At 39.5% G+C, this 129263-nt stretch overlaps 2 protein-coding genes and 1 long non-coding RNA gene across 7 annotated transcripts; 1 reads left to right on the forward strand and 2 right to left on the reverse strand.

Moving 5' to 3' along the window:
• The first annotated feature begins 21690 nt into the window (after positions 1-21690).
• On the forward strand, positions 21691-28770 carry LOC142859165 (uncharacterized). Its single transcript, XR_012912135.1, has 3 exons — positions 21691-22177; positions 27853-28021; positions 28588-28770. It is a non-coding gene; the product is annotated as an uncharacterized LOC142859165 (long non-coding RNA).
• Positions 28771-43334: 14564 nt separating this feature from the next.
• Positions 43335-77627, reverse strand: Cd46 (CD46 molecule). Of its 4 annotated transcripts, XR_012912136.1 has the most exons (13): positions 77456-77627; positions 64526-64714; positions 63742-63844; positions 61852-61940; positions 60862-61059; positions 58536-58718; positions 56266-56313; positions 53145-53186; positions 51092-51127; positions 50615-50675; positions 45874-45996; positions 43841-43962; positions 43335-43744 (listed from the first exon to the last, which is right to left on the reverse strand). XR_012912136.1 is itself a non-coding variant. In XM_075989547.1 (12 exons), exons 2-12 carry the CDS (start codon positions 64680-64682, stop codon positions 43941-43943), a joined length of 951 nt encoding a protein of 316 aa, XP_075845662.1. In that variant the 5' UTR covers positions 64683-64714; positions 77456-77627; the 3' UTR covers positions 43790-43940. The 4 variants fall into 4 exon arrangements, 3 of the variants coding, with proteins under 3 accessions (XP_075845662.1, XP_075845660.1, XP_075845661.1); XM_075989547.1 differs by lacking the exon at positions 43335-43744 and having other exon boundaries at positions 43790-43962; positions 60862-60948; XM_075989545.1 differs by lacking the exon at positions 43335-43744 and having other exon boundaries at positions 43790-43962.
• Positions 77628-77747: 120 nt separating this feature from the next.
• Positions 77748-109645, reverse strand: Cr1l (complement C3b/C4b receptor 1 like). Of its 2 annotated transcripts, XM_075989542.1 has the most exons (12): positions 109278-109645; positions 103659-103838; positions 102936-103035; positions 99631-99716; positions 96712-97107; positions 94731-94833; positions 93379-93464; positions 88145-88327; positions 84920-84943; positions 83624-83699; positions 80512-80616; positions 77748-77870 (listed from the first exon to the last, which is right to left on the reverse strand). In XM_075989542.1, exons 1-12 carry the CDS (start codon positions 109390-109392, stop codon positions 77846-77848), a joined length of 1479 nt encoding a protein of 492 aa, XP_075845657.1. In that variant the 5' UTR covers positions 109393-109645; the 3' UTR covers positions 77748-77845. The 2 variants fall into 2 exon arrangements, with proteins under 2 accessions (XP_075845657.1, XP_075845658.1); XM_075989543.1 differs by lacking the exon at positions 80512-80616 and having other exon boundaries at positions 109278-109630.
• Between the last annotated feature and the right edge of the window lie 19618 nt (positions 109646-129263).

Consider the following 129263-nt stretch of genomic DNA (forward strand, 5'->3'; position numbering starts at 1 on the left):
ACTGCATAGCCTCACCTTGGGTAGATTTCTTTCATGACTGTTGCTAACCTTTACCCCAAAGCTCTAGAGAGATGATCTGAGCTTTAGTAGATTCTTTCCATGTTATCTGGCTTCTGGGATACTTTTGGTTGTGGTGATCAGGGTAGGGGTTAGGAGAAGAACTGAGATGGTTGAACAGGGTTTTAAGGCCTGAGATGTTCTTTTTTGACTCTTATGAGACAAAAGCCAACGGGTTGTCCAGTTATCACCCAGAGTCAGTTGTGAAGGTTTGGTGTGCAAGTCATAGACAGTTAAGGACTTCTCTATGGCCAGCTAAGGCCTGTGTCCTGCTGTGGGCAGTTTTGGGGGAAGTAGCCTGTAAGACGAGAGAATGGCAGTCTGTGGATAACAGAACATCTTCCCCTTGGGACTGTTCTCCACTCCTCAGAGCTAATGGTGATTGCTTGGCCAAAGGAGCTCTGTCTCATTGTCTCAGAAGATGATGACCTGGCTGAATTGTCTCAGCTCTTTCAGAGTAGATGATTACACTCTTGGTCAGGTCTGGGATCACGTCTCTGTGATATGATTTGCTAGAATAAATCACTATCTCTCAGTCAGGAACTGTTGGGTCACTGCCATTATCTTTCATGTGAACAGGGATCTCAATGGAGAAATAAATACTTCAGAATCTGGCCATAATTGTGCCCAGAAAGTTGTTTCCAGGTGTCTGTCTCAGCTTCTACCCTTTAACACACTTACACTTCAGGTGGTCACACGAACTACACAAGGCCATGTTCCTGGTGCCGCAAGCATGCTGTTTAGGTTCTGATACCTTTAAAGGTAACAGAGAAGGATTTGCAAACAGGCATTCTGTGGGAATGATTTTAGTCTAGCCTGGAGTGGTTTTCCTTTTTTCTGTAGTTGAAGTATTTGTTGAAGTTACAGAACTTCTGCTTGCTGAAGTTCTCTTAAATACAGGAAACATATACTAATTACCCTGGAGAACATGATATTACTTCCTAGATAAAAGATTCAGCCTTTTGCTAAACAGTCAATGGTCTTCTGCAACACTCGGCAGCCTTCATGTCTTTTAGTTAAACATCTGCAGTTGGCAAGTTCCTTCATTCTGGAAAGGAGAATGATTGTCCCTGGGAGGACCTCTGCTCCTTCTGGGTGGTAAAGGGAAGGGTCCTTGTATAGATTCTGGGATATGTTGATTTGTTTTAAAGTACAGGATAGTTGTCAAGCTTCTTTCTCTGTAATCTCATTCTCTTTACTCTGCAATTGTAATGTCAGAGTGAAGATGTGAGTGATCCTATGACTAGGAAAGAAAGAGGGGAGGAACTGAGGTCATCAGGGCAGAAGAAGCTAAGGGACCTGGAGGATGTGCACATTCTCTTGTTGGGTGCTTCAGTCATCTATTCCAACAATTTGCTGCTTGACAGACCCTGTGTCCCTTATACTCACGCATTTCCCTTTCCTTGGGCTGGCACTTGCTTTTCTTGTGGAGTAGCCCACAGTTGAGAAGATACCTTTGCTCCAGAGAGTGAATAGCATTCACAAAGGATGTTTGGGTACCTGTCCTTTTATTGGTTTCCCTTTGATAGTGTAAATCACCAGGGATTATTGGAGCATGAATTCTAATTGTTCTTAATAATAAAAACCCGGAGTCAGCTATCGGGATGAAAGCTGAAGTATCCGAGAATCAGGGTGACCTGCTCCTAGAGTTCTTACCTTTACCAAAAAGGCGTTCCTGTCCTCATGGACTGCTGATGGATCAGCTGATGAGTGTGTGTTTTTAGAAACTCACTCCAGAGGAAAGAACCGTGGGTAAGCCTGGCTGCTCATCCTTGCTTCAGGTCAGAGTACACCTGCCCCTAGAGTTCTTACCTTTACCAAAAAGGTGTTCCTGTCCTCATGTACTTCTTCCTCAGACTAACTGCTGCTCAGACTGCCCTATGTTCCTTCCTCCCTAGTGCTGGGATTAAAGGCGCAAGACTCCCGAGTGCTGGGATCACCTTTTGAAGGGGGAAGTCACAAAATAATCCCACACCATCCTTTATGTGAGCTCTGTTTCTCTTTTAGACTGGATTAATTTTGTGTTGCCCAGGGTGGCCTTGAACTAACAAAGATCCATCTGTCTCTGACTCCAGAGTCTTGGGATGAAAGGTGTATGTCACCACTGCCTGGCCTCTAGTGGCTTAGCTCTGCGCTTGCATCTTCAGGCAAGCTTTATTTGTTAAAACACAAACAATTATTTTGCATGGTCAGAATCCTTGGTGTTCTTCAAGTTCACGTCCATTTCTGCTGTCTTTTATAGGCAACTGAGGTAAGGTTTGTGGGCTCTGGACCTAGCTTCTGCTGTCTCTGTGGTTAAATAGGCTTTCAGAACCAAAAGTTTCAGGAGTCCTGATCAGTGAAGGCAAATATTTGAATGGATTAGCTGATGAGTGTGTGTATTTAGAAACTCACTCCAGAGGAAAGAACCGTGGGTAAGCCTGGCTGCTCATCCTTGCTTCAGGTCAGAGTACACCCAGGCTGCATCCTCTTGTCCTAGGCCAGCTGAGGTCATTTCCTTATGTACCCAAGGCTGCCTACACCCAGCCACTGTTTCCTGTTTTGGGTCAGGAAGTACAGGTCACTCCTCTTGTGACCTCAGGGTGGCTTTTGCTCATCTACCAGAGTTTTGTTTCCCTCACAGTTCAGATCCAGACTTGTCTTGGACTCCCTCCGTGCCTTCTTCTCTGACCTAGAGCATTGGCAGCCACTGGGAATTACAGCCGTGGAATACTGATTCCAGATTGTGCATCTACTGAGTTTCTTGGTCTTGTTTTTCACAAACCCTTTACGCATAGCTTCCACCTCGTCTGCCTCATTAGTAAGTTTTATTTCCTGTGAAAAGTGGCTCCATTTCACTATATTTGTAAACCACAAACCCATCTTTAGACTAAATCTCAAAGAGTATAAAATTTGACAAATTAAAGAATTTTGAAGGCTTTCTTTTCCATGGGAGTAGTGTAATGTTGCACGTCTGCCATATCTTCAACTGTGGTAAGAATGAGCCTAGAGCTCTATATGTGGCCTTTGGATTTTTTGTTGTTGTTGTGCTGAAATTTGTTGGTGGTGGAAAGTCAGTCTATTTGTATAAAAGTCCATTTTCTTAGAGTTAAAAAAAATAACATTTAAAATTCTTGTCATTAATTTATTTTTATAGTGATTTTACTGACCTATAATATACATGTAAAGACTTGACCACATGGTGTGCTCATCACAAGGTATACACAGCCTGTAAACAGCTCCAAAATAAAGATAAAAATAGGAATATTACAATCTCCCAAAGATACTCCAAAGTATTTTCTTGTCCCTCATTGCCATCCAAGGGTGGATGCTGTTTTGATCTATTTGCTAATAGATTAATTTTTCCTACTTTAAACTTCATATAAATGGAGTCATCAGAATTTTTCCTTTGTAGTCTGGCTTCTTTTATTCCTTTCTGTTTGTAAGGTTCATCCATGTTGTGTGCTGTTTTCTTGGGAACTGTAGTATTCCATATTATTAACAGGCAACAGTGGGTACTCCTGATACTGTGTTGAATGTCTGGCTGTGCCCAGATTGTCATTATAAATGGTATTACATTAATATGTTTGTTCATGGCTTCTGGTGAATGAATATCAACACATATTTATATGTTTTAAATAATTTAGTTATGAGAACCTTACTGAATATTCTTAGTTCTGTCATTAGCAGGTAGAAGATCAGGGAACCATCACTGTATATTTGGTCTACAGTTGACCTACATGTTGTTATATGGAATGTAATTATACAGCTCTATAAACATATGCATGCATATATGTGTACATATGTGTACTTGTGTACGAAATTTTCTGTTGTGTTTGCTTAGAAGTAGAATTGTTAGATTGTATTATTAAAGTGGTACCAAAGCAGTTATACCAGTCATGCTTCCGGCAGGAAAGTTCTAATTGTTGCACATCCTTGTCAGTATTTGATGTTATCTTTCTTATCACTGTTAGTATTATAGGTGCTGTGGTCTAAACATACACTTTAATGCTTAGCCTCTTACCCATTTTTATAATAGGTTTGCCTGTCTTATTCTTAGTGGTTTGTAAGAAATTCAGTATTGATATACGTATTGTAAAGATTTTCTTCTTCCCATAGCCTCTAGTCTCCCTATTTTCATAGTAACCCTCTGAAAATATGAGATTTTTTATACAGTACTATGGAGGATATCTTATTGCTAGCCTTATTGAAGTTGAGCCACATTGATCAAAATTATCTTCAAAGAACCCCTGAGGTATTGGTTATATAGGGTAGGACAGGATCTCTTCAAGTAATTGGAATATGAAAGCTGATATCTCTGGGACACATAAAAATAAAAATATTAGGTGTTTGCTGTGTGTAATGTAATGTTATAGACACTCCACCTAGGCTACATAGGCTGCCCTGTTTATTCCTAAAGAAATCTGGTCAATTAGGTGCTATTATTACTCTATATTCAAGCAATAAGTAAATAAATAAAGAAGTTTTATAAGTGCTCAGGATCACAAAGCTAGGATTCTCATTGCAGAGTTTGTGCTGTTCATGCTATTCTGTGCTCTTTACTGCACAAAGAGCCACATTTCCCAAGTATTGTTCTACTGTGGTGCCAGTTCCCCGTAAGGATTCAACAGTGTGTTAGACCCTTTACTGAGTAGGTAAGTTTGTCCTGGCAATGGGAAGCTGGTATGAGAAGCAGTTGCATCCTATATTGCTGAATCTCTGTCTACAAATAATATCTGTCACTGCAGAGACAGTGAACATTTGTGGAGTGAAAGAATCAGTGTGCAGGTAGTGGACACTGCTTAGCAGATGTGGGAACTCAGCAGGGGTCAAGACCGAGGCAAGATCAGTTGGTGTTATAGGGGAGGCTTGGGAACGTCAGTCCCGCTAGAGTATCCTGTTGTATAGAAACAAGGCAGCTAAGCTTGTGGTCAAAGAACAGGGTCCTTTGTCAGCAGGAGAGGCCATTCTAGTTATTGACAGATTAGAAAGTCTCCACAGGCATGTAGGACTAGCACAAATCAAGGTCAAGTAAGTAAAGGTTATGAGGTTTCAGGCAGTAAAGTTCAGGGTGGCTGGAGAGAGCCAGGAGTTCCAGTGCTAGCCCGGACTCCCCTTCTGAATGGGGCCTTTCTTCTTGAGAGTTTGTAGCTCTTCGGAAGAACATATTCATCTCAGGAGGAGACTTAGCTCAGGTTGAACCAGAAGAAGCTTCTGCGCATGTCTTGCCCAACTGTTCATTTGACAGGCAAGGAAATTAAGACTCTAATGAGAGTTTATTCAGTAATTAGCAGAGCTAACATTAGAACCAGGTACCACATTCCCCCCACCACTTCCTCATGTTATGTCAAAAATTAAGAGCTGATGGGAATTGTGGAACTAACAAGGATGGAAGACGGAAGGAAAGCCTTTAAGAGGTAAGATTGGATTTAATATGGGAGAGGAGAAGGTGTGAAGGGTAGAGAACAGGCTAGGTTGTGATTTGGCTAAGGAAGCTACTTAGAAAACTACCATTATCTAGATACCTTTTTCAGTCTTATTAAGATATACTTATAGAGAAGTGCAGCATGCTAGAGAATGGACAGAAGGACTGAATAGGAAGTAAGGATTGTACCTTGGCTGAGCCTAGATTTACCTGAGGCTTTAGGACTTCTCTTTAGGACTGGAGACACACAGAGGGTTTGAATACTCCTGAGATGCTCACCGGTCAATATCCACAGGTTCCTGTACTAATGCTGACCTGGGACCAATTTCTCAGGATTCTCATATGTAAACAGTGACATCACAGTAACCTGTCAGTAAGAGTTTCTTTGTGTTATTTCCATTTGTGTGGCATTGGTGGGCTTGTCTGATTTGTCTGTGGTCATGAGCTTGTTGACAGAATGTCTTACATTTCATATTCCCTGTACTTATGTCAATGCTTGTTGCCTAGTGGACATTCTGTAAACATGTTTTGAAGGAATTGTGACCTTAGAATGTAGGCTGACACTACTGAGAGGTTTGAGGTTGTTGGAGGGAGGAGGGCCCGCTTGTTCTTAGTTCCGAATAACCACACAGAAACTGTATTAATTAAATTACTGCTTGGCCCATTACCTCTAGCCTCTTATTGGCTAATTCTCACATCTTGATTTAACCCATTTCTATTAATCTATATATCACCACATGGCAGTGGCTTACTGGGAAAGATTCAGCATGTCTGATCCTGGCGGCTCTCCCTCTGTTTTCTTCCTCCCAGAATTCAGCTCTGTCTTACCTGCCTACCTAAATTCTGCCCTATCAACTAGACCAAGGCAGTTTCTTTATTCATCAACTAATGAAAGCAACACACAAACAGAAGGAACTCCTACACCATTTCCCCTTTTCTGTTTAAACAAAAGGAAGGCTTTAACATAGTAAAATTCTAGCAAGAATTACACTTACAATATTTATATCTATGTTATCTTTTATCATAACTAAGGAAAACTATAACTATAAATTCTTCAACTCCATCAAAGACTCCAGAAGAATATAATATTACCTATGTAAACTGAAAGTGAATTGACAGAGACATCTCGCTGCCTGGACAGTCACCCAAAGTTCTTCTGTACCGTTGGGGTATCCATCTGCAGCCTACAGGCCCATAATATCCAGCAGATTTTTTCATGAATCAGGAAATTTCAAAGACAGGGCTGCCTGTATTGGCAGTTTGCCAGTCACTCTCTTCTGTGTCCTGCAGAATGTCTAGCAGACTCTTTCATAAAGCAGTAACCCTGAAGGATCATCTCACCTTTAGGCAAGTTCAGCAGTCATTTCTCTGTGGATCCTTCATGTCCAGTGAAGCAGTCCAGGCAAGAGCAGTTTCTTTACCAAATGGCTAACCAATTCCATAAGGAGCTTCTTTGATGCCCATCTTCCTCTTGAAGTAGATTGGTGCTGTCAGAACCAGATGTGTCTCACTGACATGAAAAGTCCTAAAATTAAAAATATTTACATGCCATATTTGAAGGTCTCTGAAAGATTTGAAGAATATCTAACTAGCCAAAATATATCTCTATACATCTAGAAAATCTAACATGACTACAAGCTTGACTACTATAGATAATTGTCTATTAACCTATATTTATATCTATTAACCTATATTTAATAATAGATGATTATCTATTAACCTATAATCTATTAACCTATATATATTGCATTTTTACACAATCACAATACCTTAATCAAGATCAGAAATACACATACATATAACAAAATTGACCTTAAATTTGTATCAAGATCTATACCAGAGCAAATCATTCATCTCTATAGCATATCTCCCTTTAAATGTAAACAAACAATTATAAACAGTATTTGGGAATATGGGCGTAGTTTTGTCCATAGTGCTTCCTGCACTATGGGGGGTGCTGTTAATCAGGTCTTTCATGCTGTATCCTGTGTGCTAGGTTCATCTCAGTCAGCAGTTGGGCAGGGTATTTTTTTGAGGGTTTTCACGGCAACCTTTCATGGGGTTATGGTCTATCAAACCATATTGGTCTAGAAGCAATCCACAGGTTCTCATCTTCTTTGAAAACAAAAGAGAAACCTCTTTTCCAAAGCCACATATCCTTAGTTCTGAAGTCAAGATACCTCTATAATATATATGCTGGTTTAGCTTAGCAGCCTTTACAATGAAATGTCTCACTGTACTTAGTTCCTTCACAGTCAAAAAATTCAAAGAAAACACAATAGTATATATAATCCATACTCTGTGAATTTTCCATTTTTACATGTCTTATTTTTCTTTACTCCTTTTAATCTATGACTATTTGTACTCTGTCTCTTTAAAGACTTTACTCTTTTTTAAGTATTAACTTTATTTTATGACTCTCTATACTCTCTTTCTTCTCTCTCCCAAGCCTCTGTACATTTATCCAACACTGTGACCCATTTAGAGGTCGTTTATGTCTGAATCTGTCCTATTGTGACTCTGTAATTATTTACTGTCCAGGTGCACTTTTCAAAATGCTAAGCCCTTCTTAAAAACTTAAGTTGTGCCATTAGTAGGAGTAATATGGTAGGTGCCACCTGTTTGCCTGCCCAGTCTAAAACCTAAGCTGTACTACTATTATGATAAATACGGTAGTTCCTGTTAGCTCTGCACAGTCCAGAATGGTGGAGCTGTTTGAGTCTCTGAGCAGCTTGCACTGCCCCATTTCCAGGCACACAGCGAGTCTACATTGCCATCAAGCAAGCCATAGCATTTTACTCACAAACCCCATCCAAATGCTCTGTCTGCCACAAGAGACAGAGGTCATGCTAGTAGCATAGCCCACAAAGCTGGCATTTTAAAACCGCCGCTTTTTTCTGCTGTGGCTGAGTTGGGAAAATCTCTCTCGAAGGAGCTGCGGCAAGCCACCAGCAAACAGCAAAAAGCCATGTCAAATTCTTTTTTTAATCTAGAATTCCTTTTTAAGCTTTTAGGTTTCACATGGATATAGTCGACCACGTTGGAGCACTAATTGTTGTAGGGAGGAAGGCCTGCTTGTTCGTCCTGGCTGCTTAGTTTAGAAACTGTATTAATTAAATTACTGCTTGGCCCATTAGCTCTAGCCTCTTACGGGGTGGCATCAGAGGAGACAGTTTGTGGGAAAATGTTCGAGGGGGCAGATTAGGACCAAATGATAGCAGTTAGGTTTGTCACTAGGGAACCATGCAATGTTTTAGAGCACAGGAAAGATGAAGGGTCACAATTTTAGAGAAGATGCTGATAGAAGTTTCTAGACTGGGTTGGAGGAGAGAGCCTGGCTATGACAAGGTGGTTGGGAGGGTTCTGGGACGCATGATGAAGTCACGAGTTGTGTGGGCAAAAGCATTCTGCCTGCTTTTGCTCTCCGTCTTCCTTAGCTTGGTGCTAGAGGAAACCAGTCATCAATTGTGGCCTTCCCATGTCCAGCCCTGACTGTACCAGGCCTGATACTTGTCTGTTTGTGTCCTCCTCACTTAGACATACTGCCCTTGCATATGGTTCCAGGTTTCCAAACCTTATGCGTCCTTGTATCGCAGATCCAATGCTGCTTTAATCCCTCTCACTCTCCAGCCTTTCTGTGTTTTGTTATTTTCATCTTAAGTGAGACACAGTGAGACATCTGGAAGTAAGCCATCTGCTTTTGTTTGTTATTCTCACCAAGGACAGGCCTGTTCCCAAGCCCCAGGAGCAGTACCCTAAAGCCCTGTGGAGGGTGGTATGAGGCAGAACTGGAGAAGAATCATCGTACCGAGACACTGCTTGGAAGCCACTTCTGCCTGGCCATTTTGTTTCTGCCTGGCCACAGCTTTTGCTTGTCTTACTGGTTCTGAAATGCATTAAATTCAGGAGACATTCTACAGCCTGGTAGTAACTGTGACCAGAAGCCTGGTCCGAGCTTCTACTAGCTTTCTGTGATACTATATAATGATTATACCTCCTGCCTGTGGCATTGGGTTCTGTTCTCACATGTTGTGGCTCTGGCCACAGTTGTTTGGAGTAAACAGAAAAATGGGGATATATCTTAAAAGGATATATTGAAATATAAAAAGTTTCTGTTAGTTTTCAGTTAGCACCTCCCACATACGGGAACCTGCTATAATTAGCACAAAGAGTTTGAGAACACCATTGCTCCTGCTTAAGCAGTGGTGTGTGATGAGAACAGACATTTATTAAATGTTTATTATGGGCTGGGCACCATGCCAAGCACTATGCGTAGATATCTCACCTACATATTAGCCTTTCACAGTGGCTCCATGCCACAGATCTTACTAATGCTGCTTCATGGATAAAGATCTCATGGAGGGCTTCATGTCCCTCAGCCAGTGTGAGTGTCCTAATCTCTGAGCCTACTTCCCACCTCTCTCCATGCTTCTTCTCATACCATGGGTGTCAGAGAGGAGGATATAGATTCGGAAGTCTCGGATTAAGTTTATCATGGAACTTAAACTATTTTGGCTGATCTTGTTTTTCCCAGTTGCTTATTTATAAACTGGCAAATTTAATATTTATATATTTCACAATCCATCCTTAAGAGAGTAAATCAGGTAATTTGCCATGAAAGTATTTTATACACTAGTTTAAGTTAATAGCCAAGAAGAATTACTTAAAATTATAATATAATAAAAGAAAGGTTCAGAGGCATTGGTTTTCTTTCTCTCTCTCTCTCTCTCTCTCTCTCTCTCTCTCTCTCTCTCTCTCTCTCTCTCTCTGTGTGTGTGTGTGTGTTGTATTGATGCACAACAGAGGTTGTAAGATATGTAGATGGGGGGCAGGCATGGGGAGCTCTCCTGAGAGGCAAGGAGAGCTTATGTGTGCAGCCCTGTGAAGCGACTGTATTGATTGCTCACTGTGTCTCCATTAAAAGTTCTCAGTTCTGACCTATTTAATAGGACTAGCTGTATGAATGAGGTGGCAAGGGTTTGCAGCAGGCCCACTGTGGACTGAGTCATGAAGTCATGCTCATGATGAGGAGCTTGCTGTTTGGGTAGTTGAAAAACATGGGGAAGCAAGTTTAGGGTCTCAGCCTTATTTGAAGGCTCTGCTAGGAGAGGGGCAATGACAGAATCCATGCCCAAGGGCCTTGGGATAAAAGTGAATCCCTAGAAAGGTCTCTAGACCAGTAGACTTCTATTAGTCTACATTCCTAGTGCTGGTATCAATGAGATACAGGGTTGTGGACCAGCAAGGAGGATTATCAGGAAGGCAGCCTCTGCCCATGATCCTTCTATAGGCCCCAGGGGCATGACTGTGACTGAGAGATCAATCTGGCCCTAAGTAGGCTCCAAATCACCAAGGAGAAACTTTCCTTCATATTCTTGTTCAGGCCAAGGCTTACTTAGGGTTCTTGCCATTTATTTTAAATTTTTACTTGGTTCAGTGTGAGAGAGAAAAGAGACAAGATGCTCAGTCTTCGGTCAGTGAAATGCTGGGGCAGTTTGCTGGAATACATTTTTCATACAAAGGTTTAGCTTATAGGCTGGAAACGGCTAGTTAGTAATATCTTGGCATTTTATAATTCTGAAAATAATATTTATAAGTAATCCCCAAAGAAAATGTCTTGTATTCTCATTCCTGTGTTCACTGGTCCATTTATACAGCAGATGGTTGCTGGAGATAGATGTGGCCTACTTGGTGGCATTGGGGGCTACAAGACACAGTTCAGGTTCATGAGAAGCATCTCAGCAGTGAAGCTGTTTTATAACTGTTCCTAAATCATGTTAGCTGTGGAAGCTATTTTAGGAATGCCTTTGGTTATGAACCATATCTTATATTTAATTTTGATTCTCTTTTTCCTCCTGTCCTGGATTCAGTAGCAGCACTAACAAACAGTCTGTGCCTGGCTTTGTCTTAGGTATTGGAGGGACTTAGAGCTCACCAGTTCATCAGAGTTGGCACCTACAGTCATCTCTGAGGGACGACCTTGGATGTTGTCCTGGGTGGCCACTTCACCTTCTAAATGTCAGGAGGACCTGAGCTTCCATCTGAGGCTCTGAAATGCTAGGACCGAGGCAACAAAGTGGAGAGTTTTTCTACCTTTTGATCTTCGGTCTGTATGTGCTTGTAAAGGACTTTCACCCCACCTGGATATGTAACGGCTTGTAAAGCTCCATCTTCCCACCTGTTTGTTTGTTTTCTGACACTAATGACTTTCCTTTGCTCCTTTCCCTTCTACTACCTTATGAGGTAAGATCAGCATTATACTGTCTCCTTAGCAGAAACAGAAATCTATAGTATGTAGCCACAAGGAGCTACTACTGGGATCTCTAGGGTTTGATTTGTTGGGTAAGGGTTGCTTTGACCCTGGTCTTTCATCAGTGTGACAGTGGGGCATTTGATTTCTGTGCCTGTGCCTCAAGTGCAAAGGAACGGAAGTCAAATAAGACACCTCCTAGAGATGAGTTAGGGTTGTGCTATTCTTATGGGGAAAAAAAGCTGATTTTAGTAGAATCTGCTAGAGGGTGAGCTGAGTGCTGGGATTTGTAGCATTATAGGTTAGTCCCTCTGCTACTGTTTGGGAACCCTTTCTAAAAGCAATAGTTGGAAGAGAAAGAGGTTCAGATCAGAGAAAGGGGACAAGCAGAAACCTCATAGGACCAGTATGATTTGGAAGGGGCTCTGGCTATTTGGCTATTCCATCTGTGTTGCAGAATATAGGAGTTGTTCTTTTGACGGAGAGGTCTCATCTAGCAAGTGCTCATGGGACCTATAGTAGATAGCTTTGGAAAGACTGAGAATTTTAAAACTTTCCTGGTGCTGTCTTTGCAAAGCTCCCACTCTCTAGAGGCATCGCTGAGCCCCAATGGGACATGAGATGACATGGTATACTGTCAAATTATGGATTTCATGTGTTGTTGGCATTTAGAGAAGAGAGAACAATCATTCTGGCAAGCGTGTAACATAAGAGTACATTGCATATATGAAGACTTCAATAATGGCCGTTTTTTCCTCCTTTCCCCCTCCCTCCCTCCCTTCCTTCTTTCCTTCCCAAGGATTGAACCTAGGGCCTTGTGTATGCTACTCAAACACTCTGCCACTGAGTGGGAGATGAGGCAAAGGTTGAGTTGCAGAGGCAGAATGGAGAGTCAAGGCAGCCACAGAAGAGTAGCTCTGTTGAAGATCAGAATCTGTGAGACTTTAGGTGCCTGAGCCATTTCTGAATTCTGTCCTATTATTAGTCCCAGTTAGTAAAAAAGTCAAATGAAGTGTTGAGGAAGGCTGCTGATTAGCTAAGAATGCTGGAAAACCTGATGTGAGGAGAGTTCTAACACATTACTGTGTATTCTGAAGGACACTGCTTTTGGAGTTGTGAAAGCCATGAGTGGGGAATCAAGTAGCCGTTCCTTCTGCAGATTCTACAGTGTTCACATATGAGCAAATGGCTGCCTTACAGTTCTGCTATAGCAATGGTAACACTTTGGGTAAACATCATTTAGCAAATACCCTAAGTCTTTTACTTACATAGACTCATCACAGCACTGTGAAGGGTATGCTGAGCTTGTTAGGTCAAGAGACTAGTAACCTATTCAAGATTTCCCACCTTGGATACAAACCCAAGAGTTCTTCCTGTCTAGGTACCAGGTAAGGGCAGATGATGATGAGGATTCCTTTAAAACCTCTGAATTCTTTTTTGGGGGTGGGGTAGGAGAGAGGATCTTGTACATTGAATCCAGGGCCTCAGGTTTGCTAGCCAGGTACTCTATGAAGTTTTATCTTTAGCAACAAACCCTACAATTCTGAAGGCTCTTGCTGAAAGGTCATTTAGAAGGGAATGGGAGATCCTTGTGCTTTAGTGCAGGAATGGTAGTTGCTGCTCTTGGAGACCTCACTGTGGTTACTGTTTTGTGGCTATGAAGTCTTTGTGAAGGTTTTTATTAGGAAGATTTTATGAGCAAGACAATTCTGTGGCTCTTAGAATCCTTAAAGCCTTCTCTGGGTAGGAAGGCTGTTGAAACCCAGGCGTAGCACCTCAGTACCTTCTGCTTTCCTTTTTCCAGCCCTGACTCATGACTTTGGGCTCATAGAAGCTCCAGAGGTGCTTGCATCATGTCAGACCCCTTGGAAACTTCTCATCTTCTTCTTTAGTGCTGCCTCCCCAGAAAAGTGTAAGCCAGTAGAATCCAGGTGCTCATCTGAAGAGGCAGAAAAACTTGAACCATCTTATTTTGGGGTCAGGTGAGCCCAAAGAGCTGACTGACTAGACTTGGCTTTCCATATCATCTGCCTCTGCTGATGGGGGTCCTGTTGACCACAGTAGAGTTTCTCACAGTACTTTATGCTAACAGTTCATTTCATTCTGTAGATCCTGCTTGCTTTCTAAGTGTTCACCCTGGCCTCCAGAAGAGTTGAAGTTTTCAAAGGGAGGTTGGTGAATGTTTCTTGTCTCTCACTTTGCAAGGTGTTGGGGAAATATAAAATGAGATGATTTGACTTTAAAATCCAGTGGACATTGCTGCTCTGCCTTTGGGGAGAGAACATTGACCTTATAGGGTTATAGTAGAGCCTAGCTTGAGGATAACATCCCAGAGGGCATTAGAGAGTGCAACTCTCTAGAAGGGTATAATCTTAACATTTCCTTACTGTGGTCAACAGCTCTCTCCCCCAAACTTTAGAAGATACTTCAAATTATCACACATTTTGTGGAACTGTACTTTTGATAAGATTTTACATTATGAGTATCATTATGTAACTATACCCTAGATACTACCCTAAATGGTTGTGTTACCATGTTTTAAGTGGTTTACAGTCTCTCCCCTGTCCAAATGATAGCCTTGGCCCTGAAATTCTTTTCTCTGATTTAGCTCTTCAAGCTGGCACTTGGTTGCTGAAAGCATGGTCCTATGCCCTGACCATATGTGATAACTCTGTTCTCTCCTGCTCTGTCTTAGGCTGTGGGTCTTTACCCTGATGTACTGCATTAAGGCTAAAGCGGTATGGAAATGAAAACTGAAGTGAGGGCCCTGTGTATTCATGAGTCTTGATGTCTAGATCTGACTCAGTGGAATAAAGCAGGATTTGTTTTTTAATAGGGAAGAGACTCCCTTTTAAAAGCACATGTCACTAAGCTTCAGTAGTCACGTAGGTCACCATAGTTAGGAGAGTATTCACTTGTCTGGGTTCTACATGCCCTTGAGACATCAGCCTGTACCCATATGGGCCAAGATCCTCATATCAACAGCCTGGTCTGTTCTGTGTCCACAGTTGAGGAAAGGATTACAGATCTCTAGTTCTGATTCACATGGCCCAGCATGCTCAGTGCCTGCAGATTATTTCCCTCCATTGACAGGACCAGGACTTTAAGAGCAGCCAGCCAAAAGGCCCATAGGGAGTCTCAAGAATTTGCACCCTTGTCCCTGAAGAAGGGACAGGTCAGTGGCCCCCAGACTTTATCAGGATAGCAGGTACAGGCCACCTTGCCAAGACAGGAGTGATGGGTAGGGCAGGACCTTAGTGTTCAGAGGTTTCATAGATCCTTGATTTCTTTCACTTTCACGTGAAGTGCTGGGAAGCAGCCTAGGCGAGAGGCAGAGTGACTCAGTCTGTCCAGAAGACAGTACGTGCATAAAGGTGTAGCACACTGGTCACAGTGTCTGCTGTTCCACATGCTCTTCCCCACACATGCCCCTTTGTGATAGAGCCCTTTCCGCATTCTGCAAGGGGCTCTGGCTATGCTAAGTTCATCTCCATTTTTGTTGTGAATTCAGAACTGGGCATGTCTACCATGCATATTAGTCATCCTTTTTTTGCCTTTTGTCTTCAAATCTCACCTGTCTTGGACCTGAACACACTTGTTTTTGTCTAGTTATTCTCATAAATATGAAATAGTCAGTTCTGGATGGAAGACCTGAGGATGCTAGGTATTGCAGGACTAGTGAGTAGCTTTTGTTGTAAGATGTGCAAAATCACTATCTTCATTGTTATTTTCCTTGCTACAGTGTTAGCTGGGATCAGTTGAACTGCTTTCTTTGGCCTGGGCTTTGGGATAAGTAATTTTGTATTGTCTCCAAGAAAAACCCCTGATCTACAGGTAAAATTGAAGCTAGAAGTGCAGGAAAGTTACTTGAGTTGTTCAAGTTTATATAACTAGTAAAGACACTGCACAAGAATTCAGATTTAAATCTGTTTCATTTGAGAGTCAGGAGTTTTTAACCAGTCTGTGTACTTAATATTATATATTTAATAAGTGTTTGGGTAAAGTCAGGAATTCTTCAGTAGGCTAGCAGTATCACTATTATGGTATCACTATTAATAATTCAGAGTACTTTAAAAATACTTATAATACTATGCTTTCTAGTTCTATGGGAACTATAACTAGATAGGAATTTCTATTTTGCTGATTAGGAAGCCCAGACTTGGAAAGACTATGGTGACTTACTTTAGGTTGCACAGCTAAGTAGTATAAATTGGGTTTGGGTGCAGGTCATCGCTAGAACTCTCTGTACTCTAAATAGTTCTGTTGTTGCCCACATTAAGTAAGACTCATTTTCTTCCTCTGCCTTTCTTCTTGCTTCCTTTTATATCTTATGGTGATTTTCATAGTTTGTTCCTGCTCTATTTTCCTTCTCAGATTGTTCATGTGAAGCTTACTTTAATATGTGCTTGCTTAAGCCTTATAATGGACCCTACTTATGTCTCTCCCTCTCCCCCTTTCCTTTTCTCTTTGAAGTGCTGGGGGTTGAACCTAAGCCTTTTTACATATGCCAGGCAAGCGCTTTATCACTGGTCAACATTCAAAGACCCCACCCCGTTTTGAGCATAGTGCTATGTAATAGCATATAGGCAGACCTCAAACTTACTATCCCTCTGGGTTACAGGTTTATGCTATCATGCTAGTTCTATTTTATTTTTGATTAAAGGAAAGGAATAGGAAGCCTGGAAGTAGATAAACATCTTGGGACCCCTGATTTATGACAAAGATTTATGTGTTGCTGATAGTAGGGAATAGATAGTCATTTTGATAAACACTGCTTGTTCAGTGGGATAAGACTGAGGAAAGAAATGGATCTGGACCATATAAAAAATAAATTTTAGCAAGATCACTGATCTAAATGTGGGTGTTAAAATAAAGCTTCATGTGTACACTAATAATATCTTCATGACCTTGGGATAGGTATACAGTCCTTAAAGATGGCACAGGAAGCCCCTCACTATGAAGGCCTGATAAATTGGTTGGTATTAAAATGAGAAACTTTTATATTTTAATGACCTCACTAAAAAGTGAAAGAAAGGAAGGAAGGAAGAAAGGAAAGAAAGAAAGGAAGAAAGAAAGAAAGAAAGAAAGAAAGAAAGAAAGAAAGAAAGGTGAAGATATTCATGTAGTGTAGCACCAGAGGATGGAAGTGGGTCACATGTAGAATATGTGGTCCTCCAACAGATCCTCAGGAAGAAAACTCCCCATTCTACCCCCAGTGAGAAGAAGAATGTTCTGCACTTAGGAACCTTCTCCCATTTCCAGGTTTTAACGTGTGGCTCTTGGATTACTGCAAGCCTGGTGGCTGGCCTTAGCTTGCATTTTCTTTTATTTCCCATGCTGCTTCACCCAGTTGTATCTCTTTTCTCATGAATGCTGCCTATGTGACTTTAACTCTTCTTTGTCTTACAAATTTTGATCAACTATTCTAAGAATTTTCCTCTCTAGTTTCTTTTTCCCCTCTTCGTTTTTCATTTCCCTTTCGTTCTCTGAGCCTTCTTGTTGTTGAGCCTTATATCTTAAGTTGTAAAAACTACTGTAAAATATCTAAAAGACTTGGGGAGAGCAAGCTTGTTCTGTGAGGCTACAGAGACAACAAAAGGCTCATTACCTATGGAGAGATTTGTTCTTTACTGTGCTTTAGCTGTTCAAATTCTCTAAAGAATGATCAGAGAGCCGGGCAGTAGTGGCGCACGCCTTTAATCCCAGCACTCGGGAGGCAGAGGCAGGCAGATCTCTGTGAGTTCGAGGCCAGCCTGGTCTAGAAGAGCTAGTTCCAGGACAGGAACCAAAAAGCTAATGAGAAACCCTGTCTCGAAAATCAAAAGGAAAAAAAAAAGAATGATCAGAGTTACTGAGTCACAAAGAGGCAAAACAGCATCTTGGTTGCAGTGTTTTCTGTGGAGGGCCCTATGCCTATGCCTTGGATGGTGTTAGATTATGATAATCTCTTCCAGTCTTATCTTAAAAATCCTAATCAGACCTTCTACTGACATCCAGGGGAGTAGCCCTCAGTGGGAAAGAGAGCCAGTGTACTAACATGATTTCTCTGCACTGCTAGCTGGTCAAGGAGGGCTACAAATGCTGGTACTTTAATGGAAATCATGTCATCATGTCTACCTAACTTTTTTTTTTGTTTGTTTTTTTTTTGTTTGTTTTTCGAGACAGGGTTTCTCTGTAGCTTTGGAGACTGTCCTGGAACTTGCTCTTGTAGACCAGGCTGGCCTCAAACTCACAAAGATCCACCTGCCTCTGCCTCCCAAGTACTGGGATTAAAGGTGTGTGCCACCACTGCCCGACAACAATTATTTTTGATACAGCATCCAACGGCATCCATCAGGGCTTGATCTGAATGCTTTGATTGCCTTTGTTTTCTTCAAATGGCAACATTTGTATGTTGGTTTTCTTTTGGGGCTTTTTCTTGTTGCGTTCCTCTCTAACAGCACTTGTTCTCCTTGGCATCACACATTCGTTATTGGACCCATGAACACCCTGGAAGTTTTGTAGGTGTATGGGGACTTTACAGATTTTTTGGAAGTGTTTAAAATCTTGGAGTTTAACATAAAGCTTTTGTTCTGAAAAATTGGACTGTCTGAACTCTGTGATCTCCTTTCTCAAATATCCCTGAGCACAGAGATGGAGGGGCAGCCTGCAAGGATTGGCATGGCATAGTCCTTCTTGGGACAGTCTTTCCTGAACTGCTTCTCTTCTTTATTACTTGTCTGGCTGAGAAATGTTGTAGTTGGTTACTTCAAAAAGGGAGAAACTGGGCCTCTATGGGCCATCTTATGGATTGATCAGTATGTTTACTATTAATTCTTTGAAAAAGCAAATTCAAACTTTTAAAGAGTTAGAATAGAATTTTTTTTTGTATCTGTAATGCGAATTTGAGAATGCTTCTAGGATACTAAGCTGGCAAATTTGTCTGAGATGTTGGCCCATTTCCTGCACTTTGGTACTATGTATTAGCATAGCACTTACTAGGTACTTCGTGAATGTTTTGCCTCCTGAGGTCACCAGGCCCCAGCTATTTGTCTACTCCCAGGTTCTTAGCAAAAATGCCCACCCACCACATCTAGTGTACTACAGTATGTTTCTAGCTGGCCACTTCCATGGGGGACCAGATTTATATTTAGTTTATCTGGGATGCACGCTCGGGCCCTAAATGTTCCAAGTGTATGTTAGCTTCTTGCACAGCTCCCCTATTTCCACTAAGAGCTGGGCCTCATGGGAGAAAAAAAAAGACAGCAGGCCAGCAGGAACCCTACTTTTGTCCACTGATGTGGTTAATGGAGTTTGTGGCCAGTACAGAGTGCATGCAATTCACGCCCTGGACAAGGATGGGTCAAAGTTTAGCTCTGTCCCTTTAAAGAAAAAAGAGACATTGTTTTTGGAATTTTGAAATTTTGACCCATATCCTTTGGAGGCCAAGGAGAGCTAACTGTGTCTGGAGAACTTGTTTAGTTCACAAAGCCTGTAGCAGTTGAGAAACTAAGAAACTTGGAGCTATTGGGCAGGAGCTGACACCCTGCCTTTTCAGGATCCCAGACAGGCCTTTTAGTATAAATGGCAGAAGGCAGTATCCTGTCCCTGCTCAAGAGTTATCATCCCCGCCCCCAAATCAAACACTACACGTAACACCCTGTAAAACTGCTTCCTTGTAGGTTTGACCATGCTTGCTAAGTAAACACCAGCCCGTGTTTTTGGAATTCAATTCATCTCTGCTTCCTGGTTATCCCTTTTGGATTTTTCTGTTCTCCGTGCTCCATGGAATCAGGTTAATAGAAGAAAGACCTAGAATTAGTCAGCGGCACCTAAAATGACTGCTTTAATCTTAGTAAAAGTCTGAGGGTTAAATGGGCTTGTAGGAAGAAAACTGAAACAAGTCCTCCTACACAGTGTCAAATTTTGCAAGCCATCCTTTCTATCATGGACATTTCTCTGTGAAGTCTTAGCACAGTCTTGTTGTAGACCACAGTGGCCTCACTCCTAATGCCCTATAACCTTGTGTGTCCCTACTCTAGTTTGGTGCACCTCTTGACTGTTTCTCATGATTTACCTCTTCTTATTTCCACCCACCCATGACGTTCTTATTGCCATGGGGCTGAGAAGCCACGTCATTCACCAAGTTTGTGGAGTTATGGGCTAACGCTGTGCTGAGCCTACTTCCCTCTAGTTCCCTCTTCTGAAAGAGAAGGCTCTCTGGCAGAGCTCTTTGTTTATTTGATCCTGGACTCATGGATAAATCAGGAATGTCCTGACATGAACTTAGGCGTGTGTGTGTGTGTGTGTGTGTGTGTGTGTGTTTCCCTGTGGAGAAAGACACTGGCAAATAGAGACTTGGGTGAGCAGAGGATCGTTCTGGGGGACTTGCTTTAAGTGACATCAAAGCCATATGCCTTTGGTCATCAGATCAGTAGGTAACTTCTTTATTGGCATACTCTACCCTGCTTCCCAGAAGGTGTAAATTTGAAGCACTTTCCCCTCTGCTGGGAGCCTGGCACAGATGCCCCAGGCTTCTTTTAAAACCAGGGATTACCAGGTTGTCTTCCAAGAGGTCCTTCTCTCTCCTGGCTAAAATGTTGGCCAGAGTGGTTGTGTAAAGGCTGTGTAGGATGGTAGGTATAGAAGAAGTGGTTTCCTGGTCTCTTGTTCCTATTCTTCCTGAAAGGTGCAAGATCGATCATGATGTGATGCACTTGATGAATCAGCTTACTGCCCTAGAACCTGAAGATGTCGGAAACATCTGGTTAGAGGCTGGTATGAGAAACACACACACACACACACACACGATTGGAACGTGAGCCTTGTTGAATGTGTCTGGGTGTGTAGAGTTCATTGGGTTGGTGTCTGAGCTCTTCTTGGAAGCATTTCAAGGAAGGGGGATGTTAGAAGTTCTGTGTTTTGCTGCTGTTGAAAGCTGTCAATATCCTAAAGTAACTTCCACCTGCCTCTGAAGCATCAGTGGAACACCTTCCTCGTAAGAGTTTCTGGGTTTGTGGGTACACTAAACTATTGCCCAATGATTGATGGTTGGGCCGGTATATGTTTATCTTGGTTGGTCACCAATCCTGAGGGAAGAATCAGGTATTGGCTATCTCTGGTCCAGGCTTGGACATCCCTCCGTTTGTTGTCTTTTTTGTTGTTAGAAGGCTTTTCTTGGGAACAAATGACTCAGCAATGAATCGTAGACTGTGTGGCCTATGTGCCTTTTGGGAAATTATTGGACATATACTTATCTAGGTCCTAAAATTTTGAACACTGAATGAATAGAGGTACATTACTTTGGATTTTTTCAGGCTGCTGTTTGGTTTGTTTTTGAAATAAACCTTACTTGATAGAAGGATCTCGTTTTCGGGTTAAGCAGACAGTGTTTTAATTATGCTTTTTATCTTTAGGGAAGTCAGGATATAAAAGTCCTGATTCCATGGCTAAAAGCAAAATAAAATAAAACAAGAAAATTCTGAAAAAGGAGAAAGAAAAAGGCAAAAATAATTCCAGAAAACAGCTGTGGCTGTAATTTTGGACTTGTCTGTAGCAGAAAGGGTTAATGGGATAGTAATCTCATGGTGAGGTCTATTTTAGCCTATGGCTAGGAGAAGCCCGTATGGCTCAAGAAAAGATGACGCAACATTTAGTAGTACAGGACAGCCCTGGCTGGGCCGGGAGGCTGCCACTCAAAGAGTTAAAGCTAATCTTATTGCCATGAAGCTCCAAAGGAAGAGGAGAGGTTGCAGGGATAGAGACCTGTGTGTTCTGGAGCTGTTAGGTATGAAAAAGGAAAAAAGGCTGAAAATGTGGCCAAGAAAACAGAATGAAGGTCCAACTTTTTTTTTCTCCCTTGTTTGACCAGCCTTGGCACTGCCCGCTGCCTCTCCAGGGGAAAAGCTGCAGTTCTGCTTCTGCAACACAAGGAGCAGACTGGAGAATTTAGATCTGCGTCACAGAGCTCAGAGCAGAGAGGGAGAGGGAGAGAGAGGGAGAGAGAGAGAGAGAGAGAGAGAGGAGAGAGAGAGGAGGAGGAGACGAGAAAGGGAGACAGAGAAAGAAGGAGAGAGAGAGAGAGAGAGCAAGGGAGCCAGCACGGACACACAAGCTGTCGATAGGTCTGCTAGCAGCAGCCGTGCTGCAGCAGAGAGAGAAATCAAGAAACAAGTCATAGCAACACTGGGCACCAGATTCTGCCAAGCGTTCAGAAATCTGTCGGGGGCCAGAGGCCTCTGGGTAGCCTAGGCTAAGATGTCACGCAAGGTGGCATGGGCGGTTCCCATAGGGAGGAGGTGAGATGAGGGGCAGGAGTAGATACAAGAGTTGGTGGGGTGGCAGGGGAAGACTTAATCAGAGTGGATTCTGGAATGTTCTGGACTGCGGCACCCTGGGTCTGGATAGGAATTTGGGTCTGCGCAGGAGACGGCTGGTGGTCCACTGGGGCTTAAGGACTTGATGGCATAACCTACTTCTTCCTTCACGTATGTATTTTGTGTGATAAGGGCATGTCTAGGGTATGTGGGTGCTCTGTTTTTTCTCACCTCCCTTTCTTTTTGCTGTTGTTTCCTCTTCCCCCTTGGAGGGTTTTGTTGTTATTGTTGTTGTTGTTTTCCACTTTAATTTCCTCTCCCTTAATGCCAGCTACTTAGGCCTGATCAGGGTAGAGGGGAGGAGTGAACCATCCCCTGGTTCTCACTTAAGCTCCCACCCTTTACCCTGTTTTCTTCTGGTGGACAGAGAGGCTAGTTTGTGTCCATCTGTGCTGTCTTAGGGGAAAGGAAGAGGATGAGAAGTGTCAAGAAAGCCATCAGGAGGGACTGTTTTCCCAGGCATTCCCTTGTTAAAATGTCTCGTCCTGGGCATCTGGGGCGGTAGAGAGCATAAGCATGGGGTGGGGTGTGGGCTGGGAGAAGTGGGGTGAAGCTGGGAGGTTGTCACTGCGTAGTTGAGAAAAGTGGAGAATGGTGACGCAGTCACTGTTGCATCTTGTTAGGAGCTCTGTGGGGACAGGTAGTGCAGCTCCTGGGACCTGAGAGGCCAGCAGAAGGGTTAAGGATGAGCCTAGGTGGGAAGCTAGCATTTAGAGATTAAATGTCATCCTTTTGGCGTTGGAAAGTTGTTTACCTTGCGTTCTCTGTGTCTCCATGTTGGCTCCCTTCCAGTTCACATGTGATGGCCTTCCCTGTACTGCTGCATCATTAACTAAGTGACTGAGCTGGTCTTCCATTGGCCAGGGGAGGGCTCTTGCTTCAGACACTTCCTCTCATTGGTAGGAGGGCCAGTGGCAGGTGAAAAGCTCTTTTTGATTGGCTGAGGACAGGGTATCAAATCTGAATTTGCATTTCACTTGCTTAAAGGGGAGGGAGGAGAAGCCCAGCAGCTTCTAAAATCTCTTTTAGGGGTGTGCGTAGGTGCCTGTGTCTGCCTGCTTCAGACTGCCCAGTCGCTGCTTCTTCCTTTACCTTTGTAAAATTTCAGTCACTATAAGGAAGAAGAGCTTAGAGTGCCCCAAACTTTTTTATTTTTTATTTTTTTGAGGGAGGAGATTGGGGAGACTGGTTTGAGGAGGACTGACCAAATTGGAAGAAAATATTTGTCCTCTGCTTTGGTGTCAGAAAAGGGAATTTTCCAATCTGCCACACCTCAGTGTTGCGGCAGAAATAATTCTTGGCTCCCCTGGAAACCATCGGGCAAGGTAGGGAGAGTTGCTGTTGCTGTCGTCACTACCCTGGGCTTCCTACTTGAGTGGTCTGCTCCCAGGTGAAGGGATCTACACTGATGCTCTGGTCATCCAAAGCGCCTCAGACTCTTGGAAGAACCTGCCTTTTGGAAGCTGCTGCTATCTTGTGCTTGGAAAGGTGAGCCGTGGGACTAACCTCAGGACATTGCTTGGAAGCTGGCTGTTGTAAGGTTTCCCGAAAAGTGAGTGGGTGGAGGTTCGAAGGGCTCCTGCTAGAATGATTTGTCAGTCTAGGGAACTAAGAGATGGAGAATAAAACTGGGGCAGCGGTAACTGTCTGATATTGGGGGAGGGAAGCTGGAAAATCAGAGTGCTAGCATCCTGTGTTGTCCTTGTGGTGGGTCTCATTTGTGGGAGGGGGTTTGCTGGGCCCTGTGCCATGTACAGAGTGGCCCCACCCATGACTGCGCATCTAGAGCGCAGTGCGCCCTGGGTCTCTGGCCTGGGACAAACACCTCCCTGATTGTTATATAACTCAGGGTGGCCTGTGCCTTCTCAAGCCTGCTTTGCAACCCTACCTCCCCACTACGTGGGGCTCACAGCTGAGGGTCTGCTGGGGAACATGTATGGGCTGGCTAGCCTTTGTCCACTTAGTTACCAGATTTCAGTACAGAAGTGGTCTGCTATCTCATCTGGGGACATGGGCTCCAGAATGTTCTTCTGAGTACCCTGTGTCACGTATGGTCCCTGGGGCTTGGAGGTGGAGGTAGTGTCCTCTTTTCCCTTTTACCCTATCTGGTTTGGGGGCAGGGACTTTGTGAAGAAGACCTGACACAGTATTAGTATGAGGGAAGGTGTGACAGCCTATTGGGAGGGGGTTGGCAGTTCCCCTTCCTTGTCCATAGCTTTCCTTTCCCTGGGTTCCGGATTCCTCTGAGGCTGCCATTTTGAAGGCATCTCTGCTGGTCTTCCACATGGTGGCTGGTGCTGTTGCTTTTGCTGGCCCTGTTTGGAGAAGTGGATGGGAGTCAGGGTCTGTGGTAGAGGGGTGCAGGCGCTATATAGATGGATGTAGCTGTGATTGCTGCATTGAAGGTGGTCTGGAGGCAGAACTACCTGATCCCACCCTGGGTCACAGCACTGGGTGGGGGTTGAAATGGAAACCTGGGTCAGGGTCCCATGGCCTGGGGTCCCATCTTTAAAGTGTGGGCACTTGGCTTCCATGCCCTAGTTAGCCTAAAACTCAGAGATGTTCTATGAAGAGCCTAGTGTTTGAGGAGTGTAGAGGCAGACCCAGAAGCTCATCTAAGATGTGGCAGACCTGTGGTTTGTGTTCTTCAAATAGACTCTGTCCCTGGCAGCCTCCACATGGGGATGGGGAGATGGGGGTGAGGGACACAGCAGGCAGCAGCGTTTGGTCACATGGCCTTGCCTTTCCTCCGTGCCCCCTGCCAGGGCTACAGGACTACAGTTCTAACTGCTCTTCTAGAGAGGCTCCCTGCTGCCCAACCCTTTCTAGGCCCTGCTGCGGATAGCGGCCATCTTGTCTTCCTGCTCAGAGATTTAAAATGGTTTCCTATCATTGTCAAGTTGAAATTCCTCCCAATCAGTAGGATATTCAGGGCTCTCTGAAAGTGGCCTTAGCTTTCAAAGAAGCCTTCCTCAGGTAAAAACCGACCAACTCATATTTCTCTGCTTTTTCAATACTGGTGTTTTCCATGCCTGCTTTCTACCTGTTGCAGTCCCATTGTCTTCACGGACCTCTCCCTGAGCAGCCTCTAAGCAGAAAACCACTGTTACAATTCTCCTTTCTTTCATGGTATTTTGTTATGTGTTATTCCATGTGTTTTCTATCAGAGTTTGTACTTTAACAAGAAGCCTAGGGAAGGGGGAAGAATATTCTGAGCTTCTGTTGCCGGATGCCGTGTTAGATTCTTCAAGAACAGTTACTTGTTTATTTTTTATCACAACCCTTTAAGGAGAGTCCTGTGGCTGACAAGAGCCCCAGTTTCCAAAGTCTTTTTTCTCTGTAATGCTCCATGTTTTCTAGATGTTAGAAGATGACACCCTCCTCTTCATACTGTGTTAGGTCATTCAGCTGGTCCATTCCTATACCTGCTTTATAACATTCTCCTCTTCCTACTTGGCCAGATTCAGTCAAGGTGATATATTTTTTTGTCCTGAAATGAACAGACTTCAGTTGCTTTGCTTGCCTTCCCCATGGAAGATCAGCCAGAGGTGGGTAGGTAGGAACACCTTCAGAGGAGAGTAAGCCCTGTTGAGGCAGGTGCACACATTGGACTGGACATACCTGGACTGTACTCCAGTCCCAGTTGGGTGATTTTAGACAGTTCATTCTATTTCTCACCCATATATGTGACCTTAGTTTGTAAAGTAGAGCCCTAGAAGAAGCCTGTTCTGTAGGCATGTCTGTTGTATTGTCTGTTCTTTGTAGATTTGCCTGAAGCCTTCTTTCCCTGCCTGGGGACTTATTGGGCATGTAAAATGAGAGACTAGCAGGTGACTAGCAAATTGGGGAAGAATTATATACTTCCATGCTGTCACAGCAAGCATAAAGGAGAGTGTCTCGGTAGTTTGTACCTCAGGCCTGCAAGGTGGTGGTGTTCTCCCAGGGATGGGTGCCCCCCCCCTTGTTTCTGAAGCAGGAAACAGAGGGGTGGTAGCAGAACGGGGGTTAGCAGGGAATGTTCCTGATAGCCTTTTGATCCTAGGTTTGTTTCTCTTGTTGCTGAATCTCTATAGTGGCTGATGCTCTGAGCACCCTGATGCCCCTCATCACCAATTCTGGGCTAGTAGCTGAGGCCTGTCAACAGCAGTCTAGGCCCTAGTGACGGCTGCTTTGGTGTGTGTGTGTGTGTGTGTGTGTGTGTGTGTGTGTGTGTGTGTGTGTTTTTCCATTTTTTTTTCCGTCGTTGGAAGATGACTCAGTGTATTGGGAGCCGGGAGATGGAGCTCTCAGCCGAACAGCCAGAATGTTCTGACAACATGAAAGCAGCAAAAAGAGCTCATTGGGGCTCTGGACCAATTCTCAGCCTTGGGTCATTTTTAGGGAGGGCTGGGTATTAAGAAGGCCACTGCTAGGCTTTAGGGATGGGGAGACACCAGACCGCTCACAAGTGTTCTGAGACCTTTGGATTTTAAATTCAGAGGAGAGACATGATTGTGTTATTCAGCAAGCTTAGAAAACAGTACCCTTTTGCCCACCCCTCCCTTCTCTCCTCCCTCCCTCCTTCTCTCCCTTCCTTCTCCTTTTTTCTTTCTTCTTTTTTTTAAAAATGATTTTCACTGGTCCCAGATGATAGACATATTTCTGGAACTGGATCTCCTTTGGGATTTCTCAGTGGGTCTGTATGAGTGGGTTTGGTCTTGTTGAGAATAGAAGGTGACTCCTTCTCAAGACTGGGCAAGGAGATCCTCCATGAGAGTGTACTATAATCCCCTGGAGTAGATGCTCCAGTAGAGGCAAGATGCCAGAATACCCTTTATCTTCTGAGATTTGTGTGGATGGTGGTCCTCCTCACTTTCCCTAACCTGAAGGCATCTCTTCTGCAGGATGTCAGCTTTCTCTTTCCTTGGATGGTGTGACAGAGCTTACTTTTTTCCTTTCATCTTCCTCACTTCCTATGACATGAATTCTCTCCCCATCTTCCTTCTGCCCCGTTAGCACATAATTATGGAAGCTCGGGGTTCTAGGCTTTTCCCGCAGCATCGTGCTAAAGGCACATGATGCTCTGCCCCACCCATTGTGCCTCTGTCGCAATTGTATCCTGGTCAAATTATTGGATTTTTCTCTCTGGTTTCCTCGACACAGTCTAGGTTGAGGAACAAACAATTTAAGTTTGGGAATGAGGGGCATCCTGACCCTGAACTTCATTCAGACTTTTTCCAGGTAGCACTTTTAACTTTTTAGCCATTGATTTTAGTGTAGACATTTGCTTTTCTACCCAAAGATCACCTAGAATGACTCATTTTGGATCTTTAGGAGGTACATCTCCTGAGCCTGAGAACCAAATGGGGGCAGGAAGCTATGACTGAGGTCACAGCACAGTGGGGCACAACAGGCATATGAACGAGCTGTCTATACTCACGGTGCTCTTAAAAGTATTTGAAGCCTCTAGCTTTTGTGTCTGAGTAGAGAACATCTTGACTAGAAAGTCTGCATAAGTGTAGGAGTTCTGAGCTGTGCATATGATGAAACCCTGAATGCCATGTTTCAGGGAACTCTGTTGTGTGTGTGTGTCCCTGACCAAAGGGTGGTGGATAGGTACTCAATCAGATGTTGTACCCACCAGTGCTGGTCCTTCTCCACATTGCTCTGCCCAGGGTTATTTTGCATCTGTCACAGCTGAGGACTATTGTCCCAGAGGCTACATATAAAATGTAATTGCAGATCATTGCTTGATTGGTTTTGTGAGCAGAGCCCAGCTGATCTACCTTTCTTTCTCTTCCCAGCAGAGAACGTAACAGAGTACTGCTCTACCTGTAAGTAGTTGACAACCTCTTGGCAACTCAGGCTCAGCTGAGGATGATGTTTGTGCATCAAAGCCATAATTCCGCTGGCTAGAAGTTTGCTTGCATTGTTCTGGAACAGAAAAGAGGAGCTGCTTGACCACTTTTTCAGTAGGTAAGTGTTCATCTTCATTCTTGTATGTTTTTTCTGCTTTCAGGTATGCAAAGTGAATAGGTATCTATAATCCTGGGCCGCTATACCTTCTTCCTCTCCTATGTGTCCTCCCTTTGTCCTTCAAAAGGAAAGGCTGGAAGTTATTGTTAGCCACCACATATCTCCCTTAGGCTCACGCTTTAAAAGCCAGTTTTCTCTAAAATGGATCCAGTAGTGTCCTTGGTGAGGAGTTCTAATACCCTCATGAAGGGCCCTGCTGCACTCACTGTGCCCAGCTTGTGCTGTTAAGACTCCTCACTGGCTAGCTGCATGAGGATGGTCCTTGCCAGCACTTAGCATAGTTCTGCCAAGTTCTAGTTCCAAATCTCCAGGCTGGTAGGAACCTCAACTATATATAGCCTTGAGCTAAGCAGTTCTTATCAGGCATGTCTACCCTTCCCTGTGGGAGAAGAGTACTTCTATCATAACCACAATGTGGAGCGTGAGTTATCTCCAAGGGCTGGAAGTTGTGTATGTCCATATCTGGCTTGGATCTGCCATACTTACTCTTCCTTTTCCTGTTTCAGGTGCTGGATGAAGTTGCTGAGGTGGGATGAGGGCCAGTAGGACGCCATGTTTAGAGAAGGAAAGACTGGGGCACTCAGTTTTGTCAAAGGTGGTTATGCCCTACCTCAAATACCAGCTTCCAGAGTCTCCTCTGTTTCCTGCTTGACTTGCTCCGCTCACAAATATCTTTTGACCTTTCCTCACTTTTCTGTACCTCTGACTCTGTGCTTTCCCACACCCCTTTCTCTTCCCTTTGATTTTTTTTCTTTAGGATAAATGAGAGCATTCTCAGCTACTGGTCTAAGAGACATACCTGTTTTTGTTTTTTTTTTAATCTTCACCCCCTATAGCAAGACAGGGAAAGGAAGTTGTCCTGGGAAGGAAGATGGGTAGTGAGTAAGCCCATAGTGTTGGGTGATGGAGCATAGTAGGTTAGATAGTCTTTTCCTTCTTGGAGGTACTCCAGAGCCACCAATTTGTGTGGTTCCTTGACCTCAGATGTGGTCTGATGTAACAGGGACCTAGTCTTGCTGGTGAATTAAATATCCAGCTATTGATTAAAAACTAGAAGCAACAAATGAAAGGCCTGAGTCTGCCTCCCAGGCAGCTGGAGTGTGGCTGCTCCCTGGATCTGTTCCCTCAAACTTGACCATTCAGAACCTCCAACAGTTGTTCTTTTCTCTCCATTCTTCCATTCCTGGCTTTTCTATGAATGGGGTAACTGGCAGAGTGCTGGACAGGGTATGGCAGTACCAGGGTACCTTTACTTCCCACAGTGAGGGAAAGAAAGCTTCCTGGCTGCTGGGTGCAGTTCCTGTTAGAATCCCTAAAGTTCTGGGAGCTGTCCAGGGCTCAAGCATGTTCTTTCCTGTGCAGAAAGGGTGTTTGCCTTACTCTGGATACACTGAGCCTATAAGGGAATTAGGCTAGGTCTGGGGTCCAAAGTTTAGGCTAGGCTGAGCAGTGACTGGATTCTGGATTTTTCTCTGCTTGGGGTTTTCCTTTGAATGGATCATTTTATTCTTTAGGTCTTCAGTTGTCTTCAAAATATTTCCAGGCACTTGACAGGGAAATACTTTTCCTCTGCCTTACAACAACAGCACTATTGAGTTGTTAAAGTGATGATCTCCCTCAAAACTGGGAAGGCGGCTCCATTGTAGACACAAACCGGAAAGCAGACAGCTAGTGCTTGCTGTGATAGTCAGGAGTCCCTGTCTGTCATTGCTGGCAGTGTTCCTGGCCCCTAGAGTTAGTGGGAACTAACACAGCCAGGTGTCTAGGGTCTAAGGAGAAAAGAAATAATCCCGGATAATCCTACTAGGTACCTGTGGAATCTCAATCCCAGCCAGCTCGTGCAGTTACTCTGCTGGCGTTGTGTTTCACCTTCCCTGCTCCCTCACTGCTGTCCAAGGAAGATTAATGAATCCTACCTCACATGTTTAATTGTCTTGTCTCTCCCTTTGAGACAAGCCTCTGAGATCCCTGCCAAGAAAGGTCAATTTGGATGAGTTATCTGTTATTTCAATGAGCTAGACAAGTTCAGTCACTGCATCAGTGGTCTGTGAGGATATCGAAGGGATGGAGGGGGCAAAACTTTAAACAAAGAGGCGAGTTCAGTCAGCTCTATAGCTGGGAAGTGGAAAAGAATCAACCTGGTTTTTCAAGATGAGCCCCACTGGAGACCTGAAACCAGATGTGCTGCTGGCCGTGATTGAGAACCATGGGTCTTGTGCCCAACTCTGATGGCTTCTGCTGCCATTCACAGCCCTTCCTCTGCCTCATTGGGAAAGTGGGTACAGAGCAGAAAGGATCTTGACTTTGCCTTTTGTCACACAGCTGTCTCTGTGAATCAGGGCTGTACCACCCTGCTCATTTCCCTCTTTCAGACCTGGCTTCTGCTGTGTGTTGCCGGCCAAGCAGGCAGGACAGTTAGCATGCCTTGAAGGATCTAAGCATGCCTGATACTTTTTCCTTGGCCTCTGAGTCTATGAGTTCTGGAAGACAGCTGTGATACTGAAGCTGAAATGGCATGGCTGGCAATAGTAAAATGCAAGGTGCCCTACCCAGGGACTTGATTGGTCCACACCATCTGGATTCCACTGTATCCTTTTCTTACTAGGGCTATGAATTGTTCAGTGGATATCTTGGCTCTGTCCCCTGGCTTGGGTTTGTCCCCAAGACTGCAGCTTTAGAGGAGGATATGAACTCTTACAGGTCACGTTTTTATATTTATGGCCTGCCTCTGGGATAAGTAAGAGACACTGTCCTTTTAATCAGCCTGCCGTCTGTAGAAGGGCCTTGCCTTCCTTCATTTTTCTGGTCACTGGCTATGAGGAAAGCATACACTGGGTTTGGTTCCTTGTTGGCTCCTTCCAGCTGCTTATGGGCTAATAAGCAAGAAAATACTCTTGAGGCCCCATGGTCTGTACAGAGCTTGATGCTGTAGAGCCATGACTTTGTGGGTAGAGTACAGGAATAGGATGAAGGGAACCACATAGGGTCATGGTTGTTCATGAAGATTTTGCTTAGCTAGAAACTCAAAGCCAGGAAAATGAACCCAAGTTGCTGAGAGGGAGAAAGGAAGGATCTTGGAGGCCTAAGAGCAACCAAGTTTTATTCCACAGAGGCACCCTAGTGCTAGTGTGAATAAGGGTTGTGCGTGGTGTGATGGGTTTTGCGTAGGTAGTAGGAATGGGTTTTTGGGTGGGTGACTGTGAAGAGAAGGGGGTAAGTGAATGAAAGGACTTGGTGAGGACCTACCAGGTGACAGGATAGGACACTGTTCCCTCTTAGTGGCGTGGGAGATGTGCACACACATGGGAGCTGGCTGTGGTGCAGGACTTAGATTGAAAGACCCTGTATGTTCAAGGAAGGCATTCTGTTTAAGGCCTGCCCCTGTGCCAAGAGTACTTACTTTGCGTTTATTTAGCCTTCTTTTCTTTTGTGGTTGGAACTCTAGTCTGTCTAAAAATCTCCAAAGCTGCCTGGGTAGGAACCCCTGGGCTTGGGAACATGTGGAGAAGTCTTAAGGATTCTCGGGAGTGTTAAGAAGCCTTAGTCACTACACACTTAGATCTCTTCACATTAGCTGGTTCACTGGGTTTCACAGCACTGAGCAGAGGGTAGTATTGGCCTTGTCGTGACTTAACTGAGTCAGAAAGAGCCCTCTCAGGGCCTACTGGCTTGTTCCCAGCGTTGGATTTCCAACCCAGGTCTTATACTCCAGCTAGACTAGGGAGTGGAGCACTGAGGTCCTTGGCAGTATTCTGGATCTCTGAGGCCTTCACTTCTTTCTTTATACATTAGAGAGGAGAAGGAGAACTAAGAATATCTTTACTCTCCTCCTCTGTTTGTCTGATTGCTTAGAGTTCTTGTGAGAGCTGACTTGCACTTGGCTAAACTACCAGGCATTCCCCATGATCCTGAAAAGAGTTCTTGTTAAGTCTTTTTGATATCTTCATAGAGTATTTCCCTGAATCTGGGCATGTTTATGCTGTGTGTTGCTCACTAGGAAAGGAAGTCTCACTGTGGCAACTCAGGTTTTCCCATTCTATTTCTGAGGGATGCCTGGAGCTTTCCCAGCATGTGTGTTGTGTCTGTGTTATCTGTTAGCTGGCTCACATAAATCATCCACTGGAAGCATTGGCTAATGTGTTGCATAGTTAGATATCAGGATATAAAGTGGCTCCTTGGTTCTACCTTTAATCAACCCTGGGTGCCTTTGTGGTATCCTTAAGCTGGGAGAGTAGCAGAGACAATGTCGGCACAGATCTGGAACAATAATCCAGTTTCCTTTGAAGAGAGACTTTTTGCCACTGAGCTTATAGGAATGGTTCTTAATTCCTATACAAAAAGTAGAGAAAGTATATGTTGTCTCTTATATTTCCTAGGGAAGATCTGTTCTGTTTCTGTATTTGTATCATTACTGCTCTTACCCTGGGCCATTGCTCCCAGTGAAGAGGACTCTTGACAGTCGTTGTGGTTTGGGGGGAAAGGTAATAGAGAAAGTAAGATCAGGTGATGTTTTCTGGAAAGAAGGTAAGAGTAGAGTTTCAGCGTAGACTCAGCTCTGAAAGTCATAGGCATTATTTTTGGTGCTAAAGGCTTAGGTGTATGTTCAAGTGGACATACTTCTTAGAGGAAACCCAGAGTGTGAAATAATTAGTTAATGGCTCAATGAAAGTTATATTAAGTATGGAAAACCCTATGTCCATTTGAGTTATTGCTAGCTGTAGACTTTGTATCAGGAGACTTGATAGGACAGGCCTGTCTTAAGTTCACACTTAGTATTGACTTTCTTCCTCCTTTCTTTTCTGTTTCCTACTCTTTTACATTCCTTAGCCATTTCTGAATATAGTCATTTCCTATCTATGGAGGATTGGATCCACAGATGCTGAAGTCCTTCTGTGAAATGAGTTTTTTTTACTTAATTTTATACATATCCTCTCATGAACTTTAAGCCATGCCCAGATTTCTATAATACCTAACTCAAAGCAAATGCTGTCAAATAATTGTTTTAAGAATTCTTTAGAAGATAGTAGCAAAGTCTGTGCATATAAATGTAGTTCATTATATATATATATGCATATTATATATGTTCATGCATAATAACTGGAGTGCAGGGAGACAGTACCTGGGGATGTGGAAGGCTGACTATAGTCTGTTGATGGAGGTTTCTCTCCCTTCTGGTCTCGCAGTCATTCAGTCTCAAAGAAATACACAGAGGCCTACATTAATTATAAACTGGTTGGCCTAATAGCTCAGACTTTCTTATTAACTAACTCTTACATTGTACATTAACCCTTTCTTCTTGTCTGTGTTAGCTGTGTGGCTTGGCACCTTTTATCAGCAAGGCATTCTCGTCTTGCTTCCTCTGTATCTGGGTGACGACTACAGACTGAGCCTTTCCTCTTCCCAGAATTCTCCTGTTCTTGTTGCCCTGCCTATACTTCCTGGCTGGCTACTGGCCAATCAGCATTTATTAAAACAATACAAGTGACAAATCCTTACAGGGTACAAGACCATTGTCCCACAGCAATAGTCTGTGCGGTTACGTTGCTACTTTCTTGAAGTACATACATGTCTTCTGGTATCAGTGAATTAGTGACTTTGATTTGGAGTATAAGTAAACAGACTGCTCACTGTAGGGACCTTTCTGTCTTCAGAATTTAGCTGCCTATAGACCCTGGCAGAGATCTGTTTGCCCTATAGTAGGTACCTAATGTGGGGTGGTTGTTTAGGTATGCATCCTGAATCTGATTAGCTGTTACTTCGTCGTAGCTCAAATCCTGATGGTCTTGGATGTCTAAGACCACATGCCAGTCTACTAGGTGGAAAAGGCCAGAATGGATAGGCACAGAGAGGGAGGGGACACTGCCTCTGGCCACTGGCTGCTCTCCAAAACAGGTGAACTTTGTGTTCGAAAGGAATGCATTTAATCTTTTGGTCTTAATAGAAGTTACTTGTATTTTCTCTCCCTTTTTCTCCTCCTTTCTCTTCACCCCCACCCTTGTTGCCTCCCCAGCCACCAAAGAATTTAATCTGCTGGACAACAAACAATACAGTTATAAAACTTTGAAAACAAGAGGGTGTGGCCTCCCCAGTGAGGAAAAGGGCATGCTGGGTAATGGCCCCAGGGAACATGTCAGGCTTGAGGTTTAGCCTGTGAGAGTCCAGTTGGGTGGGTACCTGAATGCCTGCCCTGCCCAGCTATCCCCCAGTCCAGAAAAGGGCTTGTAAAGGGGAAGTTGTGTATGTTCCCCTCTGATCTGATGGGAATGCACTAGACTGTGAAACTTCCTTCTCTGCCTCTTCTAACTCGCACCCCTTTCCTTCTCCTCCCACCTCCTCCTTCTCATTGTTCTTGAGACTAGCAGACAGAGGATGTAACAGAAAAGGGTTAGAATAACAGTATAGGTGCTGCTACTAGCTGGGCCTGCCAAAGGTGAAATAGGGTTTGGGGCTTGTATTGCCTACAAGCTCAGACATATCTTTACTAAACCCAGCCTCCCCCCCCTGACCTGGGGCAGTGCAGCCACATATACATCACAGTGGTATGCTCCAGCCTGTATACTGCCAAGTGTGTGCCCAGGTACTGGGCAGAACTACCACTAGTCCGCCCTGGCTTTCTGGTGCCTGCCTAAGGCTGTGCTGAGGAGAATGGCTAACAAATGCTTTCTTCTGTGAGTGTTTTGCTCTCCACAGGAAGAGTGAGGCTTGTTGCAGAGAATTCGTGGGAACCCAGAGTAGACACATGATCCAGTGAGTATGGTACCAAGTAGGATATTGTATCTATCCTCCCCTTCTTGGCAGGAGGAGGAGTTAACCCGTCCTGACTGGATGAGGTAGGGAAGTTAGACTTGGCTATCTCTTCCCTGACCTGTCCTTATCGAATCCTCCACTGAGCCATACAGGCCATTTCGGAGTGTTAAGGGAGTGGACTGTGTAGGACTGGGGCTATGAACTTTATGGTAGGCATTGGGAGATCACAGGTAGGCTTATCTTTCCTCTTGTGCAACCTTCAGCTCCCATAAAAATGCTTCTGGGCTGTGTTTCTCCTGCCTATGAGAGCAAAGCCCTCTGCCACAAGGGAAGCACATTGCACTTTAGCCTTCACTTGGTCCCTGCTTTCCTCCTTCCCTACCATGTGTATTTCATCCCAGAAGGCAGCCATAGTACCATGCACTGTCTTAGAGTGTGGCTGGTCTCCACATCTCTAACTTAGTGAAGCCAGGAGAGCCAGTGCTGGCCCCATGGGCTTCTGAAGCCCTTGCTTCTCCCTTGGTTACCCAAGCAGGCACTTGTGGAACACACTGAATCTCAAGGATATTATGCCCACTATGGTAATCAGTAGTCACGGATGTTAGGCCAACAAGCTCCAAATTCCCCTTTACCCATGTATCTTCAACATATATCCCTCATTTTTTTTACCCTTTCCTCTGATTCATTAACCACAGCTTGTTGGCAGCATTCCCTACCTACCCTGACAGCCAGAGACAAAATGTCCTAGATGCTGGGCCTAGGCTACTGCTGAGAGTGACAGGAAGCCAGGCAGCCTGTTCATTTCACATATGCAGTCTCTCTTGGAGGTAAGATGTTCCCTTTTCTTATAAAAAGACCTTCAGACCTTCCCTAGTCTCCCCTCCCAAAGATGAGTTCTTCTCACTGGTGGGAAGCCCTGAATCAGTCTTCAGAGGCAGGCAAGAAATGGATGGCTGGCTTCTGGCACCCTCCCCCACGCTGGCTGGAATTCTCATGCATATAACTGTGACTCAGCACCCAGTGCTGGGTCAGGAAGGAGAAGCTATTGCCTGGCTGGAACCTTCCCACGTTCTGCATGTGAGCACATCAGACAGCACAGGCTGGGCCAACAGGGTGAGGTTGGCAAGTATCTTCCCCCTCCCACGGATTTTCTTCCCACATTCTTTTGGGTTCTGTTCTGGGCTCAGGATTCTAAAGATCATAGCAATGGTCATAGACCATTTTTTAATCTTTGTTTTTAGCCACTTTTTAATCTTTGTTTTTAACCAGTGGCCCATGAAGAGTGTTTATAACCTTTAGTTGTACTGTCTGACCTGCATGGGTTGTTTTTTCTCTGTGTTAATTTTGTATATCTCTGGACAAAATATGAATTTTTCCAGATTACAGTACCTCTCTTGCATGCTGTTGCTGCCTCTGGCTATTTCCTTCCTAAGCACTCTTGTGTGTGTGTGTGTGTGTGTGTGTGAGAGAGAGAGAGAGAGAGAGAGGGGGGGGGGGCAGTTTTCCCAGCTTATTCGCTTATTCTTTACAGATGAATACACTAAAGCCATTCATTATGATGGCAGGGGCCTATTCTCAGCATGTAGGCAAGTTGGTGTTCTAATTTAACAAGGAGTGACTTTGCCTCTGCCCCTCTGGCCCCTGCCTTGCCCGAGAAGTGTCCTGTCATGGATGGGTAGAATGACCTCCAGAGTGAAATAGGAACAGGAACAGATGGAGGCTGGGGAGTGGTATCTCAGACTTCTTTCCTGCTCAGTGACCTTTTCAGTACTGCTAAGTGAGGAAGGGTGGTTTCTTTTCTAGACAGCCCCATCAAACTTTGTAGCTTGAAGTTTACTTGAAGCTATCTGAGGAGGGAGATCCCATTGCTCTCACTGAGAGCAGAGCCCTAGCAGCCCACTGTTTCATGGGCTGCTGCCGTAGACATCCAGGTGACTCTCAGGCCTGGTGCCAGAAAACTAGAGCCTTTATCAAGTCATCTAGCTGTTCCAAACTAATGAAGAATCACCACCTTGTTTCAGAAAAGGGACATTGCCCAGCCGACAATGCTTTTATGGGGTGCTGAGTCCTGAGTGGAGTCGGATGGACAAAGGGTCTGAATGCTAGGACTACTTTTATTTCCCTCCTTCGTGTTTAAATCACCATACTGTCAGTAGTTCTTATCTACCAGAAAACAGGGTTTGCAGTCCAAGGGTGGAACCCTAGACCTTACCTTTTCCTTCACTGGTACTTTCCCCTTACCAAGCATAGCATCTCCCCTGGGCCTGGGCAGCATTTCACTTACTGGGTAGGAAGAAAGACATTAGCTTTATGCCATGCTGAGGACCAAAAGAAATTTTTGTTTTCTAACTGATAGCAAACTGGGCTAACCTAGGAGAAAGCTTTCTAGAGCTGAGACAGGACAAGTGGGATGGCAGCTGAGGGAGTAGGTGGAGAGTAGCCAAGGAGGTAACAGCAGAGGCGGAGACTTCTGGGAGAAGGGTGTGCTCTGGATTCCTGCAGGATATCTCTCCTTAACATAGAGGAAGAAGACTGAGGATTCTAGCAATAGGAAGTTGCTAAGAAAATTTGACTGAAATGAAAATCAGAAGAGCTGAGTATTATCACATGTAAATCTCATCTGTCCCCTTCATTTACAGGGTTTTGATCCTTGTCAATAACTGCCATGTGATATATTTACAACCTATCATCTCGTTCACAAGGCCCTAATTTTGGCAACCAGTATCGCTGTCACTCTGGAACTCATTATATAGATTTGCCTGCACTCTTCTGTAGCTGAGACCCTGGAGAACCCCCGGGAGGTCCTCTACCTGGCTCAGTTTCTTAGAAGCTAAGCCTATCAATGTTACTGGTAGGCTTCATTCCCATCAACTTCCCTGTTGCTAGACAGGACAGAGGCACCGTGGTACAATAGAGCAAAAGCAGGTTCTCCTAGACTACCTGACCCCTTGCAGTAGCAACACCATGTGCCCTCATCTTTACCCAGACATAGCATGTGTGACAGTGAGTTTCTTTCACTTTATCCGGATTGCCTGAAGTAAATTCTCCTCCCCAGTCTTGGTAAGAGTTCAGTTCAAGGGAAAGGAGATCACAGTCACACAGAGCAGACCGAGCAGAAGCAGTAGAACAGGAATACAGACATTAGTCCATCTGGTTCTATGTCTACAGTTTCTTGTGCAAACATCAGAACAATACCTGCTTCATTGGACTCTTAGAATGACTAAGTATTGTGACACTGGATGTTCACATTATATTTGCTCAAAAATTACCCTATAGCAGTCAGGAACTGTAGGAAGAGCTTATATCCAGAGGACAAAAAGAGTTGCTGGAGAGACCAAAACATACGGTTCTATTGTCTTTTTTTTTTCTCTGTGTTGTGACATCAGAGGAAACATAGCAAAGAGGCAGTCCAATTTGGAACACAGTTTGTGAATCTTATTTTCAGATAAATTTTAAAAGCTTACCTTATTTTTGTGTTAGAGGAGTATCTACATAATAAGATACCAGCTTTTAAAGTTACTCTGGGTTAATTCAAAATGTCAGCCTATGGGGTCATGGGATGGAAAGGAGGAACATGTGCTCTTTTTGAATAATACTCATGGAATAGTTGTCCTGACTTAGGTGCTAAACTTGTGTTCAGTAGTTACCATCTCATAGGTAACTGTCCTAAAGGAGTGATATAATGTATGCCACTATGCATCTTGGGAAATACTACATAAATTCAAGACATTACAGATGTACATGCGTGTAACGGACTTGGTTCTTTTAGTTCATTGTGTATAATAATTTTTAACTAATGTGAAGTCATACAGGGAGTAAGCTTTGCATTGGTCTCGTCTGCTCAAAATGTTGGCTGTGACTCTGATGCTGCTACGAGCAGCATTGTATGGCTGTCCGTCTGACAGGCAAGATGATTCTCAGAGCTGAGGCTGGATCTTCTGACTGCACTTCTCCGCCTTCTTCAGCGAGATCCTCTTCTTCTGGAAGCTGGTTTCACATGGTGGCTTAGATTTTTCCATCTTTGTATCTAGCACCATTTGAAATCAGTGTTTTAGGAGTAAGAATTGCAGCGCAGCAGAGGTTAGACTACAGAGGACTGGCTCTTTCCTTCAAGATGTCAAGGGAAGACTTGGAATAGTGGAATTTGCTCTTGAGTTTGTTTGGTTTAGAGGCAGTGATAATGGGAAAGTTGTTTAAAATAAATGCAAGGGCATGGATCGGGGCAGGGAGGGATCTAATTTATCCATCATTTCATGGGAGGGGGAGGGTGGCTTGGACCTGACCTGTACTGCTCATCATCCAGCGATGTTTTGGGTGTTGACTGTAGCAGGGAAGGGGAGGGTGCTCCACCCGCATCAGTACGGCCTGCCTGGACCTGGAAGATGCCTGGAGGACTCAGTCGTGGTTGCAGCACAGCTGACGTCAGACTTGTCACTTGTCTGCCATGAGGTTCAGACCTGAAGACCACCACTGGCCCATCTCTTACACAGGCTGACCGATTTCTCCTGGTGTTCAGAGTCTGTTTTTGTCTAGCACCATTTGAAATCGGTTATGATGTAGGGGGAAAAGCACCAGCCTCAGAGCCTCGTGGTGTCTGGTCAGCAGCAGCCTGTCGTTTCCTACACAGGCAGAGCAGAAAAGGAAGATCACAGTTTCCTAACTTCTTTAATTCATATGTATGTGGTAGCAGAAGTTAGAGATAACAGGGTTTTAAAATTAAATTTTTGTAATTTATCTGATATCCACAGTTGTAATTTCTGACATGTGGTACTGTTATGAATTTTATAAACTGGTTGCTGCTGAACCATGTTTGAGGAAAGAGTATGTTCATGCATCCTGGCTTTAATAAATAATTTGCTATATTCAATTTATCATGTCTGTGTTTTTAATCTATTATTTTCCATTCATAATTCTGTGACAATGAGAAGTGGGTCCTGGAAAGTTAATTTGCTGTGCCAGTCATAAAGAATTAGAAGTTGGTTGCTGTAGACAAACATTAAAAATGAAGGCCATTAAGACAGGAATGAAATTCTAAAGGTGAAAGACGATCAGAGACATAAGGGAGCTCTAGGCTGAGGGATGTTACTAAATGGGAAGACTATTCTTGGTTCCAAGGAACTGTGGACTCTGACCCTCCTCCTGTCAGTGTTGCTGCAGGGAACTTAGTTAACCAAACTGTCATGTGGCCCTTAAAGGGGAGCAGGCTGATTTCAGTTGCACTTGTAGCAGATGGAGTTCTACTTTTGGGTGATAGTTTATTTCAACCCTTGAATAGGCGGTGAGACAATTTTGTAAAACTGTTCAGAGATTTGACAGCATGGGGAGGGGGCAGGGTCTATGCTTGGAGAACCTTGAGGAAGAAAGCAGGTGGCCCCTTCCATAGAAGTTGCATAGCTAACTACGAAGCTATCTGCAGAATAATCATTTCAAGCCAGTGGGTTTCAGTAACTGGTGGCAAATCAGCTGCCCAGGAAGCTTTTTCTGAGGCCACATCCCAGTAGTCTTACCCCAGATGGCTGCTTGCCTATTGTGCTGGAATTGGGAGGTGAATGGAGGAGCATTTGCTTGAAAGACTTCCCAGTGACTACGATACATCCTGCAGCTGCAGAGCTATTTCAAGCTTTTGATTGAAGAATCTATGTTCTAAGTCTCAGGATGTGGTGGTGGGAATGGCTAAGTCCCTCAGCTGTATTGTTTAATTTTCTCCATGAAACTAGGAGACCGCACCTCCTCTAAGTATGACAACTTGGGTCACGGTATTAACTAAACATTAAGCCTTTTTTTTGTTGTTGTTCTGTCCAAAGTTCCCAATAAATTCATATTGGAAAATTAAAATACGCCTGGGTCGTGATTCTAGTTCTTAAATAAGTGATATAGAATTTAGTATCAAAGTGCAAAGACAAATGCTTAAACAGTTTCATATCCTGAAGTTCTGAGAAGCAAAATGAAACTAGAACACCTCTCAAACACTTACTTTTTTTTTTATCTTGAATGCTTACATAAAATTGTCAGTCTGGGGTAGTTTTTCATAATTGACTGCTAATGCAGGATACTTTTTTTTTTTTTTTTTTTGCTTTTGGCAGTACCCTCCTCAAACAGGCTTATAAAACCATGCTGTCAACCCAGGTAGAAAGTCTTTCTTTGAGGCATTATTAAGCCTTACCAGACTTTTTTAGAAGTGAATATAATGTACTGTTGTTAACTGGAGGAAGAAAGATCTGCAACCAGTTTAGTAGAGCAAACGAATTAAGTCTGAACCCGAGCGTCTTAAAAGAAGTTGGCCCAGGCCTTCTATTTGGAAACTGGCATATAGTTTCAGGAATAGCTAGCACACTAATATGTACATAGTTTTTAGGGAAGCCTAAGATAGTTCCTTTAATATATTATATATGGGCATATTCTAGCCCAGTAGCATGCTGCCATAGCTTTGGTCACTGAAAGAGTGATCCTTGGGTCCTATCCCTGTAAGGAAGTACTATTTTAGTTGGTCATTTCTGAAAAGGCCATACTGTTTTGGTCCTAGTTCTTTGCTTCCGGTTATTATGTTGGTGCATAAATTTCCTGTAACTGCCCTTAACAAATGAGCACAAAAGTGATGTCTTAACATGCACATTCTTAACAGTTCTATATGGCAGAAATCTGATGTTTTTATTGGACTGAAATCAAGGTACTCTCAGACACAAACCCTTCAGAAATATGAAGGAATAATGGGTTTCTTGGTTGGTTTATAAATATGCTGCATCGTTTGGCTTGTTCTCTTCAAGCTTCAGAGGTCAGCAGGGTCACATTTTACTTCATTGGTTGCACTGTCTTCGCTGATTAGTGTTCACCTTTTAACAAGATCACAATGTGATAAACCTATACATCAGAATTTGAGAAGCAAATTGCTTTGGGAGCCTTCAGAAGGAATTCTCACGGTTGAAGCTCACCTCAAGTACAAATTTAATATTTTTTGAGATGTGGCAGTGGAGGTAGGTAATCAGATGCTTAATTTTTCCAATCACCATACTTAACGTGTTTGCCTAAGCATTAGATATTCCCTGAATTCCCAGTGAAGCCACAAGCTCCAAATACCATCGGATATCAGAACATCAGAGCTCTTGTTTCTAGTGGTTCAACACAGGGCTTAGCATTGCAGTGTATAACAATATTCAGAGCTAAAATCATTTCTTATTCCTCACATCAGTCCTACTACCTGTCTCGAGTTTTATTGGGTTTGTCCAGTCATATCAGGAATCAAGGTTGGTAGTTTTCCTGCATTATCTGTGTGGCAGTGTGTTTACCTGCTGTATGAAAGCAAGAAGGGAAATTGTGTGTTCACATCAGTTCTCCCAGTATATTTTTCCTATATTAAGAAGTAAGAAATTGTTACTTTCCCAAAAGCAGAAGAGAACTAGTGTTCTACCTGTTCTAAAATACAATTAATGATTCTGGAGTTCCAGCAATGACAACCTCACAGAGAAGGGCAGAGGACTGTCAGATCCTCTACAGTCCATAGGAGGGACTTGAATGTAACCTCTGGATGAGCCTAGAAAGCCAGAACACAGGGACACCTACTCGTGTATCAGATTCAGTCAGTTCTGAATCACTTTTAAAAGTTAGTGGGCTGTTAAATTCTGCTCTTAAGGCAAATTATTAAAATATGTAAAATCTAGTCTTGGTTAAAATGTTAGCTGTCTGGTATCACAAGCTTTGGAACACTAGAATTGCTCATGTCCCTAAAACTTTAAAATTACTTTAAAGGGCAGTTCCAAATTCCTTTTGCCCCCAGGTCTTTCTAGCATAATTCAGAAGATTTGTTGTTGGTTACAGTAAAAGTTCCCTATATTTTATGCTAATTAAAATATGCTAGAGTCTCACGTCAATGGCTTAAAATGCTTTAGTCAATCTAGTGTTCATTCTGTGTTGATATTAGTCATAAATATTACTATCATTTTAAAATTGCAGTTTATCATTGCTTCTTTTGACAGACATCAGGACTTCTAAGCAAACAAGATTATGTTAATAATCTGTTAATGACTTTTTTTTCCCATTGCTGAGGAGTGAATCCAGGGTCTCGTTATGCTGAACGACCTTCCTGCTGAGCTACATCCCCAACCCATGAACATTAAATTCAAGACTTTGAAAATTTTTAATAAATAAAATTAAACTGTGATTTTCTTTAAGCTTTTACCCTCTTTATAAGTTTATATGGAGAGTTGACCATCAGGCCGGAAAATTGCTAATACAGGTTCTCATCCTCACCTGGCAAATTAAAATCAGAGAAATTAAGACTTCCTGTTTTCAGGCCTCATTTCAAATTAATAATAAGAGAGCACACTGAGGTAGTGCTCAAGTGTCAGTAAAACTTGGGGGAGGCCAGTGGACAGCCCCAGGTGAGAAACACTGGCCTGTCCTTAGTCTGGCTTACTTCATATTTGCAAAGGCAGCAAGAACTATTTTTGCATAAAGAAAACCAAATCCTATTAGTTACACAGGTCAGGTTTTTAATTGTTTGACTTTGCTTTTTGAGCCCTCTGAATGCATTAAAGTGATATGAAAGTTACATCTTCTATTTAGACATGTATATATTGAGTCTGAAATGTGGCTAAACAAGGCTAGGCAATAAAAGATTAAGAGCTGAGGAGTCAGAGTTTCACAGGACAAATAGGACATGCATTGGCCTCAGAGATAACATGGATCTGGAGAGGATGTTGAACGTTTCAGGTAACAGTGGAGTGTAGAAGGCACAGATGTGTGCTAATGCACAGCCATTATGTGCAATGAAAGTGTGAAGTACAGGGAAAAGAGTTGTAATCAGAAGGTCTGGTGTCATGCTTGGAAACATGGCCTTCTTCCAGCAGGAAACGTCACTGAACATTTTGCTCTGGACACGGGCACTCAGGGCTGTGTTGAACCCTTGGTAAGCTGGAGGGGCTGGGATGTGAGGAGACAGTAGAGAGGTTAACACTCAGATGGCAGTTAGAACCCTATTTTATTTACACTAGAAACACACACATACACACACATTACCATCAATGAAGTTCCTTCAAATATATAATTTTACTTTTGCCAGACTTGAAGAACCAATTTTCAAAGATGGAACAGTAGTGACTTCCACACATGGAGATTCTCATTTTCCTGCAGCTGCAGTCCTGAAGTTAAAAAAACATTTTTAAGTTCAATTATGCCTTTATCATTTAGACAATCTTAAAAACAAAACACACTTTTCATATATTTATGTAACTGACAAATTATTTGATAAAATATAGATTTATACATCTCATAAATAAAAATTTGAAGGTTAAATTTGAAGCAGAGCATGTTATACAAGTAAATATTAAAAAATACTTGATTAAAAATACTTTAAGTTTAAAAATAATAAAGCCATTTCTTGTTTTTAAACAATTAGTAATTTGTTTTTAACCTGCTATCTTTTTGTCTATTTTTAATGCTGAGATTATAAGTATACCACCAGGCCTAAGTATAAGCCTGCATTTTTAAAATGTGTGAAAATGATTACAGACTTCAGTTTTTCTTAATCCAGAGCTTCTGGGTGGTTTTTTGGTTTTTTTGTTCAAATATTATCTTCCCAGAGTATCTACTTGGAGGGCATAAGAGGTGGGGGTTACTCAGAGTGACTGCAGGTGTTTATACTGAAAACAGGATTCACCTTCACCCAGTTTCAGTTTGTATTCACAGTCTTCCCAGGACAAAGCTTTACTAAATGTAAAGCACACCTTAGGAAGGACAGCGAATTGGGCATGGCAGTTTCTTCTCTCAGTTCCCCAGAGCCACTGGCTTGGGGCCTGGTGGAGGCCAAGCTTTGCTCTACTTGAGTATGACTTACTCCAGAGCTCATTCAGCACAGCTGACAGCAGGAATGCCTTCAGGAGAGGGGTTAAGGAAAGGCTTCCTCTGATAAAGGCAATATGCAGTGTCTGTTTTCCACATTCTTGAAGTTATTTGATGAATTTATTCTTTACAAACAACATAGATGGCTTGGTTAAAGACGTATGTATTTAATGAAAGTCATGATTAGCCAGAACTTCAGAGTGGAGCGTTACTTTAAAAGGCTACAGTGTTCACATTGTAGATTCTTGTTATGGGTGTCACAGCCATATGGCCTTTTACAGAAGCAGACACATAGCTGTGAAATCTTAGTAGTGTTTCTTTGGCTGGTTTATTGATGTTCAAAACAGTTAACAATTGCCACACATCAAAGTTGTAATTTATTTAAATCACTGAAGTTGTCAGGGAAAAGTAGAATTTTACTCAACTAACATTTATGTAGTTTTGCTATTAATAGTCTTAGTTAAGGATTTCTAAATGGCTTATATTCTGAATTTTTAGTGTCCTTTTAATGGATCAGAGCTGAAGGGGTACGTGCATTTATGAAGGCTTTTTATAATAAAGCATATAGAAAATACATTTTAGAATTGTCAAAAAAAGAAATCTTAAGAATTAACATTTAAAGACTTCAAAATCATCCTCTTTTTCTTTCTTTATTTTTTTAATATTTATTTATTTATTATATATAAAATAATCTTTCTGCATGTATGTCTGCAGGCCAGAAGAGGGCACCAGACCTCATTCCAGATGGTTGTGAGCCACCATGTGGTTGCTGGGTATTGAACTCAGGACCTTTGGAAGAGCAGGCAATGCTCTTAACCTCTGAGCCATCTCTTCAGCCCCCTCATCCTCTTTTTCAAACAAATAACATGTAATTTTTTTAAAAACAAGGTCTTGTTACATAGCCAGGCAGATTCAAACTTACCATTCTCCTTACCATGTTAGCCTGAAATGTAATTTCATTATAAATTATATTTCTCTGAGTTACACATTATTATAAAATTAACAATTTATCAACCTCAAGTCAGTTGGGATATGGTATTGACATGCTTTGAAATATAAATGACAGTTAAAGGAAACCAGACACTTTTTCTATACAAAATTCACACACATTTTAAAGGTGTGTCAACGGCAGGCATTTAATGTCAATCACATTAAAATGTGAGCACTGCGGCCCAATAACCGCATGCATGGCAGAGAAAGCTGCGACTTACATATTAGAGGCAGCAGACAAATTGCTTCTTGGAGTTTGTATCATTGATGGAGTTTTCTCTGATCGTATGGTTGAAGCTGACTTTTTCTGGTGAGTGGAATGCTTAGCTTTCAGCTCTGCTTTCCTATAAGACAAGGTATAAGGACAGCATCAAAATAAATTTAACTACGTGCAGAAATTAAGTTCCACAAACTTACTTTGAAAATAGGCATTTTTTTCCCTTGTGGGAATGGAATACAGTTCCTTATACATTCTAGTTAAGTACTCTACCACTGAGCTATATTTTCTCAGCCCCAAGATACACAAAAAACAATAGTTTTTATTGTATTGTCTGTGAACTAGAAAATATTTCAAATGTTCATGTCTCACCCTAAAAAGAAAGGAAGAAATGAAAGAAATGAAAGAAAGAAAAAAAAAGAAAGAAAGAAAAGAAAGAAACTCTTCTTATGTTTTTGATCGTGGTGTGTACACAGTGCTTGGTAAATATTTCAGGGAGGTATGCAGGCTTCTCTAGTCTCAGAGTTTTGCAAATAATTTTTATTAATGGGATAACTCTTACCTCTCCAGGGATGAAAGTAAAGAAAATCATGCATATATGGGGGAGAGGGAGTCACAAGTGAAAACATTTAAACAAAAAGCATCTGTGGTTTAGAAGTACTTGTAAGATGAGAGTCAAGCAGTTTGTTACTTCCAAGAGGAGAGAATTAGTGAAGAAAGGAGACTGGTGAGGGAAATGGACTTATTTGAGACCTATGTCGATCCTGACCTATTCTTTTGTGTATGTGACAGGCTAGGCTGACTGAATAGCAAGTCCCTGGAATTTATCTATGTCTGCATCCCCATTGCTGGGATTGCAAGCATGTGCCACCACACCTGGCTTTTTATGTAGGTCCTGGGGATTAAACTAAGGTCTTCATTCTTGTATGACTTGTAAGCTACCATCCCAGCCCAAATTTTACCTTTTCTTATACCTGAGAGTCAATAAACAAAACTATAGAATACTTTTAACTTTTTGGCTATTTTGTTTGCACTCTGATGAAGCTAGAGAAGGATCATTGTGCTCTCAAGTCAGCACAGATATTTGTTACATCAAAGCCTTTTAAAAAAACTCTAACAGAAATTTGGGGACGTCTATGCCTTCTTTCAGTTTTCCCCTAAAAATAGAAAAGTAGCTACACATTTTATAGTCTATATAAGAAGTTACAGTGGCAATGTGATATTGTGAAATACATATTTTTGGTCTTTACTGCCGTTCTGTAGCTGACAACTTAATATCTTTAAACTTTTGTGTGCTAATAAACTCATGGCTGGAACCTCTCAGAAGCTTCAGAAAAGATCTACTCAGTACTAAAGGACTGAAACTCAGCCCTGCGTCCAGCCTCCCAACATGGAGAAGGGAGGGAGGCTAAATGATCTAATTAAGCATGATTTTTTTTAAAGGCAGAAAGAATTAGGTTTGGAGATTCCAGATGGGACAAAAAAGTTTCTGGGAGGAGTTCCCCCAGGAGTTCCAGAGCCTTCCTTCTCTAACACATACCTTTTCCTCTGCAGTTCCCACTGGTTTGAGTTCTGTGAGTCATTCTAGCAAATTAATCGAGTAAGAGATGTGGGGACCATGGTTTATAGTTGGTGAGTCAAAAGCACAGGTGAAAGGACTGAGCTTGGTACTGACATTGAAAACAGAGTATATAGGAGATCTGAATTGAACTAAATAGAAGACACCAACTGGTGTCTGTTGCAGATCTGAAAGATTTCTGTGTGTGGAAAATCAACATTTTTTTCACAAAAGTCTTCTGTGTTGATTGTCAAGTAAGGGTAAAAGAAGTGCATTTATTCTTGTTAACTCAGAGACAGTGAAAGCCACTTTGAGGTAGAAAGGTTATGGATTAAGAAGATAGTACAATAATTTAAATAAAAGAACATACATTTACATATATGTTGACAAAACACTTCTACACATAAAATAAAAAATAAATCTTTAAAAAATATAACAACTGGGCATAGTAGTGCCTGTCTTTAATCCCAGCATTTGGGAGACAGAGGCAGGCAACTCTGTGAGTTGGAGGCCAGCCTATTCTGCATAGTGTGTTTCTCACTATGGGGGAGGGGTGCACTTAATGACCTTAAATACCAGAAAAGAAAAGAAAAAAATGACAATGAACTTGACAGTGTTTTTAAAAATGTCAACACTGACCATGGATAATTGCAGTGGACCATATAGCACCCTTGGGTTAGACAGTAGGTCTCAGACCTATCCCAGAGCATCAAGTGATCCATGGGCTTACAAAGAAGTATCGTCTGCACCTGACTTCTTGGGAGAGTAAATTTAGGGACAAAATAATATCACTAGGGAGGTAAGGCAGTAGGATCATCACGAGCTTGAGGCTAACCAGAGATACATAGTGAGTTAAATTCCCTGAAACGAAAAACAGAAAACTCCACACACATCCATATACAGGCTTCAGTGTTCTGAAGCCAAGCATTCTGAAAATTAAATTACTTTTTTATTTGCTGGAGACTGATCCAATGCCTTGTGTGTGATAAGCATGGGAAGATCCTAATTTTTAATTTAATCATCATATATTATATTGGGCTTTTGTAATTAAAAAAGGCAAAGTATATCCTGAAAGACTATCAATACATTTTATATTTTAGCTCAAAAGTAATTAAGAGTTATTCCTCCTACACAATTCTTGGAAATTGCCCTACTCTGGGCATTGCACTGTTTAAAAACAAATAATCTTCCGAAAATATTTTTTAAATTAAATTTTCTATTAGACCACAGTAGTATTACATATGAACAAGAAGAATGACAAAGCAAATTATTTTTAGATTTTCAAGTCACTATTATTTGTGAGGACAAAGACTAGGCAATTGCTTAGCTTTAAAAGATACTTTACATGTAACTGTACAGTCTGTATATTAATATATTAATATTTCTAAGACTCCATAATGAATTTTTATGGAGTGATGTTATAAACAATAACAAAAAAGGCAATGAAAAGTTACTTTGTTTACTTTCTTTGGAAAGTAAACCTTGCATATTAATAAAACCACTGATAGCATTCCCCATGGACATTGTTTATCAATCTAGTTTAAAGACATGTAACCAATAGATAGGTCAAATGTTATTATTAGATATCCTATAAATACGAGATTTGAGATTCAAATAAAGGAATTACAGGCATATAAAACAGACAATTGAGTAATATTTAAAAGTTTAGAATTTGCTTTCCTAGTTTTAACTGTTACAGTCCCCTGCCTGGTAGGTAAATGAATAAAAACGTGATTGACAAAGAAAATGCAAAACCCCAAGCAAATCTCTGTAACTTCAAAATGGCTATACTAATGGATATAAGATCATTTAAAATGTATAGGGCTTGGGACTGGCCAAGTGTTACTTCCTCAGTCTAGCCCTATGATGTTTTTATTTGAGTTATTTAAAAATGACTTTTAAAAATATAAACAAAAAGATTGAGCTTTTACAAGAATATACTTCTATTTAATAGCCCAAACCAGATTATTAATTTAAGAGGAAACATGAAACAAGGCCTTATATTTATTAGGGATGATTTTAGAGCTCTTTAATTTTTATTACTAAGCTTTTTATTTTTGTGTGGCTTTCACATCATGCATATCAATCCCATTCGTTTCCTTCATATCCGCCCTCTGTCCTTGCAACCTTCCCCCAAAATAAAATAAAATAAAATAAAATTTAGGAGAGAGAAAAAGAAAAATCTCATCATGGACGCTGCAGTTTGACAGTGAATCACGCAGCAAACCCTTTTATCCATATATCTTTATGTGCAGCAGCCCAGGCCCTGGGTGACAATGAAACCACCCACATCATCCTGCTCCTGACCACATATCCACACACTCAGATATGCTCAGAGCTTTTTTAAAATGAGAAGAAAGAAGATGAAATTATCTAAATTCTATCTGAAACTTCAAAGCACTAATCTGATCCATGTCATAAGTTTTATTCCAAATCTTACATTATATATAAATTTTGTACATTTAATTTTGATACTTTGAATCCCTATTTTCACCTACGTACATACCCTGAATACCCCATCTCTTCTAAATCCTTATTCCTTTTAAATTTATGTATTTGTATTTTTTCCTGTTTTAATCCACCGTTGTTTAAATTTTTATAGAGGCAGAACACAGATAAAAGATAATACAATGCCCTGTGAATTTTAGCCCTTCAGCTACTTCTAGCTCATTCACTAATCTATTGTGAAAAAAATTCAGGAGAACAAGAGAGAAATCAAATGGTGATGGTCTCAATCACAGTGATTAACATTAGTAAATAATTCTCTAAAGAAATCAGACCCTTACATTGCTTTTTACCACTAGCCAAGTAAGACAAATGTAAGCTTTTATCATAAAAGTTTCAGTGATTTTAAAGTGAATATCACACTGAAATATTTCAAATTTAATTTTGGCCACTTTCGAACTTAGGAAATAGGATTTACCTAGGGCAGGGAAAACTTCATAATGACCTTTCTTCACTAAGTAACTTAAACTTCAGGTTCCATAGAAAACTTTCTTGTAGTCATAACAGCTGCTAAAAAAAGCAACTTCAAACAGATCCTTTGCTGCAATGATGTTTTAGCAAAGAAATGAAATTTGCAGGGCACATTACTGCAAGCATGCTTTATAAGGATGGTGCTCAGGGCAGAGGACAAACCAGTGGCACAAAGGCATGAGGAAGATGCCGATTCAGTTAGAATACTTACCCTTTCTTCCTGTACTCAAGATATCTGAGTATGATGAGACAAATTACAACAAGTCCAACAACTAAAGAAAAGGAAAATAAATAGCATGTAACACTGAGAATGATTGCCAAGATTCAAAATCTAAGCAGAAGAAATAAATCAGTTATTTTTCAGTGATAACCAGTTATGCATTTAGATTTCATCTGCACTCTTTATTCTTTAAATCCAACTCCCTGGAATCGTAGTTCACAGAAAGTCAGAGAGTCCTATCTGAATTTTAAATATTATCAAAAGCATACTTAGGATGAACATTCACAATCATTGTTTACAGGCTACTTCTAAGTAGACATAGAATATGAAATAATATAAATTAGCAAAGGGTAATACATAAAAGACCATGTTTCCTAAGTTAGTTTATCTCAAGTTTAAAAACTTTTAAAAATACACTGCTTTACAGAAACAATTGGATTTAAGCAGTGAAAAATGTGGGCTACTTACTTGAAGTAACAACAATCAGAACAATAATCCATGCATCTAAGGAAAAAAAAAAGGAAGGCAAGCATTTAGAAGTCTCTAAATTAGTTCAGATAATCTAAACTTAAGAGAATAATAAATGTTCATTTATCTACTTTGAACACAATCATTAATACCCAAGTCATTTTGATCACAGAACACTTGTAAGCCCATTTGCAGGTTTGGGGTCCAACTTGTGAACTTCAATTTTTAGTGTGTGGTTTATTTTTTCTTGCTCCATCACGTTGTTTAGTAAAGGTTATTACAGAATGATTAGAATTCACCAAATAGAGGAAAATCATTACACAATATATTATCTTCTATTTGATTTTGTCCAGTATGCTTCCTACAATTTGTTATAATGTTTAAAAGAAATCCATTCCCCTGAAAAGTAGATCTGTAGAATGTCATAAGCTTCAATAAATTAATTAAACAAATACTATTTTCAATTCTTACAAATATTCTATCTTATCAGGCCCTTCCTGTCTTCCTTACACCCTCACAGCCACCCCCATAACTAATCTTAAATACCAAAGACCTTCCCTTCTGGAAGTATAGCCTAAGAGGTGGAGATAGAGTTCAGTCGCAGACCACCAATGAGTTATGCAGAGGAATTTAAACAAGCATAATGACTAACTGGGTGTTCTGGTTTTCTTTCTATTGATGAGAGAAAATACTTCAGCCAAAAGCATATAGGGGAGAAAATAATTCATCCAGTTTATACTTCACGGAGGGAAAGTCAGGACAGGAACTCAAAAAAAAAAAAAAAAAAAAAGAACTTGATGGCAGGCCTGCCAGGTATACATGCAGCATTACCTTTAAGCAGGGAAATCACTCACCACTCAGAGAGTATGGCAGAAACCATGAAGGAAGGCTATTGCTAGACTGATAGCAAGGTTCGTGCTTAGCTAGTTTTCTTAATACAGTGCAGAACTACCTGCCCAGGGAATGGTGCTTTCCAGTGGGCTGAACTCTCCTACATAAGTCAACAATCAAGACAATCCCCCTTTCCCCAGGCCTACAGGCCAATCTGATCTGGGCAATCCCTAAATTGACACTGCCTTCTCAGGTGACTCCAGGAAGTATCAAATTAACAGCTAATGCTAACTAGGTTACCAGAGAACATTAAATTCTACAAAAATCTTACATTTTGGGAGTATTTATGTCTAATGTATTTTCTTCTAAAGTTCCATACTTAAGACAGTTCACAAACTGATGGTTTGACTGAATATTTTCATTTTACATTGGAAAGACACTGATGCATACTCAGCAGAAACCAATGTTGAACTTTAAATTTTGACCTTTGCCTGGGTTAGCAATGACATGGAACTTTATCTTAGATCTTGGGCAGTAGTGGAAAGCCACAGTTCCTACAGAAGCAGAATCACATGAGTGAAACCCAAACTTTAGCCATGTGAATATCTCTGATAATCTTTAGGTAAATACGCTAAGTACACTTTCAAGTTATCGTGGGTTTATCAGATCCAATCTCCCATAATAAGCCAAATGTGATTTAAGAAAAAAAAATCATTACTAATCTAGTCTAATAAATAAACATAGCAGATTTTTTGTCTTGCTCATTATGTCTACATTTCACTGAATTTTAGCTGTTATAACTATACCTGATTTAGTTTAATGTGTACTGTATAAATTGAGGCCTACATAAATTATGCTAAACAAATCTTTCACACACAAAAATATTAATCCAACTTATAGTACTTTAAGGTCTATGTAGATCAGACACAAATAGGAAGAGAATCACATGGAAGGCAAGTTGTGATTTATATACTTTAACCTCAACCAACTAATTTTCCTATATTGAGGCCCTTTTATAACATTGCACTTACCGCCATGTCACTCTACACAGTAGTACTTACATCTGTCATGGTGTCAGCCCCAAGTAAGCAATCCTAAATGTCAACTAGTACTACTGACAAGATATGCTTCTTTTTAACTCGCAGTAACTTAAATGTATGATATTTCCATGTAAACTGTTAATGTTTCATACTTCACGGGTATAAATAACTGAAATAATAACCTAATTCTTGGCCAAATATTCCTTCACGGGGATTAGGATATCCTAGGGGGAAAAAAGAAAGAAAAATGGGTTAAGTAAAATAAAACAGAGAAATAAAAGAATAAAAATCAAAATCCTGTAAATTCTCAAGTTTATTCTTCACCAATGTATAAAAACTTCTAAGCTTTCATTTTTCTTATAAGTCCCATTAATATTTCTTTTTTTGAGTATTGTTATAAAGTTCTACAGTTTTATGTTTTTATTATTAGCTTTTTCCTGTCTACTAATATTCCCTATAGTAATAATATATCGTAGCATACAAATTTCCTTATTCTCAAAATTAGTCTGTAAATTTTATGAGAGTCTAGTTAAAATTAAAGATATTGAATTGGCTCAATAAATAATTCAGTTATCAACCTGAAGTGGAAGGAAACTTTCTCAACAAAATAAATCCCATATAAAAATAACCCACAGTTAGTATTATCAATAATGAAATATTAGAAAATTTCCCTCTAAAATCAGGAACAAGATTGGGTACCCAGGTCTGCCACTTGTATTCAATATGATATTGGAATCTAACCAAAGCAATTAGGTAAGAAAAACAGAAAATGAATAAAAGAAAAATATATGTTTGAAAATGGAGTGACCTTTGTTTTCTTGTGCTGTTGGGTGTTGAACCCAGGCCTAAACACGCTCAGCTGTCACCCTACCACCACTTTGCTACAGCCTCAGCCACAGATGACGTGCTTTTTCTGTAGACAGACTAATGAGTTCAGCAGAGTTGCAGGATACAAAATCCACACACAAAGAACAATGAATACTTTATGAAGGAAATTATGACAACTCTAGTTGCAATAGCATAGAAAAGGTAAAACACAAAGAATAACCCCAAGGCCATAAAAGACTTACACAGAGAAGCCTACAAAACTTTGCTGTAAATGATTTAAGAGATAAATACATGGAAACACATGGTTGTGGTATGCATACAAAGCATCCCCCAAAAGCTCATGTGTTGAAGGTGTGATACTCAACTGACGGACCCAGCCATTGAAAATTGGTGGAATTTTAAAGACTCTGATTAAATTAATAGAGTCCATTCATAGACATGTAACTTGATGGCAGTATTAGTAAGTGGTATCAACTAGGAAGTGGACCTGATGGAGGATATGGGCATGCCTCTGAAGGTTATACATGGTCTGTTTCTCTCTGGTCCCTAGCTGTTAGAAGACGAGGAGACTCTTCTCCCACACTCCCACCTCCATGCTGTTCTGCCTCTCCCTAGGTCATCAGCAGTGGTGTCAGCAGAACAAAATATCTGAAGAAGTTAATGAAAATATATCTTTTTCCACAAACACATGCATATACTAACTTAGTACTATGGCTTGAATGCTTGCTTTCTCCAAAATTCATGTAGAAATTCTTGCTGACATAAGGGTATTGAGATGATGAGGGCACAAGTGTGTTGTGCCATTATCTAGAGACTGGGTTCATTGTAGGAGTGAGTCTGCCCATGTGGCATATACTTTTTCTCTTATTTCTCTCTTCCTTCTGGCTTGTTATGATGCAGAAAGAAGGAATTTGACATTACATACCTCCCTGAATCCAGAACCATGAGAGATATAAGTTCTGTCCTTTATAAATCATCTCATCTGTGGTATTCTGTTACAGCAACACAAAACAGACAGATGGCTCTTGTTACAAAAGCAAAACAAAACGACATGAAACAAAGACCAGAACAACTGAGAATGGAGATGCAAGAAATGTGGTGAAGACTATAAAATCATGTAGCTGTTGTGGAAAGAGAGAGAGAGAGAGAGAGAGAGAGAGAGAGAGAGAGAGAGAGAGACAGAGAGAGAGACAGAGAGAGAGACAGAGAGAGAGACAGAGAGACAGAGACAGAGACAGAAGAAGAAGAAGAAGAAGAAGAAGAAGAAGAAGAAGAAGAAGAAGAAGAAGAAGAAGAAGAAGAAGAAGAAGAAGAAGAAGAAGAAGAAAAATTGAATCACCTAATGACCTAAAAGTTCTATTCCTTGTTGTACACCAGAAAAATTAAAAGTGGAATAGGTGTCTAACTCCATACTCAAAACAGCTGTACAAAATAGCTAGGAGGTGTACATAAAGCAACCTTAATTTACCAAAATGAACAAATAAGCAAAATGAGGCACTATAAGAAATGGAATATTATTCAGATATAAGTGTCCTAGAAAGAGATGAAAGTTACATGGATCAGAGTTATATGAAGTTAGTAAGGCACAAAAGGATAAATTCTGCATGATCTAGGTACAGGAAATACTTAGAATGGACAAAGTTATGTAGGGAAGCAAGGAAAACAGTGTGCAACAGGTGCTGGGAGAGGGAGGAACAGGAAGTCTTCATTTAACAGTGGAAGTTTCAGTTAGGGATAATGAAAGAGAACTGGTTGCACAAGAATGTCTGTGTGTGTAATGGCAAAGAATTGTCTGGTTGAACTGCAAGATTAACATGAATGGTCTAGAAATTTTTAAAAAGTCAAATATTAAAAAAAAGAGTACTGTAGTTTTAAAAATACAACTCTGGTGCAGGAATGGGTAGGGTCCAAACGAGAAAGAAGGCTGGAATACCTGTGATTTTATGTACATTAACCTCAGATTTCCACAAACACGTGCATATACCACAAATGTGTGCATCCACATATATGCAAACACACACACACACACACACACACACACACACATAAAATAATGAGGAAAAAGGAAAAATAATAGAATGTTGATGTACAAAAATAAATAAAAAATAACCCTAAAATATTAGTAGCAATTAACTTTCACAACATTATTTATATACTTTTAATCTATAAAAATAAATCTATATCCAGATGTATGTAAATTAAAATATTTTAGGGAAAAAAAGGAAAGAGGATATGAATAAATGACCATTGGGTCCAGTGGCAAGAACCTAAAGGCAAAGATTATTTGAGATGAGAATTGAATGCCTGAGCATCAATAGTGATCCACCTTATCCCCACCTCAAAGGATGCTTTAAAAATGTAATTTTAAAAAGTTCAACCTATTAAAAACTGAAAAAATGACAAAACAAGACACCATTTCTCATCTATATCTCATGGAACTCTTAACTCCATCAGTAGGATAAAGAATTATCAAACCTGGGTAGTTGTAAACTGGAGGCTTGGTGGGATAAGTAGGCTTAGGACCTAAAAAAAAAATAGAGTCTATCAATTCATTAATCTTATTAATATAAAATTATAAATTTAATTATAACATTAATTTTTATAAAGATTACATATGAAAATAAAGAGTACACATACTTTCTGTACTTTATAGTTCTACTAGAGACCTAGCCTATAGATATGTTTGATCTACATATATAATTGCACAGACCTGTGTACAAGAATCTTCACTACAGCTTTGCATTTTACAAATACAAATCCTAGAATGTAACTAAAAATAAATCATAAAGAGAATGTGTTCAAGGTAAACATATGCACCCTAACAAGTCAGATACCATACAATGGGCACCGTAATCTCTCCACTTTCACATACCATCAGACCTACCATAACACTAGTACAGGCTACTGCTGCTGCCGCTTCCCTATGGGCAATAAAAAATGACAGACAATTCTACCAAGATTTTTTTAACAGAAGGATCCCTCTTAGTTTTACTTCTTTACTAGCCTTTTCTTATATATCTTGTCTTTCAAATAGCAAACTGAATTAGTGTTTCATAAATATTTTATCAAGTACTTACTGTCAATTCTTTCAAAAATTCCTTTCAACAGAAACTCAGCTAAGATATAAAAGAAAGCTACTGGAAATGTCAGGTTCTTGTATAAAATATCAAAATGTACTCCAGAAATTGGGCATGGTAGTACATGCCTCTAATCCCAACACTTGGGAGGCAGGCGATTTCTGTGAGTTCTAGGCCAACCTCGTCTACACAGATTGTTCTAGTATATAGTGAAAATCTTGTCTCAAAAGAAAAAATAAGAAGAAAAAAGAGATTCTAATCACTGGGTGAGCAAGTGAGCATCTACAATTCTCATATCTCTCAAATCTTTAAAATATTAAGAAGACAGAAAATATTTTTTAAACAAGTTAGAACCAGTAATTGAGGTTTACTTGAGTTCAATATCCTTGTTAAAGCAACATGGAATCCAAAGTTCATAGAAATGAAGTTAGTTTGGTTAGGCAGAGTCAAGGTAGGACTGTGCACAGTCAGTCCTGTCTGATGCTCTTTCCACCACCCTGGGTGGCTTCCAGAGCATCAGCTGGAACCACAGCAAGGAGCTCTGCAGTGGGAATGATGGTTCCTCCATCATAGAAACTTCTCCATGCTTAACAGCAGCTGATTGGGAGGCTCTAGAAAACCTATGTCACTTCAGCTGGAGAGGCTTCCTAGCTCTTGGTTGTTAAGAAATCTACTTTCTGTTGTCAGTGTTGCTTGGTAAAGACAAAAATAACGAACACATGTTTTAAATAGGTAAGGGGAGTGGGGAGGAAATGGAAAACGCAGGTTTCATTCTTGAGGCAGCACAAATTTCTATTATATGCACTACTTAAGAAAAACTGAAAACCTGAGCATAGTGCATGCTTATAATTCCAGCACTGAAGAACTAAAGCAGGAGTACTGTGACTGAGGCCCATTTGGGTATATACAAGATCCTAAACAAAACGGCTAATGAGATTTTCACCCCCAAACTGACCACAGTTCAGGAAATGAACTGTGTCTAACATGATAAGGAGCAAAAGTGTAAGCAAATCATTTTGGTTAAAAAAAAAAGAATTAAGTAGCAAAACTGAATACAGAAAACAGCAACAAACAGAAGCCAAGGGCCTTCCTTTTTATTAAGATTGATGCAAGTAGAGAAGCTATGTAGCTAACTTTAAGAGTATCCCATATACCAGGTATTGTGGTAAGTCCTTTAAGGGCATCCCACTTACATCCTGAACACAATAAGAAAAGTACTAGCTCATTTGACACATGGAATTACACATTTAAAATGGACATACCTTTTCTAAGTTCACATTCCTATTCATGTGTGGGACTATAGCAAATAAAATAAGTTACTACTTTTCACTATCATGAGTCATACCTTTGGTTCTTGCCTTAATTATATAGCAATAACCAGGATTCAATTTACTCTGAAAAATGTTGCAATCCACTTTTTATATTGAAATGCACTTAAGAGAATATTGCTATGCTCTAATAAACTAAAATCCCCCCCAAAAATAACAAAAATCACAACAGCAGAATTTTATGTCATATATATGGCACAGGAATGATTATAAGCCTGAGCTATGTACCAAAATTATTGTTTTTCAGGTTTCATAATATTTAACAATAATGAAATAAATTTCAAAATAAGCAAACAAACAAAAGGGAAATTAAAGAAGGGAAATGAGACATCGTTTATACCTTTAATACATATTGGGATTGGAGGCTCCCAAGTGCTGTTAGCATTGCAGACCACCGTGTCCCTGCCCCTCATGTAGAAACCCTCCTCACATTCAAATGTCACTGTTGCTTCATAGGAAAATTTCTTTTCAAATCCTGCTATCTGTCTTCCGTTTTGTAGTAGTGGAAATGGACATTTTACCACTGAAAAGAGAATTGATCACAATTTAATAAAAATCTGGTTTATTTTTCATATCAATTTTCTGAAACTTTTAAGATTACAACTCAGAGTTAAAATAACATATTTTGTGTTCCAAATATGAGCACATAGATCCCTCAAAAATTCACAATAATACCTTCCCCATTCTTTAAGTAAAATTAGTCACAATCCATTAGACTGATTCATAGTCTACTAGAAGAATTGGGGGAGAGGGACAAAAATTGCTAGTTTAGGCACTATGGATGTTATATGTTATCCTATACTGTGAGGTATAAACTGAACAGCAGCTGAGACCAGATCACGTTCAGCTTGTTAAACTCAAGTGCTCTTCCCATTCCTGGGGACCTGAGCTCCTGTCTGGTACCATTTTTTTTTTTTCAGTCCAGTGCTTCCTTTAGCAGTTTTAAGCTTTTTTATTTTTTATGTGCATTGAGCTTTTGTCTGCAGGAAGATGCCAGATCCCCTGGAATCAAAGTTAGAGACAGCTGGGAATCGCCATGTGGGTGCTGGGAATTGTACCTGTGTCCTTTGCAAGAGGGCCAGTGCTTTTAACCGCTGAGTCGTCACTCCAGCCCCACTTTGGCAATTCTCATAGGCTGGCTGGGAAAGTTCTCAGCTTTGGTTTATATAGAAGTGGTCCAGTTATTTTTAATGCTTCTGTCTCGAAGAATTTTTTCTTGATTAAAAACTTATAGGTTAATTATATCATTGTTCTTTCCCTATCTATCTATCTATCTATCTATCTATCTATCTATCTATCTATCTATCTATCTATCTATCTATCTATTTATTGAGACAGGGTTTCTCTGTAGCTTTGGAGCCTCTCCTGGAACTAGCTCCTGTAGAACAGGCTGGCCTTGAACTCACCGAAATCTGCCTGCCCCTGCCTCCCGAGTGCTGGGATTAAAGATGTGCATCACTACCACCTGCTCCTTCTCATTCTTAATGTTGGTCCCTCTACCCCCCCCCGCCCCACACATATACTTCTGGCTACAGTTTTATCTAATTTATCCATCTTCTCCCAAAATGCAGCTGTTGGTTTCTATTATTTTTCTTGTTCTTCTTTTTTCTGCTTCATTGATGTCTGCTGTACTTTCTTGCAACTTGCTAGTTTAATTTGCTCTTTAGATTATTATAGTGGAAGGCTAGGACTAGGTCCTTTGGTCCCTAATTTACAATTTTTATTTTTCTAACACAAATATTTTGTGATAGGAAGTGTACTTCAGGTGAACCCTGGCAAGTCCTGACATTCTGAGAAGCTGTTTTCATTTTTACACATTTCACACACTTTGCAATTTTCCTGCTAACTTCTTTACCTATAGATTATTTAGAAGTATCTTGCATAATTTTCAGATTTTGTGGATTTCTACTTTCATTTCTTAAGAGTAGGTAATGCACTTTAAATTACTAATTTTTTATATTTGTTAAAAATTGTATTAGTCACCAGTCCTGGTGACATACACTTTTAATTCTAGCACTCAAGAGGCAGAACCTGGAAGATCTCTGTAAGTTCTAGGCTAGCCAGGGTTTACATAGTGAGACCTTATGTCAAAATAACAAACAGCAAAAACAGGCAAAACAACAGCAACAAAAACATCTAAGCATCTAGATTCTTTTCTACCTTGCAGCCGTCCCATGTACACTTGGAAAGATAAGGATTTGCTGGGAGTCAGTGGTAGCTCTCTTTCAAGAGCAAAACCTTCCAGTGGCTCCATGTTTTTGGTAACGCTTCCATGCCGTAAACAATTTAGGATAAAAAAATACAAAAAGCAAACTTTTTTTTTTGTCTAGATTTTTACTATTCTTTCGGTGAGAGGGCTGCTAATCATAATCTGCTCTGCCATTACCTGTAGCTAGACTGTCCTGTCTTCTTGTAACACAGGATAACTTCCTTATTGTCCAGCCAGTGTATGTTGAGTGTTTTGGTTCTTTAAAACAAAAATACCCCACCTCATGGCTCACATTCTAGGAAATGAGGATGGAACTCCATAACTAGAATTATTTTTGGATTTAACTTAACAGCTATGAAATTAAATTAGAAAACAGTTTTAGAAGAGTATAAAAGCCATATGCTCACTGTATTTACTTTTAGGTAAAACTACTTGCAAATGAAGGAAAGATGATTACCTTTACACTCTGGAGCCGGGCTGCTCCAGGTGTTATGGCCAGTACAGATCAGCATGCTCATTCCAATAAGGGAAAACTTATCTGGCCCTGAGATAGGATCACAACTGTAAATCACTGCTTCACGGTATCTGAATACATCAATATCACTAAAGGTGTGTGTCCCATTTTTTATTTTTGGAGGTGGCACACAAGAGATTTCTTTATAAAAAAGAAAAAAAGGAAATAAAGTTATAATTAAGGTAGTGTACCTATTCAAGACAGTATTAGGAAACTATAAATCATTAGCAAATTTATCAGTACAAGGTTTTTATGAGTTATTTATGAACCCAATTTTCATCTAGAAGAGGATTTCTATGATAAAATCCATCACTTCAAATTTAAACCACTAACACAGAAATGACCTTTCAGGACAATACTCATTTTCCTAAGGGAAGGAATGACCTTATTTGTGAGGTCATGCCAAGTTTTGTTCTAGTCAATAGAAAAGATGCTGATCATCTGGTGAAAACCTTTGTGATGAAAAAGATCACGTTGAATACTGATTGAGAAATGTGTTTGAAGGTGCAGGTACATTCATTCAATAGAATGGTGGCTTAAAATCGTACTGACATACTATCATGTATAATTTTCATCCTTACAGTACAATGTTTTTGCAGAAGTAACAAACTTTGATAATTGAACAGACTAATTCCCAATGTCTTCCTCCAAGTCAAATATTGAAGAGATTTGCAAAGCACAAAGCAGTGTCCCTATTCTTACTTTTAAAATTTCTATAAAAATATGTGAGATATATTAATATGTAGAGTTTATTGTTCTTAAAATAATTATTCAAAAATATTTTCATTCTAATCCCAGCATGATTAATATCAATAGATATAACCAGGGAGAAAAGGTTTTTTGGGTACTTATTAATCTAAAATCATAATAGGGTCCTGAGGCCAAAATGGTTGAGAAGTGATAGTGTAAATTTTTAAAAAAGAATGTACTTACTTTCACAACGTGGGGGAGGACCATCCCAGTGTGCATCAGCATCGCCTTTAAGCACACAGTGTAGAACTGACATACCAATTAAGTAATAACTAAATGAGCAAAGAAAAAGTTACTGATTTTTTTGGCAGCTGATAAAATACACATAATAATGAAAGACAGTTTCAGATAGCTTTTTTCCTATGCTATAGTAGTTTGAAGGATAGGTTTCTTAAACAAGGTATAATGAAAGTACTAAACAAATCTAACCAAACTTTAATTAGATAAAGAGTTTCTGTCTGTGAGCAGGCAGTCCAAGAGCTGTGATATCTAGGCACATCTGATGTGACCTGGCATCTTTGCTATCTCCTACAATCAATCATACTACTCTGCTTCTTTGTCTTTGCAGAGGAGAGAAGTTTCCTTAGGAAAGGACTGTCTGGGTTCTAGTTTTATTTCCATGACTGACAGGCTACTCAACCTTGGACAAATCATTTTAAGTTTCTCTTGTTCCTGAATTAAAAACATACAAATAGCTAGGTGTGCTAGCACACAACTTTAATCCCAGAACCCAGGAGGTAGAGGAATGTATATTTCTGTGAATTAAAGGCCAGTTTTGTCTACACAGCAAGCTCCAGGCCAACCAGGGTTATATAGTGAGTCAGTGTCTCTCTCCTGTCTCTCCTCCTCTCTCTCTCCTCCTCTCTCTCTCTCTCTCTCTCTCTCTCTCTCTCTCTCTCTCTCTCATACACACACACACACACACACACACACACACACACACCAAAAAACAAACAATAGTAAATCAGATATCTTATAAGATTGTTCAAGAGAATTAGATAAACAAGAGTCTGGCACACAGCAGTAGAAAGACTATGTTATTTTTTTATAATTTTGCTCTGATAGCTTCTGTATCTACTGGGTTTCTCAACAAGATTAGTCTTTGAAAAATATTTATGGCCTAAACTTTTGGTTCCCTCAAAGTACCTAGGAAATTTCCTCAACCTAAATTTCCTTTACCTAAATGTACTTTTACTTGATAAAGTTAAAAATGTATTGCCAAGCATGGTGGTGCATTCCTTTAATTCCAGCAGGCAGATCTCTGTGAGTTTGAGGCCAGCCCGGTATACAACACATGTTCCAGAAGAGTCAGGGCTGTTACACAGAGAACCTTGTCTTGAAAAACAAAGACAAAACAAAACAAAAAATATCAATGAAACTCTCTGATGACAGTCACAGCCAATTTTGCCCAAGAGTCACAATTACTTCTAAGAGAGCTCTAGAGAACAAAGATTTACTCAGTGACCAATGCCTCCTTTGGAGACAATTCAGGTTATGTAGAAATCTGAAAAATAAGGTTTTCCAACCACATCCTGTCATGTGGTAAAGATGAGTTAAGTTACATTTTAACTTTTTAATGCCTTCAAGAATACTCCTTTGGTTAGCAGTTCTGCCTTAACTTCATGAGCGCCCCACTTTGTCCTTGAGCTGGCGGTAGGTACACTTGACTGTGAGTAGTAAGGTCACCATGCTCACTCACCCTTTGGATATGTAGCCCAGACTGGCCTGGAACTCACTGTATAGTCAGTGTGCCCTCAAACTCAGGGAGATGCACCTGCCTCATCCTCCTGAGTGCTGGAATTACAAATTGAACCACCATCCTTGGCAGATTACTTCATTCTTAATGTTTATCATAGACTTATTATTAGATTCATGAATGATACAGATCAAATTTCCTTCAACTTCTTTATTGATTAAGCACCTCTCCTATCTCCATAAAGTACACAAATGTTGTTTGGCTAGGAGCCTCATATTGCCTCATATAGTAAGCAAATTTACTTGAATGATTATAAAAGAGAAGTAGAACAATGGAATCAGGAACATTTACCTTATTTCCCATAAGGAGCAACTTACCCCTCCACACAAGAAAATTGAGCTCGATTACCCCATGAAGGTCTGCCATCCATGTAGTGTACATTGCCAAATGAAGGGCTCTTTAATGTTGAACATTCTACTTCTAGAAGAAAATAACAATAAAAATTTAATTCAATGCCAAAGCCAGTTGCACTTGAATCAAGGTAAAAAAAAGTAATACATGGTTCTTTTGAGTTTGTAGATTATTTTCTTTAATGGTTACATTATAAGGGTGTGGTGATTTGAATAAGATGTTCTCCATAAGGGCATTTGAAAATTGGGTGTCTAGTTGGTGGCTGTTTGAGGAAGATTAGGAAGTCTAGTTTTGCCAGAGAAAGGATATCACTAGGGTGGAGGTGTGCTTTGAGGTTTCAAAAGATTTTTGCCATTTCCAGTACATTCTCTGAACCTACTTGCCATTCTGAGATGTGAATCTCATCTGTTCCTGCCATGATACCTTTGATCTACTATCATGGACTCTAACCCTCTGAGACCACAAGCCCAATTAAACCCTTTCTTTTATAAGTTGTCCTGGCCATGGTGTTTCACCACATCAGAAAAGTAACTAATGCAAAGGACAAGCACGAGATTAACAATTATGAAATCAACTAATTTTCCAAGAAAAAAAAGATTCCCTATAAATTTCCCAAAGCTTGAAAAAAAAACCCTCACATTTAAATCAAAACTTTGTTTCATAGGAAAAGTATCACTGCAATAGGAGTATAAGCACCCCAATCCTAAAATGTCTGAAGATCAAGAAAAAAGAAAAGTTGAGTTTACTTACTAAGACAACCATCATCTGAAATAGGGACCCATGTGTGATTTGGTTCACAGGTAGCAAACATGGGGAATGGAATCATATATAGGTATCCTTTTTTACACTTATATTCTATTATCTCTCCAACCTCATAATAGAGTTTAGGCACACCCTTGAGTTCCATAGCTTCAAATGGTGGTGGTAGTTCACAAGCATCTAAAGATAAGGAGGCAAGAACATGAAGATGAAGTGTGAAAACCATTGTTACAAACTAAGAAAGGCTATTTTGTGGCAGGAAGGACAGAAAAAAAGAATTTTTTAAAAAGCGAGATTCTAAACTCTTAGTACCTGCCTTTCTTTACTCAAGCAGTGGCAGTAATACAAGAATATCTCTGACTGGTTTAAAATAACATCAGCTTTTGGGTTATTTAAGAATGAATTAACTTTTATTCAAAAGCAAAACAAGGAGACATGATAAATGGTTTTGGTTTTTTATAAACAAAAGATATGAGACTATCCTGTTCTTAATGACTATGTTTCATTCACTATTACTCCTGTAGTACCCAATACCAAAGTTGAATGAGTGCTGTGATTGATTCTTTATCATCTATAAATCAGAATTCAAATTCTTTACTATTCAGAGAATTTGTTTTGATGATATCTTAAAGTCATGTTTTCTTTGCTGTTTTTCAGACAGTCTTAACAAATTTTTATTATTTTAGCTATAAATATTTCTCTGTGTTAATACTTCTTTTATGTCAAAATATTTACACTTTTCAGGTTTGTTATGGGCTTATTCTGCATTACTGCAGAAATTAGAAAGCAAATTCCAAATACTGTGGGTTGTATTTTCCTGGAAGTACAGTAATAACAGATATCAGAACTTCAATAACAATAGTGATGAGGATTTTAAAAAAACTACAAATAGCAAAGACTCAGCACATTGTGCTAAGTATATGGTGTTCTTTAACATATCTTCATACTAATTATTTAAAATAGTTTCTCCTTCTGTAAAATGAGAAAACTGAAGTATCACAAGGTGGAAAAACCTGTTCAGGAATGCATTCCAAGTATGTGTCAAGCTAGGTGTTAAGCTAGGCAGCCTGTGTCCAGGTCACACTGGGCACCACTGCCAATGCTATGACCCTGTCCTTCCCCATCTGGACCTCTCCAAAGCAGATGTCACCCTATCCTGCTTTAGTCCTCAAAAAATTGCCTTTTATATTGCTTGGGGACATTACAGTAGCTGTAGTTTAGACACAAGTTGTACTAAGTCAAGTAAGGAATAAAAGGTGTTCCACACATCACGTAAACCATCAGAGCCTGTACTGTTCCAAACTAGCCCCTCTAGTTTTTATTATCACTTCTCATAATTACTTAGTACTCTACTTTTTTCTTATCTCTTTTGTGTCAAACTAAGTAGCTGCTGATCAGCTGCGTCCCATCTTGGATATCTTTGCTTTCATTGCTCCACATCCCACCCAGTTCCTAGCTATGCACATTGGTAGCTCTCCCCTCTTTCTAGACACCTGAAGGGAACGTCTAATGCCTCAACTCTGGAAACAGTACTTTGGTTCCTTCCTTTGGACTGCCCCCTATCAGAGTATCTCAGATAGGTCACATGATGGCTATGTTCAATAGCTAAGGTGAAATCTAGTCATCAATATTCAGCATTGGCTCATCACAGTGGCATTAGAGTACAATAAAGCACTTGCAAGGATTATATTGTCATGATTATAATAATGAAAATAGTCATTTGAAAGATTTATTCATTGGAGAAAGAAGAGATATCTAAGAAAGGAGAGTCGTCTATTTTTTTGTTTTTGCTCTGTGTGCTAAAAAATGAATTTGAAATGAATTTTATGCCCTGGCAAAGCTGAAACATGCATGGGCAGCCTGTATGTGCGGGTTCTGTTGAGCTTGTCCATACTGGGCTTCAAGGTCTAAGTTGATGAGGACAACTGACCAGGTCTCTTCCTCAAGAGGGCACCAGAGGTCATTATAGATGGTTGGGAGCCACCATGTGGTTGCTGGGAATTGAACTCAGGACCTTTGGGAGAGCAGACAGTGCTCTTAATGGCTGAGCCATTTCTCCAGTCTGCTAGTATTGTATAACTCAGCAGCTGACCACATAAAGATAATTCTGTTACACTGTAGCACACAGCGTAAGGACCGAAACACTAGAGTGTAAGCATTTATTGGTCTTAGGAAGACCTAAAATAGGTATATTGGAACAGACACAACAAGAGGCTGTAGCTTGGATTAAAGAAGCAGCCATTCTTCTGAAGGAAGGAGACCAACCTCAAAATCTAACAGATTCTCTTTTGCAATCCTGATGACAGGCTTCCTATGCTGGACACTTGTAAACCCTTTTCTCACAAGTTGAATTGTTCCAAAAATGAGACCCTATTCTGTCCTTCTTGACTAGCACAATAAGCTTTCTTTTATGTTTTCTAGGGTTTTTTTAATCTACATTTTAGTTTTCAGATTTTATCTTGCTTTCCCTCCTCTTCATTTTCCCCTCCATTTATGTTATATTCAATTTATTTTATTTTTCTGCTATGGGACAATGGTCTTGTTGTATTAATAAAACACTGATTGGCCAGTAGCCAGGCAGGAAGTACAGATGGGGCAACAAGAACAGGAGAATTCTGGAAAGAAAAAATGGTGAGTCTGCTGTTGACACCCAGCTGCAGAGGAAGCAAGATGAGAACGCCTCACTGATAAAAGGAACCAAGCCATGTGGCTAACACAGACGAGAATTATGGGCTAATTTAAGATGTAAGAAAGAGATAAGAAGAAGCCTGAGCTAATAGGCCAACCAGTTCATGATTAATGTAGACCTCTGTGTGTTTCTTTGGGCCTGAGCAGCTGTGGAAACAGTAGGACAGAAACCTTTGTCAACAAATGGCACCAATGTGGACAACTAAATCCACTTAAAACCTGAGAGAGTTTGGGAAGTAATTCTAGACACAAGAGAACAGAGTTAAGCATGGCTTTTTGGCAGCAGCATTTTCTCTGGTGGGGTCTGTTTGCTAGAGGCAAGCATGTCTCATTTAAGATAGGCTTCCTGACTCAGCTTTAGCTCCACAAACCTTGCAGCTGTTTTAAGAGGACCTGACAACAAACACTTAAGTGGTGTTTATGATTAGCTGGCAGCATGCTTCTTGGTGGTAGCAGGGACCCTGAAACTCTGTAGAGTTATAACAATAAACACAGCTCTGGCCAGTATCTCTGCCCTGAGGCTAGACTCTCAAAAAGCCAAGGAATTGGGTGGATCCAGCCATCAAGGCCACGATTTTAATCCTAGTCACATTGCTTAGCAAGTCAAAGGCTCATATGGTCAGAAAAAGAGAGATGTACAGTAAAGATGAAGAAAATCTCTAAATGGTTTACAGTGTGTTTAAAAATATATAGGCTTGGGAGAGAAAGGAAAAAAGAATAAAGTTCTTAAAAAAGAAAAAGAGAGAGTAGTTGGATGTGGTGGCATACACCTTTAATCCCAATACTTGGGAGGCAGAGGCAGGCAAATCTCTGTGAGTTCAAGGACAACCTGGTCCATAGAGTGAGTGCCAGGAAAGCCAAAGATACACAGAGAAACCTAGTCTCAAAAAACCAAAAATTAAAAATAAAAAAGAAATAGAGTTTAAAATAAAGCCATGTAAAGATAGAAAATGCATAGAGAGTCTGAATACTGTATGGTATTGTGTTGTCTTTGAATTGCTTGATCGCTGAGGAAGGAGCAAAAACTTTGCTAAAAGACATTTGATTACAAATGCTGCTGGATTAATACAACATATATATTTTGAAAATACTTTGACATCAAAATTTAAGTCAAAAGATAAGTTACTTTGGAGAAGAGGTTTTGTTTTTGTTTCCACAGGAAAAGAGAGGCTGTGGATTCATTCTGGGTTAAGAATAATCAGGTTTGATCAAGGAAGACCACCTGAAGAATCTCTGATAGGAGCAGATGATAGAAAAGATCAAACATTTAAGAGGACCTCTGTTGGAGTTTCCTCTGAGTTCTATATCCAGAACAGCTTCAAGACTGCTAGCTGAGATGATCAAGCCTCACTGAATACTCTAATTAGGATTTGATCATATTCTAAATCTTCTTTAGGTTCCCATAAGATTGTCAGTGTCCTCAATCAGCAGGAAGTAGCCTGGAAACCTATGCAAGCAGTCCCCAAAATTGGGTTATGGATATTTATCTTTGTTTAAAGTGTTGGTTATAAATTGTTATGGATAATGGTCAGAAAAAAAAAGCTAAACAAAGGAGATTATATTCAGAGTTCTTGTTTTGATAAAAAGGGGGGGGTGCTTGGGACAATGATCTTGTATTAATAAAATGCTGATTGACCAGTAGCCAGGCAGGAAGTATAGGTGGGGCAACCAGGCAGGAAGTAGAGATGGCGTGACAATAACAGGAGAATTCTGGGAAGAGGAAATGGTGAGTTTGCAGTCATAACCCAGCCACAGAGGAAACAAGAAGAGAATGTCTCGCTGATGAAAGGTACCAAGCCACATGACTAACACAGACATGAATTATGGGCTAATTTAAGATATAAGAAAGAGTTAATAAGAAGCCTGAGCTAATAGGCCAATCAGTTTATGATTAATGTAAACCTCTATGTGTTTCTTTGGGACTGAATGGCTGCGGGACCAGGCAGGACAGAAACCTCTGTCAACATTTATCTGTTTTCATCTATTACAAATAGCTTAAGAGTATCCTTTCAACATTTAGCTTGAAGTCTGTTTCAAACAGTATTCTTAAAAACAAAACAATATAAATCCAAAAAAGCCATTTGGAGTATCAAGTGTGAAAAAAGATAAGATCTCTGCTTTCCAATGGGAGAGGTAGAAAACAGAAAAGACAGTTTTAGAAATGTGATCGCAAGTTCAGTGTGTGTGTGTGGGGGGGGTTAATCTGGATTGTGTCTACTGAGGGTATTCATATGAGGTCTCCCTGAGAGCTAACACCCTGGCGAAGTTTGAAGAGAAGATGGTCAAATATGTAATGTCAGGGAAAGGTTCCATGTATGGGGAAACAGTAACAAGCCAATGGTTTAAAATGTCAGAGTTTAGATTGTTGTATGTCCTGCCAAGAGTCAATTTTCAATCCAGTCAGAGAAGCATGCTCCTTACTCCAGAGTGCAGTATATTAGTTAGTGTTAAGCTTTGGTTAATATTTGCCACTCCTAATAAATATTAGCAAATATCTATAGATCATCTCTATTTATCTGTCACTAGGGATCTATCAGCATAATAAAGTGTCTGCTTATATTCATACACATGTATGTGTTAACAACCAGTGGAAGAGGATCACAAAAACAAGGCTGGTTTATGACTGCCTCCCAGCATATCCATCCTTAGGCCAGCAGAGCCTGGAATATTGAGGGGAAATATTGCTGAGTGGATGCCTCTAATGAGGGATACAGAAATACATATAGACTACATGTACAGGATGATGTATGTGTACCAGGCTTTTTCTTTTGGACCACCAACCAGCTCCCAAATCAGGACATGGAAACTTATTAGTTTTGAATGTTCAGCCAAGCTTAGGTTCCGTGTCTGGCTATCTTTTTTTTTTTTTTAAACTCAACCTGTTTCTCCTCATCTACCTTTTGCCTCAGGGCTTTTTACTTTCTTTCTGTATATCTTACTTTCACTGTTTGTGCCTTCTGGCTGGCGGCTGCCTGGCTTTTTCCCTGGGTGTATCCCTCCTTTGCTCCTCTTAGTATCCTGGTTCTCCTATTTATTCTCTCTCCCTGCCAGACCCGCCTATCCTTTCTCTGCCTAGCTATTGGCCATTCAGCTCTTTATTTGACCAATCAGGTGTCTTAGCAGGCAAAGTGAACCAAAATCAACACAGCTTTTCATAATTAAACACATCCTTACATTGTTAAACAAATGCAGCATAAACAAATGTAACACATCTTTACACAGTTAAAGTAATATTTCTCAACATAAACAAATGTAACATGTCTTTACATATTTAAAATAATATTTTGCAAGAGTATATATGAGGGACACATTCACAGAGGGTTGAAAAACAAAAGGAAATATTGTTATTTGTGTAAATTTTATACAGTAAGCATATTTATTCCATGTAATGAAACACCACCAAAAAGTGATGGGAGAAACCTTAAGTTTTGGTTCATGAGCTGAGGTGAAAACCAGAGTGTTACTTATACTTCCTGTCTTTGGACTGATGTTTAAATTTTTTTCTACTATGACTTTGTCTTCAAAGGAAGATGAACAGTGACTCAAAACCATTTGGCAATACCATCAGACACTGTCTATATTGGCTAGGATAACTCCAAGTCTGGAGGAGGGGTGTGAGGAATATGATCAAATATGTTCTATGTGAAAAAAATCTAATAAAAAATGTAAAGCCAAAAACAGCCACTTGTAACCTAAGCCCACCCTGCCTCAGGCAACAAGGAAATGACTTAAGATAAAACAAGCCAGGTGTGACTTTCCCTCCCCTCTAAACCTAGAGAGTTGCTCACCCTCTGCAAAAGCTGTGCGACCTGCCTTTCCCACGGTCGAAGACTAGGCCTACCCTAAACCCCGAAAACAGTGCAAACTGCTACTGCCACAGCCAGGCTCTGAATGAACATCTATTCCTCTCTCCACTCAGGCTGCCTACCCTTTATGTTTCCCACTAAGCTAGTCTGCACTTTGGGGATGGTCTCCACACCACACATTTGCATAACCCTAGGAGAACTCTACCAGGTCCTCTACGCCAACCTTGCTCAACCCAACCTTGGATGAGCTCCTCACTATGAGCTCCTTCTACAGACAAGGTACCAGCACTCCCGAGACACAGACTCCTGGATCCTACCAGATAAAGTAGACAGCAGGAACAAAAGGGCCTCTGCGCAGAGGCCCAGGAAGCACCACCAGAAAGTGGAGGTCTTCCTCCTGCGGCGGGGAGGCTTTGCGTCCGGCGTGAGAGGTTCCGCCGTCATGTTACCAGAATGAAGGGAAAACTGAGCGCCAGGCTTCCAGGGAGCTGCTTTTGAGCTTAGTGAACAGACGCAACAATCCTGAAACTAAAGTGAGCCAGGCGACACAAGTGGGCGTGGCCAGGCCACTCCCGGAGGGCCAGTGACTCAAGGTGATGCTGACTAGGCCAATCGGTTGGCAGTGAGGCGGGGCCTCAATTCAAGGGATTGGAATAACGGGGTTGCGCTCTCGCCCAGGATTATCCGGCTTGTCAACTGCTAACCTTTATCTGCTGTGCTCATTCTCTGACACCTTTAACTCAACCCGTAGGAAGTTGTACTGCTCCCAAGTCCTCTTCCGCTTTGCTGCACTCCTCAGCTTGGGTGGTACTCTTCCACAGGCTGTGGAGCTCCTCCCCAGTCAGGGTTGTGCTCCTCTATGGGTTGTCCTCCAACAGATGTTGCTCATTGTTCCTCCCCCAACTGCTTTACAGTTGCTCTAGAATCTGCTTACCAGCAGGAGCTGACCCTGGCTCAAATAAACAAGCGCAACATTCTACTCAGAAAGGGTGGAAAGACTAGTTGGCCCTGTGATCATTGCTCGAAACTGGAGCTCGAAGAATAAAGCATAGGGCCCGCAGAGACCTGGAGCACAGCGGTGGGTCATCATACAGCCAGCATCCCTGGTGCTCACCTTATCCAGGATGTCTCAGACTGGTCTCCCTGTTCGTTGTTGCATTTGGCATTAGTCACATCGGATTGGGGAAAATACTTACATTTTCTTCATTTGAATTATACAATACAATCCTCAAATCTCAAATGTTTGCCCAATGAGTTCCCAGCCCCTAAGGTCACCACCCACCCCATTGCTGTAAATTATTGTACAGAACACTTTCCTGGGGGCAGCGAGCATTTGAAGCCCACTCTTGAAGTGAAGCTATTCTCTATCTCAGCCCTGCTTTGAAATGTTTTCAGGGACAGTGTTGACAGTGAACGTTCCAGGATCCTGACAGCTGCCTGAAGTCTACAGTCAAACCTTCGGATGAAGGAGAGGATTCAAAATAAAAGTGGTTTCTCCAATTAATGGGAAATATCTCGTTTAGCTGCCAAAGAGAAGGACACAGGCTTGTGGATCAGAATAGGACTCAATTTCTTAAACAACAGAGTGGAATGTCATTTATTAAGTGACATAGAAATCAGTTGTTAGGTGCTTTGTGTGTGCATCAGGAATTATCATGTTTACCTTATGTTTTTCAGAGAGTGGAGTATGGCCAGCTGACCTTCCTGCACAGTAGTGCAGGATCTAACTTCCTCCCTTAAAAGTTCAGAAAACAAACAAACAAAACAAAACAAATACAGAAACAAGAACTGTTCTTAGAAGGACACTTATTTTGTCCATTTTTGGCTTTGTATCTTTTTTTCTGTGCCTCAGGTGTGTGTAGTACAGTGTGTTGTGTGTGTACTAGTATGGGTGCATTCACCTCTCCATGTAAGTATGTGTATGTGCATATGGTTGTGGAGACCAGTGGTCAACATCTGGTGATGTAGGGGGCGTGTTCGCCTCGGGCTAATGTTTGCCTATAAATTTGGTGAACCTGCTCCCAGCTGTCGCTTCTGCTTTCCTGGTCTCTGCGGGAATGGTGGTTCTGTAAGTCTATTTCTCCATTAAAGCTGTATATATATTTTTACAATCTATCTGCATTTGCTTACACCGTTACATCTTGGCGCCCAACGTGGGGCTATTTTGCCCCCGACTCAAGTGGGTAGCCCGCTAGCTAACACAGCACCCTCCCGGGTGCTGTTTTTTAGTTCGTGACTCGGGCCCCAGTGCCGAGTCCGAGACACACTCAGCCACACAGGCCCATTCTGCCTGCCTTGGCTTAGTTTGCAGCGGAACCCCACTGCCTGAATTAGCAGAAGCTCAAGTACCTGTGGTTTTGCAACATGGTACCTTCCTCAGTCACTCTGTTTTAGCTAGGGTTTTATTGCTGTGAAGAGACTTTATCACTATGACAACTCTTATAAAGAAAAACATTCAATTGGGGCTGGTTTACAATTCAGAGGTTTAATCCATTATTGTCATGGTACAACATTGTGACACTCAGGCAGACATGGTGCTGGAGAAGGAGCTGAGAGTTCTAATATCTGGATCCCCAGGCAGCAGGAAGAGACTGTGAACCATTAGGCCTGGCTTGAGCTTCTGAGACCTCAAAACCCAGCCCCCAATGACTCACTTCCTCCAACAAAGCTATAACCACTCCATCAATGCCATTCCTCCTAACAGTGCCACTCCCTACAGATCTATAAGGGTCATTTGTATTCAAACCACCACATTCTCCAACTTATTTTGTGAGACAGAGTTACTGAATCTAAAACTCATTGAGCCAAGTAAATTCTAGGAATCTTTCTGTTTTTTGTCTCTCCACTTCTTGGCCTTATAGGCACTTTGGAGCTTTTTATGTAGTAGATTCCAGGGATCTAAATTCAAGTCCTCATGCTTCTGCAGTGGGACTTAAAAAGTAAATATATTAAATTACAAACTTCCATGAATTAATATATAATATCCCTTTGTGCTACAAGATGCATTTTTGTGGTGGTGGTGGTGTAAGTGTGAGGGACGTGGTGTCACTGGCCTTTGCATAGGTCTTTCCCTATCTTTCTTGTCTAGCTATTCCTTATGGTGTTTGTTTTAGACAAAATATACCATGATCAAAAAGTTGGGGAAGGAAGGTTTATTTGTCTTACACTTCCACATCACAGTTCACCGTCAAAGGACGAGAGGACAGGAACTCAAGCAGGCAGGATCCTGGAGGCAGTGGTTGATGCAGAGGCCACAGAGAAACAGTGCTTATTGACTTGTTCTCATGGCTTGCTCAGCCTGCTTTTTATACACCCAGAGGTGGCCCCAGGGACAAGGGACTGCACTCCCACATCAATCACTAATTAAGAAAATGATCCATAGGCCTGCCTACAGTCCAATCTTATTGAGGTATTTTCTTAATTGAGGCTCCCTCCTCTCCAGTGAGTCTATCTTGTATCAAACTGACATAAAACTAGCCAGCACAGTGTCAAGCCAATTGTATAACACATCCTTAAACTAGCTATTAAAACCAGAAACTAGCAATAATTATGTGCAAACCTTTTGTTCAATATCTAGGAATCTGACATTTTCTTGAGATCATGAGCATAGCTCAAAATATCACACACACATATACACACTAAAGATATGTGGTCACTTGTTTCTATTTTTTTCTTCATGTGTATAGATATAGCATGCATGCATATGTGAATGTGTTCATGAGCACATGTGCACACATCTTTGTGTATGTGTATTTATATGCACACATGCACAAACATACCTTTGAGGTCTGAGGTTGATATTGGGAATCTTTTTCAAAATATGTATTTATGTTTATTCTATATTTTGTCTGAATATACGTCTGTATTCCAAGTGCATGCAGTATTCTTGGAGGCCGAATGAAGGTGAATCCTCTGGAATTCCATCTGGAGTTACAGATGGTTGTGAGCTGAGCCACCACATGGATGCCGAGAACTGAACTCTAGGTTCTATGAAAGAGTAACAAGTGCTCTTAACCAGCTATCCAGCCCCTTGTTCAGTTGCTCTCCCACATTATCTTCTGAGGCAAGGTCTCTCAGTGAAATTCAGAGCTCACTGTTACAGAGAGTTCTGATAGTCAGTTTGCTCAGGGCATGATATCTCTCAGCCTTCTGAGGCTGGGAACCTGAATGCTGGCCCTCTTGCTTGTGTGTAAGGGCTTTAACTGCTAAGCTCTCTCCTTAGCCAGGGTTATTTATTTTAAAAGTGTGAACATATGATTATTAACTAGGTAAGTTCTTAAAATAACATATAACTTATAAATATCTAATAGGTAGCATTGACGTTTATAAAACATACAATCCATACTCATTGTATAAACTCCATTCTATACCAGGCGCCCTTCTAGTACCTGTTGGCCTCTGCCCTAAATTCCTGAAAGATGAGCTCCTACCATTCTGCACCCTCTCTAGAGTGGTGTAACTGCTGTGAGATCATTAACCGCTTGCTCTGGCTTCTGTGAATGCACTGATTGCTGTGTACAGGGGAATGAGACAGCTCCTTTATTGCTATGTAGCTGAGGAGAGTGAAACAGCCTCATAAAGCTACAAATTCCACAGGAACAGGTAATTGTGGTCTCTGCCTTAAAAAACCCTTTCCTTAGCCCCTTCTGGACAGCACACATTCAGTTTAGCTTTAAGGAGGCTGACCTGCAAGCAGCTTCAATAAAAATTGTAATTATAATCTGGATTGAGTCGTTAGTTCTCAACTCTGTACCATAATATTCAAATAAATTTAAACATATTAGTCTCAATTATTTATAATTTCTTTACAGGAAAAGTTTGTAAATCAATTCTTCTAGCTTTTGTTTTTACAGTGTTGGCATAGGTTTCCCATAGCGGCCCTGCTTTGCAGTCCACTTCCGCAGGCTCCGCCCAGCATGTGCTGACTGATGCTTCTTAAGAGCTGTACTTTTTTGGTTAATGTATTCTGAACTTATTTAAAGGTAAGTTACTTTACGGCAGTTGTCCTTTTATTTACATGGTACAGAGAACGTTTAAAGTAGAAGAAACCCAGGGTTTAGTCTTTTCTAGAAAGTCCTCTTAAGTCATCTTGAGCACTTTCCATCACCATTTAAAATATCTCTAAATAAGCAAAAGTTTCTTCTCTTCCACAGAGCAGGTGATAACTGATATTACATATGGTTATCTCCAATCTGTTCAGAGTGTGTTCTGTTTTAAAAATGTATTATTAACGGCCATTGTTGCACAAAAATTAGTACTATTTTCATATATTTTTGTATTTTTCCTAATGTTCTTTAATGAGCCCATTCCATATTATGAACATTTTAAAATAAGAAAGGAAAACTATGGACTTAAAAAGCAGAACTCTTAGACTACATCTTCAGTTTTCTGTCCAGTCAGTCTTGTTCTCTTACTATATGGTGTGTGATTTAATATAAGGTAAGGGAGTGGCCACCAAACAGGCAGGCTAAATGCAGAACTTTGCTGGATGCCGTTGAAACTTCATTATCCCTAAATAAAATTTCCTGCATTTCTATGAAGTAATGTCAAAAGCTTGAATCTTAGATCTTACTCTGTTGAAATGAGCTGGCTTCTTAACATAGAATCCTGGATATCCTCTAACTTTGCAGGGTTTTTTTTTTGTTGATTTTTTGTTGTCTTTTTGTTCATTTTGTCAACAAGGGACATGAAAAATTATAGGATATTTTCATTTAGATGACCCAGGATGGATAACTGAACTATCAAGAATTCATATGTTATAGTCAGGATGCTGGTGTGACATATAAATCCAGATTCATCAAAAGTGTTTATTACCCACTTTTGTTTTTTATGCAGGGCACAGGAAAGTGTGATATAAAGGAGGAAGTGGAGTGGAAAGAAGAAATTAATGAGTACATTTCACACTTCTCCTTTTGCCAGTTAATAAACTTGTTTTGGAAAATACACAGGTCACCCTCAGTGCACAAAGCATTTTCTTGCGTCTCTTTAGAAGTATGCTTGTAGCAGTGGTGTAAATGGTGGCTGGTCCTCTGTGAAGAATCCTGTTACTACCATGAAGAATAAGCATGGGGGCATATTCAGTACAGGGCACCTGAGTTTTTCCCTGACAAGGCTTTTCTTTCTGTCCTGAATGTTGTCCTTTAACCAGTGAACAAACCCGAGGGATCCACCTGCCCTCCATTCGTTACTGCCCTCTTGACTGCTCCTCATTATTCTCTTTGTCTCTCAAGACTGGTCAGTATCACCCACTACCTACACTCCTTCACCACACAGCCGCATCTTTGACATATGCCTCCACCTTGTCACTTCCTCACATTTGGCCCGGGCACACAGGTCTTGCTCTTAGTATAGATTCTCAGTCCTTGTCTACAAAGTGTTGCAAAAATAATTTACCTTGATGCTTTGGAAGACTGTAGTCAAGACTGACCTTGATCTGTTTACGATATGATTTTTGGTTTTTCTTTTCAGACTCAAGATGATCCTCTTGCCCCAGGGTTATCCAGAGTGATTACAGGAGTCAGGCATCACATCTGGCTCAATACATATAAAATATTCTGTATATTTATCATTTTAAAAAATGAGTTCATACCACTTTTTTATTTTTATTTATTTTTATTTTTGAGACAGGTAAAATGTCCTGAGTGGCCTTGAACTTGTGGCAATTCTTCTGTATCAGTCTCTCAAGTGCTGGAATTACATGTATGAACCACATATCTGCCTCTTAAAACAAAACAGTTCATTTTAAAAGTGATACAGGTAGGATATAGAAAGTGACATCATTTTGCAATGTGGCTATTTAGAAGGCTTCTTGGGCGAATCAAATCCGAGCTGGGCTAGTGGAACTTGGGCAAAAAGAAAAATGGGAGAGTTTCAGATGGGTAATCTTGAATATACAAATCTAAGTCAATGATATTTTGAGCATTTTATGGAATGTTTTAAAAACAATTTCCTATAAAAACAACCCCAGATTCCAGTCTGTTATTTCCTTCTTCAGTGTGATTACATGGTTAGCCTGGAACTGAAGCTGTACAACTTCCCTGCCATAGATCCCAACAGTAAAGGAAAACTATGCCTAAGAATCCTGGATGCATACCGCTGTTACCTCACTTTCCAATTCCCTGGTGGATCAGCCATGATGAAAATAGTCATTTGAGGTGGATTGGACTGGATCATCATTAAACTTAGGGGGTAACATAAATTCTAAGTTTTTTTTTAAAATGAGTATTTCATTTTCTTTTCTATATAATATGGAAAAACAATCTTCAAGACAAAAGGAAAGAAGTGATTAGGAAACCAGATAATAAGCAGAGGGCTTTGTAAATTCTCTTCTATTACAGAAGAAAATGTGAACTGTCGTTTTTTTGTTTAAAAAAACTGAGTTGCCTGTATTTACAATTCTATTGACTATAAAATGCTTTTCCTCTGTCTATTTCTCCCCCTGAGGTCCTCTTCTACTCTCCATTATTGAATTAAGGATTTCAGACATATGCATTGGAGAAAATGCCAAATTTCAATTCATACACATTACTGTCAGAAGAAGGACAAATAAGAATTCTATTAAACAATATGATGTTTTTGCTTGTTTATTAGGAGAGCAGCCCAATTCATTTCCAGAGCATAAGCTGCTATTATTTTTGGTGTATATATTGGTGGTGTGTTTGTTGAGATAGCATGTCAGGTAGCCCAAACTAACATCAATCAAACTCCTTATAACTGAAAATGACTCTGAACTCTTCATCCTTTTGCCTCCACCTTTCAAGTATAAGGATTGGAGACCTGCACAGATTGTGCTATTATTTCTGAGAATGTCCTAAGGACCTATAGACAGGATGTGTTAGGTTCCTGGGAAATCAGTGAGCAAATGAATAGCTCTGTGCGATACAGAAGTATGGAGCTGTGAATTTGTGAGAGGCCCAAGGGATTAAATGAGGTACCTGAGCAAGCAGTATAGATCTGAGCAATCTGTAGGACATTTACTGAATAAGGCAAGGGTAGAGGGTAGAAATTCAGGGCTTAAGGGGCCTCATCAGCAAAACATTTGTCGTCACTGTTAGATCTTTGATAAACATGTGACCACAGGCCACAAAAATGCTATGTCAGGTTACAGTGAAAAGTTTTGGTATGTGAAATTACTAATCAAAATTGCTTTTAAAAATGGGGCAAATTTGGAAGTATCTGGGGCTTAGTGGGCCTGATTCATAGCTCACCTGCTACTAGGGTTGGAAAACAGCCACTGAGAACATGACTGGGTGAAGATGTGCAATGAGAATGGATTAAGCAACACAAGTGGCCAGCTGCATTTGGCCCAGATTGTGATTGGATCCTTGAAATCATTATTTGATTTTTAGTTCAGTGATTCACAATATTCAGTTATGTCATCATGTTGCATGAAGCTGTGGTATCACTTCCCTTTTAACCCCAAACCTTTGGCCAATATTTTCTCTATCAGGGTTTATGGTGAGGACGCATGGAAGAGGTGACTGGTGAGTTAGGGATGGAAACAGCTGCAGTGGAGGACAGAAAGAAGAGAGAATGAAGCTAGGCAGGGGTGGAGCAAGCCTTTAAGTCCACTACTTGAGAGGCAGAGATGGGCAGATCTCTGAATCCGAGGCCAGCCTGGTCTACAGAGTGAGTTCCAGAATAGTCAGGACTAGCTACACAGAGAATCCCTGCCTCACAAAAACAAAAATAAAACCAAAACCAAACCAAACCAAACCAAACCAAAACAACAACAACAACAAAAACGGGAGGAGGGGGAGTGGTGAGGGACAATTCTGTATTCTATCAATTATGTTTTAAATAAATGCTGATTGGCCAGTAGCCAGGCAGGAAGTATAGGCAGGACAACCAGATAGGAAGTAAAAGCAGAGCAATGAGAACAGGAGAATTCTGGGAAGGAGGAAGCCCATTCCTCTGCAGTCCTGTCCAGATACCGAAGAAGCAGGATGTGACCTGCCCCGCTGAAAAAGGTACTGAGCCATGTGGCTAACACAGATAAGAATAATGGGCTATATAAGTTATAAGAGTTAATAAGAAGCCTGAGCTAATGGGCCAATTAGTTTATAACTTATGGAGACCTCTGTGTGATTTTCTTTGGGACATATGGACTGTGGGAACTGGGCAGGACAGAACCCCACAACAAGCAGGCCCTCATGTTGCAGGGGAGGAGTTACAGGAAGCTAAGTGAGGTACAAAAATCAGTGAAAATCAGAAATCAGGAGAGGTAAAGAGAACCACCGAGGACCCTTAAGAGATCCACATTAGTATGTGTACCCCTAGAGATCAAGCACTTGACTTCCACAGGAAAAAGCAAAGTCCACTATTCTATACACCTTGACAGTTATCGAACAAAATCATAAAAATGGCAACAATCCAGCTTAAGCAGTAGCTTTTAACTTCTGTGTGTAATATCCTGTTTGAACTGAGTGTATTTTTGAATCTTAGTTGCTGCAAACATTTTGAAATTAGGATGGGCACAGGTACCTGTTGTTCTCTTGACTTGCGAGCAGAGCTTGAGGGTTAATACAACTGTCTCCTTCAGAATTTAAATGGATACTCACTCCTTTACACTTTCCATCGGTGGTGTTGCTAATTGGTAGGAATAAAAGGAAAACTATATGAACCACGTTACAGTTTTGAAAGTAATTAATAACTTTCATTTTGAGATTTAAGTTACTTGGATTAGGAAATACTAAACCCATTATGTCAGAAGACTTTAGCTTGTCTATATATGTGTATCCACATCTTAAACAACACATCTTAATATTTCTGGAATAATTTTGATTAGTAAATAGGTTTACCACAAATTTTGACAACTTCACATACTAATAATAGCTTTTCATTGCAACCTGATATAGCATCCTTGTGCTCTGTGACCATTAGTGATGTTGGGAAGTTCATTATATTATATTATATTATCACAAGTAATCTAGAGACAAGACATAATAGGAGGTTATAGGAAAGTACCATCCTCTTTTTATGTAAGGCATTTGAACAACCAAAGATTTTGGTATCTATGAGAATTCTAGAACCAAGGGCCTTCAGATTGTGAGGAATGACTAGATGTAGTAATGTACAGAAAAAGAAACTAATTACTTTTAAGATTAGTAACTATATAAATAATAGCTAACATTTTCTGACATTCATTATAAGCCATTCATTATTCATCATAGTACTGTGTTCAGTAAGGTAGGGGCTACTATCTCACAGGCAAGGAAGATGAAGTTTGATGGTCAGCGTTTTGCTCAGGGATTCATAGCTGGTAACTGACAATGCACTAAGGTCTGACTATAGCCACCTGCTCTCACCAGAAATTCTACATCATGTCTTCTGGGGCTACTTAGCAAGTACTTTATATAACATAAATGACAAATTATTATTTGTGAATTAGTACTAGAATTAAGAATGAAAACGCAGTTAGCTCACTTACCACTACTCCTCACCACTCAACTCCTCTTTACCCTCTTAGATTGAGAGAAGCACGTAAGACACAGAGGGACCATGAACACAGGCCAGTTTCTCTAGCACATGGAAGGCCAGTGAGACTGAAGATAAAGAAGAGTGGAGAGTGGTGATATAGTAGTGAGACAAGCCATGTTGGAAAGTATGCATACGTGAAGAGTGGACATGAGGGGGGAGCTAGACCTGCTGAAAGAACCTTCTGGGTGGTTATTAGTAGTAACACAAACACAGGGAAGTGCTTTTTTAGATAATGGCTCTAAGAGTTTTGTTACTTCAAATATTATACCAAGGAAGGTGTCAATATTTTCTCTGATTAGACAGGAGGGCTGCTTGGTATAGACTGGGCATGGTTAGAAACAACAAGAGAACAAAGCCAACAGCTCTGAATGGAGAAGTCTAAACAGTACTAAGGAAGAAATGAAAATATCCCTTAAAGAAATCTAGGAAAGCACAAACAAAAAATTGGAAATGAATAAATCCATTAAAGAAAGCCAAGAAAAATCAGTTGAAAGAAATGAATAAAACTGTTCAAGACCTGAAAATAGAAACAGAAACAATTAAGAAGACACAAACTGGAGGAATTTTGGAAATAAAAAATATGGATAAGTGAACAGGATCTACAGACACAAGCATCACCAACAAAATACAAGAGAAGGAAGAGAAAATACTGTGCTGGAGATTGGTGCCTTTGTGAGTGCCCACAGTTTTCCTACATTTTTCCTACTATGGGGAGACAGGTAAGAGGACTGACTGCAATTTATTAATTGGAAAGTTGACTCTCACTAAGTATCAAGTAGGCTCTCCAGCCTCCAGAACTGTGAAAAAGCAATGCTTATTGTCTAAGCTTCCCAATTTTGTATTTTGCTACAGTTACCCATATAGACTGAGATGGTTCATTCACTAGAACAATAAACATGAACTGTGAACTTGGTTTAGGACTAGTTAAAAATGTATTCTGATTTGGTAAGGAGTTATAGCCAACATGCTTTCTTTTGCAACACTCTTAGTAATGGCTGACATGTTTATTCATTTGGTAAATATTTCAAGCACACCTGTGTGTCAGGGGCAGCTTTTAATGCTTTTACATTGGTAAAATTGGTAGCCTATGATATGTGTGCCATAGAACACCCTGTTCAGCTTCTGGTGCTGTGGTTACTCTATGCTTACAGGTCAGCATGTGCTGCATAATCAGCCACAGTAAGATGCCAGCAGCTTCATACCTTTAAGAAACATCTTTTGGCTGTTTTTTTTCTTCAATTTCTTCTTAAAAAGTTGTTTCTTTTTTACCTTTTTTTCTAAAAAAAAGTACTAGTGGGCTGGCATTATGGCTCAGTGAGTAAAGGTGCTTGTGGCCAAGCATGGTGATCTGAGTTTGATCTTGGGTCTTGACTTCCACGAGTTACCCTCTGACTACCATGTTGCTGTTGTGGTGTGAGTCCATGTACACAGGCCAGCGTGCGCGCACACACATGCACATATACACACAAATACACAATGACTGTTATCATATATATTTCTTTTGGTGTAAATATAATATTTTGTGTAACCAAGGCCACCTTCCTGATAATTACCACATCTGTCTTTATGAAGGTATATTCTATTGTGTTCTTTTAATTTGCTTTGTTTTCTAAGACAAGGAACGTAGAATTTACAGATTCAGTTTTTTTTCTTCATATTCTTTCTCTCTGCATTTACATATTTGCATGCGTGAGGATATATGTATATGACATAAGTGTCAGGAGTCTTTCTCTATTGCTTTCTGCATTATTCCACCAAGACAAGGCCAGTAAAACCCAGAGCAAACTTACATGGCAAGTCTGTCTATCAACTTGTCCTAGAAGATTCATTGTCTCTACCTTCTGAGCACTGGAATTATGGGAGGGCCACCATGTCCAGCTGGCATTTACATGGGTGCTGGGATCCTAACTGAAGTCGTCACACTTGCCATGCAAGTGCTTTTATGGCTAAGCTACCTTCCCACGCTATCTTTGTTTTGCTTTGATTGAGCCAAAGTTTTATTCTGTGACTCAGGCCTCAAACTCGTGGCTATTCTATCTAAGTCACCAGAATGTTAGGGCACAGGTGCAGACCACAGCATCCTCTGAAAGTTTTTGGAGAATGTGACTATACTCACCCATTTTTATATTTTCGAATGAGGCAATAGAAAACAAGGATGAGTGAAATAAAGATGACTATCCCAATGCAAATGCCTGAACAAGGAAACAAAATAATTAAATGAAAAACACAATACAGGAATTCTAAACGGTCTTAACAGCTAATCCCACTGTTGGTTACTAATGACTTTTTACATGAGCCTTTACTCCAGGTTCTACTCTACCCTGGTTTTACTCTAGAACATCAGACCTATAACCACAGTACTATAGTTATGGGTGACCAGAGCATCCTATAAGCTTCTTCCCAATCATGCTACTTGGCTCAGCATACACAGCTTACTCAGGTCTTTAATGGAAGGCATGAGACAGGACATCTATGCGATAGAAATCCCCTTGGTATCAAACTTTGTATGAATCCATTTGTGCTGGATAAACGGTCAACTTGATACAGTTTAGATTCATCTGAGAAGACTGTCTCAGTGAGAAATTAGCCAGCTCGGGCTGGTCTATGGGCAGACCGAAAGTTACATGTATTAAGGCGGTACTGCAGCATCATTCTCAGGCAAGGGAACACGAGCTCTACGAGGAGGGAGAAAAGTTCTTGACTGTGGATGTGAGCAGCTGCTTCAAGTTCCTGCCACCAAGATTTCCCCGTAATAATGGAAGATATCCTAGAATTATTAGCTAAAAATGAAAGCTCCTTTCTCCTCTAAGTTGTTTCTGTCATAGTGTTCTATCATAGCAACAGAAATAAAGGTGAAGACAATATCCTTCTATCTCCAGACACAAGATCACACAGATAATGGTTTTATGACTTTAACAATACAAATTATCAGGATGACTACCCAGAAACGTATTTCTGGTACAGAGCAGAGAGGGAGTTGTCTCTCCTGCAATGTTAAAATAAAGAATTGTTGGCAGTGAAGAACGTTTACTCACTCAATTGATTCGAAGATAAGGTCCCTCAATGTGCACAAGGATGTCAATGTCATGACACTCTAAACTGGTGTTTCTCACCTTTCCTAATGCTGTGACCCTTTTATACAGTTCCTCATGTATTAAATAACCATGAAATTATTTTCATTTCTACTTCATTTAAATGTAATTATACTACTGTTATGAATCATGATGTAAACGTCTGTGTTTTTTGATGCTCTTAAGTGACCCCTGTGAAATGGGGTCATGACCCACAGGTTGAAAACTGCTGCCATAAATACACATTTTTATTGAACTTCAAAGGTATTTTTATTTCTTTTTACATAGCACTTATTATAAGTAGATACTTACTGTTTAAGCAAACCTATCAAAGGACTTACCAAGTATGAGAACATGGCTTGAGCCTGAAAGAGAAACAAAGCCACAGAAATGTTACTGGCACATATGGCCACACAGCTGCTTTTGCTAGTATGGTTCATTCTGATTTTAATCTAGGAGTCAGTTATTGCTTTTCTAATATAAAACACCTTTGGTATCACTCCTACAATCTCATTTTATTATTATCACTCACTGAAAATTTCTTTAAACTTTTTATTATAAAAATAATATTACTACAAAAGAAAATTTATAAAGCAATATAAAAGAAAAATATCACTCAAAAATGTTTTGGCACATTTTCATTGCATACATTCCCCACACATCTAAAGTCTTCACACAGTGAGCTGAAGTGCAAATTAATATAGAGGCAGCAAACACAACCTATCCCATATACTGTGCTCAGTGACTTATGTATTTAAGTTGCTTCAAGTTTTTGCTTTTAAACTGTTAAGAAAATTTGTATTTTCATACATTACTTCATTAACTTATACAGGTCTCTTTACTGTGTTTTTTGTTTTTGTAAAAGTTTTTCCAAATACTCAATAGCACTTTCAATATACAGCAATATCATTATATTCTTACTTGTTAAACACCATTTGCCTAAAACCCTATTCACTGTTAATATAATGGAGGAAATTTACCTTGTTGTTTTCTTTGGCTTCCCCCCCCCTTCTGATGATATTAAAGTTTCTACATATTTATATACCAGAGTAAAAATGTTATTTATACCTATTCTCCAAATCCTGTATTCTAAGATATTTTCTGCACTTCCTGCTTCTGTCCCAGAGTCATGTTATATTGAACTGGACAAATGTCTTTTACCTCAGAAATGACACAGGACTTGTGAACTAGGAAGATCTATAAAGTGAGAAGACAGCAGGGCACTTGTGCTTTTGAGAGATACGTGGGCAAAACAAAAAATAAAACAAACCCTAAAAAAGAAACAAACGAAAAATGGATTCTAGAAAAACAGTTGCACCAAAGAAAGGGATCCTGGGGCCTAAGGAGAATGGACTTCAGGACAAGCTTTACCCGCCACACCTTGAGCCTCACTGAGAATTCCAATGAAGTCCCTGAGTTTTCACACCTTCTCTAAAGGTGAACTTACTTGTCCTGAAATCAATGCCAAGCTTGCATGGGTTGTAACACGATTAGTGCTTGCCTAAGGAAGATGTAGCTGTGACCTTACTAACAGGTCACTGAGTTGGTGATAAGGTAGACCTAAGACCACCAGGACATTCATCCTCTGGTATTGGTACTCAAAGGTAACTATTCTATTTTAATTGCTCTCAAAATTTCCATTAGTAAGCTGTTCTAAGGATGTAGCAACTCTAAAATGTACTCCCTAATTTCCTTTTTAGGAAGACCAATGGCTGGTATCTTGTGCAATTTATCCTAAGACATAGGGACAAATAGTGTTTTTTTTTCTTATTTTCTTTATTTTTTTCCCCTCAAAGAAGTAAGATTTCAAGGTTTGAGACCAGATGTATCAAGAGGAATGAGAGCCCAAAGGAGGCTGCTTTAGTCTAGATCTCAATCCAGAGAAGTTCACAGTGGTGCAGCATAATTCATGAGGAGTTTACCCTAAAATCTGATTTCAAGAACCTTCTAGTTGGTGGATATTTGGTCCCTTTTGTCTTCATCTCTATGCTGGATAGTTTTACATTAACTGATATAGGTTAAAATTACCTGAGTGGAGGAAATCTCAATTAAGAAAATGCCTCTACAATATCGGACTGTAGGCCAGCCTGTAGGACATTTTCTTGATTAATGACAATGGGGAGAGCCCAACCCATTGTGTGTGGTGCCATGCCTGGTGACTGAGAGAGCCAGTAAGTGTTCTTCCATGGAACCTGCCTCCAGGTTCTGGACCTGTTTGAGATCCTGTCCTGACTTCCTTTGTTGAAGGACTACAAAGTGGAAGTGGAAGTCAAATAAACCCTTTCCTCCCCAAGTTGATATTTGGTACCTTTACCTAATAGTTGTCCTTTTCACTACAGTACTGGAAATTATTCTTCTTGAGAATTATTTATTTAGGACTTTTGATCATTTATTTGTTATAGCACCCAGTCTCTATTGATATGTGGAGTGACTGTCTGTACCCAGGCTACATAATTTTTGTGGTTTGGAGCAAGTTATCAAAGCCCTTTATGTCTCAGTTTCTTTATCTATTAAAAAAAAAGTGTCCTTAGAATATGATCTCATGGTTATTATGAGCACTTAATTAGAATATCTATCGATCTATCTATCTATCTATCTATCTATCTATCTATCTATCTATCATCTATCTATCATTCATCTATCTATCTATCTAATTCTATCTACATACCTACTATCTATCTTTTGCCTATCAGTAGCCATTGTAAATCAGTACTAAATGTTCAATATACTTTAACTTTTATATTGTTACTGTTAGCACAACTACCACTAAAGTATTTTATGATAATTCTATTAACCTTTTATTCTATTTTGTATGTATTTTCTATCTCTTCAGTACTTTCTTATTTATATTTCAAATTCATCAATAGGTCCAAAAAGTGAACAATCTTTATGAAAATTGGCTTCCTTCTTTGTTGGTAGTGCTACAGATCAAATGTATGGTTTTTGCAGAAGATGAGTTATAAAGATTGTAAGGGCCAGTGGTGATGGGAGAGGACCGGTGGACATATGAACACACAGAGAACGTTGTAGAACACACAGGGTCTGCATAGGTCCCAGCCACATGAGGTTCCTGCATTGAGAGGGGCAAGTAAACAGGATCTACCAGCACTAACTAAGAAGCTATCTCCAACTGACAGTAGCTTGCAAATGAGAAATTATTTTTCTCCAGTGGAGTGTCACTGGATACACAAACTACACTCGAAGGCAGACCCCATGCCCAGCAGTAGGTGACCAACTCAAAATGAACTCAGTGGTATTGAAGTTTTTTTTTTTTTAATGTTACTGGACTTTTGCTTATATATTATGGTTTCTGATGTTGTGGTTTTATGGGTTTTCTGTGTGGGTATGTGTCTCTCTGTGTGTATGTGCTTTTTCTATTGTAGATTCACACTTCAAGCAAGCTTTACTAATATACAACTTGTATTTTAAGACAGTACATTCTTAGCTCCATAATCTCTACACATTGTAGCACCTCATCACAGTGGGCACCAGAATAGAGAGGTGACTGGTCAGTCAGTGAGGGACCATGCTGGGAAGGGGCTCCAACCCCTGTATCTTGTACTTACGAGGTACACAGTTGGCCAGAGGAGGATTCCAGGTGGCATCTAACTGGCACTGGCTCTGAGAACTGCCATCTAGAGTAAACCCATCCTTACATTCCAACGTTACATTATCGTCATAGTAATATCTTTTCATTTTCAGCTCCTCACTGACTCCACTCATATGCTCTGGGATGATACATGTCACTCCTGCAATAAAAAAAAAACACAAAAAAATTGTATTTTGTTGTTAACTGAAACTACTATTGTAGAAACATCTGCAACCCCAAACTTTGTCTTCTACAAAATGGGGCATATTTTCAATAAAAATATTATTACCACCCCTCTAAATTTATGATTTAATTTTTCTTTCATTTCTTGTGTACATTAATATGGGACTCTTCTGATTATCAGCTCTGTAGTTGGTAATATTTAGAAAGATCAGAAGATAGGACGACTATGTTTTAGCCCTGGCTCCATGGAACCAGTATATGTTCTCATCTTAGAGACTTAACATGAAATTTTTCTAATAGAGAATATATGCTGTTATCTGTGCTCTGGAGTAAGTGAATACTTCTGATCTGTTTTTGTATATAGAACCAAGAAGTTAGTAACTTGCAATTCTAATTTTAAATATCATCTTTCTATTTAATTTTCTTTATTGCCTTTAACTCATCCTTAAAATTGCTTTCGTTTTCTGTCCAGCCATCAATACCTTCTTAACTTCAAGTAAAGCTTCCTTTTCTGTTGTAATTGTCTAAAATTTGCTCAAAATGTTTCTCTCTATAAGTGTCAACAAGGTAAATGGCATCTAGTAGGTGTGGTTTTCCTATATTAGAATATTTTGATTAATTTGCTCAAAGTAGCTTTCTGACCCTTCACAAAACAAAATCCAAGTCCTGGAATGGAGCTCAGGAATATCTGTTTTTGCAATAATGCAGGTGATTTCGCTACTATGACAGATGGAAAGACACTGGTGCAAAGTGTGTTTTAGTAGTTAAGACAAAATGAATTTTACTAATAGTGTTGAGGAAGAGAGAGAGAGAGAGAGAGAGAGAGAGAGAGAGAGAGAGAGAGAAAGAGAAAGAGAGAAGGCATGCAAAGAAAAGAAAGACAGTTCCCAGAACAGTAACTGTATGTTTCCCATTGATGACAGCTGGAGAATATGGACAAAAATTTCCTAGAAAGAGATAAAATCTTCAGGTTCTATTAATTTCAATCAAAATAACTAATATGTTGATAGTACCTGTGAGTGGGACATTAGTACTTTTGGATCTGTAAGGATTTGCTAAGATGGAACTGAACTAACCAGAACTAGAGTTTGTTTGAAAAGCCCAGAAGACAGTAGTCCTAGATCACCTAGGAAGCTAATTTTTTTTTAACAGATTTGGAAATAGGTTTCTGGTTTTTTGTTTGTTTGTTTTTGCAACTATTCAATTGCCTACTTTACACCAGGGATAGCAAGAGCCCCATTTACAACAAGTTTGAGGATGGGTGAGGCTTTGGTCACACAAACACTAAATTCTAGGGAAACCTGTCTGAAACATGCACTTAAGCAAAGCAGATGTTTCTTGGTGATTCAAGGCCATTATCAGTACCAAACAAATATATTATGGTGTCATCAGATAACTACAAAGATGTTTTTGTGCCAGATCAGATGGTTCTAGAGATGAGATTTTGTTTAAAAACCAAAACAAACAAATTTTGTCTCACTGTAGTAATTCACAGCTGATATATTTACTACCAGTTTTATGTGTCTGTGCATTGGTTCAATACCACAATTTCTTATGCATTGAATATTCCTATAACTTTCACCATAAAACATAAAATAGGTATCTAGCAATATATTTTATTAAATCTTACTTGAAATAGATATTTTATAATCAAAAGGAAAATTAAAAATTTAAAAACTGGCTTGCGTTGCTTTAGGACATATAAGTGAGAAAGACGAGTAATGTTTTATATAGAAAACATATACTTTAATCTATTTACAAATTTCCAAATCATTGGTGCTTTTTGTAAGCATATGGTTTGGAAATAAATGGTCCTCCATCATGTTAAAGATTGACTTACTACTCCCACTTCCTGTGCCATAAAAAATTCTTATATAAATTTTTATTTTCTTATCACACTTCACTAGTTATCATGCTAGTGATATACTGTGATTTTTTTAAAAAAAATATTTATTTTCCTGTTTTTATTTGTTTCCCAACTGGAAAATTAACTTTATGAAAATATGAATGGCTCTAATCTCTTTGTTGCTCTTTCCACACATACAAAGTCCTGACACAGAAGCCTTTGTCAGTATATGCCATAGAGAAGACAATGGCCTAATAAATACATCAGTGAGGGGATAAAAGAGCATGACATTTAAGAGAGATCAACCTCCAATGACGAAACTAATAAAACAACAAATAGGTATCATTTCATGTACTTTTATATCACCTAGTTTCTTCCGCCATATTCCCCACAAAATTCAACATCAACATACCACATGTTGATAAACCACAAACACCTACTTATAAGGCTTTTCTTGAAATACTTGCAACAAATAAGTAGTTTAGTAAAGACCTGTAGGCAAAGGAAAGTCTATGAGGGACGCACACTGGGAAAGAAAATCGGGAGTGCAATCCAGGCTGCATGGCTACTCACATCCACACACAGGAACACTGCTGTTCATTCCAGCTAAGACACAGTGACCAGTAAAGCTGCCTTTGTAGTCTTCCTGCATGTCCCCCAACCCCTGCCTAGCCCCCGACTTCTTCTCTATTTCTGTTCAGATAGGAGCAAGCATAGCATGGCATATCAAATTGCAGTAAGCACCTCCCCTTGCATTCAGGCTGGGCAAGGCAATCCAGTATGAGGAATAGGTTCCTAAGAGGCAGCCAAAGCATTAGAGACAGCCCCTGCTCCTATTATTAGGAGTTGCAGTAAACCAAGCTATACAATTGACACATATTTGTAGAGAACCTAGGTTGGTCTAACCTATACAGGCTCCCTGGTTGTTGGCTCAGACTCTGAATTCCTCAGTTAGGTCACTTGTTTCTGCGGGTTTTCTTGTGATGACCTTGACCCCTCTGCACCCTACAATCCTTCTTCTGTCTCTTCAGCAGGGTTCCCCAAGCTTAACCTAATGTTTGGCTGTGGATCTCTGCATCTGTTCCCATTAGTTACTGGATGAAGGCTCTCTGGTGACAACTGGGGTAGTCAACAATCTGATCATAGAAGATGGCTAGTTTAGGCTAAGTATTCACTATTGCTTGGAGTCATCCTTGTTTCAGCCTTTACCAGCAACTGGGGGAACAGTAGAGAAGAGTGCTGGCAGATCTTTATCCTCAAAGAAGCTTACATTCTTAGGGCATCTTTCGAAAATGCATTCCATGTATACTAAACACCTTCAAGGAATGAGATCTTCCCTTAATGACTCACTGATGTCAACCATCAGTCTCATTATTACAGTAGTTTCACAACGAGTGGAAAAAAACCAGGAAATATGTCAAAGAGTTCTAGTCATGGTGGTAGAAGAGCCATTGGTCATACTGCTTCCGTGTAAAGTTTCCTGGATAGCAAAGATTACACACACACACACACACACACACACATACACACACACACACACACACACACACACACACACACACACACACACACACACACACGGTATGTTCTGGAAAGCATTATAAGATACTCAAGTAGATTTCTAGCTACTAAAGACTAGTTGATTTATTCATATTTTTAAAGCTTGAGGACAATTTTTTTAGACTTTAAAAAGAAATCCGGAACATGCAAGCTATAAATGTCAGCAGCTGCTTGGAAGAAGATGGAGATGCAAACGGGGAAGAATGAATGAAAAAGAAAAAACCCTATGCTGTCTGAGTTAAGCAAGCATGAAAATCAGCCACAAGACAGACTTGCAGCCTCACAGTGAGGAGGAGAACTACACACAAAGTGAGTACAAAACGTTAGGAAAGCGATAGAAAGAAATAGAAGAAAAGTCATGCTTTTCCAAGTAATTCAGAGAAGTAGGCAACTTATGAAGTGCACGTCTATGGCCTATTAGAGACTTAAAATTTACTGTTAAAAACAAAAACCACTGGGACTGGAGAAACGGCTCCATGGTTATGAGCTCTGACTACTCTTCCACAGGACCTGGGTTTTATTCCCAACACTCTCTCAGTGGCTTAAAACCATCTGTGACTCCAAGATCTGTGAATCTGACACCCTTTTCTGGCCTCTATGGCAAGGGGCATGCACACAATGCACAGACATGCATGCGGGCAAAACACCCATACACATCAAATAAATATTTTACAAGTGTTGGCAAACTTTTGGAAAATTTTTATAGAACAAGTATGAAGTAGGAGAAATAAGCAGTGATTTTGTATAAGAGCTTTTCTTTTTAATCTTATTATTTCTTAATATTTCAGCATATTTTATATGCTTACGTTGAGACTTGAAGAATGTTACCTTGCCTACTCAGTCTGATGTGGTTTACCTAATTTTCCTCATTCTCATTTCCTCTGATCTATTACCTATTATCTGATGTATTAACTCTATAGTATTCAATTTGTTTCTTGTTCATCTTCCTTCTTAAGTACATATAATATAGAGTCAGAAATTTAGCTCATCTTAATCACCATTATAATTCCAGTGCAGGTGAAAATAAAGCACATAACTTTTGCTCAATAATTAAGTGGACATTTGTTTTATATATGCATATTACCAAATAAATATGAATAAGTGTTTGCATATTGATGACAGAACATAAAAGAAAAACACAGGGAAGCAAGAAGGGGAGGAAAGAGAAGAGAAACTTGTCAAAGTCTTTCTTGTCCTAGTAGCAAACCACACAGGAAATATCACACATCAACACAAAGTTCAGAATGATGGAAGCTAATCAGAGTTTCCAAAGCAAGGAGATAATAAGAACAAAATTTTATTAAAGTAATCAATTTCTGTCAGTAAGTCAGACTAGAATATAGAAGAAATACTGAAAGGTAGAATTATTAACAAGAAGTTAGAGAGAGCAACTACATTAAAGTATTGCTATATAGGGGCTGGAGCGATGGCTCAGAGGTTAAGAGCACTGGCTGCTCTTCCAGAGGTCCTGAGTTCAATTCCCAGCAACCACATGGTGGCTCACAACCATCTGTACTGAGATCTGGTGCCCCCCTCTGGCATGTGGGCATACATCGAGGCAGAATGTTGTATACATAATAAATAAATCTTTAAAAAAAAAAAGTATTGCTATATATACTCACGTTCACACACAGGAACACTGCTATTCCAAATACTGTCCCTTCCAGCCAGAATACAGTAACTAGCAGAATTGCCTTTTAATTGAAACCTAAGGAAGAAAATGGTAGTGTACTGTAAAATGATTTGGCCAGAGTAATACTCATTTTCCAGGTCTAGTCAAAAAAGCACCTGAGGATTTTAGGAAATGGAACCAGAAGGTGGAAAGGGTGTGTAGATGCTAAGCCACTTAACAACCACAGGTAGTTTTACCACTTAGCAGGTGGGTAAAACAGAATTGCAAGGCAAAGAGACTTGTCATATAAAGTCCTAGCTTAAACTAAAGAAAGCAGTCAGGGCACAGCTAGACCCTGGACCCTTACTCAGCACTGATCATGCTAAAAGGAAGCCAGTACTGCTCCCTGTCACAACTGCAAACCCAGACTGCTAATGCAACACCTTGCCAACTCTGGCACTGGGAAAGCTGAGTTAACTGGTAGGAAATAGAGATTGTTCTTATGTCTCAGTTTCTGCTATTATTGTCTAGGAAGCTCACTACAGCATGCTGGGCTACTGAAGAATAAGTTACACTTATTTTCTCAGTAATTCAGAGAAGCAGGCTCCTTTTAGGTACAGGTCTCCTTTTGCTTGTTTTTGTTTCTGTTTCTTGGTCTTTCCTTTCAAAGCACTGGGACTGAAGAGAAAAATGGAAAGTGGAAAGGAGCCAACTTTTGTACAAAGCCATCCAAAATTCTCAAAGGATGTTTAAACCCTTGTGTATTCCTAATTCTTATTTGGTCCTGGTACTTGGTGCTGCCAAGGATTCTGTGAAGTGCTGGAGAGCAGGTTCTTTGTTGGTGAGGATTGGTAGTTTGACAGAGGCGGGTCTGCTGTGTAGAATGTTTATGATCTCACCTGAAATATTAACATTGGATGCCATGCTCCCATTTTAGAGCCCACAGCCCGTTGCTGGTCTAATGACACATGACTGGGCTTTCAAACACTGCACCTTATTTTTTGCTTCTCTTATAAAGTCTATTAATAAAGCATTAATTTTTTTCCCTAAAACATTGCTAAATACATTGTTAACTGTATAAGCTTTTGTAACATATAATTTCCCTCAAAATTACTAGCATTATTTTCTATTTAGAAAATGATTTTTTTCACTTAGTGCATTACCTATATATTTAAAACCAGTAGATACACTTGTTTTTGAATCTGTCATTTAATAAGCATCCCAGTTTTTACTTCATATCTCTTTTTATGAATTCCACAAGTCACCAGTGTTTCCTATAAACAATAGCAGACGTTCTCTTCCCCATACCAACCTTCCCATACCTCGGACAAGCTCAGACAGATTGGGCCTGCTCACACTTACCCTTTATTGCAAACGAAGGACACTTTAGCCCCAATTTGAAGATTTAGTGGAAATAGTACATTCCCATTAGGAAGCTGTTCCAGGAAAGGACCACAGGATTTCACTGGAGAAAAAGAGTCAAACAGAAATAACTGTGTGTGGAAAATATAAACACAAGCCATAAATATCAATCCAGATGACAGTCTGGAGACCCACACATGCGAGAGCCACAGGACTCTAACGTGTAGCCTGGCTCATAGTGCTAGAGCAGTTTCAGCTTTGGATAAAAACACCATCTTTGTTTGAGGTACACTCCTAGTGCTGGATTTCTAGAGGCAGGTGACATGTTAAGGAAGAAAGTTTCATGAAGTGAAAAAAAATTCCCTCAATGGTAAACTGGATCACACATGCCAAGAGGATCACAACTTTATGTGGGAAATAAAAGAAGAAAAAAAGGAACAACTTTATTTATATATGACAGAATAAACAACCTTTCTGCCAAAAGTGACTATACAATGAAGACACTGTGACTATAACTGATAAATCTTGAATTTATTGTTTTCTCTCTATGATGTACACTAAAGTTATTATACTCCCAATATCTTTTTTGTTTTGTTTTTTAAGACAGGAGGTTTTTTTTTTTTTTTTTTTTGTGTAGCCTTGACTGTTCTGAACTAGCTCTGTTGACCAGGCTAGCCTTGAACTTTAGAATATTGGTCTAGAATAAATGACTTTCTTAAGGATTTCCAAATATTTTTGATGTTATAATAATTGCTTTGAGTGCTCATCTCTCAAGAGTTTCCCTTGATATTTAAAGAATAATCTGGTTAAATTTCTATTGATTCTCAGTTTCATACTATATAATGCCTTTTGATTGTTATGGGTAAAAACATGAACACTATGACTTCTTTGCTCTAGGTCTCTAGGACAGTGGTTCTCAACCTTCCTAAAGCTGTGATCCTTGAATAGCAGTTCCTCATGTTCTGGTGACCCCCACTCAGAAATTTTTTTTCGTTGCTACTTCATAACTGTAATTTTGTTACTTTTACTGAATCATAATGTAAATATTTTTGGAGATAAGGTTAGCCAAATGGGTCCCAACACATAGATAGAAAACCACTGCTCTAGGGGCTCTAATTAAGTTCTGCCACCTGGAAGACATATATATCAAACTAAAGGACAAGAGATGTGATAGACACCTTTATGCATCCAGGGACAGCATCAGTTGAGGCAGCCTTGATGATCTCTCAAGTGAGCAGCAATCAGCAACACTAATGACAGCAAGGACTGGCTCTATCCTGGAAGAAGTAGCAGGGTCTGGCTGTGTCAGCATGACAGAGGTTGACAGTGTCAACCAGAGTAGGGCCCGATGTGTCAGCTCTATTCTTGAGTAACAGTAGTTCCCTGATCTTTGGCAACATTGTTTTCCTTTTACTCTTCCTGTCCTTCTAATGTCTTTATAACCCATTATCACCTACAGGAAAGTCTTCATTCCTTGGGAGGATCTGCCAAATGGAAAGACCTGGATTTTGATCTTTGATCTGCAAGTTAGTATCTATATCGTCTTGGAAAACTATCTAACCCCTAAGCCCCAATATGGCAAAAATAATAACTACCCCATAGTTTCATTTTAGGAATTAAATATGCAGGCATTTAATATGACTAGCCAAGGATCACTCATTACATATTAGTAAATATTAGGCATATGAATAACTGATAAGGGCTGGAGATGGCAATACATGAAAAGAACTTCTGTGTATGAGAATTCCCAGGATGTATCACATTCCTTGTTCATATTTAGCTTCTTCTCAGTTTGAATGGATGTGTTGTGAGGGTGCACAAACACCACAAACACATGACCCTTCTTGATTTCACATTCCCTCCCAAGAAAATTTATTCATCCAACATGTTCACCATATGCCCTCTTCCAGAACCAACCTTTACCTCTGATCCTCCAACACCCCATGGCATGGCATGCTCCCCAAGCCCTGATCAGACTTACCCTGGAAGCAGATTGGTAACTCTGGCTCCCATTTGTTTAGGTTTTGACACTGTACACTGCTGATTCCTTCCATGATAAAGCCAGGCTGACATTTAAACTCCACAGTATCTCTTATGGAAAACAAGCTTCTGCTTTCAGACACCATGACTGCATTTTCAACATGGGGAGGTGTACATTTGCCGAGTTCAATGCACTGAGGAGGAGGGCCACTCCAGACTCCAACTTCACCATCACTGCTGGTACAGTGTAAGGATGATTCACCCACCAGATTAAAGAGCTTTTTCCCTCTATCACCAGTTTTGCAGCGATAGGTGACCACCATTCCATAATAAAAATCTTCTGTAGGAGCAACGAACTCTCCATTGGTAATGGCTTGGGGTGCTTCACAAGGAATTCCTGGGCAAAGAAAACAGATTATATTTTATATAAATAGGGGAAATCCAATGAATCATTGAATTGAAGATACTTATACTCATTATATACTCAAATGTTCATTAAAAGCATTGAATATTTATTGACTTGTAGATGAGTTTTAAAATGTTGTTATTTAGGCACACATAACAACATGGACACTTACTTTTTCCTATAAACTTTTCCTACTTTTTTCTTATAAACACATAAAGTTACAAATACAATTGACCTCTTCATTTGAAATAGCTCTTTGATCATATTACAGAGTTTATATCAGTTTTCAGATTTTTCTTCTTTGTCTATTAATTTGCAAATCTGTTGTCAACTAAAAGGAAAATTTGAAAAAAATATTAACAACAAAGTTTTTAGACTATAAGATGGAAAAATGTCCTAATACACAAAGATTTCTTGAACAGAAAAAAATCAGTAACTAGAAGGAGAAAATTAGAAAGTTAAAATATTAAAATGAAGAATTTCTATTTTCAAAAAGAAAAAAAAGACAGGCCATAGACTAAAAGAAAACATACTCATTTTATTTATTGGAAAATATGACACTATGTACAAGAATTTTTATAAAATAAGTAAATAAACTAGTAAATAATGCACACCAGGTTTGAATAGTAATTCCACAAACATGAAGAATTACTATCAATGAAAATTCAAATCATTTTAGACATTTTGATCATTAGTATTATGCTATGGAAACAACAGAATGATCTGACTATCAAGATCATCACCATGTAACTATGGACAGTGTTATATGACTTATTTGTGAGATGAGATATCGGTCGGGTGGACAAAAATCCACAGTGAATTACTGTAAAAGAGGTTGAATTGGTTTATAGGTCTGCAAAAATTCACATGAATAGGAAATGATCTTCTGCAGGACATAGCCTACTATCAAATATTCCAAAGTTTCCTCTAGCATTCCCCCAGGGACTTAGAGCTATTTAGTGGGCTTAAGTTATAGAAATTTTAGATAATTAAACAGTTAAAAGTACAGACACAGCTATAACTAGTTATACTGTGTTTTTTTTAAATATTTATTTATTTATTGTGTATACAATATTCTGTCTGTATGTCTGCAGGCCAGAAGAGGGCATCAGACCTCATTACAGATGGTTGTGAGCCACCATGTGGTTGCCGGGAATTGAACTCAGGACCTTTGGAAGAGCAGGCAATGCTCTTAACCACTGAGCCATCTCTCCAGCCCTATACTGTGTTTTAATAGGAAAATACATGCAGTTTGAATTTTGATTCTTTTTTACATAAAGTGTATATGTTTAAATGTTCCATATGTTGCTGTGGGATAATGCTTTTGTACGCTGTAAAAATTAGTTAATGGTATTGGTTTAATAAAACACTGATTGGCCAATAGCCAGGCAGAAAGTATAGGTGGGGCAACCAGACTAGGAAAATTCTGGGAAAAGGAAGGTCCAGATGCAGTCACCACCCAGATACAGAGGAAACAAGATGAGAATGTTGCACTGATAAAAGGTACCACACCACGTGGCTAAACACAGACAAGAATTATGGGTTAATTTAAGTTGTAAGAGGAGCTAGTCAATAATAAGCCTGGGCTAATAGGCCAAACAGATTATAATTGTTATAAGCCTCTGTGTGTTTCTTTGGGACTGGGCAGGATAGAAACTTGGTTTACAACATGTGAAAGTGTAGGTTAGCCCACAGCTTCACTAACCTTGAAAAATATGGACAAAAATTTTATCAAATTGCCAAGCAGGATGATAGTTATATTAGAGATTGAAAAACAAACACAACTTAAAGTTAACTGAGTTAAAAATAAGATTGGAAGACTTTTTACATTTATACATTCTACAGTTAGAAAAGGAACATCCCAGGACCAAGGAGAACTTAAAGAATGTTGTAGTTCAAGAATGTTGTAGTTGTCTTCTGTCTTAGAGTTACTATTGCTGTGATAAAAAAAACATAACCAAAAGCAACTTGAGGAGGAAAGAGTTTATTTGGCTTACATCCTAAAACACATTCTACTGAGAGAAGCTAAGGCAGGAACTCTAATCAGGAAGAAACCTGAAGGCACAAGCTGATGCAGAGGCCATGGAAGCTTATGTTCCTCATGGCTTGCTCAGCCAGCTTTTTTATAGAACCCAGGACCACGAGCCCAGGACTGACACTACCCACAATGGACTAGGCTCTCCTACAGAGATCACTAATTAAGAAATGCCTTACAGGCTTACGGAGGAATTTCTCAACCAAGAATTCTTATTTTCAGTATGACTCTAGCTTATGTCAAGTTGAGACAAAACTAGCCAGAACATCTTCATTTTCTTGAAAAACAGTTTATACAAGAGGAATTTTAATAACAATTTTTAAAATCCCTTATAGGGCTTTAGGTTTACATCTGTGATAGAGTACTTCCTAACAGGCATGAGGCCCTGGGTTCAATCTTAGATCTGCAAAAATTGTATAATTCCAGAGAAAATTTAAAGTACATAAGTAAAGGTGATAGAAATAAAAATTTCAACTTACTCTCACAAATAGGTGCTTCATTATCCCAAACAAGACCGTTACCTGAGAGTATGCACATAGCTGTATTGGAACCAATGAGGCGGTATCTATACACAGAACAAAGAATGTTAATTAATTCGTAAGTAATTGCCTGCTAAATTGCTGCTTCCCAGAGATTACTACCTTGAAAGCTTCAGGACATTTTTTTCTTTTCTTGTCAAAGACCATGAGTTCTGAAATCTTACATCCTTCTTTAGACTTTTTGATTTTCTTCTTAATGCCTTCCTAACTAAATGAGATTTTTCTTTTTATTATGTTATCATGCAATCTGCAATAAAGTATAATTGTTTTCTATAAATCTTATTTTTAAAGACATTATAAGCTTCTTGAGGGCAAAAGAAATTTCATGTGTATATGTATATAATACTAATATGGTAATTTATACCTTGAAAAAGTAATGTGAATGCCTGGATAAGGGTATGTCTTATCAGCAAGATTCATTAATGTAGAACCTAGAACTCAAATCTGACCGAAGTTGAATAAAAACAGATTAAAGTCAGGAATAATTAATTAATATGCTGTAAATTGTCTAGTATGTCATAAAATTAAAACAAGTCATGACACTTATTTACAGTAACTTAACTCTAATAACTATTATGTTAGATTTATTAAAAAAACAAGTCATTTTGGGAAGTGCAACTGTAAAGGATTGTGTTTTAAATTTCACTTGCTCCTTTTCCTCTGTGAAAGAAACTTTTTTTGTTTTGTTTTTTTTCCTCTTTCTTTTTTCCTTTCCTCTTTCCTTTTTGTTTGTTTGAGACAGGATTTCTCTGCGTTTCTCTTTGACTGTCCTGGAACTCACTCTGTAGTCCAGGCTGGCCTTGAACTCAGAGATCCAAATGCTGGGGAAAAGTCATGTGCCACCAGCAACCAGTGGAAAAGAGGATACAATTTTACATGTAAGCTTGTGGATTTGCTACCACAGAAAGAACTAAAATTGACAATAGATCTCTTGTTCTGTCTAGTTACTGTGGCACTCACTTTTCATCTTCCTATTCCCAATTTTCCTAGCATATTCTTATTGCTGGTTACTACTTCTATAATTATATAATTTATAAAAAGTTATATAAAGAATCATATAGAATGTAACCATATATGATTAGCTTTCTACTCAGCATAATAACTGGAGGTTTATCAAGCAATCCTTTCTGTTATAAGTTAGAGTTCACAGCATGGATGTACCACCACTCACTTAACCACTTACCTACTGATGGATATTCAAGTAAGTCCAAAATCAGGGATAGGACAGGGAAAGCTTTCCTTTGAGAATGATAAAAATGCTTTTGTGCTCCTAATCTTAAAGAAAAGACTGTCTTTCACCACTGAGAACAATGTTAGTTGTAGGCTTGTCATATGTGGAAAATATATGCAGAATCTCTAATCCTTTTATGAATAACTTTTAAAAAGCTTTTCTAACAACGGAAAATTTGAATTTCAAATGTATTTTCTTCTAGTAATGGCTATGTTTTTACACCTCATTCTGTCAGTGTGATATATCACGTTTTATTTGTACATTGTCAAGTTTTCATTACAGGGATAAATCCCACTTCATCATGATGTAGACAGTGGGTATGTTGTATGAGTGTACATGGGGTCTGTGTGACAGTGCTGAGATGATATTTCATTTGTGTAAACAAAGCCTGCCGAAGTTCAGAGAGTAAAACAGCCACACAGATCAGCCTTACAAACGAGACAGTCGTGGCACACACCTTTAACACCAGTAGCCACACTAGTTTGCCATAGAAACTGGGTGATAGTGGTGCATGCTTCACTTACAGTCTCATTCTGAGATTCCTGGAGGCAGAATTGCCATTTTGGACTGAGGTAGAGGTAAGAGCCAGTGACTGTTTGTTTTGCTTTTCTGACCTTCAAGTTGAACTCCAATTTCTGTCTCTGGGTTTTTATTAATTGTGCTACACAGTGTGCTCGTATGTGTGCACAAGGAACTCAGAGCAAGATGCCAGGCATCTTCCTCTATCACTCTTAGTCTACTGCCTTGAGAAAAAAATCTCTCACTGGACTGAAAACTCACTCTTTTGGCTATCTGGTCACCAAGCTCTTAGGATCTTTCTGTCTCTCATTATCCCAGTGCTGGGATTACAGGCACATGGAGCCATGGCTGGGTTTTTACATGGATGTTGAAGCTTCATCTCATTAGCCCCAGTGTATGCATTTATAAATTCTGTCTGCTATTAGTTTGTAGACAATGTTTATAACATGTTTATTAAGGATATTGTCCAGTAATTTCCTTCTGTTGTCATGTCTGGCTTTGGTATTAGCATAGTACTGGCCTCATAAAATAAATTAGAATTCAGTGGTGAAAACATTAGGTCCTAAGGCTTCTTTGTTGGAAGGTTGTAGTAAGTAAATGGAATTTATCTAAGAATTTATGTTTTGCCTCTTCAGCTACATTGAACTATATGGTTTTGCTCTCGAACATGTATCTGCAATGCTAACTCACAGCCATCACAATTTCTTCAACTTCTTTTTCACAGTTTGGTTCAGGATTTATCAATGCAAAAACTGTGTGTTTAGTCTGCACCATACCAACCCAGTGAGTGTTTTACTTCCTATGTATGTTGCCATAGTTAGGAACATCCCCAAATGCTCATAGTTTAAAGGCTTAGCCTCCCAGGCTATGATCTTATTGGGCTGTTGTAGAATCTTTAAGAGGTGGGCCTTAAGGGACAAAGTTAGCTTCCCAGCTATATGCCTCTGGAGAAGATACTGAGATCTTAGCCTCAAAGCCTTTATTTTCTTCATGGCAACTATGAGGTGAAAGGTTTACCATGTCCCTGCTGTAATGGACCATGCCACCTTAGATCTAAGTAAGAGAGTAAGTGACCATGAACTGAACTGAGATTTCTATAACTATGAATTAAAGCATACCTTTCTTCCTTTTAACTATCTCAATTATTTTGTTATAGTAATGGAAAGCTGACTAACGTGTGCTGTCTTGATTATTCAGCAGGGATAACATATCTTTCTCACCTAGTCATGTTATATTTTTGTATATTTCAATCAAGAATTAAACACTTATATTCAAGCCTTTTAAGGCTAGGCAACATCCTGATGGTGTGGACGTGCTGTAGAGCACTTGTGTAGCAAGTTTAAAGCCTTGAGTTCAACCTTTAGCACAAACAAATAAAAACACAACCAAAACTCAAATCAGGAAGTAACAACTTAGATGTGTTCTTTGAGTCCTGGATAGAAGGTAGTATTGCTGTTCCAGAAGTCTTGATGAAGAGCTGTTGTTGCCAACTCACCCTGTATTACAAGTATAAGTAATACTGGATCCATACTGAATGTCTGTGATTATATTTACTATGCCATTCTGAGGATCTTTAGGAGTTTCACATGATTTACCTGTGAGAAAGAAACAATTTTTGAACAAAGTAAAGTAAACTGAACTTTTCTTAGTTTATAAAGTTCGAACCTGACTGTAACTTACTGTATACAGAGCATACAAAATTGTAACATTTCACAGATTTTTGCTACTTTGAGAAAACTCACCAGACACTTCTTTCCAAAAGAACTCCCATCCACGTTCTTTCTTATTTTCACATGGCGACATCCAAAAACATAAATACTTCATTTATTACCAAGGCATTCTTTTATGTGTTCCAATTCACAGGCCTCAAAGTCTGGGATTTTTTTCATCTCTTAGTTATTAAATATACATTTATTTGCTTTGGAATCACTAATTACTTAGTGAAACTTACGCAAAGTTGGATACACTAAGTGAAATATCCTGAGGGTATTTTTCATCAATCATGCTCTGTGATGATCATTATTATTAAATTTATCAACAATTGAAAAGACAGACACACAGAGTAAAGATATGACTTAAAAGAATGAGTCAATGTACTATATATGCCTTAGATAATATTATTAATGATGTGTCATAATTTTAAAATCGAGACAAACTTGAAACAGACTCTACTATTTGCCACAAAGTATCTATTTTCTGTCATCTTCCAGATACTCACGTATACACTTATTTTCAGCACTTGTCCAGTCTGAGTTTTGTTCACATACGATGGAGAACTGCCTCTTGATATATCCTGGGCGACATTCATACATCAAAGATGTTCCAATGGGAAACTCGGATTCATTAGTTTGAGTTATACGGTTGGCAAATGGAAACCATGATGGGGCTTTGCACTGACCTGGAGAATGAGACCACAGCAACATTACACTTACTGGAGGAACTTTTATTCACTTTTTCTTTCTCTCCAATATACTTTATAGATGTGATTAAAGAAGAAAAAGAATACTCTAATAGTGGTAAAGGGAATGATTCTTTTAATATTCTTTTTAAAGATTTATGTATTTATTATGTACACAGTGTTCTGTCTGCATGCATGCCTGCAGGACAAACCAGATGGCATTACAGACGGTTGTGCACCACTGTGTGGTTACTGGGAATTGACCTCAGGACCTTTGGAAGAATAGGCAGTGCCCTTAACCTCTAAGCTATCTCTCCAGTACCTTTAATGGGTATTTTTACAGTTAAGATTTTAAAATAATTTTAGTTAGCATCTATAAGTGAGCCTCTGCTTTAAAAATGCCTCTGCTTTAATAATTTTTTTAAGATTTATTGATTTTATTCTGTGACTCTTGTGCTTAAATGCATATATGTGAATCCCATGCATGCAGTGCCTTTGCAAATCAGAAGACAATGTTGGATTCTCTGGAATTGGAGTTATGGATACCTCTGCTCTTTTTTTAAAAGCAATGTGTATGTAGCTTAATTCACATATAACATATTAACATAATGTAGGTAGGATAAACAGTCTTTAGCTGAAGGGAAACTCCAACATAGTTTCAAATTTCAATCAGAGAGTACCTGTGCTTAGATTTCATCCATCCCATCCTCACATTTCCTTCTCTCCTGTACCAAAACATCCTTCCTCTCAGTCTCAGTCAACCAGCAAGCTCTCCTGGCCCATGATCGTCCTCTCTGGCATTCAGGAATGGATCAGCACTTTGGCCAAGCAAGGGGGGAGGAGGGATAATAAAATTCAAAAACTGTAACTGTGTTTCATTTTGTGAATGTATTTTCCAATACATGTTTTTATTTAACTTCTAGACTCGGTTATCTTCCCTTAAGGCTTAGCAGAATTAAATTAACTGACAGTTAGGGTCAAATAACAAGTAATCAATAATTAATCTGTTGGAAGAAAATCATTTTAACTTTGGAAATATTACATTTTTGCTATGACTTCATTTCCTACCAAAACTCTCAATTAATTAATTCAAATTTTAAGGGGGTAGATTAAGGCATATAAAAAACTTTGAACAATATTTTTCTAGTTAATTTTTAAACTGACTGCATCTTGGTTTGCATATGTGGAATTTTGGTAACTCCAAAAAAGCTCACATTCCTAATTTTCCTCCAATATTAGACTGGCTGTGGCTGTCCCCACACTCCACTGAACTATGGTGTCCTGTTCTGTGTTTTCACATGTATGTTTCATCACGTTCAACCTGACTTCCTACCAGACTACTACTTTCCACATCCGTTTCCTCCAGACATGTATTCATCCTCTATCTCTGACACATTCTATGTGGAATCTTTCATTTCTCTCCAGCTTCCGGTCTTCTTCCAGGTCTCAGCTAACATACCACTTTCCAGACCTGAGAAATATCAAACTTAAACTACCTGTTCTTACTTTACCCATTATCTTTTCCCCTATTATATCAACAATATTTTATTATTATAATTTTTATTTTAAATATGCATACATTTGATAGGATTTCTTTCAATAGCTATCAGAGATAGAAAATGTGAAGGTAAGAGACCAAATAACCTTTGTTCCTATAGATAAATACCAGGCCCAAAGCTTAGCACCCAATTATAAGCAGTAGATGTATTTTGTTGCCATAAGCAAATAAATATACTGTAAAATAAGTACCATCAAGAATCCACCCAGACTATGTCCCAAGAAGCCCTCATTTGCAGAGTTTTGATTAGAGTTCATATATTTCTAAGTTTCAAAGTTATTACCACTTTGAAAATACTGTATAACAGCAAAAACAAAACAAAAAACCTACTAAGTGAAAAATACAATTCCTGTGAAAACCACTGTGATAAACATGGAGAAAGGAGAAAGAACAGCAACAAAACCATTGAGTGAAAGTTTCTGTGATTTCATGCCTTCACCTTTTCTCTAGCTGACAAGTAGGATAAATACAATGTTGATAACTGTCTCCCCCATTAGTCCCAACAAGGGAATCAATCCCAAGTGCAGCATCCAGTTAAAAGAAATTTTCATACAAATATCAGTCTTTGTTTTCTCTTTGGTCTAGTTTTTCAAAGGAATTACTTTGAGATTTACCCAGGGTATATGTATTTCATTGCTGAGAAATATTCAGTTAGATATATAAATATGCCATAATTTAACTGAAGGACATTTTTTGTTGTTTCTACTTATTGGCTATTACCAATAGTGCAGGATGATGGAGGTGGAGAGAAGGTTCAGCAGTTAAGAGCTCTTTCTCATCTTCCAGAAGACCCAGGTTTAATTTCCAGCACCCACATGGCAGCTCACAACCTTATGTGACTCCAGTCTAAGGAAACCCGTTGCCCTCTTCTGGCCTCTGTAGGTACTATATGCATATTGTGCACTGACATACATGCAAGCAAATACTAATACACACTAACAAAGATAAAATAAAAATAAATAAAATCTAAAAACAACAAACAAAACACCACCCAGCTACAAAAACTAATGTAGCTGTCTCTGTTGGACACAGATTTTTATTTCTCTTAAGTAAAAACCTGGGAGTAAAATGCCTAGGTACATGATAGAAATTTTTTTGAGACACTGCTGAGTCACTTTCCAACAGCAGTCCCTTATCTGCCAGTAAACAGCACAAGACAACTTTCATGACTTCTTGCTAACAGTATACAGTATAGTGAGTCTGCATATTTTTAGCTGTTCGCATGTCTGTGCATTGTTATCTTACTATGCTTTTTTTGTCCTGGAAGATGTAACCGACTTTCAAATGTTCCATTTAAGGCACTGTTTGATTCATCCTGAGCCATCACAACTGTGAACTCATGACCAGTTCCATGACTGCTGAAATATGAGCTGTCAACCTGAGCTACACCCTATACTCTGCTCCTATCCTACATGCTTTACCCTTTAGTGGAGAGATTCTGAAAAGATTGCTTAAGCAACTTTATTAGCTAAATTAGAGAGCACAAAATTTAAAAAATACATTTATAAATATGGTCTGCATAAATATTTAAAGGAATGCTATACAAATGAAATAAGATCTTATTATTTTTACTATTTTTTATTCTTGTTATTATTTTTATTTTATTATTATTTTCAAGAGGTTTCTCTGTGTAGTCCTGGCTGTGCTGAAACACACTCTGTAGTCCAGGCTGGCCTCAAACTCAGAGATATAGCCACTTACCTCAGCCTTTGAATGCTGAGAATAAAGATGTGTGCCACTGTTGCCTGGCTTGGAATAAGCATTTTAAATACTTTACTAGACACAGTGATCTAATATCATTAGTTAACACTTAAGTGACAAAATATTATCACAGATTTTGTTAATAGGAGTGTATATACGGCTGTATTTCAACTAGTATTGTTGATACTTTCTAGATTTTTGTTGTTGCTATTTGTTTTTATATGATCAGCACTTCTTCCTCTGAGTGTATTTCACATACAACTTATACATGTGTGTGTCCTCAGGCAATAAAGGGTAGTCAGTGCAGCCACCTTGTTTTCTGGAATTACTCTTACTATAATCATCTTTAGTGAGTATTTCTCAGTGCAGGACATGTAAGAAGGTTATGTTGTCTATCATTAGATAATATAAACTACAAATCACACATCTGAGAATATGGAAACTGAGATGCATTATGAAGCACAGGAAACAAACTCTAACTCCCCTTCTTTGGCTTCTTCATGCAGCAGTTAACAGAAATGATCCTACACGAGTATCTTAGGGCATGCCAGAGTCCACCAACTCCAACAGTATTCTAGTAACACTTAACTACTGTACCATTTTATGGCCCTGATTGTGGTTTACTTTAGTGAATGGTCTGTATGAGCCTGGGAAGAAGGTATATTCTGCTGTTGTGCATTGCTGAGTTCTGCTATGTCCTTACTGTTTTTCTGCCTGCTACATCTGTCTAGTTCTGGTAGAGGGTTACTGAAGCTTCCAACTCTAAGAGTAGATTCATTTATTGCTGTTTACAGGTCTGCCCATTTTTGCTTCATACATTTTGACAATGCTGTCAGAGGCACACATGTGGACATTTGTTAATTGATTTGCTGGATCCAAGGTCCTCAGCTGTAAGTAGCAGAGACTGGAAACCCAGAACCAGTTTCTCTATGAGTTGAGGTGAAGCTCTCCACCACATTTTTTTTTTTAAATCACAAAGTGCTGTGGCCAATGGAAGCATTCTAGTAGTAGTCTCTTCATTTCAACTCTCTAAAGTACTCCATAGCCTGAGTCACATTTGAAGGATACTGTGATAACCTTGGTAAATTTTCTTTGCACATGATAATGCCTGAGGTTGTAACAGTATCTTAATAACTATGGCAAAACTGTAGCACCATTTCAGCCAGATGATGACAAAGCCACAAAGATCACTAAGCACTGATAGAAGATTCCCAACATTCTTGGTATACTTCGTTTCTAAAAATTTAAATTTTATCATATATTGTCACCTGACCAATTACTATGTGTACTTAGGGAGATAAATATTTAAACACATTTTTTTTTGCAGAAATTTTGTTTTTATTTTTTCTGCTCTCAGGAAAAAAGGTTCAATTAATATATGTAATCGGTCTAGAGGAAAAGCTTAAACCCCGAGTTGAACAAAAACACGTAAGACTGTCATTTCAACTGTCAATGAGTCTAAACAATGCAAAAAGTCTTCAAGGAAGTCTTTCTCTGAGAAAATTCTTATTGAAGACGTAGAAAGGGTACTTAGAATTTCCACAGTGGGTAAAAAGGGCACTCTATTTTGCCCTTAACCATCACTAAAGTGTAATATGCAAATTCTATAGTCCCTTTTACTTGCAAATATTTCATTGCAACTTGGGTCTTCCTGTTCTTCAAACCCTAACTTAGGGTGGAAGTGGGAGGATCTTTCTTAAAGTAGGAACTCAACTGAGTTGAAGAGGATTTGGGGCGAGAGATAATCAGTCCCTAGACCTGTTTGTCTAGGCCTTAAGAGAAATGCATAAATAAGGGCTCCAGGACGGAAGCAAATTAAGCAGCAGAACATGGGTTAGACACTAGACAACATCATTTAAATACAACATCACGAAATACCTTAATATCTCAGATTCACAGATGAGGAAACACACAGGCAAATTAACTTTCCTCACAACTAAATTCTAGGTTTAGAAATTGAGTCTCCCAGACTTTCATGACTTCCCCAACCTCCACACCGCCTCCTTTCACTACAACTGGCTACACTCAGTACAGACAAGCCGGTGGGAGACCTACCACTGCGCACTATCTGGGCTGACAGCGCCACACTCACACCAGCGCTGGGGTCTGTGCTGCGCCCATTTACCGCGGGTGCCGGTGCACCGCGCGTCGGTGCCTCCCCGCACCTCCCTGCGGCTCACCCAAAACTGATGGCGGAAGGAACAGCAGCAGGATGGCCAGCTTCGCTCCGCCGCGGCAGAAAGCTACAAGGCGCCTCACGGGGCCCGGACGCTCTGAGCTCCGAGAAGCCTTCATTTTCTTCAACACCGGTATCAAACCCAGTAGAACGGCAAAGAGAAGACAACCACGCCCAGGGTGCGGGAAATGACGCTGAGTTCCGGGGGGGAAAAAAGCTATTCAACACCGCTTCCCGTTGTTGGGCGGGGTCTTGTTTATTCTCATTCGTGGGCCTTCTGTGGAACTATGGAATACCTCCTGGGAGATCGCTTCAGGGACGGAGACACATGATCAAAACCTAGCAAGACAGTTCCAGGATGTTTTCTAATTTTAAGTACTTTCAGTTCCAAAGAAAGCAAGGCATTATGGGAACTCGGTTTGCATATAACCCGCCTTACTCCCCCACTCCGTGAAATCCGCTAGGGTGGAGCCTAACGTTAACCTGCAACTGTCTTTTAAATGGAGAGCCCTCAGTCTCAGGTACTGTGTGATGAATTCAGATGTAAGTGCCACGGAAACAAAAATTAAAGCAGTGAGTCAATCAGACATAAATTTTATAAATATGTTAACGCAACAGCTCTCATCTTAAAAGGAATAAGAGTTTATTCTGGAGTCATTTTGCGTGACCATAACCCTGGAACAATGATTTAGGTTACTGCAAATTCCATGTCCCAACGTGGAAGCAATTCCACAAAGGTTTTAGGGTTTTACAGAGCAGTGAAAGTCTTAAATCAAGTTTAAAATACATTGGTGGGTACATCAGAGAAACAGATATATTAATGTGGGGTAAGATTTTCTTTCGGCTCAAGCTACTTTCTGATGGCACTCTTAGCTTTTGCATTGGTAGAAGCTAGTTTTCTGCTAAATTAATAGATTCTAAAAGATTATTGTTTGCTTGCTTGCTTTGGAATTTTTGTTTGTTTGTTTTGTTTAATCTGATGTTTCAAGATGTTTGTTCTGACGCAGGAGGCAAGGAATGGCTGTTTCAGAGGCCCGGAACAAAATAAGGTAATTAGCCTGTGGCCCTGCAATATTGCAATCTCTCCATAGTTTTGAAATTCTAATCAGCCAGTCTGTGCAGACACAGATACCTTTCAGGAGTTTGCTTTCACAGGCAAATGCAGTTTCTTTTCAGAAGTTTTTGCTCACAAATATAACATCAATGTTATTCAGCCTAGATTAGGTCAGTGCAGTAATGAATAGGGGAGACCAGCTAGGGGATCTTGTCATCAATCCAAGTGAGATCCGAAGACAGGTGAACAATTAATAAGATCCCAGAAATGGAATCAACAGGATTTGCAGTGGATTTAGTTCCTTTCTTAATAATGATGAAGAGGAAAAGATAGATAGAAAGAAAGAAAAAAGAAAGAAAGAAAGAAGGAAGGAAGAAAGATAGAAAGAATGAATGAATGAAGAAATAGCCCCCTACTTAGAGATGGATGGTAGTACTTATTGAAATAACAAATATAGAGGGCCAAGTTTAGGGAACAGAATTAAGAATTCAAAGATTCCAAGAGAGAAATAGACCATGTAAACAAAAACATCCACATTCTGTTTTCAGAACTTGTGGTACTTTATTTGGTAGGAAAGACTATGCTGATTAAACTAAATCAAGAATGTTGAAATGGGGAGGTAACTCTGACTTTATAATCCCAAGGGTCCTTTTAAGAAGATGATACTAGATCCGAGAGGAAGAAAGTGAAAACAGAGACCAGAGTTGCTGCCTCCAGAGAGCAAATGCCAGCAGCCTTTATAAGGTAGAAGAAATAAACAGATTCTCCTCTGGGGCTTTCAGATGGAACCAGTCCTGGCAGCGCTTTGAGTTTAGTACTGTAGGAGTCATTTAAAAATTGAGTTATTCTCAAAAGAATATGGAAGAAGTTATATTACAGTTAGGTGGATTCAGTTCCTCAACTTTCTTATGCTGAACGCTATCAGAGTATACCATTCCCACATGGGTGTGGGCTTACTTCTTAGCACCCACTCTCTTCCTTCAGTCCTTGATGGGTTTAGCTCCTGGCTGATAATCACTTCCACCAATGTTCCTCTTATCTTAGCACTCACGGAGTTAAAAGGTCATAGTTTTTTTTTATATACTTGGCCTCATAATTTCTTTTTTGTCTATGATCTTATCCTCCACTCTACTATGCCACCAATGCCCGTATAGTATCTTGGAAGTGTCACTAGAACTGTATCCTCTTCATAAGTTCAACTATCCCCTTTAACCACAAATCACACCTTTCTAGTTCACCTCCAGTGTCTTGACTCTCACAGTCTCTATCTCACAATGTCTACAAATCCATAGACCTGCCACCACTGGTCTCTTGCTAGGTTAGATTTGTGCTCCATTGTAATCGTCACCATTTTGCATACTACTTTCACTTACAGTATTTTTTGGACAAAACAACATAAAACTCAATACTCTATTATTTTGCCTCCATTACTATAAAACTAAATGTTACTACAGGAAAAAAAAAGAATTGATGGTGACTAGTCTTACTATAATGACAATTCATTTCATTTAAATCTTTGTGTTAGGGTAACAATAAAAGTCCATTAAAGGATAACTTTTTTATATCAAGAAAAAAATACCTGGCCTGAATAGATACCACTTGGGCAAAATCAACCACTGGGCCAGAAGACCACCTCTAGGAACATAGGCTCATCTTAAGCCATGCTAAAGAGTTAGGTGAAATAATTATCACTTTTATGAGATCGTGCCTTTCTTTCTAAAATTTCCATCCCCTACTGTAGTCTTTTGCAGAATACAGTTATGTTGCTTTGTAAGTCACTGACTTCTGACACACAGAAAAGGATAACTGATGTGGGAGCCCCTCTGTGTGCTGTGATTACTATTAACAAATAAAGAAACTGCCTTGTCCTGTTAATAGGGCAGAACTTAGGTAGGCAGGGAGAACTGGGCTGAATGCTGGGAGAAAGAAGGGTAGAGTCAGAGAGATGCCATGGATCCACAGCCAGAGATAGACGTGCTGAAGCTTTGCTGGTGGGCCATGACCTCGTGGTGATATACAGATTAATAGAAATGGGTTAAATTAAGATACAAGAATTGGCCAATAAGAAGCTAGAGCTAATGGGCCAAGCAGTGATTTAATTAACGGTTTCTGTGTGGTTATTTTGGTTTTGGATGGCTGGGACCAACAAGTGGCCTCCCCGCAACAGAACATGAGACATGATTGCTCCTGACAGTACCAATCAACATGAGAAGGTTAAGCACTGAAGACACTCCACTCAGAGTTTGTTTTCTTCTTGGCACCATTGGCCTTTGGGCAAGGAACCTACCCATATTTCAACCGCTGACAAAGTACATGGTACCCAAAAATGGATAAGCAGGACACAAGGAAAAAGACTGTCAAATCTTACCAAGACAGGGTAAGACGGTTATGAAAATTTTTTTGTCTCTGAGAATGGTCTGTCAGTTACTCTAGGCCTTAGCCAAAGTTGGTTGCTTCAACATTGCAGATGAGAGACTTTAGGTGATTGCTTAGGAAGCTAATTGTCTCTGTCATATATTGCTCGCTTTGGAAGCTGCTTGATTGTACTTCCTGTCTGCTCAAGTAATATTATCTCCCATCTCAGGCCTTTGATGGGATTGGAGATTAGATAGTCATAGTTACCACCCTCTTATAATCTAGCCAAGCCATTTGCTATACAAGACTTAGACTCCATAGGATAGAATGCTTATTAAAACATTTAGCATATGTTCTTTGCTTAATATTGTTTATGTTGGTTGTAATTCTAATTATACTTGATATCTGTTCCTAGTGTATATAGTTTTGTATAGGGTTTGGAAGCCTCTTATTTAAATAAAAGGGGGAGGTGTTGCGGGAGCACATTCCATTCCTTCAGCCAATAGCCTTTAAACCAGCCCACTTGGGCATGGGCTCTGATACTCTAAAAGCAGTTGTAAAGCATGTGCCCACTGTCTTGCTTCTGGCTCCTGCTTTTGGCTGCTAGACTCCGTTCCTGTTCATGTAGATGACTATTATCTAAGAGAGTGATTTGTAAGTTTTCCCCTTAAATAAATAACCCTTTTATTATTCATAATTCTGAACTGGTATGGGATTATTTTATCAAATAACTTCATCTTTCTTCTCCTTTTTTCTTTTCTTTCTTTTATTTCCTCATCTTTCCATTTTTTATTTGTTTACTATTATGTGTATGGGTGGTTTTTTTTTTTTTTGCCTGTATGCATGTTTGTCTGTGCACCACTTGTCTTCCGTGCCCACAGGGGCCAAAGGAAGGATTCAGATCTCCTGCCATTGGAGTTACAGACAGTTGTTAGCATAAGGTGGGTGTTGGGATGAAACATAATCCTCTGGTGCTGAAAGCTCCAACTCTTGGCTGAAGAAACTGGAGAGGAGGTGTGGAGTCACTGAGGGCTAGACACACACACACAAACACACACACAGGTACATTATCTGAGGTACAAAGCTTAATTCCTTATTTTATTCTGCTGCTTGTTACATACATTATTTTTTCTTATTCCTTTTATACCATCCAAGAAAAAAGCCTCTATATAAAAAGGAAATTACCTTACAACCACAAGTTGTGTATTTTACAAAAACAAATTAAAATTTTTATGCAGGAAGAAATCATATTATGATCACAAGTTACATGTTTTTCTTAGAAGCCCACAAGTACTTAAATACTTTCCTTTGTATTAATTTCCCCACCATAACATCTTCACCTCAAAGCAATGACTCCTTTATTATTGACTAACATTTTTTTTTATTTTTGATTTTTTGAGGCAGAGTTTTTCTGTGTAACAATCATGGCTGTCTGGGCATTTTTCTGTAAATCAGGCTGGCCTTGAACTCACATAGATCCACAGGCTTTTATCTTCTGAGTGCTGCGATTAAATACTTGCACTGCCGTAATTAACAAACTTTTAAGCAAGCAAAGTATATTTCAGCCATTTCCTTTTGAACTGGCAGGCAGTTGTTTGCAGTTTCAGTGTAGCAGATTCCTATCTTATTTCTACTCTACAAAAAGTTTAGACATGTGGTCAGCTAGTCATCTGTTTTGCTTTACACACAATAGGGTCGTTTAATTTCCTTTCACAATTTTGTTTTTTCAAGGTGCATACCAAAGCCTGTGATTAATTATGGAAGCTACTTGACCAAGGAACTCAGGCTAACCTTGGGTGCAGGGACATAATTGTTTTCTTTGATCAAAAGCCAGTTTTTTACAGGCAGAATCCATGGGTCTATAATACATAAACCTTCTTGCTTTTATTTTCTATCCACTGTAGATCTCACATCTAATAGAGGGGAAGGTGACTGCTAGCTACTTTAGCCTTTTTGTATCTCTTATTGGAGCAAGTGGCAGAATAACCTAAACCATTTCCCTAAACATCTTTACTTTCTTGACCCTTTGTATCTTAGGGTGACTCAGAAAGTTCATTTAAATCATTGATTCAAATAAGTATTATAGCTCTTATAAAAATCATCCTCATTATGATCTGTAAGTAAATTGCCCAGTGAGGAGTGGGATTTTTCTGTAGTAATATGAGGAGTGGCAGGGCTGCGTCCCCAGCACCCCGGCCGCCTCTGGCTAGCTTTACCCGAAATAATTACACAGACACTGTATTCTTTTAAACACTGCTTGGCCCATTTCTATCTAGCCTCTTCTACGCTAATTCTCACATATTAATTTAGCCCATTTCTAATCATCTGTGTTGCACTCCAAGGTGTACTTACTGAGAAGATTCTAGCCTACGTCCATCCTGGGTCAGAGCTTCATCGCGTTTGTCTGCCCAGGAGCCGGGAGCATGGCGTCTCTCTGAGGTGTCTGCTCCCGAGAGGAGAGCTGTCGAGTCTGAGCTCACTTCCTCTTCCTCCCAGCATTCTGTTCTGTTTACTCCACCCACCTATGTTCTAAGCTATGAGCCCAAGCAGTTTGTTTATTACTTAGCCAATGAAATCAACAGATTGATATATGACACTCCCACATCATTTTCCCATGAAACAATCACATTATACTAGATAAAGTAGGATCCTTTCACATAGTAATCACACCATGCCAAATACAGCAGGAACAAGACAGCAACGAGCAAGAGGAAGCACAGCAGAAGCAAGGAGCATTCTAAAAAAATACTCCCAGGGCTTTGCCTCTCCAGGATGAACCCATCTTAGCTTTGTTATCAGGTGGGTTATATTCCATAAGCGCCATTTCTGACTGCAGCTCCTCTGACATGGCCACTGACACTCTGGAAAGAGCAGCAAGAACTCCTACCCAGTAAGCCATTTTGAAGCAACACTAGCCCATATAAGCCTGGCACTGGCAAGCCTTGTCTTTCTCCCCCATCCCTTCTGCCTTGCAAAAAAAAAAAGTTAGATAACATTCCTAAAACGATTCCCTTATTTGGCTACTTCCTCCTCTTTAGGTTGACCACCAAAGTCCAGCAATCAACAAAAAATAAAAAAATAAATTAAAAAAAATCTTGAATTTTGTAGGCAAATGGATAGAGCTAGAAAACATCATTTTGAGTGAGGTACCCAGATACAGAAAGACAATTGTCACATGTACTCACTCATAAGTGGTTTTTAAATATAAAGCAAAGAAAACCAGCCAACAAATCACAATCCCAGAGAACCTAGACAACAATGAGGACCCTAAGAGAAACATACATAGATCTAGTAATCTACATGGGAAGTAGAAAAAGACAAGATCTCCTGAGTAAATTTGGAGTATTTTGATCATTGGAGAGGGTAGAAAGGAATGGGGGAGGAAGGGAGAGGAGCAGAGAAAAATATATAGCTCAACAAAAACAATAAAAAAGAAAAGAGTATAAATATCTAGTCTTCCAACTGCCATCAGAGACCCAAGAGGGATATAATATTACCTGAGTAAACTGGAAGTGCAGAGCAGACAACTTCCAAAACTATAGAAATGACAGATATAGCTGACTACCTAGACAGTCACCTAAGTTTCCCCTGCAACATTGGAGCACCAATCTTTGGCCTACAGGCCTAGAATATCTGACAGGCTTTTCTGTGAAGCTGGAACTTCAAAGGGCTGTCCTAACTTTCTTGGCAAAGTTTGACAGTTACCTTCCTTTCTGTCCTGCTTGTCTAATTTGGACAGCGCAGTCAACAGGTGAGAACAGGGCAGTTTCTTGTCAAGTGACTGACTTTGCCACACTGAGAGTAAGCTCCATAGGTAAGTTCTTTAGTATCCATCATCTTCTCTGGAATAGATCAGTGCTGCTGGAGCAGACATGGGTCACTGTCATGAAAAGCCATTGTTATTAAAACACCTTAAATGCCATATTCTGTAGATCTCTGACGTGTTCAAAGGTCACCCATCTATCTAAAACATATCTGTTTGACCTTGAAAACATACCTAACATGATTACAAGTTTGTTATAAATAACTAACTACTAATCTGCATTTCTTAATTATCTTAAATAGTTTGTAATGACAAATTTCAAGGACTAGAACTTTACATTTCTAAATGAGCTGCATAGGTATAACCTTAAATTAGAAAAGAAAGATATATACAATACATTCTAGCAAAAATAACCTTCAACATGTATCAGTATAAAAATACCTTAAACAAGAGTAGAAACATATATACAATATGTTATAACAAAAATAACCTTAAATTTTATTAATATACAAAAATCCATACCAATGTAAAATATTTGAGACTAGTGGTTGCTTTTTAGTTTAAAAGTAGATTTAATAATGTACCCTTTTATCCTACTATTTCTGTGTCCCCCCGTTTTCTTTTCAGAAAGATATCCCCGAATCTACTCTTCTTTGCTTAGTTTTTTCCCTGACCATGACCAGTAACAACTTAGAACCAACTCCCCTAAATGGTGACAAGCATCCTTAAGCTGCTGAATGATCAAATCCTACCCACTCCATCTTTTGGGAATGTGGGCATCATGTTCTTTTTTTCTTCTTTTTTTAAAAATTTATTTATTAAAAATTTCCACCTCCTCCCATCCTTCCATTTCTCTCCCACTGCCCCCTTCCTCTCCCCCTTGCTCTCCAGTCCTAAGAGAATTCAGGGTGCCCTGCCCTGTGGGAAGTCCAAGGCCCTCCCACCTTTATCCAGGTCTAGGAAGGTGTGCATCCAAACAGACTAGGCTCCTATAAAGCCAGTACATGTAGTAAAATCAAAACCCAGTGTCATTATCATTGCTTTCTCAGTCCACCCTCCTTGTCAGCCACATCCAGAGAGCCAGGTTTGATCACATGCTCATTCAGTCCCAGGGCATCATGTTCTTAAAATTACTTCCTGTTATCTGGGGGTGACAGCATCTTTAGGGGACCCCGAGAAAATTGAAATGGTCAAGTCATGGGAGCCCTTGCTCTGTCAAGTTTCAATGTGCTAGGAAAATGTAGAGCTTGTCTGAAGTCCTGAATGGAGTCATCTTTGAGGCTGGACTATCTCAGCTAACTGCTTTTTAAGTTGTCATGAGCAGTTTGTAGTCCAAGCTGATCTTTGGGTGGTGTTTGTCAGTTTACTGGCATTATCAAAGTCCAGGTGGATTTGCTCTTGCAGGGCCACATAATCTTCTTCAAGACCTCAAATGTTAATGCCAGGAATGGTCATAATTCACTATAGAAATCTTAAACACTTCAAATTTAATATGCATCCAATCTCTGAGAGGTTAAAGGATCACAGTCTGTTAAATACACATGCTTACTTCCTAGTTACATGCTTCAGACTCAAACCCAAACACATGTACAGGAAGCTAGATGAAGCTTATTTCTAGAATTAATGAGTACTTTATTATGATCACCAATATCATGGCAGAAAGCTTTTGTATATAATAATAATATAAATTTGAGATAATATTTTTGCTTTAAGAAAAAATTTTAAAGAATCAAATGGAAACCAAAGGATTATGAGATTAGTGCAATAGACTATTTGTTTAGTTTTGTTTTTTCTTCTATCCCATGCCAGGTAACTCTTCTGACATGAGACAGAGATTTTGGATTCTTTAAGGAGCATGTTTGAGTTTAGGGAAAAGAGAATCACACTCAAAGCCAGTTTTAATTTTTAACGGAATTGGGACCACAAAAAGACTATTTGCTTTATATGTCTGTAGAAAACAACAGAAACAAACATTTGGGAAGATTTATGAAATTCTATTCTGTTGGAGGTGTGCTATATCATTAGGCCAATTTATACTTTTTCTTGGGACATTTTCTCTTCAAAATTTGTATTCAGAAGCAATTTGTAATCCCCAACAAAGCAAAATTCTCTTTACTTCATTATACATTTTTCTAAGGTATCTGCATCTGAATCAGATAGTAATATGTCATCCATATTATATATTATAACTATATAATATATAAGTATACATATAAATTTAAATTGTAGATTGGGGAAACTACAAATTATCTTCTAATGTCTGTTGTACAAAATATTGACACAAGGTGGGGCTGTTTAACTTGCCTTGAGAAAAGATCCTCCACTGACATCTTCTAAGAGGTTGAGAATTACTGTAAGGGGCACTGTTTTTTTATTTGTTTTGTTTTATAAGAAGGAAAACTTTTTTCTATCCTGTTTTTGTAAAGGTATAATTTTAAAAAAAGCAGTCCTTTAAGTTAATAACTAAGATCTCTTTCCTGATTCTGCAACCTTGTCCCAAGCATTCAAAGCTTCTAGATATAGACATAGGGCCAAGGTGTCATCATCAAATTCAAACTGTCCTTGCAAATCACCATATTGATCTTCACCAAGAAACTGGTCTTGGGAAATATCAATACCTCTAGCCCTATTTCATGACTCTATAACCCTAGTTTCCTCTCTCCACCACCTTCACTATTGTAACTGAGGACTAGCTACCAATATCGGCTAAAGCCAAATCTTTTCAATCTTGGGAAATAATTCTATTCTGAGTTGCCTATAAATTTAACATCTGTTTCACATAAGGTGAATATATACCATATGAACTATTGCTTTCTTAAATCTCCTCAAATCTAGCATTTTTTATAGGATTCTGTTTAACTTCTGCATAACCCTAGGATTGCCTATCATCTGCTGGTCATTCTTGTATAGTAACTGGATAAACTAAAGTCGGTTTTCTAATAATCTTGGGCTGCTACCCTTCAGTTTCTTCATGCAGTGGTGCAGTAGATTGTGATCTAGATTCCTCTGTCTGTGTCTGAATATTTTTCTTATTTTCATGAGTAGGACTTTCTAAGCTTTGTATCAATAGTAAGACTTTCTAAAGCTTTATAAGACAATTTTTCATACTTGGCATAGTTATCAACCTCCTTTTTAGGATAAAATATGAATTACCAAATTGACAGTAATTATAACTGACATTATGCCAATCTCAGCCAAGTCAGTTAACCCTTCATTTATTTTTTTCCATTTTCAAACCATCCATTTTGGTACTATATAGAGTCCTAATTCCCTGCATGGTGAGATTTCCTGTTCTTACTGAGGGAAAGACTTTTCTTTGGACTTCCCAGGTGTCTTACCAAATCTTCTGACTTTACAGTTTGTTTATAGCAGCAGTGGTTGGCAGGCAGCCTGGGCACTGGGTGTGTGGGCAGCAGGGTCATGACCAGAGACAAGAGTGTGGTTGACCCTGGCAGGAGGGTGCCTGGATGACATAGCAGGCCGTGAGCTTCTGTTTCCCATGTGTACATGTGGAGGATTAGCAGTATCAGAAGCCTGAATGTGCATTGTAGCGGGAATGGGTGTCACATGGTTGGTGCCTGCTGTGTCCAGGTGTGATGTAGGTGGTTCTTCTATTTATCTGTTGCTTTCATTGGTTAATTAATAAAGAAAACTGCTTGGCCCGATAGGTCAGAACATAGGTAGGTGGGGAAGACAGAACAGAATGCTGGGAAGAAAGCAGAGTCAGAGGAGAAACCATGGATCCGATGATGTGGGTTAGAATCTTAGGTAAGCCACTGCCATGTGGCGATACACAGATTAATGGAGATGGGTTAAACTAATATGTAAGAGTTAGCAAATAAGAAGTTAGAGCTAATGGCCAAGCAGTGTTTTAATTAATACAGTTTCTGTGTGGTTATTTTGGGTGTAAGCTAGCCAGGCGGCTGGGACAAACAAGCGGGCCCTTTCCCCTTGCAACATTCCCTCATTTTTGGTAACATTTGTAATTCTCTTTGATGCTCTTCCTGTTTATTAATCAATTTACAATTCCATTATAGATGACTTTATGTGAATTGTAGTGTGCTTAGCTTCAGCTTTAGCCCCTAGCCATTAGTTACCAAAAGTGTATTTCCCTCTTCCAGTTTTAACCACCATAATGACTCTAGAAAACCTACCCCATCTAAGAAGCACTGAGGTAGATTACTCCTATCCAAGGCTCTAAAGCTGGGAAGACAATGAAGTTTTACCATCTGCTCATTTCGTTGCTCTCTTCTCACTGGTTGGTTTGCATGCATGTTATACTATGGTGGTAAAATAGAATTTTTGAAGGCATTGTTTACCACAATTGTAATTTGTACTAGAATGCTAAAGTTGTAGGTTTGGTATTGTCAGCAAATATTTTGTCAGTGTTTAGAGTGTGCTTTCCAGAGAGTGAAGCCAGCAAGGGAAAAAAGAATAGGAGATAGAACAGATTCCTCAGGAAATAAAGCTAGTCTTCAGTTCCTGTAGGTTTTTTTCTCTTTTTAACTAGTTTATTTTCTGTACCGGCCTATTTTGCCATACATGTATGTCTGTGTACCTTGTGTGTGCCTAGTGCCATAGCCTCCAGAAGAGATGGTCTAATTCCCTGGACTGAAGTTATAGACAGTTGTGAGCTGACATGCCAATTCTGGGAATCAAACTCAGGTCTTCTGGAAGATCATCAAGTGTTATTAACTGCTAAGCCGTCTTTCCATCCCTCCATGTAATTTTTTATTTTTATTGAGATCTACATTTTTCTCTGCCCGCTACCTCTCCCATCCCCTTCAACCCTCTCCCAAGATGCCCATGCTCCCAATTTACTCAGGAGATCTTGTCTTTTTCTACTTCCCATGTAGATTAGATTTATGTATGTCTTTGGGTTCTCATTGTTGTCTAGGTTCTCTGGTGGTGCAGGAAAATTGTCTGTATTCTGTCAATTACATTTTAAATAAACACTGATTGGCCAGTAGCCAGGCAGGAAGTTTAGGTGGGAAAATCAGACAGGAAGTAGAGGTGGGGCAATGAGAACAGAAGTATTCTGGGAAGAAGGAAGCTCTTTCCACAGTCCTGCCCAGACCACGGAAGAGGCAGGATGTGACCTTCCTCGCTGACAAAGGTACTGAGCCATGTGGCTAACTAACATAGATAAAAATAATGGGTTAATATACGTTATAACAGCTAATATGAAGCGTGAGCTAATGGGCCATTCAGTTTGTAACTTATGTAGACTCTCTGTGTGATTTTCTTTGGGGCTAAATGGCTGCGGGAACTGGGCAGGACAGAAACCTTGACAAGCAAGACCACATGTTACACTCTGGGATTGTGATTTGTGAGCTGGTTTTCTTTGATTTATGTTTAAAACCCACTTATGAGTGAGTATATGTGATAATTGTCTTTCTGTATCTGGGTTACCTCACTCAAAATAATGCTCCATCCATTTGCCTGAAAAATTCAAGATGTCATTATTTTTTTCTGCTGTGTAGTACTCCATTGTGTAAATATGCCACATTTTCCTTATCCGTTCTTCAATTGAGGGGCATTTAGCTTGTTTCCAGTTTCTAGCTATGACAAACAATGCTGCTATGAACATAGTTGAGCACATGTCCTTGTGGCATGATTGAGCATCCTTTGGATATATACTCAAAAGTAGTATTACTGGGTCTTGAGGAAGGTTGTTTCCTAATTTTCAGAGAAATTTCCACACTGACATCTAAAGGGGTTGTACCAGCTTGCATTCCAACCAGCAATGCAGAAGTGTTCACTTTACCCCACAACCTCTTCAGCATAATTGTCATCAGTGTTTTTGATCTTGGCCGTTCTTACAAGTGTAAGAGGAATCTCAGAGTTGTTTTGATTTGCATTTTTCTGATAACTAAGGATATTGAACATTTAAGTGCCTTTCAGCCATTTTAGATTCTTCTGTTGAGAGTTCTCTGTTTAGGTCTGTACTTCATTTTTTAAATTGGATTATGTGATCTTTTGTTGTCCAATTTCTTGAGTTCCTTGTATATTTTGGAGATAAGACCTCTGTCTGATGTGGGGTTAGTGCAGATCTTTTCCCATTCTGTAGACTGCCGTTTTGTCTTGTTGATCATGTCCTTTGCTTTACAGAAGCTTTTTAGTTTCAAGAGGGCCCATTTATTAATTGTTTCTCTCAGTGTCTGTGCTGCTGGAGTTATATTTAGGAAGTGGTCTCCTGTGCCAATACATTCATATGTACTTCCCACTTTTTCTTCTATAAGGTTCAGTGTGGCTGGCTTTATGTTGAGGTCTTTGATCCATTTAGACCCGACTTTTGTGCATGGTGATCGATATGGGTCTATTTTCATTCCTCTACATGGTGATATCCAGTTATTCCAGCACCATTTATTAAATATGCTTTAGTTTTTCCATTTGATATTTTTTGTTTCTTTGTCAGAATTCAGGTGTTCAAAGGTGTGTGGATTAATATCCGGATCCTTGATTCAGTTCCATTAATCCTCCTGTCTGTTTTTATGCCAATACCAGGCTGTTTTCAGTATGATAGCTCTGTAGTAGAGTTTGAAGTCAGGGATTGTGATGCCTCCAGAAGTTCTTTTATTGTACAGGATTGTTTTGGCTCTACTGGGTTTTTTGCTTTTCCATATGAAGTTGAGTACCATTCTTTCAAGGTCTGTGAGAAATTTTGTTGGTATTTTGATAGACATTGCATTGAAACTGTAGATTGCTTTTGGTTATATTGCCATTTTTACTATGTTAATTCTACCTACCCAAGAACATGGGAGATCTTTCCATTTTCTGGTGTCTTCTTCAATTTCTCTCTTCAAAGATTTAGAGTTCTTGTCATACAAACCTTCAACTTGTTTGGTTAGAGTTACTCCGAGATATTTTATGCTATTTGTGGCTATTGTTAAGGGTGATGCTTCTCTGATTTCTTCCCCAGCCCTTTTTATCATCTGTCTACAGGAGAGCTACTGATTTTTTTTTGAATTAATGTTGTATCCTGCTACATTGCTGAAAGTGTTTATGAGTTGTAAAAGTTTTTTTTGTAGAATTTTTGGGATCACTTATGTAAACTTTCATATCATTAGCAAATAGTGAGAGTTTGATTTCTTCTTTTCTGATTTGTATCCCCTTGATCTCCTTTTGGTGTCGTATTGCTCTAGCTAAGACCTCAAAAACTATATTGAATAGATTTGGAGAGACTGAACAACCTTGTCTTGTTCCTGATTTCAGTGGGATCGCTGGGAGTTTCTCTTCATTTAGTTTGATGTTGGCTGTTGGTTTGCTATATATTGCCTTTATTATGTTTAGGTAGGCTCCTTGTAACCCTGCTCTCTCCAAGACCTTTATCATAAAAGGATGTTGTATTTTGTTGAAAGCTTTTTTGGCAACTAATGAGATGATCATATGGTTTTTATTTTCAGTTTGTTTATATGGTGGACTACATTGACAGATTTTCATATGTTGAACCATCCCTGAATCTCTGGGATGAAGCTGACTTGATCATGGTGGATGATGATTCTGATGTGTTCTTGGATTTGATTTGCTGTTGTGATAGGAGCGGCGGGCTACGTTCCTGGCACCCGGCCGCCCACACGGCTAGCTTTACCCGAAATAATTACACGGAAACTGTATTCTTTTAAACACTGCCTGGCCCATTAGTTCCAGCCTCTTATTGGCTAGCTCTTACATATTGATCTAACCCATTTCTAATAATCTGTGTAGCCCACGAGGTGGCTTACCAGGGAAGATCTTAACCTGCATCTGTCTGGAGTGGGAGAATCATGGAGACTTCCTGACTCGTCTTCTTTCTCCCAACATTCTGTTCTGTTTACTCCACCCACCTAAGGGTTGGCTTATCAAATGGGCCAAGGCAGTTTCTTTATTAAATGAAAGTAACTCCTCCATCAATTTGCCAATATTTTATTTAGTATTTTTGCTTCAGTGTTCATGAGTGAGATTGGTCTGTAATTCTCTTTCTTAGTAATGTCTTTCTGTGGTTTGGGTATCAGAGTAATTGTAGCCTCATAAAAAGAGTTTGGCAATGTTCCTTCTGTTTCTATTGTGTGAAATAATTTAAGGAGTATTGGTATTCGTTCTTCTTTGAAAACCTTGTAGAATTTGAGCTGAAACCAGCTTTTTTTTTTTTGGTTGGGAGACTTTTGATGATTGTTTCTATTTCTTCAGCAGTTACAGGTCTGTTTATTTGCTTATCTGGTCTTGATTTAATTTTGGTAAGTGATATTTATCCAGAAAGTTGTTCATTTTCTTTAAGTTTCCAATTCTGTGGAGTACAGGTTGTCAAAAACATGACCTTATGATTCTCTGTATTTCTTCCATGTCTGTTCTTCTGTCCCCCTTTCATATCTCATTTTGTTAATTTGGATATTCTCTCTCTGCCTTTTGGTTAGTTTGAATAAAGGTTTGTCTATTTTGTTGATTTTCTCAAAGAACTTTTTGTCTCATTGATTCTTTGTATTGTTTTCTTTGTTTCTATTTTGTTGATTTCAGCTCTCAATTTGATTATTTCCTGCCATCTAGTTCTCTTGCGTGAGTTTGCTTCTTTTCTAAATTTTGCAAATGTTCTGTTAATTCACTAGTGTGGGATTTCCCCAGCTTCTTTATGTAGGCATTTAGCGCTATAAACTTTTCTCTTACCATTGCTTTCATTGTGTCCCATAAATTTGCGTATGTTGTGTGGTCATTTTCATTGAATTTTAGGAAGTCTTTATTTTCTCTTTTTATTTCTTCCTTGACCCATTGATGATTCAGGTGAGCATCGTTTAATTACTATATGCTTGTGGGCTTTCTGGAATTAGTATTGCTGTTGACTTCTATTTTTAAACCATGGTGATTTGATAAGATACTTGTGCTTATTCTAAATTTTGTACTTGTTGAGGTTTGTTTTGTTACTGAGTATGTGATCAGTTTTTGAGAAGGTTCCGTGAGGTGCTGAGAAAAAGGTAAATTCTTTTTTGTTTGGATGGAATGTTCTATAGAAGACTGTTAAGTCCATTTGAGTCATAACATCTGTTAATTCACTTATTTCTTTGTTTTTTTTTTTTTGTCTGATTGACTTATCAGTGGTGACAGTGGAGTGTTGAAGTCTCCCACTATTAGTGTGTGTGTGGTTTAATGTATGGTTTAAGCTTTACAAGTTTTTTTTTTTTCAGTTGAGGATGCCCTTGTATTTGGGGCATAGATGTTCAGTATTGAGATTTCCTCTTGATGGATTTTTCCTGTGACTAGTATAAAATGTCCTCCTTTGTCTCTTGTGATTGATTTTAGTTTGAAGTCTATTTTGTTAGATATTAGGATAGCTACTCCTGCTTGATTTTTAGGTCCATTTAATTGGAATATTTTTTCCCAACACTTTTCCTCTGAGACAATGTCTGTCTTTGAGATTGAGGTGTGCTTCTTGTATGTAGAAGAAGGATGGATTCAGTTTTCATATCCAATCTGTTAGCTTGTGCCTTTTTATAGGTGAGTTGAGTCCATTTATATTAAGAGATAGTAATGACCAGTGATTACTATCTCTTGATAATTTAGTTTTCATTGTTGGTGATATTATTTTGTGCATTTCCCCCTTCTTTGGGATTTGCTGCTATGAGACCATCAATTGTCTGTGTTTTTGTTGAAGTAGCCAACTTTCTAGTATATTGTATAGGGCAGGGTTTGTGGCTAGCTATTGGTTAAATCTGATTTTTGTCATGGAATATTTGTTTTGTCTTTCTATGGTGATTGAAAGTTTTGCTGGATATAGTAGTCTGGGCTGGCATCCATAGTCTCTTAATGTTTGCATAACGCTTACCATGACCTTCAGGCTTTCATTGTCTCTAATGAAAAGTCAAGTGTAATTTTGATAGGTCTGCCTTTAAATGTTACTTGACCTTTTTCCTTTGCAGCTCTTAATATTCTTTCATTACTCTGTATGTTTAGTGTTTTGATTATTATGTGGTGAGGAGACTTTTATTGGCTCTAGTCTATTTATTGTTCTGTGAGCTTCTTGTATCTTCATAGGCATGTCTTTTTTTAGGTTGGGAAAGTTTTCTTCTATGTTTTTGTTAAATATATTTTCTGTGCTTTTTTTTTTGATTTTTCGAGACAGTGTTTCTCTGTAGCTTTTGGTTCCTGTCCTGGAACTAGCTCTTGTAGACCAGGCTGGCCTCGAACTCACAGAGATCCGCCTGCCTCTGCCTCCCGAGTGCTGGGATTAAAGGCGTGTGCCACCACCGCCTGGCTATTTTCTCCTTCTATACCTATTATTCTTAGGTTTGACCTTTTCATGGTGTACCATATTTCCTGGATATTTTGGGGTAAGCTTTTGTTAGATTTAATGTTTTCTTTTACTGAAGAGTCTATTTCCTATATTGTATCTTCAGTGCTTGAGTTCTTTCTCTCATCTCTTGTATTCTGCTGTTCTTGCTTACGTTTTTGGTTCTTGATCATTTTCTCATGATTTCTGTTTCTATAATTTCCTCGGTTTGTGTTTTCTTTATTGTCTCTATTTCAGTTTTCAAGTCTTGAATAGTTTCTTTCATATGTTTTATTGCTTTTTCTTGGTTTTCTTTAAGAGATACCTTCCATTTTTTGTCTTTTCCTCCATTTCATTGAGGGGATTTCTCATTTCCTCGTTAAGAGTTTCAAACATTCTCCTGAAGTTATTTTTTAGGTTATTTTCTTCTGCTTCTTCTGTATTTGGTTGTTCAAGTCTTGCTGTTTTAAAGTCTTTAGGTTTTACTGGTGTCATGTTGCTCTTTGTGGTGTTGCATGTGTTCTTACCTTTTCTATGCATCTTTTCCTCTAATAGGTGTGTTTGGGGCTGTCGGTGATTCTGTTGATTCATATTCTAGGTGCCTGTGAATCCAAGGCTCAGATGGTAGTTCCTCATGGTACAGTCAGCACCACAGTTCTAGTTACCTCTTTGGTCACTCTGTGTTCTTGGAGGTCACTCAGTGCTCCCGGGCTTTGCTCCACCCTATTGGAATTTGCTATTTCAGGCCTGTTCTATCCTAGGTTGTCAGCTCAGACCAGTTTCTGTAAATCCTTGTCTGAATCCGCTCCTGTAGAGGTCCCTGGCTTGGAGTTGTTCCTGCAAAGGTCTCTGGCTCTGGTCTACTCCCTCAGAGTTCCCAGGCTCGGGTACACCAAGACCCGCAGAGGATCTGGCTTAGGCTTACTTCCTCAGAGGTCCCAGACTCACAATCAGACCTGCAGAGGTTTCTGGTTCCTGTCTATTCCTTTTGATGTACCAGACCAACTCCTGAACCCACAGAGGTCCTGGCTCAAGCCTACTCCCTCTGAGGTCCCTGACTCATGCCTGAATCTGCAGAGATCTCTGGTTCCTGCCTACTTCCTTGGAGGTTCCAGATTCACACCCAGACCCATAGGGGATCTGGCTCAGACCTAGGTCCTCAGAATTCCAAGACTCATGCCCAGACCCACAGGGGTCCTGGTTTAGGTCTACTCCGTTGAAGGTTCCAGATTCACGTCTGGACCCTCAGTGGTCTCTGTTTCTGGCTTAATCACTCAGTGGTTGCTCCCCTATATCTGTTCCTTGTGGAGTTTCCTCTCTCAAATCAGCTCTGGCCCAGGTTGCTGGCTCAGTATTGATCCTCCAGTGTCCCTGAAGTTGATCGCTCCTGCTCTCAATGAGCTTGCTTCCTGAGGCGCACTCCTGTGGAATTTGCTGCCTCAGGCCAGCTCCAGCCCAAGGTGCAGTTCGTTGCCTTGGGCCTACTTTGGCCTAGGTTACCCCCTCCGCGTGATTTTTGTAGCTAGAGTTATAACTGCCTCTTTTACACACACACACACACACACACACACACACACACACACACACACACACACACTAAATAGCACACCTCCTTTAGGAGAAGATGAGGTAGAAAACTGGTTACTGATGGGAAGGTTTTAGTTGTTGCTGTTGTTTTTCTCAATAGTCTAAAGGTTAGATCTAAGGTATAGTGGAAAAATACAGTGGGTGGAGGAAACTTGTTCCATGGATATTATATAAGTCGGGTATGAGGGAGCTAAATTTATAGATTGAGACATTGGCTAAAATAACCAAATGGTGTGTTCCAGAACAAATTACTATTAAATTATAAACTCTAAGACCCTAGAATTGTGCATATTATTTAGGAAATCACTAACTTCAGAAAGACAAATCATTTAAGATTTTTAAAAATATAGTTTATTTGAATAGTGACTATATTACTACTAAATTGCCTTTCATAAAAAGCTGAAGCTTATGAGAAAACTGCTAAAAAATAACCAAATTTTGAATAAAAACTCAGATAGTTCCCCAAATTTTGTGAAAATTGGAATTACAGAATGATTGTGACTAGACAACAAATATACAATATTGTGAGAAAAACATTAACCGAAGTAAGTATGCTTAGCCAAATCAGAGAAGAAAGTTTCTATTAAAGTCAGCATTTCCAGTTAGGTGTGCTCATCACAACTGCAGGAAAAAAACCAACCTTTTGGTTTTTCCAACATGCATTGTCATCTAAAAAGTTCCTACTTGAGAACTATACAACTAAATTACAGAATAAATGTTACAAAAGGAAATTCCATAATATTTTAAGTAAGTTTTTGTTTGGGACCATATTCATAGGCATTCTGGGCTTCTTTTGGCCCACAGTTCACAGCTTGGGCATCCCTGGTAGATGTTGAATGCTCCATTGTAGTCCAAAGCATATGGTAACAGTGTGAAGGCTGCCTTAAAAATGAAGGGGCTACATATACAAATTAGTTGTTTTTTTTTTTTTTCCGAGACAGGGGTTCTCTTTGTAACAGTTCTATCTGTCCTGGATCTAGCTCTTGTAGAACAG

This window comes from Microtus pennsylvanicus, chromosome 10 (genome assembly GCF_037038515.1).
Source record: "Microtus pennsylvanicus isolate mMicPen1 chromosome 10, mMicPen1.hap1, whole genome shotgun sequence".
In the NCBI taxonomy this organism is placed as follows: domain Eukaryota; kingdom Metazoa; phylum Chordata; class Mammalia; order Rodentia; family Cricetidae; genus Microtus; species Microtus pennsylvanicus.

Bases quoted from the DNA above. Each gene is read 5' to 3' on its own strand.
- Cd46 (XM_075989545.1), bottom strand. From the start codon at position 64,682: ATGGAACTCAAGGGTGTGCCTAAACTCTATTATGAGGTTGGAGAGATA. The intron at 51,128-53,144 runs GTTATTATTTCA...TTTTTTCCTTAG, and splicing joins AATATTTGGCCAAGAATTAG to ATGCATGGATTATTGTTCTG. The intron at 45,997-50,614 runs GTAAGTATTCTA...CTTGTCTTATAG, and splicing joins CTTGAGTACAGGAAGAAAGG to GAAAGCAGAGCTGAAAGCTA.
- Cr1l (XM_075989542.1), bottom strand. From the start codon at position 109,392: ATGAAGGCTTCTCGGAGCTCAGAGCGTCCGGGCCCCGTGAGGCGCCTT. The intron at 99,717-102,935 runs GTGAGTTGGCAA...TTCTGTGTATAG, and splicing joins ACTTATACTTGTAATACAGG to ATACCGCCTCATTGGTTCCA. The intron at 84,944-88,144 runs GTAAGTACAAGA...TTTCTCTTTCAG, and splicing joins TCTGGCCAACTGTGTACCTC to GCTCAAGCCATGTTCTCATA.